The sequence below is a fragment of the Diceros bicornis genome, chromosome 17 (assembly GCF_020826845.1).
Source record: "Diceros bicornis minor isolate mBicDic1 chromosome 17, mDicBic1.mat.cur, whole genome shotgun sequence".
Classification (NCBI taxonomy): Eukaryota; Metazoa; Chordata; class Mammalia; order Perissodactyla; family Rhinocerotidae; genus Diceros; species Diceros bicornis.
Genome location: NC_080756.1, coordinates 56,968,468 through 57,112,646, shown reverse-complemented (window position 1 = coordinate 57,112,646; position 144,179 = coordinate 56,968,468). Strand labels below are relative to the sequence as shown.

The 144,179-nt window shown below is 39.3% G+C and overlaps 3 protein-coding genes across 7 annotated transcripts; 1 reads left to right on the top strand and 2 right to left on the bottom strand.

Moving 5' to 3' along the window:
• Positions 1–20,833: 20,833 nt before the first annotated feature.
• On the bottom strand, positions 20,834–32,031 carry FGF6 (fibroblast growth factor 6). Its single transcript, XM_058557611.1, has 3 exons — positions 31,686–32,031; positions 30,582–30,685; positions 20,834–21,010 (listed from the first exon to the last, which is right to left on the bottom strand). Exons 1-3 carry the CDS (start codon positions 32,029–32,031, stop codon positions 20,834–20,836), a joined length of 627 nt encoding a protein of 208 aa, XP_058413594.1.
• Positions 32,032–71,394: 39,363 nt separating this feature from the next.
• On the bottom strand, positions 71,395–116,802 carry C17H12orf4 (chromosome 17 C12orf4 homolog). Of its 3 annotated transcripts, none has more exons than XM_058559021.1 (14): positions 116,598–116,802; positions 114,669–114,871; positions 112,623–112,768; positions 106,773–106,954; positions 102,084–102,183; positions 101,861–101,982; positions 96,332–96,438; positions 95,771–95,968; positions 94,290–94,418; positions 90,104–90,178; positions 86,196–86,398; positions 73,215–73,272; positions 72,552–72,619; positions 71,395–71,946 (listed from the first exon to the last, which is right to left on the bottom strand). In XM_058559021.1, exons 2-14 carry the CDS (start codon positions 114,865–114,867, stop codon positions 71,854–71,856), a joined length of 1,680 nt encoding a protein of 559 aa, XP_058415004.1. In that variant the 5' UTR covers positions 114,868–114,871; positions 116,598–116,802; the 3' UTR covers positions 71,395–71,853. The 3 variants fall into 3 exon arrangements, with proteins under 3 accessions (XP_058415004.1, XP_058415003.1, XP_058415005.1); XM_058559020.1 differs by lacking the exon at positions 116,598–116,802 and adding an exon at positions 116,515–116,587; XM_058559022.1 differs by lacking the exons at positions 72,552–72,619; positions 116,598–116,802 and adding an exon at positions 116,515–116,587 and having other exon boundaries at positions 71,855–71,946.
• Positions 116,803–116,969: 167 nt separating this feature from the next.
• On the top strand, positions 116,970–139,518 carry RAD51AP1 (RAD51 associated protein 1). 3 transcript variants are annotated; one of them, XM_058559019.1, is made up of 9 exons: positions 116,970–117,064; positions 119,771–119,820; positions 120,999–121,140; positions 123,767–123,876; positions 125,287–125,373; positions 125,896–126,045; positions 131,495–131,601; positions 135,408–135,479; positions 138,116–139,518. In XM_058559019.1, exons 1-9 carry the CDS (start codon positions 117,048–117,050, stop codon positions 138,209–138,211), a joined length of 831 nt encoding a protein of 276 aa, XP_058415002.1. In that variant the 5' UTR covers positions 116,970–117,047; the 3' UTR covers positions 138,212–139,518. The 3 variants fall into 3 exon arrangements, with proteins under 3 accessions (XP_058415002.1, XP_058415001.1, XP_058415000.1); XM_058559018.1 differs by having other exon boundaries at positions 131,495–131,659; XM_058559017.1 differs by having other exon boundaries at positions 116,971–117,064; positions 131,495–131,659; positions 135,330–135,479.
• Positions 139,519–144,179: the final 4,661 nt, after the last annotated feature.

Below are 144,179 nucleotides of genomic sequence, written 5' to 3'. Positions count from 1 at the left end.
CACCAGTTGTTTTTAAGTGGCCCCCAAATGTACGTTCCCACCCAATAAAATCAAAGAAGCAGGTAAATGCAGTCCCTGTTTTCTGAAAGTTGTGGTTTCTTATCACGAATGAGATTTCAGTAAATCTGAAAAGACAAATGTAGAAACGGAGGCCCACAGAAGTAAAGCAAACAGCCCAAAGTCACACAGCCAATAAGTAGCAGGGCCAGAACTGGTGTTAGGGCCTCCTCACAGAGTGCAGCCTTTTGCTCTGCATCGTGCAGTCAGCAGAGGAATGTCTCTGCTCTGAGTGAGTGGTGAGTAGTAGAATGGAGCTTTTGATTTGTGGACTGGGCTGGGTTCTCGGCCTGACGTATCTTGTCTCCCCGGCCCTGGGCCACGGAGAGCACCTCATCCCGTGTCCCTGACCTCACCAAGGAAATAACAAGCAGACAATTCCTCCCAATGGGATTTCTCGTCTCGTCAACTCTGCTGTGGTTGTGTGTATATGCTAATGATGAAGGGGAACAGACATTCTGTGGGGAAGTTAGGGACCAAGGATCTAGTCCCACCTTTTGCTGTTGGTGAGACGGGAGTTACTTAAATCTCATTTTTCTTCTCTGCAAAATGATAGATCTGTATTAGATTGATTCTAAGGTTACTCTCAGCTCCATACATTTAATTCTAGTAGCAAATAATTGTCTTTATCGCTCCTCTTGCTTTTACTTTATTGAATGAGATAAAGTGTAAAAGCATGCTATCATGTAGAATCTATATGGGAAGACTTAGCATGATGCTGCTTGTGTTAGTAATGGCTTGTGTGTGCATGTCTGAGTCCCCAAAAGGGCTGTAACAGTAGCTGACATGAATTGACTCTTCACTGTGTGCCAGGCACTGAGCTGAGTGCTTTAGGTGTAGTCACTACTTTAATTCATAGAACAGCCCTATGAGGAAGGGCCTGTGACAAATGATCACATCATTTTACAGACAGGGAAACTGAGTCTGAGAGAGGTCAAGTGACTTGCCCAAGACCACATAGTTAGGAAGTGGTGAAGCCAGAATGTGCGGTGGGTGGTCTGTCTCTGGAGGCTGTGCCCTCAGACGCTACACAGTCCTACCTCTCCTTGGGGCAGGGACCATGCATTACACTTCTTAGGGTCCTCCCTCGGCACCCAGCAGTGCTGAGCACAGAGCAGCACAGAGTCAGAAAGTGACCTGGTGGTGATTGAGCTGAATGGAAAAGATGCTGGTTGTGGGTAAACTGCCTCGCTCTAGAAACTCCAGAACAGGCGCCCCCAGGCAGCTGCAGGTCATGTCCTGAAGATGTCTAAGAGCTGAGCAAGTGCTCTGGATATGCTCAGTCTCCGGGGGAGACAAAGGCTTGTTGGCCCCTGTAGGTTCCTCCCAGCCTGAGGCTCCAGTGTTCCGCCTGATTCCTAGAACTGTTGGCTGGAAGAGAAATGCTTACGATAAACCACAGCATGGGACTAAAGGTGACAGGAACCGCACGTTCGGCCTTATGTTTATCTTGTGGGTCCGCCAGCCGCAGGCAACCAGTTACTAGCATTTCGTCAGCTCTGGAGGGCTTCCCTGTCGGCTTCCTCTCCAATTACTCAAAACCACTGTAAGAGGAGGGGAGGAAACGAGGGCGCGTGGGGGAAGGGATCTCTCTCCTCAGTGGCACCATGGCAGGAGGCCCAAGGGGTCTTAGAACTACTGGCCTCTTTGCTGGCTGGACCGGAAAACCTGGAGGCCCACTTACCCATGGTCCAGAGCCCAGAGTTAGTAACACATGCCATTCATTCACCTCATTCATTGATTGTTTTACTCTCTCAACAAATAAGAAAGGGCTCATTCTATGTACTCATCAATACTACTTATTTTCTAATTACTTTTCTCACCCATCCCATATACATCAAGCATATTCATCTATTCATTTATTCTGTCAATGAGAATTTTTTAGTGAGCACCTATCATGTGCCAGCAGATGGGTTTGGGATTGGGATAAAAAGATGACTAGCATCAATGTCTGTCCTCTAAGAGCAACCAGAAAGGGGGCAAACTGGTAAGGACACAAGTAATGATGGTGCAGCCTGAGAAATGTGTGCAGAGAATGAAGGGAGCTGGACTAGAGGCCTCAAGAAAAAAAGGCTTCCATTGAGGGTGACATCTGAGCTGGGTCGCGAAGATTGCATTGGGTGGGAAAGGGCATTCCGGGAGGAGGAGCAGCCCACGCAAAAGTAGAAACTCAGAAGGAACAGGATGTTGGGAGACAGTGAGTTTTGCGTGACACAGTGAGTGGTGCATGAGGGTATGTATTGAAAGTCTCCAAAGGTTAGACTGAGAAGGACTTGCAAAGGGAGTTTAACTTTGCAAGGGAGTGTAGATCTTATTCTATAGGAGATGTGGGCCAAAGAAATCTTATCCTAGTGGCAACATGGAGTTGAATTGCAGAGGGACAGCAGAAAAGGCTGAGAGACAAGCTAGACAATGGTTTCCACCCTCCCGAACCCCCGTGATGAGGCTGGTGAGGCTCAGCAGCAGCGCTGTGAATTTATAAGTTGGATAAAGCTGTAGTGTACGGCAGGTAAGAGCCCGAGCCTACAGTCAGACATTCCTGGATTTCCATCCTGGTTCTGCCCCTTCTTGGTGTGTGCACAGGCAAGTTCCTCAAAATCGCTGTCCCTCAAGACCTCATCTGCCAATGCGGGAATTGTCAGAGTGCCCACCTTAGAGAGATGCTATGAGAATTAAGTGAGACGATGTATGCACAATGCCGGACACACAGTGGGTGCTTTATTCCTGGTGGCTCCTATTACCATGGGAGGAATGGGAGAAGTCACAGTGACTGCCTTCAGCAGCCAAGTGGATGGTGCTCTCATTAGCAAGAAGAGAATAATAGAAGAGGAGGAGCAGGTTTAGGGGAAGGATGTAGAGAAGCGTAGAGGATAGAACTTGGGTTGGGTAAAGAACTTGAAGGGACAGACGCTGTATGTAAAAAGGCCTTGATGAGGCCCATCGCCTCCTCCCTGGGGCCTTCGCACTTATTGTTCCCACTTGTTCCAGTAACTACTGCTGCAAAACAAATTACCCCACAACTTAATGTCTTAAAAGCACAATCATTTTATCATTACATCTCACAGTTCTGGGGTCCACTGGGCTCAGCTAGGTGGTCCTTGCTCGGGATCTCGCACGTGGACGCAGTCAGGCAATGGCTGGGGCTGGAGCATCTCAAAGGCTTCCTCACTCACACTCCTGGTGGTGATGCTGGCTATCAGGTGAGACCTCAGCTGAAGTTGTCAGCTGGAGCACTTACACTGGCCACTCCATGTGGCCTGGACTTCCCCACGGCATGGTGGCTGGGTTCCAAGAGTAGGCTTCCCAGGAGAGCAGCTGGAAGCTGTATATTGCTGCTTATGACACAGCCTTGGAAGCCACGTCACACCACTTCAAGGAGAGGGAAAGAAGACCCCATTTCTGCATGGGAGGAGTCTGGAAGTCACAGTGTAGAGAGATCATGTGGGACGGGAGCTATTGTTGTGTCCATCTTTGGAAATACAATCCGCTACGTCCCCCTCTGGAATGCTCTCTTCCTCACTCTTCACAAGCAGCCAACATCCCCTCTTCATGGAGGCCTTCTGCGACCTTTCTGGTTAGGTCAGATGACCCTATCATGTGCTCCCACACAATAGGTTTGTAATTGCATCCTCATGTATGTGATTTGGGGGTTAATGTTTCTTGTCTTCTTCACTAGCCAGGTGCTCCTTGTGGAGGGATTCTGACTGTTATTATTCAATACTGTATTCCCGGTATTAGCACAATGCTTGCTATGCATTAGGAGCTCAGTGACTGTTGAAAGACACACACCCAGAGGGAGAGAGAGAGAGAGAGAGAGAAGAAGGAGAGAGAGAGAGAGGAGGAATGAATTCTAATTCTAGGCTGGTTAGGGTTTGGATTCTAGGCCTCACTCCCCATTAGGGCAGGAGAGACCCTGAGCTGTTGTGTGGCCTGGCCATGGTGACAAAGCAGGTCACAGGAGGAGCTGGAACTGGAGGGGGTTTTGTAAACCTCCACTCAGAGCTTGTTGTCCGTCTAGCTCCTCTGTCAACACTACACAAATGACTCTATGGACAGGTGCAGAGAATGGTCCTAGGAGACCTGAAGAGTACGTAGGGCACAGCAGCAAGAGGGCTTCTTGAGGGAAATGAGCCCATCCACAGAGTTCAATGGAGTTTCTCCTCCATGACTGTCAGGAAGTTCTCCCAGTGTGGGGTGTGCCTAAAATCCGGGCTGTAGCTGCACGAGGTGGTGCTCGCTGTCAAGAGCAGGAAGAGCCCAGGAGGGGCTGTTTACTGACCTGACAGGCCCTGTAGCTGTGGGCGGATTGGTGGGCTGATCATCAGAGAGCGTTCTGGGGAAAGGGGAGGTTGGAGAGCATCTGGCAAGGCTGGGACCAGGTGAGGCCAGTAGAACCAGTAACAGTGCTGTGCAGAGCCATATTGGTGCCTGAAACACCAGGAAAAATCAGTAATACTGATTGTCTTTATATCAAATGTTGATATTTTGTTCATCATGGATTATTTTGCATTAATTTAGATTTTAAAGAATATTGCATTTCTATTGATTATTGAGTTTTTGCGCATCCCCTTAAATTTTGCCCCAAGGCATCTACGTCACATGCCTGACACTAGCCCCAGTCCTGGTAGCTGGACTCTCACAGAGTCTCTTTCTTCTGGCCTGGACTCTATAGCATCAGGGCCAGAAAACTCCACCCCGCAGCCTGGGCAAAGCTCCAAGATGCCAGGTCACCAGGCAGTGGCCAGATTTAGGCCACTCCTCACAAGGCCTCCCTATGGACAGCCTCCAAGACACAGGTGGCCCCCAGGGGGTCTCTTCGCTTGGGACGTGCCTCCAGCGCAGCCTCCACTGGGGAATCCACTCCCTGAGCCGAGATGTCCCCACCCTCTGGAGCTGAGCACCCCTCCCAGAGCCCTTGCCCTTCCTATGGGTCTTCTGCTTAAAACAAATTACTTCCCATGAGTCAGAGCTCAGCAGAGACGCCAAGAGCCCCACCCTAAAGATGCTTCCAGGAAGAGACTTGCTGTCAGGGTAACAAGGCAACACTCCTACTACTCCGATGGGCTGGCAGACTCGGGGTTCTGACTGCTGAGGGCGTGGTCAGTGTGGCAGAGGAAACGGTTTGGGGGACTTCTGAGTCCTGCCTGACTGCCACACAGGATTCCTTGGGCCCCAGCATTCGGGGCACGAGGCGGGGGCGGGAGTGTTTCAATTGCATGCGAGGCTAGCCTCTGAGCCCCTTGAACCTCTCCTTGCTAATACTCCCAAGACAGCTATGGACGACGCACAGAAGAAGCAGAGGGCTACCTAGAGGGACTGTGATTTCAGGGACTCTAGAAAAGCCCCTGCTTGCCCCTGGCCCATGTGTTCTGTCGCCAGTCACTTAGGCAGATAATTCCTATAAATAGGGATGAAGTGTGGGTGAGCAGAACCTGTCACTCCACAGTTATAGCCAAGGAATTAATATGTGTAAAGAATATTCACATATATTATGTCATTTGATCCTTAAATCCATACTGCAGTTGGTATTATTGTCTTTATTTCTGATGAAATCATTTTCAAATGATTTTCTACCAGCTGGGTGTGGAGCTGAGATTCAAACCAGGTCTTCTAAGTATAAAGTTCATATTCTTTTCACTTATATTCATGCTGCTTACATTTGTAGGTATAAATGATATGGGGAAGGAAGAGTAGGAAGGGAAGGGGATTCCCAAGGGTGTGGAGGGGCATCAGGACAGGGTTGCCAGGTAAAATACAAGATGCCCAGTTAAGCTTGAATTGCAGATAAAGAATGAATAATTTTTTAGTAAAAGTATTACCCAGATATTGCATGGGGCCACACTTGTACTATAACATTATTTATTGTTTATCTGAAATTCAATTTTAGCTAGGCATCCTGTATTTCTACTTGCTAAATCTGGCAACCCTACATTAGCAGTAAGAAAAGCTGCACAGTAAAGGAGACCAGGGATCTGAAAATAAACTCTGTGAAATTCAAAGTACGGTGTCAAGCTAAGTCTGCATCCTGTCCTTCAACGTGCGTGTGTGAGAGGATGTTGCATGGCCCAGATGGCAGAGGTACGTTGTGGGAAGAGGAAGCTTGGAGGGAAGGAGAGACAAGCTTAAGGATTCAGTCTAATGCTACAACATGGATGAACCTCGACAACATTATGCTAAGTGAAATAAGCCAGACACAAAGGGCAAAGATTGTATGATTCCACCTATATGAGGTACTAGAATAGTTAAATTCACAGAGGCAGAAAGCAGAATAGTGGTTACCAGGGGCTGGGGGGAGGGAGAATGGGGAGTTAGTGTGTAACGTGTACAGAGTTTCAGGTTAGGGAAGATGAAAAAGTTCTGGAGATGGATGGGGTTGATGGTTGCACAATGCCACTAAAATGTACAGTTAAAAATCATTAAAATAGTAAATTTTGTGTTATGTATATTTTACCACAATAAAAAATGAAGGGAAATGGGTGAACGGGGTCAAGAGGTACGAACTTCCAGTTATAAAATAAATACGTCCAGGGGATGTAATGTGCGGTATGGTGAGTATAGTTAACAATACTGTATTATATATTTGAAAGCTACTAAGAGAGTAGATCTTAAAAGTTCTCATCACAAGAAAGAAAACTTGTAACTATGTGTGGTGATGGATGTTAACTAAACTTACTGTGGCGATCATTTCCCAATATATACATATACCAAATCATTATGTTGCACACCTTAAACTTATGCAATGTGATATGTCATTTATATCTCAAGAAAACTGAGACAAATAAATAAATAAGTAAATAAATAAATTCTTCTGGACAGAGGAGGAAAAGGAAAAGAAAGAATTCAGTCCAAGATCCTGCTGTGTCCTTGAAAGAGCTCTGGAGGAAGTTGCAGCCGGCTTGCCTCTGGGTTGCGCTGGACATGAAAAATGCAGATGAAGCTCGGGCTTCTCCTTGCTGCTCAACAACCAGGCTGGGGAGGCCAGGAGTTCAGTGCCAGCCGGCAGGGGGAGCGCTACGTGAGTCAGGTAAGGTCACAGTGGACAGGGGCTCAGGGAGCCCAAGTCCCCCAGTCTCCAAGTGAGGCCATTCTTCTGCCTTAAAGGCAGAGGAAAACACCGTGGTCCTGCTCCCTCTCTCCTCCCTCCACTCCTGCCATAGTGAGCTAATGTCCAAAAAGAGCCTAGAGCTCTTCTCAGAAGGATGCTCTATAAATGCAGCATCTTCTTGTTAATTGGGGCTCCAGGGGTGACAGACAAATCACCACAGGGATTCAAAGGGGGGAGGGTCTCTGGGGGACTTAAATTTAGCCCAGGCAACTCAGCTTAGGTCACTGGTTGTGACAGGCTTATGTGCTGTCCCCAGGAGGAACCATCAGGAGAATACTTTTCACTCTTTGTAATTTGGGGGTTCCCCTGCCCCAATCACAGCCTAGGAGCATATAGGATTATTATGGGGTTTTGGACACAGAGTATGAATTTTTATGAGCAACTGTAAGGACACCTTCCCTGGTCCTTGCTGTAAGGTTCCCGGGCACTGCTAAATTCAGACCAGATGGAGTTGCTGCTCAGACAGAACTTATAAGGAAGCTGCAAGGCCAGGGAGACATAAGGGAAATAATTTGAGTGACAGTTCTCAATCTGCCATAGTATTGGGTCATCAGGGGGTTCCAGGAGTTTTAGCTTCACATTCTCTGGTTAAATAAACTAACACAGAAGTTTCTACCCTATCACACAGAACAGCACTTTTAATAACAAATATGTTATAGCACTGTCTTTACTATCTTAAAGTGAAATTCATAGTTAATATAACTTCCTTACACCCACTATTTTAAAAAAATCAATATAATGCCTTAGCTGTAGGAGACATGAAGGGAAAATAATTTAAAATGCTCTCTATTTCAATATCTAAATGCTCAGGCACAGCTATGTTAACAGACATACTGGAGTATTCAGATGCTCGTAGCTAGTTGTGATGGACAAATTTGGATTTAAGATCAGCAAGAAAACGTTCAACTAAAAATGATGTGACTTTTGCTATTTGACATAAGGGTTGAGTAGGTACACCTGTGTAAATATGCATGTAGAGAGAGCAGCACTGTGACTGTGGGAGCTACAGATGCAGCGGTACTGATGACTCAGCACCACCGGCGGCCGGATCATGAGCTGATTTTCCAAAATGGTGAACTGCTCTTGAAAAGTTCCAAACAGAACAAAGTACAGTCTTCCTTGGACTTACACCCTATTGGAAAATTCAGTGTGTATTAAACTAAAGGGAAAAACACTTTTTAGTTTACGTAAAATAGAGTTTGATTCTAGGCTCAGATTTATAAATACGTGTTTCACTTACATGACATTGTAAAGTTGAGCAGAGTGCTGGACAATTCTTCATGATAGGAGCTGTCCTGCGTGCTGCAGATGTCTCCAATCTGTGGCCTCTGCCCACTAATGCCAGTAGCGTCCTCCAACGTTATGACAATGAAACACCCTCCCAAATTGCCAAAATGCTCCCATTGATAACCACGGACAAAGTCTGAAGGTGCCTAGCCTTACAGAAATATTCCCCCCCGCCTCGTTTCTTTTCCTTTTCTTCCTTCTTGTTTCTTTTGTCTTTCCATGTGATTCTAAGAAGTAGGAGCAGGGATGGGGGAAAGAAGATCTATACATATCTTGCTGCATGGCTAAGGAAGAATTAGATGAGTCACCTGTGAGGGGGCCCTGGGAGAAAGCCCTTGAAGATTTCACTAGAGCCCATTATCCGAGGGGAAAGAAGACCTAGCACATCCTTCCTACTTCCATAGTGATTGACGCTTCATAAAACTCTTTCCAGCACATCATCTCTGTTGAATCTACACACTGATTCTGCATGGTAGGCAGGGCAGGGGTACAAGTGGCATTTAAGAGATGAGGAACCTGAGGGACAGAGAGCTGAAGTGACTTACTTCCCCTGGGTTATTCTCCGTTTGAGCCCTGTGTTTGTTTCCTTGCCAGCCCTCCCCATGATGTGAAGTAATATTGTGCTGTGTGATGACTTAATGGACTGTCTAGTCTCCATTGAAATGAAAGCTCCCAGGGGGCGGGAGCCCGCTATCTCTCCTGTTTTCTTCACAAGCACTAGCACAGTTATTTAAAGTTAGGAGGTTTTAAATAAATATTTGTTTGATAAATAAATTAGTAGCTTCCTTGCTTCCAATCTTTCATCTTCTTCACAGATCTCAGCACACCACTTCCCTTGTGAAAACCTGCACTGGTTCACCACTGTCTATAAGATAATTTTGAGCTCCTTAGCTTGGCAGTCAAGATCCAGCTCCAACTTATCTTCTCCTCCACACCCGTGCATGCCATCCACGCTAAAACCCCCTGAACTACTTGCCTTCAGCAGCTAACACTTAGTGAACACTTATGTAGATCGAGTACTGTACAAAGCACTTTATGTATATTACCCCAGTTAGTCTTCACAAGGACTCTATGAGACAGGCACTATTACTATCCCCATTTTTATGGAAGAGGAAATGAGGCTCAAATAACTCACCTAAGATCATGCAGCTCTTGAATGGCACATCCCAGACCTGACCTCCCACCTGTCTGCCACCCAAGTCTATACTCTACCCCCCACACTAAGCTGAACTTAACTTGTGCCTTTTTTAAGTCTCTACTGGGGTCTTTGCTCAGGCTCTTCTCTCAGCCTAGAATATCCCTTCCTCTTTTCATGTGCCTTTCATCCTTGCAGTCTCAGCTCCAGGGTCCCTTCCTCTATGAATCTCTCCATCCCATCCACTCCTCTGCAACTTCAAATGTATTCTGATTTAAAGCAGCATTAGCTGGGCAGGTGACTGTCCTCCACTCAGGACTGTGAGCTCTTTCTGGGCAAAGACTATGCTCTATTCATTTCTCTCTCTTTTTTTTTTTTTTTGGTGAGGCGATCAGCCCTGTGCTAACATCTGCCAATCTTCCTCTTTTTTTGCTGAGGAAAACTAGTCCTGGGCTAACATCCGTGCCCATCTTCCTCCACTTTATATAAGATGCCGCCACAGCATGGCTTGCCAAGCGGTGCGTCCGTGCTCGCATGGGATCCGAACCGGCGAACCCCGGGCCGCCTCAGCAGAGCGCGCGCACTTAACCGCTTGCGCCACCAGTCCAGCCCCTATTCATTTCTAAAATCAGCATCCAAGTCCCAACTCACGATTGATATTCAGTGGATCTTTCTTGAACATCTAGGGATGAAATCTAGTGATTAAATCATCATTATTAAAGGAGGACCCACAAGGGGGCAGTACCAAAGGGTCTGATAATGGATTGCCCTGACTATCTGGGAGATGGGTGTTCTGTGTAAGGGACATTGCGGGCAGAGGAACCAAGGTATAAAATAGTTGAAATGTGCTTAGCCAAGAAAGTAAACAACAATGTGAAGCATGTGAGGAAAATTGGAAGAAAGTTAGAAAAAGAACAACTTTTTGGAAGCTTTTAAAAACTTTTGGAGTTTTACAAATATTTGGAAAACCTAGGGGAATAGCTTTTTCTGCTGAGTATTCTTTGTTCTTCTTTATGTAATATTTACATCTTTAGTTTCCCAAACATAATTTTATTAGCATATCAAGAAACATATGACACATTTTCTTGAGGAAAACATTCATTTAGATCTGTAAAGAGCACTAAAAATATAATTAATGTTGTTTTCTATTATCCCCCTCCATGTTTTGCTACCTCTTTCTCTCCACCCTCCTAATTGTTGTCTATGGATTTAAAATGTTTTTAATCAAGAATTATAGGTTATTTATTTTTCACTTATTTGTTAGTGTTGTTTTGCTGGGTTTTTCAATTAAAAATGAATAGAAGACCATAAACATTTTGAAGTGTGTTATTTTCCTAGCACTGTTGGAGATAAGAGGGAATCCACAGCTAACCCTGGAGAAGGATGGGGCAGGGTTAGATGAGAAGAATGGCCAAAGAATATGGTGGACCATAGACTCAAGAATTCATGGGATTTATCCATATTGAGGGTTGGAAAATAAGAGGATTTTGAGAAGTGTTTTTTTAGGGGGGAACTTTTTGGGAGGACTTTTTAGGAAGCCCTGGAGTGCCTTGACAAGTTAAGAGAGAGATTTTGGTGAGATCCCACATAAGGCTGGACATGTGTCTCTGAGTTGAGGGACGCGATGGACGTCTGTGATTCCTCCCTGGAAGATCTCCAGGGCGGGAGGGGGAGGGTTCTAAGCTGCCTCAGTGGTGAGAGTGAAGGGCAGGCTGATGCTGCTCTGGGATCAGTCTTCACTCCTGGAGTCTGTAGGGGCCAGGATTGTCTGCATGTTTCCCAGGGACCGGGTGTGTGGGCCACATATGAGAGAGGGGATGACTTAGACCCTGTCCAATACAGCCATCTGGAGAGGTAATGGGATGTGGCAGAAAGAAGCTGCAGGTGGAATGCTGCCTTTCTGAGGGGCTGGGAAAGGAGTAGGCGGAAGGACCTCCCCAAAAAGATGAACTCACTGGGTCCTGGATGTTATAAGCAAGAGTTCTCCAGAGACGAAGGGTCTCTGAAAAATTTCAAGCAGCCCCCAATGAGAGAGAGAGAACGAGAGAGAGAGAGAGAGACTGAGAGAATCAGTTTTAGGCATTTACCAGGTCCAGAGAGCACAAAACCAACTTGTAACAGTGTCACTCAGGCGAGAACTGCGCTGACACCTTACCATGCCTCCTGGTCTCCCTTCTGCACCCAAAAGGGTCAGAAAGGACAGCCAGCAAATCAGGGACCAGGTGACTGAGGAAGAGAGAAGAAACTGACCACGACCATCCCTTCCCACCTGCAGCAGATCCGGCAGGAGTTGGGGGAAGAGGTCTTACCTTTGAATGAAGATTGAAGTGCAGCTTTGTCTAGGTTACCTGACATTTTAATTTCTGAATTGTGGCTATGTTTTGCAACTTGAAATGAAAAAAAAAAAAAACAAAGAAACAAAAAAGAAGTTGTTTTTGCAACTTGAAATGACCATATGGCTTTGTATTAGCTAAGAGTGGCCAGAAAAGTCTTGGGAGTGCCTTAATTTTTCTCCAGGGATACTAGTTCCGTGGAGCAAATTTAAAGGGGCAGGGAGAGACAGGGAAGGGAGGGGCAGAGAGGAATGAAGAAATTAAGATTAAATAGGTAAAAATGATTTATGGCTTAAGTTCTGAAGAAAAGTCCTGCTTGGCTGTGATGGGGGTGCAGGGTGGGGAGCTGGAGGTAGAGCCCTGATTCATATGTGAGAAGATGAAAGATAATTGTGAGGAAGAAAAGAAAGTGCCTATTGAGTTTCTTCCCCTCATTTCCCTTGGATTGTAGTCACCTGCCCCTCATTCTCCTCTGTCAACCCAGAAACGCCTACTTGACACCCAGGTCTAAGGTTCCTCAGTGCCCATCTGCCAACCCTACGCTCTGGACAATTCCTGATGACCCACTGCCCTATCACATCCCCACAGGGACTTCCTGGGGATCGGGATCTAGGTGTAAGTGTTGATAGTGGCATCTCGATCTTCTCTTCCAGCTTTACTTCTTAACCTAGCTCTTCAATGAGAGTTAATTTAAGAATTTCAGGACAGATGAGAGGGATGCTATACCTTGAAGCAGGGTTTCTCAACCTCAGCAATATTGATGTTTGGGACTGGATCATTCTTTGTGGTAGGAGTCTGTGCTGTGCATTGTAGGATGTTTAGCAGCATCCCTGTCCGCTGCCTACTAGATGCCAATAGCGCTGCACACTCCCCACCCCCAGTGTGACAATCAAACATTTCTACAGATATTACCAAATATTCCCTACATGTCAAAATCATCCCCAGTTGAGAACCATTACCTTAGATGTAACTGCCTATTTCAGATACTCAAAAGAATAGGGCACCCAAATTAGGCTACTTGTGATTATAGAAGACCCCTTGGGGGTCTGGTAAATAGGCTGACTGATGATTTCCCTCCTGGAATATTGTTAGAATGACATCATGTCTGAGGTCAGACTTCCCCAGATGGCAGTGGGGCACTGTTATGGACTGAACGTTGGTGTCCTCCCCAAATTCATATGTTGGAGCCCTAACTCCCTGTGTGACTATATTTGGAGATAGAGCCTTTAGGAAGGTAATTAAGGTTAAATAAAGTCATAAGGGCAGGACCTGAATTTTATAGGACTGATGTCCTTATAAGAAGAGAGAGAGACACCAGAGTGCTCTCTCTCTTCATGTCCACACACAGAGGAAAGGCCATGTAAGGACACAATGAGAAGGCAGCTGCCTACAAGCCAGGAAGAGAGGCCTCACCAAAAACTGACCCTGCTGGACCTTGAGCTTGGACTTCCAGCCCCTTGAATGGTGATAAAGTAAACGTCTGTTGTCTAAGCCCCTCAGTCTGTGGTTATCTTGTGAAGGCAGCCTGAGCAGACTGAAACAGGCACTCTGTGCACTTCTCCAAGAGGGAGGGAGAGGCAGTCTCCTGTGGTCCCTTGGAACCATGAATAGCCTTGTCTCATGAGGACATATGATGGCCTATTGGATGGAGAGTGTCCCACCAAAACCAGATGGGAGGGCTCTAGCGTTCCTTGTAAAAATAAGTAATGATTAATCATTGATATTTATAATAAACACTGCAACTGGCTGTCCTAGCGACTCTTCAGCCTCCCAAATGGCCATAGTCAACAACCTCCCTTCTTTTTCTCAGGGCAATCTCAGGAGGAATGCTCAACAAATAGAATATTTTGGTTGGTTGATTTTTTTTTCAATTGAGCATTAAACTCTTTTTTGGGTGTGTCCAAAACTTTGTGCTGAAAATCTTTTTAAAAATATGCATTTATTGGGGCCGGCCCGGTGGCGCAAGCGGTTAAGTGCGCGTGCTCCGCTGCGGCGGCCCGGGGTTCGCTGGTTCGGATCCCGGGCGCGCACCGACGCACTGCTTGGCAAGCCATGCTGTGGCGGCGTCCCATATAAAGTGGAGGAAGATGGGCACAGATGTTAGCCCAGGGCCGTCTTCCTCAGCAAAAAGAGAGGAGGATTGGCGGATGTTAGCACAGGGCTGATCTCCTCACAAAAAAAAAAAAAATATGCATTTATTCCTTAATAAACACCTTTGTCAACTGAGGATTTTGCAGGTCTTGGAGTTTTCACTCTGAGCATCATGGGACTGCAGGAGAATATGGTATGAAGTTTTGATTGAGTGTGCACAGATTCCAGAATATCCCTGGGATGTTGTTTTCACAACAAAAGAAGTTCAACACCTGTTATTAGCTTGTTTTCTTGGCATTTCTGCTCTTTCTCTTAAAACCTGGGGAAAGGAGGGAAAGCAGCCATCCTAGTCAAGCATGTGTTTGTAAAATGAGGTTGTAGTGTCCCTTTGCCTGTTTCAGAACCATCGTGCTGGGCTCCAAGGTCTTGTTGATAGACACAGACACCAGCAGAGGATCTTCTTGTTTGGTCCGTCTAAGGGTGTGAGTGGTCAGATAGAGAATATGAAATCTCTAAAGATTCACCTCAGAAAATGGTGGAGGCTGGTTCCTGTGTTTTAAAAAACATCAGGTTCAGCCAACGAAGAGCTCCCTGGGGTCAGGATTGTTGTGTGAAATGACCAGCCTTCTTTCCATCTTTCACAGCTCCATCCAGCCGCCATCTCCTCTAGCATGGAACACTCCAATAGCCTTCAAACTGTTCTCCCTGCGCAGGGCTTGCCTCCTCCAAGTTGTTTGACACAAGACATTTCCAGCAATCTCTCTAAAACCCCTGTCCAGTCCTGTTACTTCTTAAACTCAGCAAGGACCCCTCACTGATTTTAGATTAAAATACATGCTCCTTTAGTGAAAGAAGCCAAATACAAGAAACCACATATTGTATGTTTCCCTTACAAGAAATACCAAGAAAACGCAAAACTATGGAGACAGAAAGTAGATTAGTGGTTGCCTGGGGAAGTGGGCAGGTGGGGATTAAGAGTAAATGTGCATGAAGGATGTTACTGGAGTAGCAAAAATGTTCTAAAACTGATTTGTGGGGATGGTTGCACAACTTAAAAATCATTGAATTCTACATTTGAAAAGTGTGAATTATATGATATGAAAATTAAAAAAATATTCAAGCACCTTACCATAGCTCACCAGGTGCTCCATGATACAGCTCCTAATGGCCTGCCTGGAGCCCCATCATGCCCACCTCTCCCTCACCTTGTACACCTGCAATACTGGTCCTGGTTTTGATCCTCGAAGATGCCATGTTCTCCCCCTGGACCCCCACCTCCACCTTCGAACACCTGCCATGCCTCCCTCCCCCAGAACACTCCTCCTCCCCTGCCTGCCAGCCCCCAGCCACCTGCCCTAAATCTGGCTGACACCCTTCAGGGCTCGGCTTTCTCTGGGATGGCTTCCCTTATCCACCCAGGTGAGGTCAGGACCCTGTTCTGTACCCCCATAGTACACGCGGACTTTCTCTTTCATGCCAGTCATAACATTTTGCTGAGTTATTTGTTTAATGTCTGTCTTCCTTGCCAGCATATAAGCCCACATATAATTGTCACAGTGATAGTCCAAGGGCGGAGCATGGTTTCTGGCACATAGTAGGATCTCAGAGATATTAATTGAATGGATAATTACAGAATGAGATGCAAAGGCCACAGGACGAGGCGGCTCTTCCAAGAGTGCCTAGGTCTACTCAGAACGCATCATTGCTCAGCTGAAGGCACATGTTAATCTCTCCAGACATTGCATGAGGCAGCAGAAGAGGGATGTGGGGGTGGCGTGAACGGGAGCATGGTGGGGAGATTACAGGTCTGATGATGTGGAGGCACAGGAAAGGGTAGGGGGAGTGAGAGAGTGACCTCAGGGGACTGGCTCCTGTGTGATCTTGGGTAAGAAACTTAAACTCCCTGGTCTTCTTCTTCTTTTAACCTATTAAAATAGTTTTTCTAATTTATAGAGTTTCTCTTAACTCACATATTCTACAATGCCTGTCATCCGACTAGACCAGGGCTTTTCTATGTCAGAATCACCTGGGGTTCATGTTTCAAAGGTCAACTCCTGAGCACCCCCAGGCCTCTGGGTCAGAATTTGTGTGCATGTGGCTTGGGAATCTATATGTCAACATTCTCCTGGATGATTTTTTTTAAAGCATGTTTGTGAGAGGATGGAGACTGTGTCCACCTTGTTCACTCATGTATCCCAAAAACCTAACCCAAGGCATCACAGAGCCGGGGTGCTCAGTAAGTATTTTCTGATGGGTGAATAAGTGAGTGAGAGAATTTTGTAGTCACAGAAGTGTGGGTATCTTGCTTTGACGAAGGTAGAAGGGAAGAGGGCTGCTGCCTCACTATGGTCTATGGTGGCTTCCTTCCCCGTTCTTGCCAAATTCCCTGTTTATGAAATATGGTGGTGGGAATAAGTGACATATGTGACTTCTTCCTGCCTTAATGATCCACAGCACCATGAATCTATGCTTTCTGTTTCCTCTCGCCCCTGCCTCCGTGAAAGGTGGAAAAGAATCAAGATGAAAATCAACAACAACCCAGAGATTTGTTGTCAGTTTTAATAGGAGAGGTGGAGTCGAACAGTTTAGAGGAACGTATAAAAAGACCTTGTACTTTTTGCTGGAACATGATATGGTTTGTGCATAGCACATACATATTAAAAAAATAGAAGCATCACATTTTACAAGCACGTGACTGAACAAATTCTGAGTTTTCCTACCCACTCTACCCAAGCTTGAGGACAGCTCTGCACTGGGACCCAGCCTGAGGTACTTATTGATTTATAGAAAGGGAAAACCACATAAGGACACGGCTATCTGAATGCTGGAATTTCGATAGATCAATGAGGTATACAGACATGGTTCTGTGTTGGCTTTCTGCGTGACGGACTCGATTCTGGATCTGTTTGGGGCGTCATCGCTCCCTCCTCCTGTTCTGGGAGGAGGAAAACCCAACTCAGCTGCAAGTACAGGCTGGAGTATTTCTATCTATTCTTCTGGGCTTGTCCCAAACATTCCTACTTTTGGAGTTTTCCTGGGAGGTAGCAGAATGAGGGGCTGGTTCCTTGCCGGGACGAGCGGGGACCAAAATCAGAGACCTACTTCGCAGGCACTGGGGTGGCAAGTGGCAGAGAATCCCTCCTCAATGACAACGGACCCGAGCCTTTGGGGAAAGCATTGGGATAGGAAGACGCAGGGGTTTTCTAGCTTGTATCCACATGAAAAGGGGCAGAGGGCACAGAGGGCGGAGAGGACCTCCTGGTACTTGGAGGCCAGTGACCGCATGTGGTAGATATGTTTGCACCGGTGGCTGTGGCGCAAAATGGGCAAAGGCAAAGGACTTACAACACTGGGAGGAAGGGGAACTACAGTGCACGGACTTTTGAATTTGCTTCTTCCCTCAGGACTTGCACAGAATGAGAACTTGAAGGATCTGCAGTAGAGGACAAGAAAGGGCTCCAGAGCCAGCATGGGAAGAAAATTCCAAATTGCCCAGGATAGACTGGGGTCAGGAGAGAATTTCAGGCCTGAGTTTTTGGCCTGGGGAGAAACCTATGTGTCTAAAAAGAAAAGAGGTTTGTAGCCTGGATCAGATGACAAGAGAAAATATTCTCTTTCTTAAGCCGGAGAATGGTCTTGACCAAGGGATTGGAGTGTGTGTATTTTGGAGGTGTTGTGGGACGTGGTGGCAGAGGGGGAAGGCTGTGAAGTATAACGATAGGGTATTAATTACAAAATTATATGATGCTTTCCAAGGGAGGTTCAAAAGTGTATGGGAAGTGGGAAGGGAAGTGGTGTTAGAAGGCAGCAAATGATGAAATGAACATAATCAACAGCTTGAACAAGGCAGTTGGAGTTTTCTGGTTTCCTCTGAGGTTCATCCATCACCCTGAAGAGGGTGCAGATTTTGCATGTGCCTGGGGCTCCCCCATTGTTACCGAGCTAACTTCTTCCCAGCTGAGAAGTCTATCTTCAAGGGGGTGCACATATGTTGCTCTCTTCTTTATCATTTGCTCTTGAAAAGGAAATAGGAAGCCCCTGGGCTCCTGGAACCCCAAGTTTGCGTGGAGCTGCCAAAGAAGGTTCAGGATAGAAGAGAGGCCAATTAGCTACAAAAGCCTATAAACTAGAGTCATAGCTCAGGATTTGGGGGAGGAGCCTTTTGGATCTAATGGGGCTGACAGCTGAATTCAGGACTCAGTAGACATGGTGATCAGAGAGATGACTCTGCACACTCGTGCACAGACATAGTGGCAGAAAAGAAGGGACCGAGAAGCCCTTTGCTGATCTTACTCTGTTCCTGCCCCTTAACCGACTTTTGTGGTTGGGGACTGGCTTTCCTTAAGCCTAAGTCACTTATAGGTTAAAGAGAAAGCCCTTGGGAGAATTCCTTTGGATGGGGAGGATTTCGAAGAGTCGATGATGCATCCCTACATCCAGGGTTGCTATTCAAAATAATTAACCACTACTACAGCAGGGGTCCTGGGACTAGTTAGAACAGACACTCAGCTGCTCGTAGCTGATGCTAGTCGTGGACAATCAGTGTGCTGGTGCAGTTACCTAGTGACTGAATAGCAAGCCTGCCTGATCTAGGCATTTTGTAGCTTCTCTTTCTCACTCCCAGCATGAAAAATGGGAGTGGACGTTTGGGGAAACTCCTTGTCAGGATTTGAACACTTGTATGAGCCTCTCGAGAGATGCAGGAAAGGTCTAGCCGTCCGAGGCCTTGCAACTCTCTTTGGAAGAATGCACCTCTCATGCCAAGTTAGCCCAAAGATCTACAAGACCTACCTCAAAGATCTAGGAAGAAAGGAACTAATAATGCTTTAGGACCTAAAACTTTTTCTCCTCTCCAGATCACAGTCCATCTGTCTACCCAGCCTTCCTACACTCCCTCCATGTTCCATCGGGAGCTGACACACACCTCACATTCTGAATGCGTTAGTTTCTGATGTACCCTGTTAAAGAGGCAGATTACTCTGGACAAGACTTCCTGAAAAATAATCAAAGCTTTGTCCCCTGCCTCCAAGCAGACCTGCACTTCAAATATTCCCGACAGTCAAGATGGACTAATTTTCTCCCCCTTCCACTTGATCCAAGACTCTAGCTCCTTCCAGTTTCTATCCAAGGCTTGACCATGTCCACTCTTGCCTTTGAGTTCTTACTGTCCAATCTTCGCTCACCTTTGTGTGGCCTTTTCCTCCTCACCCAACACGTGTCCTCCCTGACGTTTGCCGGGCAGAGGAGGTGGCCAGCGTGGTGTCTCTGCCTTAGATTGCCAACCTCCATCTTCAGCTCACAGTCGCTCAGCTCAGATCTATCTATAGATGGACACATCTGCAAATAGAGAGGTATGCTGAAGATGAAGGTATTTGCAGCAGATGAGGGGTTGTCTTGCAGGCAGGGGCCCCTGAGAGTAGCAGAGGGTGTCAGGTCATTTTGTAATTCGATGGTTCACGTATGCCGAAAATATTTGCACTCTGATATGGCTCTCTCTGGTTTCAGATTTAGGAACGTTCCAATGGTTCAGGAATCTGAAGGCTCCAGGGAGACAACATTTATAGTCGCTTGGGGAGCCTCTGCTTTAAATACTCTCAACGGACAGGAGGCAGGAAGACATTGCACAGCAAGGGGCCGCTTCAGCTTGGCTGCTTGATTTCACAGGATTATCACTCTTATTCTACTGTAGGGGGTCAAAGGGGGCAAACTCCAGAGGTCATGGTGCCTATTCTACTGCATCCAGGCACCAGTGTGTATGCGAGATGAGGATAATCAAGAAGGAAGTGAGAGTATCAGATGAGAACTTGGGTGAGTTTCCTGGATGTAGTTGGAGAGGAATTATCATCTCTAGTCCAAAGCCTCTCTACTTCCTTCATGCCCTATTTTGTACCCCCTACCCCTCGCCAAAGAGGTTGCCATTATTAGGATCCTTGTCATCTGAGGTTAAAATAAGACCCAGTTCAAAGTGAGGAAAAGTTATGGGCAAACAGCCTGACCCCTGCTTGTTCTTGGAGCCACACACAGCCCTGAATCCACCAGGCAGAATGGCTCTCCATAGAACATCCAGTCCCTTCTGCTGCTTCCAGCAGGCCTTCCCAACTGCCTGAGACACTGCTCTGCCTCTTTCCTCCAAGAAGGGGATCCCTTCTCCCCCGGCTTCCCTGACAATGCATCCCAGTGCCCCCAGAGGCCTCACAGGAAGGAAGCCTGCCCCCTTTCCTTCTGGTCTGCAGTTAAATCTTACTCTCTCTCACCCTGCACTCTCTGCACTTACAGACAGCTGCTCCCTGCCACCCGTGCAACCCGTGCAGTTGGTGGCTTCTGAAGGGAAAGATGATTGGAAAGAGGGGCAGAATGGGAGTACACATCAATCCTGTTGGTTTGACAAGTGACATTCTTGCAGGCAGACTCCTGCAGCAATGATGCTGGGAGAAAGAAACCTGATGCTTTGAAATGCCTTTGCTCTGACATTATATATACCAAGATGTATGGATATACAGCAACACACACACATACTTCCACCCTGGCCTTTTCCTGTGCACGTGGTCACATTCCACAACTGTCATCTGCACCTCCTTTCCTTAAGTGAGGTCAGAACATGGGATCCATTGCCATTCTAGGATGCTGGCTGCAACCCCTTTGAGTGGATTAAATGCCATGGGTCCAGTGGCCAAGGGAACCAACTCAGGTCTTCCCAAGCATACGAGAGAAGAGAAGCTTGACTCAGGAGTCATGGCGGGGGTGAGAGGGAAGGAATTGTTCACTTGTGCAAAATCCCAGCAGAAAAGATGCTGCTTTCAACCTGTGAGCTGTCTTTCAGGGTCCTTATATCCTGGGAAGGAAGTGAGTGACGGTCATGATTGGGGACACCTTGCTGCCCCGCTTTACCCGTCCGTATTTGCTTAGTGCGATGTAAGTCCCTCGGTACAGGTCTGACTCATAGGCATTGTAGTTGTTGGGCAGGAGGGTTTCTCTGAACTTGCATTCCTCTTGGAAGCTGGGCTGCAAAAGAAATGCACAAACAGCAGAGGCTCAATTATCAATGAGGCACAGCAGCTCCTCTGCCGGGTGCCCCTTCTCTTCCCTTAGTAAGATGACCACCAAGATCTAAGCCATCCTAGCTGAACAGAGTCATGAGAGCTCAGAACAGGAAGAGACTTCAGAGCTCTCGGGGTCCCCTCTCACCTTCCCTCCTTTATGATGAGGAAACCAAGGCCCAGGGACATAGATGGATGGTCTGTGCCACATGGAGTGGGTCTCCTGACTTCCAGTCCAGGGCACTTTCTACTAAGAACCTGGATGATAATTTATTCCATTCAGAGAAAGGATAAGAAAAGGATAGAATAGACTGTTTTCTCAAGTCCACTGCTAGAGGTAATCTGCCTGGAGCAGGATTGAGGGCCCCGGGTTCTGCTTAGCGGTTTTCCCCTTCCTAGTTGTGTGACCTTGGGCAAGCTCCTAGCTCTCAGCCTTGGTTACCTTCTCTGCAGACTGGGTGGTGAGGGGTGGTTAGGGGAGGGCGGAGGCAGATGATTTCCTTAGTCCTCTCCAGCAAAGACCGTCTACTACACAACGCTCTCTTCCACTTGTGTTTCCTCACTCTGTCTTTCCCAGTTTACATCTCAAGTTTGCTATCCCTTAAAAAGCCCATTCTGGGTTTTGACTTTGAGCCCAGAAGACGCCCAGTGCCTCCTAGACATTCATAGTTCTCCAGGGAAGTGCAAGGACAGAGATGGCGAGGAGCAGGGATTTTTATGGGAAGAAGAACCTGGTTCCCTGTGTGACAGGTGGTGCCATGGAGTCTGGGGCCAGTGATAAATTACCCCCTGCAATGCTAATTTGGTAGGGAAGCGTGTGTGGACCACCTGTTCAGAAAATGAATGCTGGACTTCCTGTCACACATCAACAAGTTCATTCCCAATAAATCACCCAAGTCCTCCTTTATTCCTAGAAAAGAGAGCCCTTTCATCCCCAAGCCTGCCTGGGTTGCCGCCCTGAAGGGAGGCTGGAGGGACTTCTGCGCTTTTGATAGGGAGTAGCTGGATGGGGTCTAGAGGAAGAGAGAGAGAGGGGAAGGCAGGAGACCTGGGATTGAGTCTTTAAAGAAATAGAGAATGAGACAGAGAGAAATAGGTGGAGTATAATTTCTGACTCCTTCCTGCTGACTGAGGCCATCGGCTATAAAAAACCCACTCAATGGCCGACTGGCCGTGCCAGAGGTGTCGTCTGACCTTCTCTAAGAAATCGTACTATGAGTGCCCTGGCCTGGCTGGCAGTGGGGGTGGACGAGAGCCTCTTCCTGTTATGAACGGATGGTGATGAGCTAGCTCATCGGGGCTCCCAGCCTCCCAGCGCCCTTTGAGTACACCTGTCAGACAGCATTTAGAACAGTGTGCGATCCCTATGGACAGGCTCTTCTTTCCCAATAGACTGCAAGTGCCCTGAGACAAGGATTGTGTCTTGTTGGGTACATGATGCTGAATGAATGATGACTTAATAAGGACAACACTGAAACATATGGGTACCCTGGCATGGAGGGCTCCTTTGATGCAGGATGAGAGTGAGCAAGGGGGTGGCATGGTCCACGGGAGCCCAGTGAACAGCATACCTCCTCCCGCCCTTCACGCTCCGCTGAATGCACTTTCCCCTTTCCCCTCTCATGCCCCTAGTTTACTGTTGACAAAGCACTTACACATAATGTTAATTTGCTTGAGATGAATATGAAAGCTTTCACCAGCCATGTCAACAGCCTCTTTAATACCACACCAGGGAGTGTGAGTTTTCACAAGCTGTTGTTTCCCTTGTTATGGGTGCTCAGTAAGTATTTGCAGAACGAATGAAGGAAGAAACATCCCAACGGTAGGGAGAATAAGCTAATCAAAGTAAGTAAAGGGCATATTTGTGCAATAGCTTTGAGATGAGATTGATGATGATTCATCTCTTACTTAGCTATGTGAACTTGGGAAACTTGTTTAACCTACTAAGCCTCAGTTCCCTCATCTGTAAAGTGGGAGCAGTAAGAATAATTATATCATAGAACTGGAGTGAGCATGAATTGAAATAATGTGTGGAAAGTGCTTGGTATATAGCCCGGCACACAGTAAAATAAAAAATAATGGTTATTACTATAATTATTCTTCTCCAAATGAATCATGAACTACTTTACATTAAAAGTCCTAAAAGACTTTGTCTTACTCTGGATTGTGATTCTTACAAAACTTGTTGTGGGTTATTGGACAACTTAGCTTTTAAGCTCTGCAAGTATTGCCTGAAGAACTGGAAGACAGTGAGCTTGCATGAAAAGAGCACACAGAGCTACGATAAGCAGAGGCTGATGCTGGCTCTGGCTCTGCACTCTCTGGGGCCTCTCTGGACTGTGGCTTCTCTACCTGTGCATGGGGTGCAGTCGCAGGAGCTAAGACTGTTGATGGACAAAGCACAGGAGCAACAGTTCTAGGAGAAAATAAACTCAGGATTGATTGTAAAAGTTAAGCAGACATAAAGCTACACTGATTAAAAGTCTGGTGCAGATCAGTGAACAAAATAGACAGTCCAGAAGTAAATCCAAACATATGTGGATACAAAATAAACCTGGATCTGAAATGAATATACAATAAAAATGGCATATAAAATAATCAAATCACTGGAGAAAACATGGTGTTGGAACAACTGGATACTATCTTCTAATAATAATAATAGTCATAAAGTGTAATGTATGACTTTATTCTTCACATTAAAACAAATTCCAAAAGGAGCAAAGAATTAAATGTAAAAAAGAGATTCTTAAAAGTCCAAAAAAATTTTTTTTAAAAATAATGAACCTGGGGCCGGCCCGGTGGCGCAAGCGGTTAAGTGCGCGCGCTCCGCTGCGGCGGCCCGGGGTTCGCTGGTTCGGATCCCGGGCGCGCACCGACCCACTGCTTGGTAAGCCATGCTGTGGCGGCGTCCCATATAAAGTGGAGGAAGATAGGCACCGATGTTAGCCCAGGGCCGTCTTCCTCAGCAAAAAAGGAGGAGGATTGGCGGATGTTAGCTCAGGGCTGATCTCCTCACAAAAAAAAAAAAAAAAAGTAAAAATAATGAACCAGGAAGGTCTTTCTAAGCAGGACACAAAAAACTAGAAGACATTACAAACACCCAACGTGAGTACATTTAACTGCTGTCTGGAAAAATTACCTTAAACAAAATAAAAATATAAATAGAAAACTGGATAAAAAATATTCACATTGCATTATATTTTGTAATATATTTTGCAATATATTGCAGAGAGGACATTTTTTTACTATATTCAGGACCCTTAACTCACTGAAAAATGGGCATTTATGAACAGACAATTCTCAGAAAAGGAAATAGAAATAGCATTTAAATGCAAGAACTTATGCCTACCGAGAGAATGTAAATCATAACGGAGAGCTCACATTTGTAATTGTTGGGTTGCAGAGAGAATAACGTTTGATAACATATTTTCATTGATGAGGGCATGGAAATTAGGAATTCCCATTTGCTGTCCATTGGTGTGTATATTGTTATAACCTCTATAAAGAGCAATTTGGCAACATCTATTAGAATAAAAAAATGAATATAGTTTTGATTACTAATTCTACTTCTAGGAATTTGTCTTACTGGTACACTCCTGCTCGTGTACAAAGTTACTCACTGAGGCATGATTTATAATAGTAAAAGACTGAGAACAACTCAAGTGTCTGTTAGGAGGGGAGTGGCTAGCTCCTGTGGCGAATCTACACAATGGAATATTATAAGCCACAAGAAGTGAGAAACCTCTTTGTGCACTGACTTCAAATGGTCTCAAAGACATACCGCTCAGTGAAGAAGCAAGGTTCGAAGTGGTGCGTATAGTATGCTGCTATTCATGTGATTTTAAAAAATGATACCACTGCATGCACACACTCAGGGACACGGGTTCTTCCTGGGATGATACACAAGGAACTGGTGGTAACAGTGGCTGCTTCTAGGGAGGGGCTCAGTGGCTTCAAGACAACAGTGAGAGTGAGACTTAAAGTCCGTGGCATATTCTTTTGTACCTTTTTTCCCCCTTAAGCCATGTTCACGTATTACCTAGTCACATAAGTAGACTGTTTAAAATGAGAAAGGAATTCGGGATAGAAGATGGACCAGGGAATGGAGTGAGAAAATGTTTGCATCAGAAACTGAGGGTCTCCTCCTAGTCCTGTCACAGCCCCCTCTCCACCCACCTCTGTTCTAACTTCTACGTCCCTGGAGAGTAACCTGCCTGTCAGTTCCCAGGAGAATTCATTTCTGATCTGGATGGTGGTTGAGGGAGAGGTTCCAAGTGTGGTTTGCAGACTCTAGATAGGACAGCAAATCTTGGGGTGGAGGGTGTGGGGAGAGCAGGGGAAAAGGGAGGCACTGAGCCATTTGGACAAGGAACTCTGAGGGCATTTGCCCATATCCTCCCTTCTAGAATGTGTCTGGATTTAAGAATCCAGCCTTTCCTAAGTGTCTGGGTCTCTTAAAACCTGTTTGTTTAAATGTGCATGATAGGGGTTGTATACAGTGTGCTTTGTTGTCTGCTCATCAGATTTTGATTATTCAAATCCCCTCCCCGTTTTTTTTGGTGATGAAGATTGTCCCTGAGCTAACATCTGTGCCCATCCTCCTCTTTTTGCTTGAGGAAGATTGTCCCTGAACTAGCATCTGTGCCAGTCTTCCTCTACTTTGTATGAGGGCCGCTGCCACAGCATGGCCTGATGAGTCGTGTGTATGTCCGCACTTGGGATCTGAACCTGTGAACCCTAGGCGGCCAAAGTGGAGCATGCGAATTTAACCACTACACTGCCTGGCCGGCCCCCTTCCCTTTTTTTTAAGTTTCTGACTTCTGTTTTTTTTCATTCTGTCTCTTTTCTCTAGTCTATCTCACGTTCCCAGCCTTCCCCAGAGTTCTGTACAGATCTCAAATGAAAAGAGAAGAATAGATGAAGTTTGCTTTAGAAGCCCTCTCTACCATTCCCTTATCCTGTCCGTTCAACTCCCCCATCCTTGGGGTTCAGGCGGCTACAAGGCCTGTGGCACGAGGCCAAGACCATGCCATTTCCCAGAATTCTTTGATGCAGCCCGTGCTTCAGGCTGGTGGGATTTTCTTGCTGTCCAGACCGATGGTCAAGATGAATCAAGACCCAGCCCCCAACTTCATCTCCACTGTCTCCCAGAGCTCTGAGGTCTCATGGCTCAGGAATGTTGGCTCCTCAGCTCTGGTGAGAAAAGCACTCACGCCAAGTGAACGCCGTGTTAATATTATACTGTATATTATTACTTGAACAAATGAAAGTAATTCCACTGGATCACATTTCCTGGGCTTGCCAGGCCTTAAGCCCCAGTGTGACAATGTCTTAAATTCCGTGTAGGTCTAATCAGACTTATGTGGAACCAAACTCGAAAGCGTTTATCTCTCACTATGGATAAGGGCATTTTGCAGAAAGGTAGGTATATGGGTGTTTCAGCATGAGTTACCTCTGACAGAAGTGCCCTTTCGAGTCTTGTGTGGACCAGACATCCATCCTCTTGTCTTTAGGCAGAGCTAAGTCACCCTGACTGGTGGAGATGTATTCTCGCCTTTAAAGTTCTTCCTCCTAGGGCTGCCGTTGGCCACTGGCCCCTGTTACTCCTGGTTGTGTGTGTGTGCACATGGTGGGGGTGGTGTTTAAGGTGAGCAGCAAGGAAAAGAAAGAAAACTCCTTGTCCTAAGACCTTTTCCTTCTGCAGCCCCTGACTGCTCCTTGTTCTCTCCTTAGCTGAAATGGAGAAGCAGCGTGTCCCAGCTCTGAAGAGATCTGTATTTCCTAACCCAGGTTCCTAACACTCAATTGCAATGGCAATTTCAAAGTGTTTAAAAATGTTTTCACCAGGCCTCTCAGTCTTCTCATTCCTGGAGAGCTCTTTGCAGCCAGCAGGCAGCAGACAAAGCCCTCTGTGAGAGCGGTCTGCAGGGCTGTCCAGAACCCTCATCGCAGCACAGGCCTCCCCCTATACTCTGGAGCATCTCCCAGCAAACCTCCACACAGTGCTGACACGGAGGGATCCTTTGTCCCAGTCCCTCAGGAATCCATCTTCTGCTGGATGAGAGGAACAGCTCACTGAGAAAGGCAAAGACTTGGTCCTTCCCTCCCCCAAAGGAATGCCCCGGATAGTAATCAGAGGCCTCTATGGATGCAACAAATCCTGTGTTCTGCACGTTGTCATACTGCTATTGATTAAAAGGATGTAGACACAGTTATAATTCGTGAAACTAAAGTCACCTAAAAGCATAACCGAATTCCTAGGAGCTTTTTGTCACTAAGTATTTTTCTCAGCCAAAAGATTCTAACAGAACCACTGTCAGGTGGAGATTCTTGATTTTTTAAAAAAATTTTAAAAAGAATCAAGGAGATGGGAATTTACTGATTTCTGCCTCAGTCTACACCGGAGAGAGCAGAGGTTCAGGCCCAGAGGTTAGTGGCTGCCAGAAGTAAGACAAATAGCTGGAGGGCAGGTGGGGCAGGTCCTGGAACGCGAGTCTCAGTCTGTGGATCAAATGCACCTCTGCCGGCCTTACCCGCGTTACCTGCAGAGCCCTGCGGCCCCAGTGTCCCACCTGTGACTTGAGGATAAAGATGGAAAGCGCCTCCCAGGGGTCCTGGGGGATAGTGCTCTGTAAAGCGCTCCGCAGGGTGCAGACAAACGGGAGGTGTTCGTTCTGGAGTAGTTATTTATATTGTCTAAGTAGGGTGAGGTGCACTGCCGGGAGGCTCTGCACCCCTCTTTCCTGAAGGTGAGACATGGGAGGCCACTTTTCCTAGGTAGGTTTTCCTGGCTCTTAGTCTCTGACCATGCCTTGTTCCCTGTCCCGCCTCAGCATGGGTCCCCTCCTCCCATGAGAAATCCCATTTATGAGCAGTAGCAGCTGAGCCGCAGGGAGAAGGGACAGCTCTGGGGGCTTAAAGGGAGATAGTATGAAAGAAATCACCACCCAGCGGGAGACTTCCTGGCTCTGGGGGTCAGTTGGCAATTGTTTTTTTAGACTGTGATAACGGGCCCCTGAGGGGCAGCGAAGGGAGCCAGTAGAGGTGGTTCAGGGGCAACTGGTGCCCAGCCACACAAAGCACCAGGTGCCAGGCTTGGGGCACAGCTCGGCTGGACTCTGCACTTCGGCCTGCCTGGGCCTGGGCTCCGGGGTGGAGACTCTCCCACCATGGAGAAGGTGCTGTGGGCCAGATGCTCCTGGGGGGCGTGGGGCGGGGGAAGAGGAAGGTGAAGGGTGGGCAGGTCTTCTCGCAGGAAAGTCTCCCTTTTTCTGGCTCTGTTCATTTAGAAAGCCCTTCAGCTCCTCAGCCTTTGAAGTCATTGCCTGGGAGTGAGGGGCTCGTGGTGTCTCCCACATTCCGAGTCCACCCACACTTCAGAGAGATACCTCCCTTCTTCTCGCTGGAGGAGCGCTTCACCCTTTGCGGGCTTCCTCTGATGGTTAAATCTCATATTCTCAGCCTCCCCTGCTTCTGCCACCAGGAGCAGAAGGTTTTAAGTGGGAAGTAGGTAAATTTACTTTATGTTTGTGCCCTTTCCCCTCCTCCTGGTTGAATTCCTTTCTGGGTAAGGAGAAAGAAATACTAAATAGCTGGTACTAAAGGCGGCAAAGATAAGAGTTTCTGTAATTTGTGCTTTCTTCCAAGATATTCACCTGCTAAAGAATCCCTTGCATAGAGTCCCACAGCCAACAACCCCCATTCCTGGCTCTCCAATCAGTGGGATTCCAGGTATTGCTCAGGCTGGTGAGAAGGGGCTCTGAGATGACTCACTCTACAGAGAGGGTACCACTCCACCCAAGCCCAGGTTGGCCCTAGCTGCCTCCTGTCCTCTCCATCACCTTTGCAGGGAGTGGTAAAAAGGGTGTCTGAGAACTCCAGTATCACCTCAGTGTCATCTCCCCAGCCCTCCTGCTCTCAGGCTAGTGTAACTCCAGAGGCAGTGTAGCCCGGTGGTCCCCACACCTGCCTGTGCCTCAGAAATACTTGACAAACTTAAAAAACAAAAACAAACCGATTTGCAAGCTCGCATCCCAGCCCTACTGAATGAGCATCTCTTAAGAAGGTACCTGGAAATCTGTACATTTAACAAGTTATCAAGGTGGTGTGGATGCAAATCTCCTCCCACAAGTCTCATCTCTAGGAAAGAGGGGTGTAGCGCCTCATGGCAGTGTACCTAACCCTCCTTAACCAATATAAAAAGCTGACCCATATTGAGCACCTACTGTTTGTCAGGTGCCCTGCAGAGTGCTTTTCCCCACCAATGTAAGCATTATGCCCCCAGCACCCCTGGAAGGTGCATTTGATCTTTATCCTCACTTTATATATGGGATACTGCATCTGCAAGATCTCGTGTCAATCACAACTGTGTGCAGACTGGCCTCAAGGCTCTGCAGGTAATGCACATAAGGTCCACAACAGAAGCATGTTTGGTGTACAGACTGGGCCCTGATTCCAGCAGCTGGCTCCACTTACCCTCCAGCTACTTGTCTTAGTTTGTAGACCCACCGATTTTAATCCATGCCCTATCTCCATGTACACCAACCCAGACTGAGAAGTGTTAGCGCTAAAGATCACAGAGGCCACCTGGGCACCCCCTTTAGGTATTTATCAGATCTCCTCTGTTTGGATAGCCTCCCCGGAACCTGGCACCAATCCCAGATCTCTCTGTTCACTTCCTGATCCTCAGTCTGTCTCCAAGGAGAGGTAGAACAGCCCTACACACCCTCCCCATAAATAACTCTGGTATTCCTTGCCGGTTGCTCAGAGGTCTTCCTTTTTAGATTACTTACTTCCATCAAAAGAACTCTCAGTTTCTTCAACTTCATAGGGACATTTTCTCAGCCCATATTTTGGAATAAGCCAAATCATGAACGAAGAGACCCAGAAACAAGAGGTCAGAGAGAGCAGAGGTTTTGGTAAATGTGCTTAGAAGCTGGCTAGGTTAACCAAAGTGCTAGCGTTTGCACTCCCAGGGCTGATCTGTGATGGGGAGGAAGGCGGGTGGGGTCTGCTGCCAGCCAAGGGGTTACAATGGGGGGATGCTTCTCCAGCCCATGCTATCAAAGATCAGAGGACTTACAACCTTAAGGTAAACTTTCAACACCCTGATGAACATGAGGAAGATAGCCTCCATTTCTCCTCCTACTGCACGCTGGGCCAGGGACGCCTCTGGGAGGGTGGGTCATGGAGAATAGCACACCCAGGTTTGCTTCTCTGGGCCTCTCTGTAAGCCTGGAGGACAGCTTTAGGCCAGAATGCAGGTTTCCCTTGGACCCAATAGCCCTCTGGGCTACGGTTCCTGTTTAATTACAAGGCTCTGGCAGGTAGGACCAGGAAAGACACTGTCCAGTGCAGAGGCCAGTTAACTGTGATGCTAACCAACCCCACATGTGCACTGGCTCCTTCCCAGCCCCCTCTTTTCTCATTCTAGATAAATAGTCACTTCTCTACTCAAGATTTTGTATCATTTTCTTCAACTGTGTAAGCTTCAGGCCTCGTACCACCGGGAGCTTCCCCTGGCCTGATGAACTCACCGTTGTGTATAATCTTCCTTTACTGTTCATGGCAACGAAGAGGGCACTTTTCACTCCAAAGAGACTCACCACGCCTCGCTCCACTGTGGAAATCTCCAGCAGGCCTGGCAAAGAAATGGGGGCCGTGTTACCTAAGGCTTGTGCAAATCACAGTGAGATATCACCCTGATGGTGACCCTAGAGAGGCGTCTAAGCCCATCCCTCTTCTCCTAGAAAGTCAGAACCTCCATCACCTCTATCTCTGGTCCCTCTAATTTTAGGAAATCTCATCTGCTAGACTCATCAGGCCCGGACACTCTACTGTTAAAAATCCGGTTCTGCGAGGGAAAGCTCTGACATCAGAATTAGGATCACAGTGGCTACTTAGGTATCTACTTAAGATTAGCTTTGAATCTAACCCAGGGCTTTTGCTGACTTAATCACATGAGGTCCCTGACATGGGTAAAAAAATGAATTCTGATTAGTTTTCTTAAATGTATACTCAACATGTTTCAACAAATTTCAGCTTGTCTAATCTTGCAAACACTGCAGCCACATAGAGGCTGTTGGCTTGTCTGAATCCTGCAGCCCCCGTCCTCTCTTGGATGGGAGAACCTATCTATGCAGCAACCCATCAACTTGTAGATCAAGGACTTGGGGACCGAGGGGGCAGGTTGAAATAAAAAGAAGGATGTGCTTCAGCTGGAAATTTTGCAAACCACTTGCCTTTCCTTCTCAAAGAGGGAAGCTAAATAGAAATAAACTTATGTCTGATGTGGGCCAAGTATCCTCACTCATTCTCCCCATCCTTGCCTTCTGGCTTCCCGGGCTGATGGTCTTATATGGCCATGGATAGGCCCATAACGCTGAGGTAATTAGTGCCACAGGAGTTCTGTGGGACAATAGCAAAGGACACCAGGATGCTTGGGCCTCAACATGCTGAGCCTGCACCTAGGCAGCGTCAGAGAATCTGGGGGTGGCTATGCTTACGGGCATCCAAGTGGAGAATAACATTTCTCCCCCCTTTATAATAGGACTCCATGCACCAGAGCAAGGCCCCTTCATCTTCCAGCCCTGCTTGAGCCCAAGCCCCCAGCTTCCCAACTGGCTGCATCTGGCACTCACTGTAGGGGTTCTCCTCGTGGGTCCCGCTGATCCGGCCGTCGGGGGGCACCTGGAGGTGAAAGCCGATGCCCACGTTGCAGTAGAGCCTCCGCTGCCGCTTGATCCCCACCAAATAGCCACTTTCCCAATTCACCCCGGCAATCTCTCCAGCCAGCCCAGCGCGAGACCTGGACAGCAGGGTGCCCCAGCCCCTCGAGTCCAGCAGCGTGCTGTTGGCGCGGGTGCCCGCAGGCGAGGGCACCACCATGCCCACTAGGACTCCTAGGAAGACGAGAGCCTGCAGCGTACCCTGAAGACGTCCTGCTCCCCAGGACATAGTGATGAACAGCCTCTGTCCCAGGGCCATCCACCTTGCCTCTCAGGCACGTGGTCAGAATTAATGGCCCTAAAAATACCGCCCTTCTTGTTTTTCTCCCCTCGGCATGGCGGCAGGGGCTTATTTTTGGAAGGCAGATGAAGGCTGCTGACATGAAACCAAAGCCTGCTTCGGGCACTCGGGTCGGGAGCAGAGGGACCCAGGCTGAGCCGCGGATGGTAGGGACCATGGCTCTAGCTCGTCCGCTTGCTCCGTCCCGAGATGGTTATATTTGATTTGACCTATCTTTATAGTTCAGCAGCCCAGCCCTCCCCTCCACCCATCATCACCCTGACGTCAACTGGCCCAGCTCACTTGTCCAGGGCTGTAACATTAACCTGCTCCTGGGCCTGGCTGCCTCCCCAGACCCCCATCACCCTCCCCACACCCCAGGGACTCTGGGAGCCACTGTCATTCCAACTATGAGGCAGGAATGAAGTGAGCAGGGAGCATCTCTGAGGGAGGGAGGAGTTGGCTGGGGGCCCAGGGGAAGAGGGAGGCGAGAGGCCACCCAGGACCCAAATTGGGCAGAAGTTCTTGGCCTGGCAGCACTGCCTTCCTTATTTAGAGGGCAAAGGGTAAAGTCAGGCATTGGGAAGGCTTGCTGGCAGGTGGCGACTGGGGCCTATGAGTTACCTAGAGACTGTTCATGGAAAGAGCTCACGGTTGAGGGCAAGAGAGGTCCGGGAGACAGTGAAAGGCCAAACCCTTTTAGCAGGAGAGGACAGAGATGGGGGAGGGCTTGTCTAAAGAGCTTCAGGATTGTGGGGGAGGGAGGGCTAGGGTCAGGCTTCTGCTCACCCACCTGGCCATGGCATTCTTCTCAGCCAATGGGGTAGAAGTTGTGTCTGGCCCTCCACAGAGCTCACTGGTAATTCTCCTACCTGCGCTCATCCTTGGCATCTCACTGACATCATTCCCACTTTACAGAGGAGGAAGCTGAGGTGTAGAGAGCTTAAGTGACTTGCCTAAGTTACCATAGCTAATAAGTGGCCAAGCCAGAACTTATAAATTCAGCCAGAGGCCAAAGCCTGTGCTTTTAACCTCTGCATGATTGCCTGTAGTAGGAGTTAGATTTCTAGGCTGACCCACAGTCTGTTGGTCTCATTACATGACAAGAGTACATCATAGAATTATTTCAACAGCACAAAATGATTCACGCACGTACCCATGCTAGAGGCTACAGGCAGCCCGGGAAAAGCTCTTAGGACAAGTCCCACTGCTCAGGGACTCTTCCAAGACACCACTCCCTCCTCTCTGATTCCCAGCCTCCCACTCATGCCTGGGTCCCAGCTTCCAGTCTATGGCTTCTGCCTGCCTTCTGCATCCCTGCCTAGTTCATTTGGATCGATGCTTTGGTTAGGATTTCTGTCAAACCTCACATTTCAGTTCTGCCCTAGGTCTGCCCTGAGAGATCAGATCCCGTGAAGCCCAGACATCTTCTGTTATGACCTGCAGCTGGTAAAATGAGTGGGAGGGATACATGTACCTCCGCTGTATCCCCGTCACCATTGGGTCCCCCAGTCTCTCGACCATCTTTCCTCTCCCCGTCGCCTCCATTGCCTCAGGCCCAGCATTATCATCGCCAGCACCACCATTTCCCACAACAAGGAAAGACTGGCACCTTGTGGGCACAAATTGAGTCTACTATGTGGGCTTTTGTTGGAAAATTGGTAATAATAATAATAACAATAATAAAAGCATCTCTCTGTAGAGTAGGAGGGTCATGAATAATCCAAAGACAAAATTGTCAAAAAACGACTTTCACTTTGGATTTCCAGCTTGATTTCTTATGTTTCCGCTTTCATATATGCAAGAGCAGTAGGGACACTCTTTTTTTAGATTACTTTATTGGTTTATAACATTATGTAAATTTCAGGTGTGCATCATTATATTTCTGCATTGTGTTCACCACTAAAAGTCTAGTTTCCATCCAACACATACATATGTGTCCCTTTACCCCTTTGCCCTCCCCCCACCCCCTTCTCCTCTGGTAACCACCAATCTGTTCTCCCTATTTAAGTGTTTGTTTGTTTATCTTCCACCTATGAGTGAAATCATACTGTATTTGTCTTAGATGTGGAAGCAACCCAAGTGCCCATCAACAGACGAATGCATAAAGAAGATGTGGTTATATATACAATGGAATACTGCTCAGCCATAAAAGAGAGATGAAATCGTGCCGTTTGTGACAACATGGATGGACCTTGAGGGTATTATGCTAAGTGAAATAAGTCAGACAGAGAGACGCTCTCTTAATGATGTTCACTTTGGTATCCGTGTTAATTATGCTTGCTGTACTGACTTAGGGAAGGGCAGCCCAGAAGCATGTTGGGTAGTAAGAAGTTAGTCTGAAATTAACACTTGCCTTGGCTCATTAGAGAGGCACTCATCAGCAGAGGTCAGAATCTCTGTGGAATTCTTCTTGGAACCCATCCACTTTGGGACTGCCTTAGAGGAGAGATGAAACTATTACAAGGTCTATGCTATATATCGATACAAATGGTGAATCTCTTTAGATTCACCTCATCCCAGATTCTTTGTGCAGAGATTTTGGCTGGTGTCTTATAAAACAATAGGCTTTGGAATGGAGGACACCTGGATTTGAATCCCACCTCCACTACTTATTAGCTCTGTGACCTTGGGAAAATTTTGAATCTCTCTGAGCGTCATTTTTTTCATCTGCAAAATGAGACCATTACTACAAAGGGTTGTTATAGGGATTAGCAATAATATAGGCAAAGGGCCCAGTGCAGAGCATAATATAGCTCTTCCTCAGTCCTTTCCCTGAAACATGTTGAAAATCTCTCACTCGGTTAAAGGAGGACAGTCCCAAAGTGAGAAGGACCATCTCTCATCTCAAGGGCTGGGAGAGACCTATGGGCTTCCAGTTCTTAACTGCTGGCTACAAGAGCATGTGTTGTGATGGTTGTTAACATATGCAGAAGCAGGCAGCCCAGATTCCTAAAATATTCTGAAAACCAGTAATAGCCTTGGTATCGTCCCCTGTTAAATATAAAACTTAAGTAATTCATTCTATTAAAAAGCCTGTGTCTTATTTTTGTCGAGTGATGTGATGAGGCCCTGTTCTAAATGCGCCTCCTGGGCCTGTCTCTATAGCAACTCCACTGTGCTCATATATCCATATATTTTGCCTGAAGGCTAATTAAGTTGACAACTGCTAGGGCTTCTTGGTTTACCAGATTTGCACTTGACCCTTCCCTTGGGGCTTAGGGACCCCTATGGATGTGAAGTGATGAAGAAAAGAGTAACAGGTGGAAGAGGCCTCTCTGTGGACCCCTCATTCAAATAGTTTCCCAGCAGCCTTTGGGGGATGTCAATCACTCTCTCTGGATGAGCCAAGAGTTAGCGGAGGTGAATGGGAAAAAATGTTAGTGTCCATCTCCTTCCACAACAGGGTCCTTGTCCCTGAGTGGGGTACCATGGAGTATAGGTTGGTCAAATTTGGCATATCACCTGCATGGGGGAACTACCTGTCACAATGAGGCAGATGGCCTTCTATGACTCCTGTTTACTACATAATAAAGTTCAAACACCTCAGGAGTGACCATAAAGGAGAACACATAAAGCTCATGTAGATCGTGCAGAGCTGTGTTTACTTGTACTTTTTATATTTGGTTTTGAAAAACATTTGTCTTTTTCTATAGATCATTTGGGTAGAAAATAAAATAGCTGTTTGTGTTTAGTATCTTTCTGTCTTTTGTCTCAGTCTTTCTTTGAACTACCTTGGCACAAGGGCATGGCCGCCTCCCTCTGTCTTGCCCTCCGTCTTGCTCACACAGGCACCCGTACACCTACACCTGGTGTTTAGAGGTAGTTTGCTCAGGGGACTTGATGGGTATGAGATGGGCGTGTGCGGAGGGGAGGGACTGGGAGGGAACCCTGCGCTAGATCTGAGCAATGAGGGGCTTTTAGGGCTCATGAAATTTGCTACAAGTGGGAGGATTTAAGAGAAAACGTTTCTACCAGAACAAAAGTCTCCAGGTTGGACTTCTGTGGGAAGAGTCAGATATTATCTTACTAGCTGATCTGTGGAGGAATCCATACTTTGCAGTTTCCTAGTGAACTCAGCTTTCCCCAGGTCTCACCCACAGACGTGGGAGCCCATCAGCAGTCACAATCTTGATTTCCCTAGTTCTTGCCTCTGGCAGCTCATGAGGAACTTCGCCAACCGTAAATTGCCCCCTAGTTATTCTGGAGTTCCTGAGCACGTCTCCCCTGTGTCTGTGAACACGTGACTGCTCCCGCCTGGGCCCATGGCAGGGAGTCTGCGGGGACCTCCCTGCCCACTAGCCTTCCACCTCCTGCTGGGGAGCCAGCGACGGGTATTACTTTTCCCGCAATAGCTCAGGACCTGAAGCCCTCAAGGAGCCAAAGCTGCTTTATGCTGTGTTTCAAAGCAAGGACGAATATCTAGCCCCCTTCCTCACAGTTGTGCTTGTTAAAGGAACGTCTGGCCAGAACTACTTGTCTCCTGGTGATTTACTCATTGGGATTTTGTTTTCAGACTCCTTGCCTGCAAAGGACTCAATCTTTGTTATGGGTCAAGCTCAACAGGTCGAATTCCCTTTTCCTTCAGGATGGATTCTTTCTCAGGAGGCTCCTCAACTCTCAGGCAAATAGCCTTCTCTGAGGCCAGCCCACCAGCTGTGTAGACATGTCTGACTCCTGGCGTAAGTCGGACTGGAGACCCTGCTCCACCCCCAGCAGTACCTCCACTGGGACTCAGCTTTGTGGCCTGATTGTCCAAGAATTTGCAGAGTCTGCTGGGAGGAAGCCATATCATCCTCAAGAAATCATCTTCTTGGTTAAAGGGCTTTGTGATCTGTCCCTTTAATCTGAGCCCCCATCTTGCTGTGTCTCTCTGTGTGACTTCCCATCTCCCAGCTCTCTGTCTCACTCACTCTCCCTTTGCCCCACTCTCTCCCCTCTCCCACTTACTATTCTGCAGTGTGTATATATAAGCCTAGAGGGTTAGCCAACTGCCAAGGAGGCAGCACCTCAGGGTTGGCTGACCACCATGGCCACACATCTCAGCTGAATTTGCAAAGGGGCAGAGGAGTCAGATAACTTTCTGGAGCCTCAGAACATGAGGGATTTTGGCTCTGCTCAGAGTTTTGCGGTTTCTCAGATTTGCCTTTCATGATCATCATCTAATAATACCTACTGCGTGCTGAGGCGGGCATGCACCCTGCCAGCCACCGTGCAAAGTTATGTAAAAGCCTCAGCCCTTAGTGGCAGGCTCCCCAGTGTGGCACGACAGGCCCTCCATGTCCTGACCTCTGCTGGCCTCTCCAGCTCCATCCCCTGCCTCTCCATCTCTGGGAATTTTTGTTTTAGCAACCTCAAATGGCCTGTTGTTCTCAGGCATACTGTGTGCTGCTTCTGCCTCCCTGTCTTTGATCAAACTGTCCTCTCTTTGCCTGGTGAATTGGCTCACATCTTTAAAGACTCAGTTTAAATATCACCTCCGGAAGCAATCCCTGACAACCTTCCACCTGTTTCTAAGCTGGATGTGGTGCCCTTGTTTCCCCTCCCCCCACCCCTGCCTCATTAACGTTTTGCACGTATCTCTATCACTGCCCTTATCAGGTTATATTATAATAATCTGATGCGGTAATCACTTCGATAGTGAAATCCTTGAGGCAGCAATGGTGTCTTATTCATCTGTGCATGTTCAGAACCTAGCACAGTGCCTGCCTCATAATAGGGTTTATGAAATGTTTGACTAAATGTTGAATTTGTGGATTTCACTAGAGGAGTGATTCTCAAACAAGGGCCAAGCCCTCTGTGGGGGTGATCAGAATTTTGGTGGATATGGGGCATATTAATTTGAAAAAAACACATTTAATATTATGATTTGCATTTTGTCGTTAAAAAAATAGTTACATTGGAGATTTCTGCTTCCACCATGATGGAGAAACTTGTACTGGACTTGAAATCCCATAATAGACAGCAAGAAAACTGGATAAATATATAAACAACTGTTTTTAGACATTAAGTAAGAGGCAGCACAGGACTGTGATCCCTGAAAGGAAGGAAACAAATGAGATGGACCCTAGGATCACATTTTGTTTCTGCCTGGAGGCACTTTCCAGACCACAGGGCAGGAAAAGAAAACTTAGTGGAGCCCAGGGGTCACAGAGAGTTGAGGACACAGAGATCAGAGTTTGGGGAGGCTGAGGCAGCCAGAACTTGCATGGTAGAATACCAAAAAAGAGGGAGTATGTAGAGAAAGATTATCAGAAATCTGTTTATGTTTGCTTCTGTTGCTGAATACTGAGTCATAAAATATAGGGTGAAACTCCATGAGAACAGGAAAAGCACTGCCAAGGAGCTATGAGTTGAACAATTTCCAGAGCTCACACAGGGCTGTTTGCGTTCAGAACAGCCAGAGTGGAGAGAACTAGATTTTCTCAGTCAAGAGCATTCAGTAGAGACCTCAGAGGAGTTACACCTTAGTCAGAGGGATAAATAGACCCCAAAGTAAGACTCCAGACCCTCTTCCCAACATTTTCAAGATTTCTACTTCTGGCCAAGATGCAATAATAGGAAACAGATTTACCTTCCTGCTGAAAGCAACTTTAAAAACTGGAAAAGATATATCAAGCAACAGTTTTGCAGACATTAGGCATCGGACAACAATGGACAGTGGTCCCTGAGAAATGAGAAATTAACAAGGTGAATCCTGTGATTGCCCCAGCTTACTGTCTTAAGAGAGTTTTCAGACATGGCACAGGGAGGAGAAACCTAGGTAGAGCCTGGTAAACACCTTGAATTGAGGAGATGAAGCTGCCTGAGGGAGACTAAGGCTAAGAGAGTTTGCACGGAAGAGTACCAGAGAAGAGAGAGCTGCACAGCAAGAGAACTTGGAGATGTGCAGAAGGTCAACTCTCTTGAGTGGTCAGCAGCGTACCAATTAGCACATGTGTAAGCTACCTGGGGCTGAGGAAAGAGTCACCCAAAAGGATTAGAGAAAACAGTACCCGGAGCCCAGATAGGACTGGAGACAATGCCTATTTCTACCAGACAGATGGAAAAATATAATAATTCATGGGACATTGGTTTGAGTACTCACAAGGGACTCACCTTAATAGTGGGGAATACTTATCCTCAAACTAAATGCTGCTCTGGTCCCACCTAAGAAATATTAAAAGAAAAACCCAAAAGGATCAATCTGTTTTCAAGTAACTTAAGTTCTCTCCAAGGGAAAGCTCAAGAATATTCATAAAAACGCAAAAATATCCAGACTCCCACAGGGACAAATTCAAATGTCTGGCATACAATAAAAATTGACCAATCATACAAAGAAGCAGGATAATATGTGTCATAATAAGGAGAAAACTTAAAAAGTAGAAACCAACCCAGAACTGACACAGATGTTAGCATTATCAGACAAGGGATTAAAACAGTTATTATAATTTTATTTTATGTGTTCAAAAAGCTAGAGGAAAGATCAAACATGTTAAGTAGAGACATAGATGATATAAAAAAGACCCAAATTGAACTTCTGGAGATAAAAACCACAATGCCCGAGATGAAAAATACACTGGACGGGGTTAACGACAGATTAGACATTAGAGAAGAAAAGATTAGTAAAATTGAAGACATAATAATAGAAACTATCCAAAAGAAATCACAGAGAGAAAAAATAATTTAAAAAATGAACAGAGCATCATTCAAGCAACCTAATACATGTGTATTTAGAGTCTCTGATGGAGGGGAAGGGGCAGAAAAAACATTTGAGGAAATAACGGCTAAAAATTTTCCAAATTTGAAGAAAACAATTAAGTCAGAGATCCAGGAAGCTCAATAAAGCCCAAGCACAAGAAATGTAAAGAAAATGACAAAGCAATCATAATCAAATTACTGAAAAACAGTGACAAACAGAAAATCTTAAAAGTAGCCAAAGAGAAGACACATATCATGTAAAGAGAAACAAAGGTAAGGATGATAGAAGATTTTTTTGGTAGAAAATATTGCAAATGAGCAGACAGTGGACCACATCTTTAAAATACTGAAAGAAAACATTGTCAATCTAGAATGCTATAGTCAGCAAAATATCTTTTTTAAAAAAGGTAAAATAATTTTCAGCCAATAAAAACTGGAAGAATTTATCACTAGCAGACCCACACTACAAGAAATGTTAAAGGAAGTCCTTTTGGGTGAAGAAAAATGATACTAGATGGAAGTGTAGATCTACATAAAGGAATGAAGAACACCAGAAATAGTAAATATTTGGTAAATATAGAAGTTTTTTAGCTTATTATGTAAATCTCTTTAAAAGATAATTGATGGCTTAAACACAAATAATAACAGTGTAGTGTAGCATTTATAATATATGTAGAAATAAAATGTAAGACAACAATAGCAGAAAATCCATGAGGAGAGAAATGTAAGATCCTTATGCTATACATGAAGTAATATAATATTACTTGAAGGTGGAGTGTAAGTCAAAAATGTACCCTATAAATCCTAAAGCAACCACTAAAAAAATAACAAAGAGTTATAACTAATAGGCTAACAAATGAGTTAAAAAGGAATCTTAAAAAATACTCAGTTAACCCAAAGGAAGGCAAAAAAAGAATAAGAGAGCAAGGAAAAAAAAAATAGCAAGAAGGTCGGCCCCGTGGCTTGGCAGTTGAGCGCGCACGCTCCGCTGCTGGTCGCCCGGGTTCGGATCCCTGGCGCACACCGACGCACTGCTTGTCCAGCCATGCAGAGGCCGCGTCCCACATACAGCAACTGGAGGGATGTGCAGCTATGATATACAACTATCTACTGGGGCTTTGGGGGAAAAATAAATAAATAAAATTATAAAAAAAAAAAATAGCAAGGTGCTAGATTTAAACCCAACTGTATCAATAATCACATTAAAATAGTCTAAATATGTCGATTAGTAGGTAGAGATTGATGTATTGGATAAAAAATCATGACTCAATGTATGCTGCCTAGAAGAAAACCACTGTAAATATAAAGATACAAACACATTAAAAATAAATCAAAGTAAAGCTGGAATGTCTATATTAATGTCAGTCAAAATAGATTTCATATAAGAAATTGTATAAAAAACAAAGGAGGTCATCTCATAATGGAGAAGGGGGAATTAATTAAGATGGCATAACCATCATAAATAATTATGCACCTGATATTAGAATTTCTGAAAACAGGAAGTAAAAACTGACATAACTGCAAAGAGAAATAGACAAATCTGTAGTTACAGTCAGAGATTTCAATACCCTCTCTCAACAATTCATAGAATGAGGAGACTGAAAATAAGTGAGGATAGACAAGACTTGAACAACACCATCAACCAGCCTGACCTAGTTGACATTTATAAAACTCTCCATCCAAAAATAACAGAAAACCCCTTCTTTTCAAAGGCACATGGTACATTTGCCGAGATAAGTTACATTGTGGGCCAGAAAGCAAATATTGATAGGATTCAAATTATATAAATTATCTTCTCTAACAACAATAGAATTAGAAATCAATAACAGAAAATATCTGGAAAATTCCCCAAATGTTTGAAAATTAAATAACCCACTACTAAATAATCCACAGGTAAAAGAGGAAATCTAAAGAAAAGTTAAAAAGTGTTTTGGACTGAGTGAAAATGATAATACAACTTGCCAAAATTTGTGGAATGCCACTAAAGTAGTGTTCAGAGGAAAATCTACAGCACTAAATGCCTGTATTAGAAAAGAAGAATGATCTCAAATCAATGACCTCAGCTTTGATTTTAAGAAACTAGAAAAAAGGAAAGTAAATTAAACCCAAAGTAAGCAGAAGAAAGGAAATAATACAGATCAGAGAGATCAATAAAATAGAAAATGGAGAAAGAAAAGAGAAAATTAATAAAACTAAAAGCTGATATTTTTTAGAAGATAAATAAAATTAATAACCTCTAGCCAGACTGATCAGGAAAAGACAGAAAAAAGGCAAATTACCAATATCAGGAATGGGAGAAGTGACATCACTGCAGATTCTACAGATATTAAAATGATAATAAGGGAGTGATATGAGCAACTTTATGGCAATAAATTTGGTGACTTCGCTGAAATGGATATATTTCTTGAAAATCTAGACTACCAAAGCTCACTCAAATAGAAATAGATAACCTGAATAGCCCTATATCTGTTAAAGAAATTTATAGTTAAAAACTTTCCTAAGAAGAAAACTTCAGGCCCAGATGGTTTCATTGGTAAATTCTATCAAATATTTAAGGAAAATATAATATCCATTCTACACAAACTCTTGCAGAAAATTGATAAAGAGAAAATACTTCCCAACTCATTCTATGAGGCCAGCATTACCACTTAACCAAAAACAGATAAAGACATTACAATAGAAAAAAAAAAACCACTTTACACAAATATCCCTCATGAACATAGATGCAAACATTCTTAAGGAAATTTTAGCAAATAATTACAATAATATTTAAAAACAATAACTCATCATGATGGTGTGGGGTTTATCCCAAGAATGCAATCTTGTTTTAACATTCAAAAATCAATAAATGTAATTCACCATTTTAACAAACTAAAAAAGATTATGATTATATCAATATAAGCAGAAAAATGTTTGTCAAACTCAATGTCCATTCCTGAAAAAAACTTTCAGAAAATCAAGGGTAAACTGGAACTTCCACAACTTGATAAAGAGCATCTATGAAAACCTAGGCTAACCTTATACTTAATGGTCAAATACTGAATGCTTTCACCCAGATATGAGGAACAAGGTAAACATGTTTCCCCTCTCACTTCTATTCAATATGGTAGGGGAGGTTCTAACCAGGGCAATTAGGCAAGAAAAAAATAAAGGCAACCAGATTGGAAAGGAAGAAGTAAAACTGTCTTTATTTTCAGATAACATTGTAGGTAGAAAGTCCTAAGAAGTCAACAGAAAAACTATTAAAACTAATGAACAAATTCAGTAAGTTCATAGGATACAATATCAATATACTAAGATCAATTATATTTCTATATGCTAGCAATGAACAGCCTGAAAATGAAATTAAGAAAATAATTCCATTCACAACAACACCAAAAAGAATACAGTACTTAGGAATAAATTTAAAGGTGTTCAAGACGTGTACGCTGAAAACTACAAAAAATTGCTGAAAGAAGCTAAAGAAGATCTGCGTAAATGGATATACATCTGATGTTCATGGATTGCGAAACTCAATATTATTAAAATGGCAGTTCTTCCCAAATTGATAGATTCAATGTAATCTCTATAAAAATTTCAGCTGTTTTTTATTTTTTTGCAGAAGTGGGCAATCCAAATCTAAAATTTATATGAAAATGCAAAGTACCCAAATAGCCAAAAAATTTTTGAGAAAGAACAAAATTGGAAGACTTTTGGATTTTAAGATTTACCATCTTGATTACAAGATTAACATTCTACTGTTTTTTATGAATCTTTTGCATAAGGATAGAAATACAATCAATAGAACAGAATTGAGAGTCCAGAAATAAACTCATACATTTATAGCCAGTTGATTTTAAACAAAGATGCCAAGGAAACTCAATGGGGGAAAAGGATTGTCTTTTCAACAATGGTTCTGAGACAATTTGATGTTCATATACAAGAACATGGATTTAGACCTTTGCCTCACATCATACACAAAAATTAACTTTAAAAAATTGACAAATTGAACTTGATCAAAATTAAAAGTGTTTGTGCTTCAAAAGACACAATTAAGAAAGTAAAATGAGCCACTGAGTGAGAGAAAATATTTGCAAATCATATATCTGATAAAGGACTTATACCCAGAATACATACAGACCTCTTACAACTCAATGATAAGAAGAAAAATAACCCAATTAAAAAATGGGCAAAAGATTTTGGTAGATATGTTACCGAAGAAGATATATGAATAGCCAATAAGCACATGAAAAGAGGCTCAAGATCATTAGTCATTAGGGAAATGCAAATTAAATCTACAATGAGATACCCATTTGCACCCACAAGGATGACTTGTAGTTGAATTGTAAGACACTCAGCTGGTGTCTGAGAATTGTTTGGTGGCATGCAGAAATGCCCTCCCTTCAAGCGTTGGAATTGAGTGACCAGAATTTAGACTCATACACTGCTGGTGGGAATGTAAAATGGTGCAGCCTTGAAAAAACAGTTTGGCAGATCCTCAAAAGGTTAAACATAAACACAAATAAAATCATATATCCATACAAAGACTTGTATATGGATGTTCACAGCAGTATCATTCATAGTAACCCCAAAGTGGAAACAACCAAAAGTTCAACTGGTGAATGCATAAACAGAGCATAGTATATTCTTACAATGGAATACTATTTGGCAGTGGTATTACAAAGTGTTACAAAGTACTGCTACGAGATACAAGAACCTCAAAAGCATGACAAATGAAAGAAGCTAGACAAATAGATCACATATAATTCTATTTAGCTGAAATGTCTCTAAAGGCAAATCTACATATAGAGACAGATAGTAGATTAGTGGCTGCCTAGGGCTGAGGGTAGAAAAGGGAGTTACTGCAAATGGACATGAGGGATGTTTTTGGGATGATAGAAATGTTCTAAAACTGAATTGTGGTGATGGTTGCACAACTCTGTAAATTACTAAAACTCTTTGAATTTTACACTTACAATGAGTAAATTTTATGGTATGAAAATTGTACCTCAATAAAGCTGTTATAAAAACCAGGAGGGATTTTCATAGAAATTGATGAGTTGCCTCTAAAATTTATAGGAAATGTAAAGGCCCTAGAACAGTCAAAAATGTTTTTGAAAGAAAAGAAAAAAGTTGGAAAACTTGCACTATCTGGCTTCAAGACTTCTGTAAAGCTTTAGAAATAGAGAGGGTGTGGTATTGGCCTAAGACAGATATATAGATCAATGGAATTGAATGGAGTCCAGAAAGAGATTTACACACATATAAACACACATATAAACAACTGACTTCAGCAAAGATGACAAGGTAATTCAACAAATGGTGGGAACAATCCATAGGCGTGGTATGCAGAATCATCCTCCACCCTCCATGTTCTAATACCCTGAACCTCGGAATATGTTACCTTACATGGAAAAAGGGACTTTGCACATATGATTAAATTAACGACCTTAATATTATTAATATTATTGTTTGTCTCAATAATAAAAAGTTGATCGAGTGAAAAATTTGGTGAGATGGAGTGATTATCCTGGATTATTCAGGTGGGCCCAATGTAATTACAAGTGTCCTTAAACACGGAAGAGAAAGGCAGAAAAGAGTCAGAGGACGATGTGACTGCAGAAGGAAGGCATAGACCAATGCAGTGTGGCTGGCTTTTAAGATAGAGAGTGGAGGCTATGAGCCAAGGAATGTGGGTGGCTTCTAGCAGTCAGAAAGGCAAGGAAATAGATTCTCTTGTAGCTCCTCCAGAAAAGAATGCAATTCTGCTGACATTTTAGCCCAGTGATACCCATGTTGGACTTACTACAGAACTGTAAGATAGTAAGTTTGCGTTGTTTTAAGCTACTAAATATATAGTAATTTGTTATAGCAGCTACTTCAATCCACACCTCATATCAAATATAAAAATTACCTCAAAATAGACCTAAATGTAAAATCTAACACTACAAAACTTCCAAAAGAAAATATACGAAAAAGTATTTGTTACCTTGGGTGGGAAATTATTTCTTAGATATAACATGAAAAACAGGATCTACAAAAGAAAAGAATTTTGAATTGGACTTCACGTAGGTTAAAAACTTCTGTTCTTCAAAAACAATGTTAAGAAAATAAAAAGTCAAGTCACAGTGCAGGAGAAAATATTTGCAATACATATATCTGAGAAAGGACTAATATTCAGAATATATAAAGAACTCTCATATCAAGCATCTTTTCTGACCACAATGCTATGAAGCTAGAAACCAACTATAAGAAGAAAGCTGTGAATGTCACAAATATGTGAAGACAACAACATGGTACTGAAAAACCACTGGATCAATAAAGAAGTCAAGGGAGAAATAAAAAGATACCTGGAGACAAATGAAAATGAAAACACAACATGCCAACTCTTAGGGGATGCAGCAAAAGTGGTACTAAGAGGTAAATTCGTAGCAATACAGGCCTACCTCAACAAACAAGAAAAATCTCAAATAAGCAATCTTAAACTACACCTAACAGAACTAGAAAATGAAGAACAAACAAAGCCCAAAGTCAGCAGAAGGAGGGAAATAATAAAAACTGGAGCAGAAATAAAGGAAATAGTGACTAAGAAAACAACAGAAAGGATCAATGAAACTAAGAGCTGGTTCTTTGAGAAGATAAAAAAAATTGACAAACTCTTAGCCAGACTCACCAAGAAAAAAAGAGAGAAGCCTCAAATAAATAAAATTAAAACTGAAAGAGGAGAAATTACAACAGATACTGCAGAAATACAAAGGATTATAAGAGAATACTATGAAAAACTATATGCCAACAAATTGGATAACCTAGAAGAAATGGATGAATTCTTAGAATCATACAACCTACCAAAACTGAATCAAGAAGAAATAAAGAATCTGAATAGACCAACCATAAGTAAAGAGATTGAAATAGTAATCAACAACCTCCTCAAAAACAAAAGTCCAGGACCAGATGGTTTCTCTGGAGAATTCTACCAAACATTCAAAGAAGATATAATACCTATCCTTCTCAAACTATTCCAAAAAATTGAAGAAGATGGGATGCTTCCTAACTTATTCTACTAGGCCAACATTACCTTGCTGCCAAAACTGGACAAGGACAACACAAAGAAGGAAAATTACAGGCCAATATCACTGATGAATATAGACACAAAAATCCTCAACAAAATGTTAGCAAATCAAATAGAGCAACACATTAAAAAGATCATACACCACCATCAAGTGGGATTCCTTCCAGGGATGCAGGGATGGTTCAACATCTTCAAATCAATCGACGTGATATACCACATTAACAAAATGAAGAATAAAAATCACAGGATCATCTCAATAGATGCAGAGAAAACATTTGACAAGATCCAACATCCATTTATGCTAAAAACTCTGAATAAACTGGGTATAGAAGGAAAGTACTTCAACATAGTAAAGGCCATATATGACAAAACTACAGTGAAAAACTGAAAGCCATGCCTCTGAGAACAGGAACAAGACAAGGGTGCCCACTCTCACCACTCTTATTCAATATAGTCCTGGAGGTTTTGGCTAGAGCAATTAGGCAAGAAAAAGAAATAAAAGATATCCAAATTGGAAAGGAGAAGCAAAACTCTCACTGTTTCTGGATAACATGATCCTATATATAGAAACCCTCAAAGAATCCACCAGAAAACTATTAGAAATAATCAACAACTACAGCAAAGTTGCAGGGTAGAAAATCAACATACAAAAGTGAGTTGCATTTCTATAGACTAATAACGAACTAGCAGAAAGAGAAGTCAAGAATAGAATCCCATTTACAATTGCAACAAAAAGAATAAAATATCTAGGAATAAATTTAACTAAGGAAGTGAAAGACCTATACACTGAAAAGTATAAGACTTTATTGAAAGAAATCGAAGAAGACATAAAGAAATGGAAAGATAGTCTATGTACGTGGATTGGAAGAATGAACAGTTAAAATGTCCATGCTACCTAAAACAATCTACAGATTCAATGCAATCCCCATCAGAATCCCAATGACGTTCTTCATGGAAATAGAACAAAGAATCCTAAAATTTATGTGGATCAACAAAAGACTCCAAATAGCTAAAGCAATCCTGAGAAAAAAGAACAAAGCTGGAGGCATCACAATCCCTGACTTCAAAATATACTACAAAGCTATAGTAATCAAAACAGCATAGTACTGGCAGAAAAAAAGACACACAGATCAATGTAACAGAATTGAAAGCCTGGAAATAAAACCACACATCTATGGATAGCTAATCTTTGACAAAGGAGCCAAGAACATACAGTGGAGAAAGGAAAGTCTCTTGAATAAATGGTGTTGGGAAAACTGGACAGCCATATGCAAAAGAATGAAAGTAGACCATTATCTTACACCATACACAAAAATTAACTCAAAATGGATTAAAGACTTGAATGTAAGACCTGAAACCATAAAACTCCTAGAAGAAAATACAGTACACTCTTTGACATCAGTCTTAGCAGTATCTTTTCAAATACAATGTCTACTTGGGTAACGGAAACCAAAGAAAAAATAAACGAATAGGACTACCTCAGACGAAAAAGCTTCTACAAGGCAAAGGAAACCATGAACAAAATGAAAAAACAACCCACCAACTGGGAGTAAATATTTGCAAATCATATATCCGACAGGAGTTAATTTCCTAAATATATAAAGAACTCATACAACTCAACAACAAAAAGACAAACAACCCAATCAAAAAATGAGCAGAGGATATGAACAGACATTTTTCTAAAGAAGATCTATAGATGGCCAAGAGGCACATGAAAAGATGTTCAATATCACCAATTATCAGGGAAATGCAAATCAAAACTACGAGATATCACCTTACATGTGTCAGAATGGCTATAATTAACAAGACCAATAATAACAAATGTTGGAGAGGATGTAGAGAAAAGGGAACTCGCATACACTGCTGGTGGGAATGCAAACTGGTGCAGCCACAGTGGAAAACAGTATGGAGATTTCTCAAAAAAATTAAAAATAGAAATACCATATGATTCAGCTATCTCACTACTGGGTATTTATCCAAAAAAACACGAAATCAACAATACAAAGAGATTTATGCATCCCTATGTTCATCACAGCATTATTCACAATAGCCAAAATGTGGAAGCAACTCACGTGCCCATCACCTGATTAATGGATAAAGAAGATGTGGTCGTGGTATATATATACAATGGAATACTACTCTGCCATAAAAAAGACAAAATCGTCCCATTTGCAACAACATGGATGGAACTTGAAGGGATTATGTTAAGTGAAATGAGCCAGACAGAGCAAGACAAACACCATATGATTTCACTCATATGTGGAAGATAAACACATGGAAAAAGAGAACAGATTAGTGGTTACCAGAGGGGAAGAGGGTTGAGGGGAGGGTGAAAGGGGTACAAAGGGGCACATATGTATGGTAATGGATAAAAACTAGATTACCGGGGGTGAGCATGATGCAATCTACACAGAAACTGATATATAATAATATACACCCGAAATTGTGCAATGTTATAAAACAATATGACTTCTTTAAAATAATTTTTAAAAAAAGACCTCTCACAGCTAATAATAAGAGAAACAACTTGTTTGAAGGAAAGATTTGAACAGACTCTTTATAAAAGAAATATATGAATGGTCAATTAGCACATGAAAAGGTGCTTTACAGCATTGTTTGCCAGGGAAGGGCAAATTAAAACCACAATGAGATACCACTTCAGACCCACTAGAATGGCTAAAAGTGAAAAGTGTGATAACAAATGGTGGTGAGGATGTGGAGCAACTTGGAACTGTCACACGCTGCTGGTAGGAATGTAAGATGGTGCAACCACTTGGTAGTTCTTATAAAGTTACACATACACTTACTCTTTGACTCAGTGATTTCACTCCTAGGTCTTTACTCATGATAAATGCAAACATATTCCATACAAAAACTGTAAACTTGTACATGAAAACTGTCAACTTGTATATGGAAATTCATAGCAGATTTATACATAATTTCCCAAACTGGAAACAACTCAAATGTACCTCAATAAGAGAATGATTAACAAACTGCGGTATATTTCTTACAATGGAAAACTGCCGAACAGTAAAAAAGAAGGAACTACGTTATGTACAATAACTTGGATGAATGTCAAAAACAATTTGCTGAGCCCAAGCCAATTTACACAAAAGAGTTCATATTTATGATTTCATATTTTAAATGAAAATCTAGAATAGACAAAAAAACAATTGATAAAGACAGAAGGCAGATTAGTGGTGCCCTGAGCCGGGAGTGATGGAGACTGACTGCACAGGAGCATGAGGGAACATTCTAGGGTGATGGAAATGTTCTACATGGTGACCATAGTGGTGGAGGATGCACATTTTTCAAAACTTATTGAATAGTATACTTAAAAAGACTGTATTTTAGTCTATGTAAATTATATTTTATGAAAGTTTATTAAAATATGACTTTGAAATTTTGAATAATAAAAGGAAGGTCATAAAATATTGATTCCAAATGAAGAGGAGCCCTGACTCAAGATATTTGAGAAGCAGAGGGATACACAGTTTCTAAGGTCACATGGGCTCTGATCTATGACTTCAGGAAATAAGACGAAAGCTCAACAAGAGGTTTAGTCTTGACATCAGGAAGAAATTCCTAGCAGTAAATATAGAATAACAATTGATTTTGAGTTAGCAAGGAAATCGGTGGTCATCTTATGCAACTTTTCATTCTATATGGGAATCCATATTATAGAATCTTCTATAGTTTATCACAGAGCCTCTGCTTGCAGACCCCACCCTACAAAACAAATCCATTGTTGGGCTATTCTAATTGTTTAAAAAAATTCTTGCTAGTATTGAACTAGAAATCTTTCTCCTCGTGATTTTTATCCTTGGGTCTGAGTTATCCAATTTTGGGTTTTACTATTTTACTATTATGAGCAAAAGTCATTTAAGGGAATGTGCATCTCCTGAAACTCGTTTTACAGGCAGGAGAGATACCCATCTCTATGTCAGTCCACGAGTGCTGAGGCCCTGCTTCTTTCCTTCTTTCCTTCTCTCCAGTAAGGATGGGTGAAATGCCAAAAATATTTTTAATTCGTTACTTATGAATTTAAAAAGATGCAAGGAGATGGGAAAATTTTGTTCTGGAAGCAGACACACACACATACACACACGCGCGCGCGCGTGTGTGCGCTTACACACCAAACCAGGGTGAGCAAGTTTGGCATGGAGCTGTCATACTCTGACACATAATCACAGAGCACTTCTCAGCTCTGGCCTTTCAAAGAGGAAGAGGAACAAGAACAAGGGTAATTCCAGCTATTACAGGCTCCTGGGCACCAAATGAAACACTCTGCTGTAAATTGTATATAATCAGTGAGGAAGACTTATTTCTCCGTGGTTACAAATGGGACTTTTCCTTCCTCTTGTCTAGGAGGAAAGGAACAGGTTTAGATCAGTCTGGGGGAGTTTCATTTGGCCGAGATGACCAGAATTCTCTCTAGATCCTAACAGGGCCCCTGTCCTATATTCAGGTCCTGTGTAAAGAGAGAATCTTATGTCTCTTTTCTTATACCAAAATTTCCCTTCTCCTTACCATACAATTTCTGTTCTTAGGACCAAGCACATTAACTATAAGGTGGTGGAAATTTTCAGATGATTGGAAGTGGTGGATACAGAATATAAGCTCCTGCTCATCCTATAACATTTTTGCAAATTTATCCACATAGTTTCTGTCCTCTGGGAGCTCACAATTTTGTAGGGGAGACCAATTATTTATAGGAAAATACTGAGTTACAGAGGGCTGGACTCTTGAGAAGCACAAGGGGGAGGGACCATCAAATACTGCATCCATGTTTTCTGTGCCAGGGCAGGCTAGACAAGTTCCCCTGGGGTTAAGCTTTTAGAGATGAACCTTCCAGGGGTGACTGGTGATGTCTTACAGGATGGTGATGGTGGCAGTTAGAGATTGAAGTGCCCCTATTATTCCCACTTCTACACAAGACTTTCCTTCAACACATTTTCTCTCAGCCCCACATTGGGTGGGATACCAAGAAAGCGAAGTGAGTGGTACACCCACTCTCATTGGGGACACAGTCTTCTGTAATGGAGATAAGAATTGCATACACAAAGCAATTAGAAAACCAGACAGAAGAAAATACATTTCTGAACTGTACAGAACAGAGAACAGGGAGTTCCCAAGTGGAAGAACATGGTCTGAAAGTCAGCAGAGACAGAGCCGAGCTGTGTGGGAGTGTGGTGGGTAGAGAGGAGGGGGCAGGGCTAGGCAGGGGTATAGCTGTCCCCTCCCTTGCACAGACTGGAGATCATTCAATCTCTCCTGACCTAGTCCTCACCACCACTACGCTTTTCATCTTCCCTTTATGCTTTTCTTTCCTATTTACAATCTGATGCTATTTTCTATGTTTCATTCTGAGTTTATCATCTATCTACATTAGTTGATATCTCTCTTGCTTATATGATTTTATCAGTTACTTTTTGCCACCATTTTCCTACCCTTATAACGTTTTCATTATGTGATCTATTTATTTCTCAATATCTTTTTATTTCTTATCTGTCATCATCTATTGTCTATCAAATCATCTATTTCTCTATCCCTTTTATCTTCATCCATTTTTTGTTTTCCTGTCCTTTCTCCTTCATGTCTAAATGATTATCTACCTTAAGTCTTTTGTCCTTAATATTCCCCCTAGTTTTCTTCTTCATTGCCCTTACTCCTTTTCTCTCCCTTGTTTCTACCCAATAGTTCTCTTCCTTTATAGGGCAACAATCCTCCCTCCATCCAACTACTTGTTTCCCTCTCATTAATTAATAACAACAGCAAACACTTATACAGCATTTTTTATGTACCAGGCAGTGTTATAACTATTTTACATATATTCATTCATTTAACCCTCACAACAACCATATGAGATAGTTGACTCTCTTTATCCCTATTTTGAGGAAACCTAGGTGCAGAGAGGTTAAGTGACATGCCCAAGGTCCTACAGCTAATAAATAGCAGAACCAAGGCTCAATCTCAGACAGTCAGTATCTGGAGTCTATGCTATTAACCACTATGTTATAATACCTCCCAAGAAGGTCAACGGTACATCAACTTTTTAAAATGTGACACTGAGCACCATCCTGCCAAGCTGGTGGTTAATGCAGTCTCCATCAATACTGGGGCTCCTCATTCCTCAGGACAGGACAAAATCACAGGAGTTTTATGCAGAATAGAATGCTTAGGAGAGAGGCTCTTCTGGTCTTCGGTCCACTTAGTCAGAGTTGATGTGCTCACTGTGCCACACTTGGGCACAGGAGTCTTTTTGAGGCTTGGAGCCCTGGAGCTCTGGGGTCTGGGGTCAAGCCTCTAAGAGATAGCATGCTGTCACCCCCTCTGAGTTCTCTTCTACTCTCAGAACCAGAAATCACTGGTTCTTCAAAGTTGTGGCGAATTTCCCTCCCTGCTATGTTCTCTCTGCTCTCTCAGCTTCAGTGCCCACTGCTCCCAAAGTGTCTCTTCCTCCCACCCCCAAACTACTTAGGCGAGGGAACACCAGTGTCTGCCACATTCTTGGAATGAGGGAGGAAAAACACAAGGAGAAAAAGACACAGATCATTGTCTCAAAATTATCCTGCCATCAATCCCACTACTATGGATGAAGTAAGAAGACCATAGATAGGAGGTGGCACTATGCCCTATTCTGGTCCAGGTCTCCAGGCCTCTGAACCTCCAAGCCTCTGCGTCCAGTTTCTTCCCATGACATCATTCCTGCTTTTGAAGCTGGAGTAATCTGCTTGAAAAAAATTTTATCCCATGAATTCTCTGTTTAGAAATATTCAGAAAGATATTGTCTGTTCTGGAAGTAGATCGTAGTGATGGTTGCATAACTTTGTGAAGATACTAAAAACCACTGAATTTTACACTTTAAAAGGTTGAATTTTATGGCTTGTGAATTATAGCTCAATTTTTTAAAAGAAGGGTGTTATCATCCCTAACCCCCCACCCCGCTTGGAGTTAAATGCCCAGTCTTAAAGGTCTTCCACAATATGATCCTTCATTATCTCTCCAGGCTTACTTCCATCTACTCACCTTTCCTCTCCACTCTCCACACTCAATTCTCCTCCACACCTCTGGTCATGTCATTTCCTCTAACTGAAATCCTTTTCTCCTTCCACTCATAAATCTCTATCCCATACTTTCCTTAAGACCGGTTCAAGTTCCACCTCCTTGATGGAACTTTCTCTGACAACTTTAGCCTTTATTAATATCTTCAACTCTAAACCCCCTTTGCTGGCATAAATTTTAGTAGACTGACAGTTCCTTGAGTGAAGGGCTCATTCTTTTTTGTCTTTGTGACTCAGCATCCCACATAGCACCAGCATTGAGTAAGCACTTTAAAAAGTGAATAAGTGAATGAATAAATGCATTTTACTAATCTCTAAGTTGTTCATATGTGCTTGTTTTGTTTTTTCAACTAGACTGTCAGTTCTGGGAGGAAGGGTCCACGTCTTTACCTGAGATTTAGCGCTAGTTCAGAACAGGACATTGATTGACCCTTTGGTTACTTAATTAACTGCTGGTTTGGCAGAGAAAGTTGCCCTTTTCCAACTTGATTGGTGATGGGCTGGAAAGGGAGGGCACTGAACAGACAGGGAGAGTCCCCAGGGTGCCTGGTGAATGGTGGTTGCTCCACCCTTAACCACAAATGGTCCGTTGTCCACTGTCTTTGGCATCTACAACAGCCTTTGGAAAGATATGTAGCAATTTCCCCCTCGGGACTTATTTTTAAAATCAGTGGCTGAGAACGCTCACTGGAAGTGGGGTCAGACAGCTCTGAGCTGCCTGGTAGATGGGTTGGGTGATGCCTGAGAGGAGATACAGTGGTTGGTCCTTAATTTTGGACCTCTACTTCCCTGGAAGAAGAAGCCAGGCCAAAGGGAAGTGATGGCTTGTCCAAAACACATCACAGTTTCCATGGAAATACAACCATCTAGTCAGGCAGTGTTTTCCCAGTCCTAAAGTTTTAAGACCAGGGCTGGGCCAGCCAGAGGGCTACTGGCCTTCCACACACTCTGTGGAAAAAATAAAAGTTTTATTGAGTGCTTATGTGTACCAAGTACTCTGCTAGGCACTAGGGATTAAAGTGTGTACATGACATTGTTTCTGCCTCCCACACACTTATAGACAAGTAGGGGAAGACAGACAAACATGTAAATACATTAGTAGGTAAATACATTCGTGTGGTAGGTGCAACAATGGAGGTAGAGGGGTGGGGGTCCAAAGAAAGAGTCTTTGAAGAAGTGGCATCCAGGTTGAGACCTAGTGATGAACTGAATGTAGCCAGACAAAGGAGAGAGGCATTCAAAACACATAGTAGGTTGTGCAGTACTCAAGAGATGAAAGAAAATGCCAGGTCTACAGATCTGTAGGTAGTTCAGTTGTCTAAAGCAGGGGTCACCACATAATGGCCCATGGGCCAAATCCAGCCAGCCACTTGTCTTTGTAATTAAAGTTTTATTTGTACATAGTTCCACCCATTTATTGATGCATTGTGTATGGCTGCTTTTGTGCTACAACTACCAAGTTGAGTAGTTGCAACAGAGAATACATGGCTCTCAAAGCCTAAAATAGTTACTGTGTTCTAGAGTTCTAGAGAATATAGTTCAGGAAGAGGGATTGGAGAGTGGCAATAAATGAGGCTAGAGAGGTGATCAGGAGGCAGACTATGAAAGGCCTGGTAACCAGGCTAAAGGGTTCACTCTTTACTTTAAAAGCAATGAGGGAGCAACTGATGTATTTTAAGCAGGAACACAATATGATGATATTTGAGTTTCAGATCACTGGAGTTGGATGAAGAAAGGAGAAGAGCCAAAACTGGAGTTAGGGGGACCAGTTGGGAGGATAGTGTATAGGTAGGAAATGATGCCCTGGACTATGAAGGAACCAATGGAATGGAAAGAAATGAAATAAGGAGGATTTTGTGATTGTTTAGATATGGGAGTGTGTGAGAGGGATAGGCCCTGAGGCAAAGTTTCCATTTGGAATTTTTCTAAGATGAAGAAGAAGCAGTCATGACCCAATAGATCTTTTGTACAATTTGACTTCGTTCATTTACTTGAATGCATCAGACAAAATTTCTTGTCTGGGGATTTGTTTGCTTGTTTGTCTTCACAGTCTCCTTAGACTCCATATTAGCACTTCAGTGGAATGTAGAAACCTTATCACCATATAGACACCTTTACCTTCCTCCCTTCATGTTATAGTAGTTTTGTGCATTCCATCTACATACATTGAAAACTCATTAGACAATGTTACAATTTTGGCTTTCAACTGTCAGATGTATTTTAAAGAACTCAAGATGAGAATAGTCTATTATATTTACTCAGATGTCTACCATTTCTGTTGCTCTTTCTTCATTTCTGATATTCCAAGTTTCCTCCTGAATATCTGATATCTGAAGAAATTTCTTAGCAATACTTTTAAAGCAGGCCTTCTGGCAACAAATTCTATAGCCTTCATTCATTAGAGAATGTCTTTATTTCACCTTTATTCCTAAATATATTTTCACTGGATATAAAATTCACTGGATATAAGTCTTTTCCTTTAGCACTTTAAAAATATTGTTCCACTTCCTCCTGGCTTCCATGCTTTCTAATGAGAAATCTGCTGTCTTTCAAACCAGCGTGCTGCTATAGGTGATGCATTAGTTGTTTCTGGCTGCTTTCAGGATTTTTTCTTTGTCTTTAGTTCTCAGAAGTTTGATTAGGATGTGTCTGGGTGTAGATTCCATTGAATTTATTTTGTTTGGAGTTTGCTGAACTCGACTCTATAAATTTATATCATCCACTAAATTTGGGAAGTTTTCAGCTAATATTTCTTCAAATATTGTTTCAGCACCACATTCTTTCTCCTCTTGAGACTCTAATGATATGAATGTCAGATCTTTTGCTATTTTCCAGTAGCCTCCTGAAGCTCAGCTCATATTTTTCCCTACCTTTTTTCTCTCTGTTATTTAGCATGGAGAATTTCTATTGATCTATCTTCAAGTTCACTGACTCTTCTTCTTGTCATCTTCATTCTGCTTCTGATTCTATCCAGTTATTATTATTATTTTTTTGGAGATTACATTTTTTATCTCTAAAATTTCAATGTGGTTCCTTTTTATATCTATTTCTTCGCTAAGTATTTCTATCTTTTTATTCATTTCAAGAGAGTTTGTACATATTTCATGAAGCATTTTTATAATAACTGTTTTAAAGTCTTTATTATATAATCCCAACATCTGTGTCATCTCAGAACTGGCATCTGTTGTCTTCTGAGAGTTGAGATTTTTCTTGTTCTTTGTATGACAAATATTTTTTTTATATTGTATCCAGGACATTTTTAATATTATGTTATGAGAGTCTGGATTTTTTTAAATCCTATGGAGAATGTTAATATTTTTCTTTTAGCAGGAAATAAACTCAGTTTGTTTCAGGCCACGAGTTCAGACAAACCTTTTTGGGTTATGGTTTGAATGTCAGTTCCATTTTCAAAGTCTTTGCAGTGCTATTCGAATTTTTCTCAAATGTGCACTGCTAAGTGGAATCTGAGGGGTGGTCTATCTCATAGCTCAATTCTCAGAGTTTTTAGATGATATTTAGGATCAGATCCATGCCGACACACCTCTGGAACAAGCCCAGGGGTTTATAAACAACTTTGTGAGGTAGCTTTCGAGTTTTCCCTGATACTTTCCCTGTGTCTGCCATTTTTGGTCCTCTAGCCAGAAATCTGGGAAATTAGTTTCTGGACTTAGTTGTGTACTTCCTACAATTGCTGTTTTAAAAAAAAAAAAAAAAAGATTGGTTTGTTTTGTTTTATTTCTTCAGCCTGGGAAAGCACCTTCCCTTACTCTTTGTCTGGCTAATTAATATTAATTTTTCAGGTCTTCGCTTAAATGTCATTTCCTCCTGAAAGCCTTCCCTTAATTTCATATAAATTATATTCCCCTTATTATTTTCCCATAGGACATTTCATGATTTATATTTACATATGTATTTGTTTACTGATTTAATATACCTCTCCTACTAGATAGGATCACGTCTTATTCACCATTATGTAATATTTCTAGTATCTAAAACAGTGCATGACACACAACAGATACTCAGTAAATATTTATTTATTTAATTTGCTTCCATCTACTCACTCACCCATCCATGTCCTGCCTCATCCCCAAAATGATATGAAGATCCTCATATTCAAATATAGCTTTGGCTTTTAAGAATCAAATTAAATCTTATGTTTTCATAACTTTATAATTTGTAAAGCATTCTCACATCTCATTTTTTTTCTTGCCTGATTTTACGAAGTTAAGAGGGAAAAAGGTATTAATCGTACTTTATAGATAAGTAAACTAAGAGTCACAGAGGTAAAATATTTGTTCAATGTCACAGCTAGTTAGTAATGGAAGTGATGGGTAAGGATAGTAGTAGGGTGAGGCAAGTGAGTTGCCTAGGGAGAAAAATTTAAGGAGGCATTTATTCTCAGGGTTATGAATGCTTGCATGACCCTGACAGTGAGTGCCTTCCTAAATGTTGCATTCTTGGCATCTCATTTGCCTCATCTTAGGCTTGGCCCTGCTGGTGGGACAATGCATATATGTCTGACTCCAAAGTCTCCTTCAATATTTTGACAGAGAGCTCTAAACAACTGTAACCAGTCATGTAATCAGTTATCACCTTCAACAGTGTTTTGATGAATTTTGGAGTCACAGAGATCTGGCTTTGAGGCCAAACTCTTCTCTACTAACTGTATTACCTTGGGCAAATTACTTTTCCTTAGATACAAAATGGATACAATATTTATTTCGTAGGCTTGCTATAAAGGATAATACAACAGAATGTAAGCATGGCAATCTGCTGGTTGCCATTAATATTTGTTTTCCACTTCTTCTATATACATAGGAACACCAGTTTTTAGCTGGGACATGGCACTCTAAAAAGAGACTCCATTTTGCAGCCTATCTGCAGCCAGGTGTGAACATGTAATTACGTTGTAGCCAATGGAATATGAGTGGTAGTGACGTGTACAACTTTTGGATTATGTCCCATTCCCACTTTCTCCTTCTTGTTGACTGGAATGCAGACATAGTGGTAGGACATCTTGGACCATGAAATGATAATAATACCCTAGTGATGGTTGAAAAAAAGATAGAATCCTGGAACCCTAATATCTTTCCAGAGCAGAGTTGGCATTCTAGCTTGGACTTGAATATAAGAGTAAAGTAAAATTTTATCTTGCTTTCACCAATTTTGGTCATGGAAGTTGAACTTATATCCTAAACTTATGCAGTAGGTAAAGTAGTGAGGACTTAGAAGAAAGTAAAAGTGTTTAATAATTGGTAAGATATTGGTAAATATTCATCTGCCTGTTTCTGTTAAACCTCATTCATTAACATGAATATATCTTGAATTCAATGTTGGGGGGGAATCTATATCATGAGTAGGTTTGGAGTTCAAATTTACACTATCCATGTATTTTGGTAGCAACCAATTTTAATAAATTAATATAAAATTTGGTCCTAGGCCAAGAATACCCTTGCGCAGCCTAAAGGAAACCTTCTTGGGGGGACATACCCTCAATCCAGGTTATATAGACTTATTACAAAGATTCAATGAAGGTAACCTCATAATAAAAAAGTAAAAAACAAACAAGAACACAATCCACTGTGTATGAGAATATGCAGACTCCAGAAATAGATGAGATTCAAAAGAACTTAAGATAATTGAATGGGCTTAAATGCCTACATTAATATAAAAGAAAAAGCTCAAATAAACAACCATACTTCAAGGAACTAGAAAAAGAAGAAGAAACTAAGCCTAAAGTTAGTAGAAGGAAGGAAATAACAAAGATCAGAGTGGAAATAAATGAAATAGAGATTTAAAAGACAATAGAAAAGATCGATGAAACTAAGAGCTGGTTTTTAGAAAAGATAAACAAAAGAGAAACTTTTAGCTAGACTTACCAAGAAAAAAAGAGAGAAATAAAATTCAAATAAAATTAGAAATGAAAGTGGAGACATTACAACTGATACAACACAAAGGATCATAAGAGAGTACTATTATAACAATTATATGCCCTCAAATTGGACTACCTAGAAGAAACATTAATTCCTAGAAACATACACCCTACCAAGACTGAATCATGAAGAAATATAAAACCTGAACAGATAAATTACTAGTAAGGAGATTGAATCAGTAATGAAAAATCTCCCAACAAAGAAAAATTCAAGACCAGATGGCTTTACTGGTGAACTCTACAAAACATTTAAAGAAGAATGAATACCAATTATTCTCCAATTCTTCCAAAAAAAAAAAAGAAAGGAAAAGGAAGGAACACTTTCAAATTCATTTTATGAGGCCAGCATTACCCTGATACCAAATCAGAAAAGGGCACTACAAGAAAAGAAAATTACAGGTCAATATCCTTGATGAACATAGATACAAAAGTCCTCAAAAAAATATTAGCAAACCAAATTTAACAATACATTAAAAGGATCATACACCATGATCAAGTGGGATTTATCCCAGGGCTGAAAGAATGGTTCAACATCCACAAATCAATCACTGTGATACACTACATTAATAAAATGAAGGATAAAAATTATATGATCATCTCAATATATGCAGAAAAAGCATTTGACAAAATTCAACAATTCATGATAAAAACTCTCAACAAACTGGGTATAGAGGGAACATCCTTCAACATAATAAAGGCCATAAATGACAAGATTATAACTAACAGCATACTCAATGGTGAAAAGCTGAAAGATTTACTTCTAACATCAGGAGCAAGACACAGATGCTCACTCTTGCCACTTTTATTCAACATATTATTGGAAGTCCTAGACAGAGCAATTAGGCAAGAAAACAAAATAAGAGGTATCCAAATCAGAAAGAAAGAAGTAAAATTGTCCCTATTTGCAGATGACATAGTATTACATATAGAAAACCATACAGACTCCACCAAAAGACTGTTAGAACTAATAAATAAATTCAGTAAAATTGCAGGATACAAAATCAATATGTAAAAATCAGTTGCATTTCTATACACTGACAACAAACCATCAGAAAGAGAAATTAAGGAAATAATCTCATTTACCATTGCATCAAAAAGAATAAAATACCTAGGAATAAATTTAACCAAGGACTGAAAACTACAAGACGTTGTTGTAAGAAATTGAAGAAGACACAAATAAATGCAGAGGTATTCTGTTTTTATGGATTGGAAGAATTAATATTGTGTAAAACGTTCATTCTATCCAAAGCAATCTACAGATTCAATGCAATCCTTATCAAAATTCTTGGAAATAGAAAAAATCCTAAAACTTGTGTGGAACCACAAAAGTCTCTGAATAGCAAACGCAATCTTGAGAAAGAAGAACAAAGCTGGAGGTTTCACACTTCCTGATTTTAAAGTATATTACAAAGCTATAGTAATGAAAACACTACGATATTGGCATAAGACAGACACATAGATCAATGGAACAGAATACAAAGCCCAGAAATTGACCCATGCATAAATGGTCAATTAATTTATAACAAAGGAGCCAAGAATATATAACACAGAGAGGATAGTCTCTTCAATAAGTCGTGCTGGGAAAACTGGACAGCCATATGCAAAAGAATAAAACTGGACCCCAATCTTACACCACTCACAAAAATCAACTCAAAATGGATTAAATATTTGAATGTAAGACCTGAAACCATAAACTCCTAGAAAAAAACGTGGTAGGTAAGCTCCTTGGCATTGGTCTTGGCAATGACTTTTTTGGATCTGACACCAAAAGAAAGGCAACAAAAGCAAAAATAAACAAGTGGGACTACATCAAACTAAAGAGCTTCTGCACAGCAAAGGAAACAACAAGTGAAAAGGCAAACTACCAAATGGGAGAAAATATTTGTAAGTCATATATCTGATAAGGGCTTAATATCCAAAATATACAAAGAACTCATACAACTCAATAACCAAAACACCCAAACAATCTGATTAAAAATGGGTAGAGAAACTGAATAGACATCTTTCCAAAGAAGACATACAAATAGCCAACAGGTACATGAAGAGGTGCTCAATATCACTAATCAACAGGGAGATGCAAATCAAAACCACAATGAGATATCACATCACACCTGTTAAAATGTCTGTCATCTAAAAAACAAGAGATAATAAGCATTGGCAGGGATGTGGAAAAAAGGGAAACTGTGCACTATTAGTGGGAATGTAAATTGGGGCAGCCACTATGGAAAACAGCATGGATATTTCTCAAATAATTAGAAATAGAACTACGCTATAATCTAGCAATCCCATTTCTGGGTATATATCCAGAGGAAATGAAAATGGGATATTAAAGAGATATCTGCACTCCTGTGTTCATTGCAGCATTATTCACAATAATCAAGATATGGAAACAACCTAAGTAAGTGTCCATCAATGGATGAATGGATAAAGAAGATGTGTATAATATATACAATGGAATATTATTCAGCCACGAGAAAGAAGGAAATCTTGTTATTTGCAACAACATGGATGAACATTGAGGGCATTATGCTAAATGAAATAAGCCAGATAAAGACAGATAGTACATGGTATTGCTTATATGTGGAATCTAAAAAAAATAAACTCATAGAAACAGAGAGTGGAAAAGTGTTGTCAGGGGCTAGGGGGTGGGGGAAATAGGGAGAGGTTGGTTAAAGGATACAAACTTTCAGCTATAAAATGAATGAGGTCTGAAGATCTAATGTAAAACATGGTGACTACAGTAGATAACTGTGTATTATATAATTGAAATTTGCTAAGAAAGTAGAACTTAAATGTTCTCACCAAAAAAAAAGGTAATTTAATGGTCTGATAGAGATATATAATAAATAAATGATTAAAGTCATAGAAGGAATATAAAACATAAGAAAAGAACAAGACTCTATGGAACAAGACCAGGTAGATTTAAAAAGAATTTCTAGAAATGCAAATAATGTAGAATTTCTATAACAGAATTTCTGTATGAAAAATATTATGGTCCTTGACATTGAAATTAAATGGAATTGAAAAAATTAAACGGCAAATTAGACAGAAGTTAAGAGAAACAGTGAACTGAAGACAGATGAAAGGTATTGACTTAGAATGTCACATAAATGGAAAATACAAAATAAAGGTTTAAAGATTGAGAAATTCTGATGAGGAAAATGATACAATCTTGATTTAACTAATATGGATGTGCCAACAGAAGAACACTACCAGACACTACATGGTGACAGTCTGCCATGTGTACTCCATGACTAAACTCTCCAGGTATTTCAGAAAATCCATAAATAACTAAGTATTTTTGTTGATGACCTAGTTAACTTTCTCGTGGCCTTTTTCTGTTTTACATGAATAAAGCACATGTTCTCACATTTGAGAGATTCTCCTTTTCTTTGAGGTTAAGTTTCCTTCTTCCTGAAGTATAGTAAATCCTATGGAAGATCTTTTAGTGAGCTCTGTTAGTTGAAAACTCCTTCTTTAACTTAAATATGTGCATGTGTGTATATATATGTATGTATGGATGGATAGATGGCTTGAATGGTAGTTTAGTTGGGCATAAAATTTTAAGTTGGCAGTTATTTCCTCCTAGCACTCTGATCATTTTCTGGCATCTGTTGTTGCTGTGAAGAATTGTGCTGTTTTTGAAATTGTCATTCAAATCTCTCTTTGCTTGATTTAAAAAATTTTTTTAAAGATTTTTATTTTTGTTTTGGGTGTTCTGCAGTTGTACCATAAAGGGTCTTGTTGTAGATTTATTTTTGCTTTTCTGCTCATATCTCAGAGAGATAAATTATATTACATTAAAATATAATACCTCTGTGAAAAACAAAACATAATGAAAAGTGAAAATAATACTATAAACTGGGAAAAAAAGATGTGCAAGAATAACTTACAAAGGTTTAATGTGCAGATAAAGCCAGATAAAGACAGAGAGTACATGGTATTGCTTATATGTGGAATCTAAAAAAAAAAAATCTCAAACTCATAGAAACAGAGAGTGGAAAAGTGTTCCACATTCCAAGGGGAATGTCTACAAATCAATATGAGAAAGACAAACAACCCAATAGAAAAAATGGACAAAGGATTCATAAAGACAATTCACGAAAAGAGAAATCAAAATGGCCAACAAACATATGCTGGGCTACTCAACATCACCAGTAACAACAGAGATGCAAAACAAAACAGCAATGAGATACTATTTCATAATCATCAGAACTGAAAAAATTAAAATTTCTGAAAATTCTTGCCTAGTTTATATGCAGGTATCGAGAAAAAAGGAGTGTTCATCTACTTCAAGTAGAAGGGGAATTTAGTACAACCACTTTGGAGTTAAATTTGGTACTATAAAATTTGAAGATATCAGTACTCTATAATCTAGCAATTCCACCCATAGATATACACCCTAGAGAAACTCTAACACACGTGTACAATGGTACATATATAAGAATGTAGTTATTGCAGCACAGTACAAAATGGCACAAAAGTGAAAGTAACCTCATTGTCCATCAATAGGCAAATAAATAAATAAATAAATTGGGCTATAAGCATGGAATTCAGAGTATTCAAAAATAATCTACCATAGGGGCCGGCCCGGTGGCGCAAGCGGTTAAGTGCGCGCGCTCCGCTGCGGCGGCCCGGGGTTCGCTGGTTCGGATCCCGGGCGCGCACCGACGCACTGCTTGGTAAGCCATGCTGTGGCGGCGTCCCATATAAAGTGGAGGAAGATAGGCACCGATGTTAGCCCAGGGCCGTCTTCCTCAGCAAAAAAAGAGGAGGATTGGCGGATGTTAGCTCAGGGCTGATCTCCTCACAAAAAAAAAAAAAAAAAAAAAAAATCTACCATAGTTAAAATTAATGAACTAGCTCTGTGTCAACATGGTTAAATCTCAAAAGTATGACATTGGATTTAAAAAAAATGCAAGTTGTTGAATGATATGTAGAAGATAACTCTTTCAATACGACTCTTTTGGCACATTTCCATATGATAGATATTTCATGGCTACACTATATAGATACAGATATACACTGCATGGATATGCATTGAAACTATAAATAAATCCACAAGAATGAAGAACAACAAAATTAAGATATTGGTTACTGCTGAGGAGAGAGAGAGTGATACATTGATAGCAAAAATATTCTCCCCATCCTGTGTCCATGCTTTTAGCAATCTGACTTTTGTAGCACTTCTCATTAAAATGTGGATTCTATTACCTCAATCCTTGAATATGGGATGGCTTTGTGACTTGCTTCAACCAACAGAATGTGGTGAAAGTGGTAGTGTGTCAATTCTGAGTCTAGGCCTCAAGAGGCATCGCATGATTCCAGTCTCTTTTCCAATCCTGCTATCCCTATGTGAACAAGTCTGAATTAGCCTCCTGGAGGATGAGACCCAGTGAAGGAACGTCTAGTGGTCCCTGTTGAGGTCATTCTATTCCAACCAATAGCAGTCAACCTCAAAACATGTGAGAGACACTAGCCAAGATCATCAGAGCCACCTACTAGGCCTAGTGAAGTAGGTCTGAAGACTCACAAATGAGCCCAGGTAAGTCCAGAAGAACTGCTTAGGTGACACGTAGAGTCATGAAGAATAATAAATGCTTATTGCTTCAGCCACTAAGTTTTGGAGTGGTTTGTTACTCAGAAATAGCTGATACATGGAGGGAGAATAGAATTGGGGAGGGGCAAAAGGGACAAAGGTTCAACGGTATCTTTGATGCTTTATGTCTTAAAAAACAGAGGCCAGAATACAGCAAAAAGTTAAGATTTAACAAATACAGGTAGTAGACACATGAGTATTTGTTATATAATTCTCCTAACTTTTCTGTATGTATGAAGTATTTCACAACAAACAAAAATTTAGACAGAAGGGTAAATGTGCCAATGTGTTGCACTAGACAGGATAGCCAAGTTGATTTTATTTATTTTTATTTTCTATTTTTTTTTTTTGCGGAGGAAGATTCACCCTGAGCTAACATCCATTGCCAATCTTCCTCTTCTACTTGTATGTGAGCCGCCGTCACAGCATGGCTACTAACAGACGAGTGGTGTAGGTCTGTGCCCGGGAACTGGCCCTGGCTGCCAAAGCGGAGTGTGCCGAATTTAACCACTAGGCCACCAGGGCTGGCCCCAAGATGATTTTTAAAAGGAACAAAGAGATGTACTTATCCTATTCTCCCCTCCTCCCTTTACCACCACCATACACACAAAGTAGACTAAGTAGATTAGTGATTTATGAGTTCTAATCCTCTTCTCTCATCCCAGGACATCCTCCCTATACCTTCCCATCATTGAATCCTCTTGCCAGCATTTGATCCTCTGGCCGCAGTTAGTCATCTGTAAGACAGCAAACATCAGATCAGCTCATTGACAAGAGAGTCATAAGAGATGAGCTGGGGAAGCATTCTAGGGGCACATTCTATACAGCTGCTCTGCGGATAGGAGACTTTAAATTCTATAACTACTTCATACGATTGTTATGTCTAAAATCCAGATCCACCTGATAAAAATGTGATAGTCCTTCCTGATCCTCTCAAATACACGGTTAGTCACCCACCCTGTGACTTCCTCCTGACATTCTAACCTGCCCTGTCGTTTGTATCTGAAGTGGTTGCCACTGCTGGCACAGGTGGCGTTCCGTCTGCCAGGAGGATTTGTGCTTGACCTATTGAGAGTGACCAGGGCTCCTGGAGGGCACCCACTCAAGGCCAAAGAAAGGCAGGGCTCAGCAGTCTGCTCTCAAGGGGCACAACATCCCTCTTGTCCAATGCATTTCTCATGTTTCTATTTTGAAGAAATAGCACTCTATGTCCACTTTTCTGCACTGACTGTATACCCTTACTCCATCCTGGCTGGTACTGGGGGTTACATGTGTTCTCTTCCCAACTCAGTTAGGCTGTAAGCTCATTGAGGACACGGTGTTTTAAGTGACTTATTATCCCTACTATCTAGTGAAAGGAAGGAAGGAAAGAAGGAGAAAGGTTAGACAGGAAGGAAGAAAGGAAGGAGAGACAGGAAGGAATGAGGGAAGGATAATAGCAAATATTTATAGAATGACTATATGCCAGGTAGTGTGCACTTTCTTATTTAATCCTTCCAACTACTCAATGAGGTAGATACTATTATTAATTTTTCCTAGCTTATGGATGAAACGTGCTTCGGAGGGTTAGGTAATACGCCAATGTAACACGCCACAGTGAGTACACCAGGGAGGCAGCACTCGAACCAGGTTTGTTTAATTCCAGGGACTGTGCTCCGCATCTCTGATGCTATACTGTCGCTTTGAGAGTTTTGAGCACACATTTGTTGACAACAGGAAACCAGGAATTCATTATAAAGAAGAAAAAAGGAGAGAAGGATAGAGAGTGAGAGAATGAAAGGAGGGAGAGACCCACCAATACGTCAGATGTCACACCTAACCTGTTACAGCACGATTTCTGCTTAATTCTTAAACATCTCCAGAAAGGATCTGTGTGCTTCTCTGGTAATGTGTTCCAGGCTTCATTCTCCATGTGCCAAAGATATCCACAGACAGCTCTTGATGCTCTCTTGCCTGTGAGAGAAGACTCAAATATAGTCGATTCTCGTGCAGTGAATCCTGAATGAATGACTACTGAACCACTGCTCCCAGGGGAAACACAGGGCTAGGTTCCTGTGAGCCTCTCATCACGTTTTCGTCAGCCAATCAATATATAACCTTTTTAAATGTGTGTTTCTGTTTAAAGACGCCTTATTTAATATAGATTGTTGAGTCATTAACACTGACCTCATGACCAACAGCACTATAATTTACGCCTCGACAAAGTTGGTCTAACACATGTGTTTTCTATATTCAGCACATCACAGACTTCTTGCACTTAGGAACACTAAACAATACTACACTTGGGGGTCAGTTTAAACAGCAAAATCACCAACAAAAAACACAAAAATGCCAAAAACGTGGCACTAAATAGACTGTGAAAAGTACACATTTACATTATGAGAGCTGAAACCAGAGGCAGAGGGTTGCCTTGCTCATTTCAACTGGGAATGTGTGTGTTCGGCGACAGATTTTTCACTGCTCTGCTCATGTCCACAATTGATGCCAAAAGCGCTGCCAAAAGTCCTCCATTTCCTTCTGTGGGCCAGTTACAATATTCATACAAGTTGGATTTGATGAAACTATTGCTTTTGTAAATGCCTGAGGTACAAATCTTAGCAAGTAGGTGAGTCTACAAATATAAAGTCTACGATTAATGAGGATTGACTGTATATGGCATGAAGTTCAGCCAAGTCTTAGATTTGGATATACCAGAAAGCCTGATACATACATCAGGAACCCTGTTTTCCTCTGGGAAAAGAGAGATCTGGAGTGAATCCTAATAATTTTAGCTGTGTGTATTTGAATAGGACATCACAAGCACATACTAGTTCTGCCGGGAACCTCAGGAGGCTATTCATCCATCCCCCTGCTTCAGGTGGGAGTTTCTCCCCGTCCGTAGAGATTGTCAGCATCATGGATCACAGAAAAACTTGCCAAGTCTTCTTACATTAATCAAACAGTTCCTCAAGTCCCATCACCTTTGTATAGACTTCTAGAGGCTGAATCTTGCTTAGTTAGCACCATGCCTTTGTATACGGAAGAAACTTAGCAAACAGTTGCTGTTTTTTGAACGGGATTCCCAGGGTCCATCTGCTACTTATGTTGTCCTTATTTCTGCCCTCCCTTTGTAATACACTCTCATGTAAACATTTCTGTCTAAAGTTGTAGTCCCCAGCTTGGCGTTTCAAATTAGTGGTCCTTTAAGATGTCATTGAGCTATTTTAAAAAATCTTTCCAAAAATACGTTTCAGTGGGACAAGACTTCACAAGTTAAATAAAATGGCAAGGTTTTGTTTTTGTTTTTGTAAATTTGCTTGGAATTATACAGCGATGATTCTATATATTCTATGTGATAAAACTATGTATGGAATTATGTAATAATAATTCTATGTGTTCTATGTTAGGATACTGTGTATCACTTGCTAACACTATCATTCAGTTCCACAGACAGGCCTCTGATTAACAAAAACCAGACTGCTGCTCAAATGATTTCAATTGTTTGCTAAGCAAAATTTTTCAAAATATTTCAGGGAAATATGGAGAAGATAAGGAAAAGGTTCTTTGATGGTTAAAGGATAGAAAACCATTGATATAAGTGGTTCTGAATACATGGTACTTTTTGTAAATAGGTTTTGTAAAATATTTTTCATTATTTCATAATTACGATAATGAATTTTACACTGCTGTATCTTTTGAGCAAAGCAGTCAATTTCATCTAAATGGGAAAACTAAGTAACAGAAAAGCAATCATTTTCACCTAGAAACTGAAAAATAGCCCTGAGGCTCCCTCTCTAAGCTTCGTCAGTTCTTTCCACTCACTCTGCTGATTCTCCCTAGGGCCTCCAGAACAGGAATGTTTCCATGAATTCATCTTTCCTTTGTGGAACATTTTTTCTTCTTGTGAGAATTAGCCAGGATCCAACTGAAGTGACACAAATGATAGCGTGTACTGTGCCAATAAGAGATCTGCCAAATCCCAGGCAAGCTAAGTTGTTTCCGTTGAAATTCTTTTTCATGCATTTCTTCCATTGTCATGCTGAGGAACAGCTGGTGCCACACTTCTTGACCAATGGCAAGGTTAGAGCCATGCTTGAGAATAGAGGTGGCGGAAGGGGAGCAAAGAGCAGTAGAGAATGGAGAACTCAGTCTCAAGGCCCCTGCCTGATTTCCAAAGCGTATTTTTAAGGCCTTGAGGACCATATTGTCATCCGTCTTAGAAATACTTCACTGTTTATTCAAATAGAAAACTTCACGCTCACTGAGACACTCCTCACCTATGTTTGTGCAAAGGCCCAGGGCCTCAACCCACAAAAGACTCTTGGGGTCAGCTTCTGTCAGCTTACTGGCCATTTATCCCAGCCTCTCTTCATTCTATTTTGACTCCAATCTGCACCTTATACCTAGAATGCCCTGCTTTTCTCAGCCTGCTAAGAAGGAACTGAAACCACTCCCACCCAAAAAGCCCTCTAGAACGCTCAGAAAAAGGTCATAATCTCATCCTTCCTGGTCCAAATACAAAACTCCAGATTTCCTCACCTACTCCTTTACCAAAATCCCCACCAGTTAATATTTTAAATTATATATTTGTTAGTGTTTGGTGTGTCTTCATATCAGTGGTATGTACAGCAAAAGCATGATTTTTCCAATCTTACCACTTCTGTGTATCTCATAATGTACTACCATGTGAAAAATGGATGCTTAATAAATTGATCCTGATGCCATAGGCCAAATAGTACCTTTAAGTTGCCCTGGGGAGAAAGCCACCACTCTATACATAACTTAATAAAATAGCCTTGAGGTGACAAGGGAAGCGTTGGGCAGCAGCATTCACCGGGCTTCCGTGAACGACCCCTGACTCCTACATCCTGACACCTGGCTGCACCCTTCAAGCTGCTGACTGTACACTTAGTTATAGGAATTCTGTAGAAAGATTCTCCATTCTTTTTGAATCCCTTTCATTGAGCCCACTACATCCACCTTCAACTCGGCCTGTCACATTGTGAACTAATACAGTCTCAACACCACTCTAGCACAACCCTATTTTCTACCTCTGTCTACCTTGCTTTGCATTAGAATAAGTCTCAATGATAACAGGTGCCTGGAAGACAATTTCTCGCTCTAAGGGCAGAATATCTAACTTCTTGGTGGGATCACCAGGAGGCTGGTGATCTTGGCAAAGGCTTTGGAAAGTGTTAGTGTGTAATGGACACAGTCTGGAGTGGGTGGTCTCCTTAGTGTTGCTCCTTGCACAATTGTTTCCTTGAGTTGAAAATCAAGACATATTCTATATTATGGGAGAGCATTTTGCATGCCAAAAGAGTTTCTCTAAGTTATTTAGAGAAGTTATTATTTAGTTATTTCGGTTTTTTGGAATCAAGATATACCATCTTATTGTGACATCAAAGGTCCTCCATTTCATTCCGTTGGCTGGTTACAACATCCATACAATGTGGATTTCATGAAACTATTGCTTTTGTAAATGCTTCTGTTCAATGGAGTGACTACTCATATCAAGTATGTTACAGATGGGATAAATAAGTGATATGCAGCATCTGAGAAAGTAGTTCTACAAGGAAAGACAATGGAAAAGGAGCAGAAACAGAGCAGAGACAGAAATGGGGATATAGCTATTAGCAAAGAAATGCAAGAAGTAGAAGAATGGTTAAGGAAGCTGAGAATGCAGGAAGCAGGATGGAGAAATAAAAATGATCCTCAGTGTCTGATTGTCATAATGCTGGTGAGCACTAAAATACTGCCAGGTGCTGGTTTAGATGAATTCTCCACCCGGCTTGCAAAGAAGCACACTATTTTCCCAGCCCATGAAAAGTTATTAGTAGACAAGGGCAAGGTCGCATAGGGAAGATGAGACAGAAGTAAAGAATCCAAAGTCCTTTTCTGACTTTTAACTTATAAAACTTTAGAAAGAGTATATTAAAAGCAAGTTTTGAAACAAGAGAATTTAAAAGAATAAGCACATTTGTCTCATATATTTGTGTTTCTACAAAAAGATTTTCTCAAGAAATCCATATCTACAATGTATATTTCAGTGCTTTTTAATTTTCACTTGGCAAATAAGGCAGAGGGAAGATTTATTTGTATGCTTAATTAAGCTTTGCACCTGACATGATTCAAACCTTTTGGAAAAGTTAAATGTCTCCACGAAAATGTAGTAAACGATCTCCTACATCAAGTGTCTATGTGTGATAAACAGGAAGTTTTAACTTACTGATATTCACAGATAGGACGTAACAGTAGAAAAAAAGAGATCTTTTTTCCATAAAGAAACTTTAAGAACAAATGTGTAAGTAAGGGGCTGATCACTAGTCTGCACAGTATACGAATTTTTGGAATGTTTAACAGACATATCATGACTTGATTTGTGGCTTGGGCTGTAGGTTCTCTTTCTGGGCATCTTTTCTTGACAGAATCCCAGCATAGTTCAAGCTCCTGAAGAGCTCAACAATCCTCTTCCAGCAGGGTGTCAGTCTACACGGGTTTAGTGCTTGGATGTTAGGGTAAGTGTTGATGATACTCGGAAGATCTGGGGGAGCATGTTACTAAGTTGATAAAACATTTCTTCAGAAATACTCTGTAAGAGGTAAAAAAAGAGAAAAGTTTGCACTTGTTAAATCATCATTGATTTTTAAATTTTTAAAGTATTTTAAAATACGGAACTAGTTTTAGACATGGAATGCAATATGTCAAAATTATCTTTCATGACTGAGTTAACTGCATGGCTATGGGCAGGGGCTGCTTTTCTGGCTCCATCCTCTGAGAACCTATGATATTTCTGTCAAATACCAGAAAAACCCCTACACAACACTAGTGTAATCAGTAGTAAAAGTACCACTAATCTTGCTAAGTTCTAGACAGAAGACAGAATCATTCTCTGCTAATGCCCTTCTTTATGAACTCTTCAAAATCCCTATCACATAAATATGGAAAAAAACAAAGGAATGATGAGTCAAGTTTGGTTTTGAGGTTGAATAAAAGATCCTTTGAGTGGCATATGCTAACATCTTTGACAATAAACTAAATGCCTTTATGGCATCCAAATACTTCTTCCCTTAAAAGAATAGGAAGCTGCTGGCATTTTGTTATGTTATGTGAGTTTAGGGCAGTGTGCCTAGCTATATGTGTGAGGAATACTGTACCAGAGATTAAACTGGGGTGAGATCTATTCAGATAACACACCTGTGGTACCAGAAATTGCACTGTCCTAGAAATTCCTCCATCCCATGAAGCCATTTCCATCATGAAACCTAAAACAGAACAACAGACTTTGCTGAATTATGAGTTCTGGTCCTCGAACTTACCAGTCCCTACTGAGATAAACGGAATCTTCACTGTGGGGCTTTATGTCTTGACTTTTTAGGTAGCCACTTGCCTGCAGCAGAGGCTAAGCCTAAAGGCCAGATAAACCTCTGCAGTCCTTAGTGCCCCATGCCAGAGGCGGTTAACATAGCTCTGTCAACATACTCTTATTTGTGATTTCTCAAGTCCCATTTAGTCTCCATAAAATGAAGCTAAAACAGGTTATTAAAGGTTAACCAAACATGTAGCTCTATTTTTTTGTCTTTTTTAGAAAATAAAAGGCAATACACAACAAGCTATAATCAGAGCAAAATATAAATAACATCCAAATATCCCTGTATTTCAACTACGCCAGAGATTTGTTTATTTTGTGACTGGAAAAAGATAACTAAAAAAGCCATTATGAAATATTTGCTTGTTAAACTGTTTGAGGCACCAGATGACAGTGGTCACTTTCATGTTCTTCCTCCTGGGTTGCTCTACTTTCACTATTTGAGAGGAAGAAATATAGGTGGTGGTTGTTAAATATAAGGTTACACTCACCTTTGACACACTTAAACACAAGTTCTGCTCTCCTTAAGCACCACGGTATAGTCATTTCCTAAAAACAGAAGCAAAACAAATCATATGTTTTTAACAGAACTTTGTAAAAAAAAATATAATCAGATCTTAATAGATCTATAATGTTGACTACCCACTTTGTGAATAGATTCAGGCAACTATCTGCTAATTTCAGTTGGATTTCCTCTGGTTTTTAGGAATATAACTTCTTCCAGCTGTTAGACTATACTTGTGGAATGCAAACTAATTTAATTAGCCTAGTAAATATAATTTTAAAAATTAACATATCCTTAAAACTTTCTAGATAATTCTAAAGACAAATATAAGTGACACAGGAACTCCACCTACTACTGTCAATATGTTAGCATGAATAATTCTATTAAATTGTATAATATTTGAATAAGCAATGCATTAAAATGTTTTTATTGCATAACATGTTATTACAAAAGTAACAGAAATAAACACCCCATCCCAGCCACCTAACAAACCAAATGCATTCATTTTTCTATGTTCCTTTCTTATCTTTGACCAATTGTGCACACAATTGCCAGTGTCAGACTATAACCGATATATTTATAGTTTTTCAGTTATGATTATGCCATTTTAAACTGTTTATTTTCACTATCATCAGAATTATTTTCCCATGTTACAAGTCTTCATAATTATGTGATTCAACATAATGAAATATGTTTAAATTATTTCATTATGGTGATTCTCAATCTTTTTGGGTCTTAGGATCTTTTACACTCTTAAAAATTACTAAGGACTCCAATGACTTTTTCTTTATGTGGATTATATCTTTTGATATTTATTACATTAGAAATTAAACTAGATAAATATAAAAATATTAACTTCATTTAAAAACAACAATAAATCCATTCCCTGTTAACATAACATTTTTATGGAAAGTAACTACATTTTCCAAAACAAAAAAATTTTAGTGAGTAGAGTGGCAATGTTTTACATATCTGCAAATCTCACTGATGCCTAGCTTAATAGAAGACATCTCGATTCTCACATCTGCCTTTGCATTCAATCTGTTGTGTTATCATAAAGAATGTAGCCTCTGGAAAAACTCACTGATGCTCATGCAAGAATGAGAATAGAAAAGGCAAATCATGTCTTGGTATTATTATGAAAATATTTTTAATCTTGCTGACTTCCAGAAAGGGGCTAGGATCCTGAGGGGATCTTCAGAACACAATTTAAAACAGCTCTTTTATCGAGTTAAGGTATCATAACTTATTTAAACAGCCCCTTATAGTTATATTTCCATTTTTTTTGTTAATAATATTGCAGTGACCATATTTATGAATATATATGCATATATCTTGTTTTATGAATAATTTCTTGGGATACTTGTTTCTATAGACTAGTGAAATAAAATTTAGGTTCTTCCCTAAAAGGTTATATCAATTTACACTAGCCATTAGCAAGGTATGCACCATCCAATTTCACCATATGTTCACCAGCATTTGGACATTTAAATATTATTTAACATTTTTACTAATTTAATAGATCAAAAATGGTATCACCCTGATGGCTTTTAAAAAAGACTTTATTTTTACAGAGAAAGTGTGAAAATGATGTAGAAAGTTCCACATACCCCCTCACTCAGTTTCCCCATTAACATCTTATATTAGTATAGTACATTTGTTACAACTAATGAACCACTATTGACATATTATTATTAACTAAAACCCAGAGTTTATTCAGATTTCCTTAGTTTTTGCCTAATGACTTCTGTTCCAGGATCACATCCAGGATACTACACTACACTGAGTCATTATGTCACCTTAGGCTTCTCTCGCCTGTGAGTTTCTCAGACTTCCCTTGTCGTTGATGACCTTGACAGTTTTGAGGCGTGCTGGTCAAGTATTTTGTAGGATGCCTTCTACTGGAATTTGTCTGACATTTTTCTCATGAGTAGACTGGAGTTATGGATTTAAGTGGAAGGCTACAGAGCTGAAGTGCCATTTTCATCGCATCATACCAAGGGCATATACACTCAACATGATTTATGACTGTTGATGCTGACCTAGATCACTCGGCTAAGGGAGTAGTTTTTAGGTTTCTCACTGCAAAATTATCCTCACCCCCCACCTTTCCACAAAGTACTCTGGAAAAAAGTCACAATGAGCAGCACACACTTAAGAGGTGGAGATTTTTGCTGCCCTCCTTAAGGATGGAGTATCTACATAAATTATTTGGAATTCTTCTATATGAGAGAATTGTTTCTTTTCTCCATTTATTCAGTCATCTGTTTATATCAGCATGGACTCATGGATATTTACTTTATATGTCGGGTTATAATTCAATATTACTTTTTATATTTTGTTTGCTCAAATGGTTCCAGCTTTGGCCACTGAGAGTCTATTCAGTTGGCTTGTGTGTCCCTGTGACATAACCCCAAGATTGTGGCTTTTTGTTTGAGTATTTCCTTACTTTCAGGCACTACAAGATGCTCCAGGCTCATCTTACATATTTCCTGCTCCAGTCCTTGAACCAGCCATTTCTTCAAAGAGTCCCTGAAGAAGGAACCCTTCAAGGTTCCTTGTCTGAGAATGGTATTAGACACCAAGATCTAGGTGCTAGATGTGTTCATTGCTACTGGGGTGTCATTGTTTCCAGGTCCTTTCAGGTCACAGAGCAAGGAAATATATATGCATATACCACCACCTTGATGTTTTATTTTGTATTTTAATGCTAATATTTTAAGGTTTATATATTTTTTCTTTTTGGAGATAAAAATATGTTCATTGTCACTTATGCTGCAAGAAACTGTGTCTAATATCTCCTCTAATAAGTACTTTCTAAAGAGAGTTCACAGTAAATGACCTTTAAAAACTCCCAGTATGTAAATAAATCCTTCAATATGCAATATATCACCTATAAATTATTTTTTTCTATAAAACTTAGGAAATCACGATAAGGTTTTCTAAAGTACTTCTCATGCTGAAACATTATAGAAGCTTTAAGTACTGTACCAAAGAACTGTATTCTTTATAAAGGCAATCAAGGGCTTTTACGTAAGTTCTTCTGTCATCAGGATAGCATACATTTGTTACAGTCTGCCTGTATATGTATGGAAATATACAAAAGAACTAATAATTTTTAGCATTGATACTGCCTTTGCAAATTTCAGGCAATGCATAATCTCACTCTTGGTCACTTATGAACTTTGGAGGTCTTCAAACTGGGATCATGTTAATGGGATCAATTTTTTAGATCCTCACATCCACAGGAATCCTTTCTTAAAACTGATCTGACTGAAGATATGCCTTTGATAGAGGTATAGGTTTCTCCTTTGCCATTTCCCCTTTCACACTCATCTTTCTCCAACTACAAAAGAAAAGCTTACTTCTCTCCTATCCTGACACCTCCACCTCCCAATATAAAAACCTCTAGGGCATAAATCAGAACATAGGTTTTAGTATTGTGAAAATTAAGAAATCTAACGACGGGGTAACTAATGTTTTTGTAAATCATGTGGCTTACAATTCTTTGAGGTTCAACAAAATTGAAAAAAAGGACCTAATTGAGGTGTTAGCTATTAAATTTTTGATGCTAACAATCCTATAATCCAGGAGTTAAAAGAAATCCGGGGGCTGGCCCAGTGGCGCAAGTGGTTAGGTGCGCGCGCTCCGCTGCGGCGGCCCGGGATTCGCCGGTTCGGATCCCGGGCGCTCACTGATGCGCCGCTTGTCAGGCCATGCTGTGGCAGGCGTCCCATATAAAGAGGAGGAAGATGGGCATGGATGTTAGCCCAGGGCCAGTCTTCCTCAGCAAAAAAAGGAGGATTGGCAGATGTTAGCTCAGGGCTGATCTTCCTCACAAAAAATAAATAAATAAATAAATAAATAAATAAATAAATAAATAAATAAATAAATCCATTGGCTATAATAATAACAAAAAAAATGAAAGTAACAAATGTGGTGAGGATGTGAAAATATTGGAACCCTCATACATTGTTGGTGGGAATGTAAAATGGTGCAGTTGCTGTAGAAAACATTTTGGTGGTTCCTCAAAAAGTTACATATAGAATTACCAGATGATTCAGCAATTCCGATCCTGAGGATATGCCCAAAAGAACTGAAAATACATGTTCAAACAAAAACCTGTACATGAATGTTCATAGCAACATTATTTATAATAGCCAAAAAATGGAAACAACTTAAATGTCCATCAACTGATGAATGGATAAACAAAATGTGATATATCCATAGAATGGAATATTATTCAGGCATAGAAAGGAATGAAGTACTGATATATGCTAAAACATGGATGAACCTTGAAGACATTATGCTAAGTGAAAGCAGCTAGGCACAAAGAAACCACATATTGTATGATTCCATTTGTATGAAATGTTCAGAGTAGGCATGCCCATAGAGACAGAAAGATTCATGGGGCTAAGGGATGGGGGTGCAGAATAGGGAGCGACTGCTAATGGGTAGGGGGTTTCTTTTTGGGGTGATGAAAGTACATAGTGGTGACAGTTGCAAAACATTGTGAATTTACTAAAAAGCACTAAATTACATTTTTACATGGTTAAAATGGTGAATTTTATGTTTATGAATTTATCTCAATTAAAAAAACAAAATCAGTGACACTGATACAACAAAACTCTTCCATGTACATCCATTTATGTGAACAAACTTCTTGGTGCTGCTATCTATAAAAACACCAAATAAGAATTACATTGATCATAATTCTAGCAGCAATTAACATTAATTTATAGACACATGAATGGGGAAAAATAAAACCCTATCCATCTCTGTAAGAGATGCATTTTAATGAAATTTTAATTTATATGTTGAGTTATCAAAATATGTTATTTTGATCAATTGTATACTAATAATTGCTATAATAACACAGAAAAAAATTATAACAGAGCATTATGGTCACAGGGAATAAATTTTTAGAAATTTCAGTTAATATACATATTTTCATTCCAGAGAAGTCTGAGGTGATTAATACAAAATAATTAAGCATAAAATACATTACATTAGGAAAAATTCTATGGGGATATATTGGAATGGAATTACAAATTCAAAGAGAAAAAGGAAAGGTGTAAAATTTCTGACTATTAAAAGTTTGTGTATTTTAAAAATGGATGATGCTGTGCGTGGTTACAGTATTAAATTCCGCTGGACATACTTTAAAGATGGATGTAATAGTTTTTATCCCAAAAGGCAACCTTTTCAATTTCACTGTAAATTATATTTTTTGCAACTATTTAAACCTACATGAAAACTTTTATACATCAACTTTAAAACACGTGAGGGATACAGTTTTGGAAATTATTTTGGGGCATACATGAGCAAAAACTTCTTATGACCACTGATGTAATCCACCACAAGATGAGAGGCAAAGGGAAAATGAGGCAGGTTGTTCTGTTTTCTACAATCTCAGTTTTCTACTTCTGCTATTAATGAGATTCATTAAGTTGACAGACACAAATGCTGCCAAAGCTGCATGATTTATAATGCAACGTTAATACATTTTTTTGAATGATGCTAAACGCTAACAGAGTTGTCACAGAACTTCGTATTTTGCCATCTTCTCTTAGTTTCTCCTAGCTCTTCCTTTCCAAGACTACGCATGTTGATCCTGTCCCTCACTGGTGTCCTCTAGGTCCTTTTCCTGTGAGTTATTTCTTCCTTCTCTTCTTCCTCTCACTCCAGCGTGCTTTTGCCCTCTTCCTATCCAACATGCGCATGTCTACCACTCTCGTCTCCGCCTATTCTAAAAGGAACCTTCCCTTGATCCTTTCATTTATGTCCATTATTCCTTCACCACAAAACTTAAAATAGTGCTAGCCACTTATTGCCTCTGCTTCCTTACCAACTACTTATTCTTTCACCCTTGGCCATTAGGCTTCCACCCCTACCAGTTGACTGAAAATGCTTTATCTGAGATCACCAATGATTATTACTTACCAAATCTTTTCTCAGTCATAGTTCACATTAGTGGCCACTTCCCTTTTTTCATGAAACTTCCCTGGCCCCTGCCTACCCGCCTTGGGGGCTGATGTGTCATCCAATTATCCTAGTTCTTCAACACATCTCTGATGGTCTTTGTGAACTCAAGCCTAGTTATTGCTGTGGCTTCCAATCTAGGTTCCTGGACTACAATATTTCCCATCCAAACCACTGATTTGGCTAATTTATCTTAAGTACATTTCTGATCATATCATACTCCTGTTTAATAATTAATAATTGCTTCTTATTGTCTCATGAAAAATATCTAAGCCTTTCTTTTAGTATTTAAGGCTATTTACATTAGGTTGAAAACTACCTCAGCTTTTATGACTTTTAAATAAAAAAACAAAGGTTTCATTCAAGTATGAATGTCCACCTTTGCCCGAGCATGATCTGCAATGCCACTTGCCTGTCACCCACCTCCTCCCACTTTTCCTCAAACCATTGCTTCTACCTAGAATGCCCTCCCCATTATTTCCATCTAGAAATCTGATCTTCATTCTTCAGTGTCCAGCTTAACTGCCATCTCCTTCATAAAGTATTTCCTATTTCACCAACTATGAATGGTGTCTCTATCCTCCGAACTTCCAAAGTACTTTATTTTTCTTTTATCTCAATGATTACATTTTACCTTGTCTTTTTTGGGGGGAGGGGGAGGTTTGAGGAATAAGTAGGGAGACGGGATATGTTTTCTTTGTTAAGTTATGTGCTCTCTAAGGGTACGAACTACTATTTATTCACCCTTATTACTTTTACAATGCCTTCTGGAATACTGAGCATACAGATTCTCAAAATTATAGGCTGAATGAATCATCTTTTACCTATAGAAATTTAAAAAGAAAGTGACTTTCTCTGCAGCCAGAAATAGGCTTTAAGAGGAAACTACTTTTTGCGTCCAAGACATGTTAAGGTTGATAAATAAAAGGGGTCTAGTTGCTGAGAGGGCTAAAAAGTAGAGTCCTCTTTTCCAAGGTTCTGGAAGCTTAAAAAAATGATTAGTAGAATTTTCTGATGTTTAACTTTATGTTTATAACACTTCTCAGCTTCAGAGTTCACAAGAGGAAGAGTACTTCCTTGTAACTTCAGAGGCTGCTGTAAGAGAACCACCGTGCTTTATGGGAGTACACACATGCGTGGGGTGACAAGTTTATGTCTTCTGGCTTGTTTTTCCCTAGTTAAAAAAAATAATGTACAGAGAAAGCACCGTGACTAAGAAATATCTACCTACAGCTAAGAGAAAATGCTGATAGCTCTGAAAACTACAATAATAATGTCCTATGTTTACAAGGAACTTTAAAGCAACCTTTATAAATTAAAAAAAGACACTGAAAAAAGGTACAGTGAATTGTTCAAGCTCATGTGAGAGTCTGAGACCTGCATTTTCTTTTTTTTTTTTTTAATTTTTTGTTTATTGCAGTAACATTGGTTTATAACATTGTAAAAATTTCAGGTGTACATCATTGTACTTCTATTTCTGCATAGATTACATCATGTTCACCACCAAAATACTAATTACAACCCATCACCACACACATGTACCGAATTCTCCCTTTCACCCTCCTAGAGACTTGCATTTTCATTTTCTTAATAGTGTCATTCGAAGAGCAAGGTTTTAAATTTTAATGAAGTACAATTTATTAAGTTTTTCTTTTATGGTTTATATTTTTTGTGTCCTAACAAAGCTGCTTAACCACTATCGAGATTTTCTTTTACGTTTTCCTCTAGAAGTTCTATAGTATTAGCTCTTCCGGTTTAAGTTAATTTTTATGTATGATGGGAGGTAAAGGTCAAGGTTATTTTTTTCTATATGAATATCCAATTCTTCCAACACCTCTGGTTGAAAACACTACCCTTTCTCCCATTGATTTTCCTTGGCATCTTTGCTGGAAACCAAATGACCATGTATGTATGGATTCCCTTCTGGATTCTCTACTCTGTTCCTTTGATCCATAGTCTATTCTTTTGCCAATATCACTTTGTAGCTTTATAGTGAGTCTTGAAATCAGTTGGTGTGAGTTCTCCAACTTCGTTCTTTTTCAAATTTATTCTTTTTTTCAAAATTGTTTTGGCTGTTTTAGATCCCGTGCATTTCATATAAATTTTAGAATTAGCTTGTCAATATCTTCAAAATTGCTTTATATGGATTTTGATTGGGATTTATATCTATAGATCAATTTGAGGAGAAATATCTTAACAGTATTGAGTCTTCTAACCTATGAACATAGTATATCCCTCCATTTAAGTTGTCAAAAATTTCTTTCAGCAGTTAAAAACTCATTTTGTAGTTGTTAAGTCATTTTTCATAGCATCTTTTTACTTGAAGACATTTTAAGCTTGTCTTCAAGTTCTTTACACACAGTAACCAACTATTTTATGGTCTGTATCTCATAATTCCAGTGTCTCAAGTCTTTCTCTATCTGGTTTCATGTTTGGTTGTTTCTGCTGGTTCTCATTCTTGGTATTTCGATTCCTTAAGGGCCTATTTACCTTTCACTTCTGTTAAACATTTTTTCTGAAGCATCATATGTAGGAATAAATACTAAAGTATAACTGAGTATTTGCATCACCTTAGAATATTACTCCAAAACATAACATTTTTCAAAATACCATGGAAATAATCAGAATCAAGAAATTATTACTATTTATACTATTATAATAAAGCACTCATTTTTATATATAAAAATCATTATCTAACAGTAACTTGTCTTATAGTCTGTATTTATTGACTGCTATGACTAGCCTTTGGATATGTCAGGCAAAGGTCGAGCCTAAGCACCACTACTCACATGTGGACAACTTATGTGAATTGCAAGCATAGAGCTTCTGAAGGGGTAGCCTTGAACACCAACGTGTAGAATATATATTATTCCAAGGTATTAAAATCAGGATAATACGGTAATGATGAAAGATTGAAGCACAAGTTAGAGTAGGGATGGTTCTAACGGTTTGAGCAAAAGTAGATAGGAAAAAAATAATCAAGTTCTTTCATTGCCCCACTTCTCCAACCATCATCACCTTTTATTCATGCTTTCTTGCTTTGTGTATATGTGTGGTTAATAGTGTGGTCTAGAGCAAATATCTATGAGACAAGTTAGGCACTTCACACTCTTCAGAATGATGTAAATTAATGACAAAGTTTCATCAGTGCTATATAGAGAACACACGAAAATACCAATTTACGGCAGGATCCCAGGATATGTTTGAAGTGATAGACAATTTAATTTTCAGCAGATATAAACCCTCATATTCTATATACTTTAGCTCGATGCTACTTAGCAGCATATGAATCTGAAAGGAAATGCTAGACATTTGCATGGACATGCATGCACATATGCGCGCACACACATCCAAGTTGTTTTTAAATCTCCTATTTGCCTACTCAGAGACTCCATCCCAAGCATCCCTGTCATTTTTCCTCTGATTAAAACCAGCAACTAAAAAGAATGGCTTTGAGTTCTTGGAAAAGGTAAACTGTAAGCTTAGCAGTCAATAAGGTCATGAGAAGACATAACTTATTGGATGTCATCATGGGATGTGGCCTGCAATCTCACAAGGAGCTCTCTTCTGGAAATAAATCTTGGTATATATTATACAGTAAATGGGGTATACAACATAGTAGGTCAGGTAACAGTATAGAAAGTTTTTGACTGTGAGTTCTGAGTAATGGTCAAGTGACTAAATCTTAGTGTCACACCTGTGAGAACACATTATGAAAGAAATCCATTAAAGAAGCTGAACAGATCATGTGAAACACTTCAGACTTTGGAAATGAGGCAGAAAAATTGGGTCCTGAGGCTACACTTTAGAAGATATGTGAGAGAATAAATTCTAAACCTATGAAATTGAAATTAAAATGTTAATTCTGATCATAATCGCAGACCATACTTTCTATCTCAAGTAAAGGCCATACTTTGAGAATTCAACTTGAATCTTCTGATTAGGCTAAGGGTGAACTGCAGAGGTGATTAAGATTTAGTTATTACATACTTTTAGGTCTTTACTGTATGTCTTGGAAGTTAGATACCAGAATTATTTTGAGTTTACATATCCCTGGGAGAAATTGCAAGAATATTCCTCAGTCTCAAGTATGTGCCTCTGAGGTACGTGAAAAACTTGTATTAATCGGTTTCACAGCCATTATTGGAAGGTGAGAAATAGTCTTTCTTATTTTTCACATTCAAAAACAATGGGTTAGGTACAACCACTTTGGGAAACTATTTGGCTATATCTATCAAAACTAAATATATACACACTACATCATCTAACAATTCCATACCTAAGTATATGCCCAATAGAAATGCCAAAGTATAGATACTAGAATGTTCATAGCAACATTAGTCATAACAACCAAAACCTGGAAACTACCAAAATGTCCATAAATAGTAGAATAGCTAAATGACTGTGGTCTAGTCACACAATGGAATAATATATAACAATAAGAATGAACAATCTACAACCACAAACAATAACATGGATAAATTTCACAAACATAATATTGAGTGAAAGAAGCCAGATACAGGAGTATGTACTATATGATTCCGCTTATATAAACCACAAAAACAAGTGTAACTAATCTATGCTTTTCAAAGTGAAAATAGTGGTTACCCTTGCAGAGGGAGTGTGGTTTAAGTGACTGGAAGGGAGCACGAGGGTGGCTTCTGGGGTGCTGGTGACGTTCTGTTTCATGACCTGGGTATTGGTTACATGGGTGTTCAGGTTGTAAAAATTTGAGCTATATAGTTATGATATGTGTACTTGTCTATATGTGTATTATACTGTAATAAAAACTTTAAAACAAATAACATCTTCGTCAACCACAACAATTATAATAAGTAAAACCTGAGTCCCAAATTATTCAACAAGTTAACAGTAAAAATAACAAGGAACTCAGGATTCTTGACTTGCAGGTTCCTTCTACATCTATTAGGTTAGACTGACGCTAGCATGACAGTAACTTCAGATCACAAAGATCTACAGAGATAAAACTGATAATATCAGCATGTCTTTCTTCTCGCTGATAGATTATTTTTTCCTTTCCTTTTTTTCGTTTAAACTGCTATGAATTTCTACAGCTGTCTTTACTTACCATAGGACATGGACTGTTTCAGACATTATCATCATTACCTTGCACACACTGAAATGTGGTAACCAAGTATCTAGCAATTCTGTTTCTTAGAGGAAGAAAACAACAGCTGAAAATGCTTTGGGATCCTTGCATGAAACTGAAAACAAATATTACCTCTATATCCTGTATAGTGTTGTCTGAGTTCGTAGAACAAACTTCTTGACCTGAATGGATGTTTAAATACAACAAATGGGAGGATCATGGCTCATTATGCTTTTGTGAATTAAAATGGACACTTTGGAAACAAACTTAATGTCCTGCAGCTGGCCATCCCAATTTAAAACACGTAACTCGGTACCAGTGTGGGAGAAGGAGTGCTGGTCGTATCAGATGTCTGGAAGTAAATCCGAACTTGGCGACTTTTGGAAAACACTGCTTTTGAGGTTGGTTCCCACCTACATATAACCATTTTTATAAACTGGTTAACCAGGAGTCCAGCTGCAGGAATGTCTGCATGTTTCCTTGTGGCTGGAATTCATCACAAACTTTCTTTGTTACTCCCCAAAGACTCTTTTATAGATGGACTAGCTAGTGATGATAACTTAACAATGGCTAAAAATTCCTGATGGAACTAAAATTTTATAAAGCTACAGTGGAAAAAAAAACATGTTTGTCAATCTCTCCTGATACTATATTAGATACGACTGAGGCTACAGAAGTGAATGGGATGAGAAATTAGGAAGTCTGATGCAGGTTTCATAGAATGGTACCAGAATTCTCCTAATTAAAACCATGTGTCTGGTGAAAATACAAATGGATTGTAAGTGGGAAATCATTTAAAATCATCTTGTCTTACATGGAATTGATTTTTTTGTGTGTATTTACATAGGGTATTGCATTTAAAATGAGGTCTCTTATAATGAGTCTAAAGTGGAGGCTTAGTCATTCTAAAAAGTAAAACATAACATCTTTTACACTGCACTTTACAATATAGCATTTACACAGATCTTTTATTTGGGTAAATACCTTTTAATAGTCAGTGATCAAACTTCCTTCCCGACATTCACAATCTACACTTACCAGTTAGCCATTTTGCTTTTTTAAAAAATGCCACCTCAAAACAAGCGGGCCCCACATTGCTGGTATGCATCCTTCATCACCAGGTTGACCACTGGCTCTCCTAGAAGGACTTGCCTGCACCCATTTGTTTTGAGGACCCTTTGATCCTCCAGACTATTTGAGGTTGAATTTTTAGTCTTTATATTATTTCTCCAACTTATCCCCTCTAACCAGTTTTTACGTGGGTCACAGAAGAAAGTAGGAGAGAAAGTAAACAGTCACGAAAGAATTTTATTAAAAATGTCAAATAAAGAACAGCACATGATAAAATGAATGGGTGATTATGCCACATTTTAACTGTAAAAGCCAATACTTGTATTATCCAAAGAGCAATCCTGAGAAAATGTTAGACTGACGCTGGCTTCTTCCTGTCATCTAGCATTTCTTTCCATTACTTCTTAATGCATATTCAGAGAATCAAACTAATTTTAATGTTAACCTAAGCCAAATATAAATGTGGAGGTCAATCTAATGCTACTTAAGACAAAAATGGAAGAGGAGGAGGAGGGAGGGAGAGTAGGGGCACATGCCTTATCCACAGCTAAAGATAATTTTGGTTTCTAGTTTACCTTCCATAGAATAATGCTATAATTCTCTGAACATAAATGGTTAAGGATTAGTCACTGTTTTGTATTATATGTCACTCAATTCTATTAACCAGATAGGAGATGAAAAGATCCATTAGTAAAAAAAAGAAAAGAAAAAAAGTGCTTTTAAAATGTAAAGTGGATTATTATTATTATACAATATTGAGGGTTAACATATCCATAAAATCATGGTTTTTTTCTATCTGCTTACCTCTGACATATCATGCACCAGCAAGAGAGGAATGCTTATTGTTGTGATGTCATGGGTACAGCAAACCTTGAGTATATTTCGGAGTCCCATAATGGCAGGATCACGAGCAGTGATGTTTCCTGATTTCACATTGTCATCCACACAAAGATGGAAAGCAACATGGATTTCTGAGAGATTGGAATGCCGTGTAATGTAAAATTCTCCTGTGAACAACAAATACAATCATGATTTTCAAACCCATAAATCAAATTCATCAATGGCTTTTATAAATGACTGTAACGGGCAGTCAGTGTTGAACTTGTAGAGGTGTATCAGGAACCTATGTTGGGCTCAGGAAGCAAATATGATCACTACTCCTCAATTCTTGCAAAAGTGATGAAAAACAGAGACAACAGCCAATTTTGCATTAGGTTCATAAATTGATGTGAAGCAACCACCAAGCAGTAAGTAAACCAAATGAGTACTCATCATCTCTATTTTGATGTAAATGCTCAAAATGTCCTGCTTAACTCAAACTTAACATATAAAAACAGGTTACTTGATTACCTGTCTTCCCCACACCCTCAATCTGCTCTTCTCCATCTCAATTTATGGGTCCAATCTCCATCCAGTTAGTTGTTCAGGATAGAAACATGGAAGTTGCCCTTAATTTCTTTCTTTCTCTCAATACCTCTTCCCCAATCTACAATCCAATTCACCATCAACTATTTTCAGAAATATCTCCAACAGATATCTCAAATCTGAGCACTCCATTTTTATTGCTATCACCCTAGTTCATTCCATCATCTCACCCAGCTCTTTATAATAGCCTCTCAATTAATTGCCCTGCTCCCCATTCTTGCCCACCTATAAACCATTTCCACATTGTAGCCAAATAGATATAAATACAAATAAGATTATATCACTCCTCTACCTAAAATCATCCAACAGGCTCACACTACATTCAAAAAAAATTCCAAACTCTTTACTGAGGTCTGCCAGGCCTATATGATCTGGACACTGCCTGTCTGACATCTTCTTGTCTCACCCTCTGTGCTTCTGCTCCAGCCGCACAGGCTTTTGTTCAGTTCTTCAACATGCAGAGCTTGTTCCCAAATCAGGGATGCTGTGTGAAAGGCTGTTCCCCAAGGTTCTTGCATGGCTGACTTCTTTTCATCAATCACATCTCAGATCAAAGGTCACCTCCTCAGAGAGGTCTTCCTGGACTGTCCCATCTGATATAGGACTCCCTCACCTCTCATTCTCTTTCACATTGTTCTATTTTCTTCTCAGCACTGAAATTCTTTTGTTTATTTGCTTATGTGATTATTTTAAAGAGAGCATTGTTTACACTCCATGACTACAGGTATTTTGTCTATCTTGTTTAATACCCTGTCTCTAGCACATAGAACAGTATCCGATACATAGACGGTACTCAATAAATATTTGTTGAATGAATGCATGAACAAATGATTTAGACTGAACACAAGAGTAGTTTAGGATTATCAAATCCTAAAATCCATGCTTCCTACAATCACTTCATTTTCTACGTAGCCACACTAGCCAAGAAAAATCTCATCAGCTTTTATATTCTACAGTTTCTGTCAATATAAATAAATAAAATATAAAGCATATAAAGAATATGTTTTTCAAATACACATGTCTCACTGGAAACTCTGATATGTCCTTCTAGGAAAGCTTTGCTCTTCTAAAAACCACTCTTCTATCACCCACCCCCGCCCTCACAAATTCTGCTCACCCTTGCTTCGAAGTCATTACCTTAGGATTTTATTTATATTTATTTATAAGCATATAGTATATTTAAAAGTACTTACCACGGTTTACCACAATGTTTAACCACCTCTAGTTACCAGGTACAAAAGTTGAACCCATGGATGCCACTGACAAGCCCTAGGCAAAGGTCTTTTTTTTTTTTCCAACTTAAACAAGATAAAAGAATTAGATAAACAGAAAGAGAAATTAAAGAAAGGACAGTGACAGAGATATCAAAATAAACTAGACAAGAAAAAAGCACAGAGAAAATTGTCTGGTAAGGAATAGTATAGTTGTAATTTCCCTGGAAGGCAATAAAAGATGGACTGCTTATCAGAAACCTGGTAGACTGTATGAGACAATATCCTTCTGGGCCCAATGACGTCAATCACCTCCTAAACTCCTACTGATACTTCAGATGATGGAAGTTGTAGCATTAAACACGGGCTACGGTCCAGTAGTGAGACAGGATGACTTAGTGCACAAGTCAGGTGCTCCTAATCCCCAAACTGGCACTGCTCTGTTTGACCTTAGATGACTTATCTCTTGGCCTCATTTTACCCATTAGTAAAATGGGGATCATGGAGAGGGCAGTAGTAATCAAAATAATATGATATAGCAGAAAAAGGACTAAATTGGGTATTAATAAGATCTGGTCTCTAGCACTTACTGGCTGAGTGATCTTGTGCAAATCAATTCGATTTATAGATCCTCTATTACTTTGTGTATGAAAGGGGAAAAATAACGCCTGACTGCTTTCCTTAAAAAGTTGTTGTGAGAATTAGATGACATCAACTGTAAATACTTAGACAATGATAAAGCAAACCTACTGGTTAAAAAACATATAAATAAAACTGTTAACTTAAAAATTTAAAAGAGTTTGTGATTTTGGATCTTTTTCATCTTCTGTAAACATCCTTTAACTAAATAGAAATTCAGATGCTAACTGAATAGTTTAATATTCCTTTTCTAATGCAGACTTATGACATATTCTCCTGATTTGGTGGTAATAATGAGATACCACTATATAGGCTTTTCCAAAAAAGAGCAAGGAAGGAAATAAATATAGCAATAAAAAGTTAGGTTTAAAAAAATCAGACATCGGTACCTCTGGTATAGATAATAAGACTGGCATATTTTAAGAAAGCCACAAAATATGGATGATTTAAATTATGGATCTATGAAGAGAAATACAATAAATCCTGTCTCAATGAAGGTATTTTTAGATGGAGAGGAGGACAGTTTCCTGTTCCACGAAGTGTGGAAACAGCATGCGGTGATGCAATCCTGCCTCTGACATTATCCACTAAGGTAGGATATCTGAGAGTGGGAGGAAATTCGGAAGTTAACGACCACGAGCTAACTGACAGGGACTGACAAGATGAATACCAGAAATGGGTATGCTATTTGCTTAGACTACATGGAATGTGACCTACATGTAGTAAATTTGGGGAAGGAAATGTGAGGAATCAACCTTAAAGGAGAATAGAAAAATATCAAGAGTATGATTATTTGTGAAACTGTAAAATTTACCATTCAGTTTAAAAGACTTGATACTTATAAAGTAAACAAATAGGCCTTCCTTGTTATGCTCTGCCACACAAATACCACTAAGGATCATCAGAATGAATTCAATATGGAAGAGGATCAAGAGAATGGATTTCCAGTTGATAAACAAAATATGCAAGAATAATAAAGGAAATAAAAGAAATGCAAAGAAGGAAAATTTATGGGGAAATAGAAATAAGAAAGATTCTAAGTCAGATGATCCATGCTCTTTCTACAAGTTCATTTGTTTACACCTTTATATACTATTGTTTATATTTCAGAGTAAAAATTATTTCTTGGTGCATATCTTAAGAAACTAAGGAACAATGTATAAAAGAGGAAATTTGAAATAGCAAATAACGATAAAACTTATGCAACTGTTTGAGCAATTTTTCTTGTATGGATCTAGGAAAAAGTCAGTCTAGTGTAAGAAGAAAGATTTAAATTGCAGAAGATCTGTGACAGTGTATTATACAGATACAATGTTGTTTCAGAGTGATACTCTGACAAACGGTTTATAATGTACACCATAAGAACTTATGTTTCAAATTTATGATTTCAATGTGTGATTATAAGAAAATAGTGATTTAGAATAAAATAGTACTTACCAGGTAAAATATTTAAATAGTTTCTATCAGCATTTTTAGTCTTATCATCACTTCCTCCATTTCGGTTTCCAGAATCTATTCATAAGATAATATAACATGAAAGAATATAACAACATATGAAAACACATTACTACTACTACTTCCAAACAATCACAACAGCAGCAAAAATTTACTAAGGGTCTCTAGGTGCCAGACATTCTGATATATGCTTTACACGGATGGTCCCATTTAATTCTTACAAAACCCCTATAACCACAACCTTATGAGCTAAGTCCTATCACTATCTTCATTTTATAGATGAAGAAACAGAGGCTTACATAAGTTAATTAACTTAACCAAGGATGCACAGGTAAGTGGTGCACCAGGTCTTGAACTCACATACTCTGATTTCAATTCCTATGGTTTTAACCACATTAGACTTGCCAGTACCCTATTTTTCACCTGGGAGGTTCAGGGCACTAAGTTAACTACACATAAAATAATTTCATTAGATAGCTGTAGTGTGGTCATCTTTATTTTTAGAATGTGAGTCACTGTTGTTGATATAACTTGTTCAGGACTACAAACAAATGGTTAGTAGCACCAGGAATCACTTGATATTCAGCCCATTCCTGAAATTTGTTACTTATCTGACACTATATACAATTTATTTCAAACAGATACGTGAGACTCAGTTTCAAGTGGAACTTTTTATCAGATATTCAATAATTTTTCTTTCTTTTTTCTTTTCAGAAGGCACGATATTACTTACAAGGATAAATGTTGGTAAAATGTTGGTACAATTGACTATACATTATTATGGTTGAACACAAATTATTCTACATACATATGTATATTTGCAATAGAAGATACATCTGAATTTTATAAGAATTCTATCAGAACTCAAAAATGCAGAATGAATATTAGCATTCAAAGTAGCTATCATTTTTTTTGTGTGTGAGGAAGATTAGCCCTGAGCTAATATCTGTTGCCAATCCTCCTCTCTTTGCTGAGGAAGATTGGCCCTGAGCTAACATCTGTGCCCATCCTCCTCTATTTTATGTGGGACGCCTGCCACAGCATGGCTTGATAAGCAGTGCGTAGGATCCTGTGCCCAGGATCCAAACCTGCAAATCCCGGGCCACTGAAGTGGAGCACGCAAACTTAACCACTATGCCACTGGCCCGGCCCCAAAGGTAGCTATCTTTAGGAGGCTATATATTCATTCCAATTAAATACACAACTATTTTGGAATGGCCTTCAGCATCAGAAAATCACCTGAAAACAGTAAGAACTTCAAATGAGTAAACTGCAAATACCAAGGGAATATTATGGTTTCAAGTGTTCTGAATAAAAATAACTTAATATTTTTACCTAGTGACTACTTTGATGAATTGATTTATAACATTGTAAACACATATATTTTATAAATAAACAGACAGAGGAAGAGAAAGGCCTGGAGAGAAGGCTCTGTGTTGCCAGAATCCATATTTAAAGAAATAGTCTGTTTCTCATACAGAGCCATGCAATTAGCAGGCTCTGAATAAACGTCTGATCATAGCACAGAAAACAAAAAACAATAAATAAGGACTCTAATTTTGTTCACACAGTGTATGAACAAACAGAATCCCTATTAATTAAACAAGAGATAACAGTTCATAGTCTTTCCCTTTCTCATGCTTCAATGGTAACACCTTGTAATACTAAGAAGATAGCTGTTTTTCATTTTTTTTAAAAATGTATATAAAATGTGCACAAAAAACAAACTGTTTTTGTAGATAACAAATTGTCTTCATATTTAAAGATGCTAATATAATAAACATAGTAAGGAAAACAATGGAATGTCTTAGAATAAACAGGTTCTTGCGTATCCGGAGGTAAACATGTAGAACAAACACGTGGGCATGAACAGAAAAGGAAAAGATGGAGAAAGCATTTTCACAAACTCTTCTATAATGACACGCGGGTTCCTCTAGGAAAGCTGTCTTTTATAAACCTACTTGTTTCACTGACTCACTTAAACCACAAAATAGTTGCTTGAACAAGAACAAAATAATACCATGATGTACACACACTGCCGTAACCAACTGTATGTGGTTTAAGAACTTCCTGTCATTTACTGCACACTTTCTCTCTCTCATAAATATACTTAGAATCCTCCTCCTTCTCCCATACCTGTCACGATCTCAATCTTCATGCTTTTAGTCACTACTGAGAATAATATTAAAATGCTTCTGATCACATCATTGCTAGTTTGAATGAGATGGAGAAAGAAGATGGCAGAAGAATAAGAGGACATACTAGAATTTTCCCAAGGGTCTTTGTTAGGATATACTTCCATACTGATTTCCTAATACTCAGCCTCACTCTGAGTCATATTGCCACAGCAAAGCCAGTTACCTTCAGTGGGAATACAAACTGGTGGAGCTGCAGTGGAGAGCAAATGCTAACACTAACAAAATTATAAATGTATGTGCCCTTTAATTCAGGAATTTCTCTTTAGAAATCTATTCTATAGATATGCTCACCCATCCACAATGATACACGTGCAAGGTTACTCATGCATTATTATTTATAATAGCAAAAACTGTGGAACAGATTAGATGTCAATCAATAGGAAACTGATTAATAATGGGATATCCTGCAACGGACTACTATGCAGAAGTAAAAAGGTATGAGGATGCTCTTTAAGTACTAATATGAAATGATCGTTAAGATAAATTATTCAGGGAAAAAAAGTAGGGTACAGAAAAGTGTGCAGAGAAAGCTGCCGTTTGTATAAAAAGGGAAAACACACACATACACGTGCTCATGTATACATAAACATATGTCTGGTAACTACATGGGAGATAGGCTGCCTCTGGAGTGGGAAATTGGATGGCTGGGGGACAGAGTTATGAAGACTTTCACTGAACGTGCCTTTGTACAGCTTGAATTGTGAATTTTGCGAATGTTTTAACTAAGAAACAATTAAAAATAAAGAAAACATTTTTAAAAAGTCTACGGGATAAATAAGGAAACTATAGTGAATGTCAATCAAGTTAAGTCTAGATAGCTACATTCTAGCATCAGGAGAAAGGGAAGAATTCTACAATTTACATAGGAGAGAGGGACAGACACCAAGCAAAGATATAACAATATCCCTTTGCTTACTATAAAACACAAGAACCAAAACTACTGTAATGGATTCTTTTAAACACTGCAGTTGTAATACAAACAAAAGATATCCACAGTACCAGAAGCAGATTTAAAGGTTTGACCAACCACAATTTTAAAACTTGCCACATTTTATTTCCTGGGCAAGCCATCAAGTTTTTATAAGAAATAATAAAATACTGAGTACGTATTCAAGCCAGATAAGAGCATGTATTGTGATTTTACATCTGTGATATAATATGAAATGTTGGAAAAATAAGAAAAACACACCTTACATATATTTTTGAATGAAATTACCCTTATGTTTAGTTCATAACTAAACAACTTTTGGTATCAATTTAATTTGTAAAGAAACTACTTTTTAAACTTTCATTTTTCAATTAAAAATAGCAGAATTACTCTGTAATTTGAGTCAGAATTTTTTTTTTACCTATGTCTTCCCTAAAATCTATGTATAGATAGAAATCTTCTGAAGAAAGATGCCATGAACTTTTTCCATAGCTTTAAAAACATTTTCCAGTAAATTTCCTCAATAGTTAGAAAGGATGTTTATATTGTGGATAAATATAGAAAAAGCAGTCATTTGAGGACATACTAATTTTTTAAAAGAACAACCAAAAACAATTCTTGTAATTGACCTCATGCTACTTAAGTGGATCAAGGATCAAACATATAAAAAGCGTATATTTTGTGCTACTATTGACATTCTACGATTTCAACACCCTCTGTAGCAATAATTATGTCCATTTTAGAGATAGAGAACTTAGATCAAAAGATCACCAACATTCCACTGAGTGCCTATTTCAAGTATAACTACAGAATTGAAATTTAAAAACAGCTTTGCTAACGATCTTGAACAAAATCACACAAAAAAGGAAATTAAGAACAGAATTTAGCTTCTAAAGATCTTGAATTTTGTTCTTAATTTCTTTCTTCCACCATTGCCCCAATGTAACTTTCTCCATTTTAATCCTGACCCATATGCTATTAGAGTGCTTATGGGCAGAACACACTGAGAGTGAAATTTTAAAAACATTTGAGTTTTACTGACCGTGTGATTCTTGCAACTTACTCCTGCGCTGGGTTCTGGCATAAAGTACCACCTGCTGGACAACTTCTAGTTGCTCTTCAATTCGGGGAAAATGGAAGTCAGTGCATTCCTGGCAAACTGTGGCGAAATCTAAGGGACCCAAAACGTTTACAAACTTCTGAAGGTTAACTATCAAGTATTTAGTATTTACCTATAGACAAGAGATCTAATAGATAGAGAACATAAAATTCACAAGTAGGATTTCTTATACTTGTCCTTTTGATAATTATGTCTAATTAAGTTAGGCTATAGCAATTTTGTTTTGATCAGAAACTTAACCTCTCAATCACTCAAGAAAGTAAACAATTAATAGACAAAGACATTTTAATACAATTCCAAGTCGTCTTTAAATAATACATACTTTGATCATAAGCCAGCCTCCAAAAGTGCTACAACATACAAGAAGGTTCTTGTAGTTATGATAGGAAATAAACACTATTCAAGTTTCTTTTTTTGGTAGTATTTTTTTTTAAATTCAAGTATAATTGACATAACATCATATTAGTTTCAGGTATACAACATAATGATTCAATATTTGTATACACTGCAAAATGAACACCACGATAAGTCTAGTTAACATCTGCCACCATACATAGTTACCAAAAATATTGTTTTTTTTGATGAGAACTTTGAAGATGTACTTTTAGGAACTTTCAAATATGTAATACAGTATTATTAAAACTATAGCCACCATGCTGTACATTAGACTCCAGGACACATTTATTTTATAACTGGAAGTTTGTACCTTTTGACCCCCTTCGCCCATTTTGCCCACGTCCCACCCCCTGCCGCCGGCAACCACCAATCTGTTCTATCTATGTATCTATGAGCTTGCTTTTTTTTTAAGATTCCACATGTAAGTGAGCTCATACGGTATTTATTTTTTTGTCTGATTTATTTCACTTAGCGTAATCTCTTCAAGGTCCATCCATATTTACTTAAGCTTTTTAAAAAAATAATTATACATTTCAATATATTTTATATATTCAAAAATTTAAAAAATAATCATAAAAAATGAGTTGTACTAAGAGGGCAGGTAGAATTTTACCTAGCATATTTAAGAGATAGATGCTTTTAAAAAATAAAAAGATAAAAGGACAGATGGACGAACAAACATTCATTGAGCCAAGATCTGCTTCTAAACTGAAAAATACATTTATATCTTGATTATTCTTTTTGTTTTACCTTGAAATAAAGACCCTTTGGAGTATTATTTACAATATAATAGGATTTTAACAAAAATTAAATATCCTGAAGCACTCTACCCATGATAAAGTATGAAATAAATCTATAATTGCTATGGCTGGGTATGTGTGTTGTTTGGTCTACTTGAATACTGGGGTGCATAAAGCTTTTTTCAGATTTTCCATAATTCCTTTCTTTGTAAGAATGGTATTATAAGGAGAAATTTAATGAAATAAGTATGTATGACGTTAACTTACCTCTTTTAATACCACTATATGAATTAATTCGATTATCTACTAGTAAAACCAGGCCACAGAGAGACGTGGAATAAAGTGACAGTGCTGTCTGGAGTCGATGGAGTTTCACACCACTTCGATGATTTCTTTTGTGCTTACAGAAGTCCAGCATATCCGCTCTCAGCAATCTCAAATTATGCATGGTCTTCAACTGGGCTCCTGGGGATAGGCAACAGTCCCAGAAAGACACTTAGACAGCTGCAAAAAATTCAGTATAACAGGATGCAAATCTCTATGGCAAGAATCCAGATAAATCTGTGCTACAAAAAATTAAAAATAGACATGGGAATTACTCCTTTTAATAATTATTAATATTTAATATTTCTACTAACAAAAAATAATATATAAGCTAAAACAGAAAACTTATGGCCAACAAACTATAGGCTGTCTTGGAGCAAGACATAATTTGGAATTAAAAATAGCATGTATATTATCCTCATATGACAGAAATTTTTCTCTTGTAGCATAAAAAAGTTTCACAAGTTACAATAAATTATGACTACAAAAAATCAATACACTTACCTAAGTGAATGGTAAAACTTTCTTCTAACTTTCTTTGTTCCTCATAAATCCTTCCATTTGCTTCTACGGATTCTCTGAACTGATTTGGCTGAACTTTAATTTCCTCACTGAAATTAATAAATTATTGACATGCTTTTTTTGTAGTTCATGAAGAACTTTTCTTAAGGGAAAGAAAGCTTTATGATGAAAGAAGACAAAAGTAAACAGCTGAAAGTAGCACTTTATTCCCAAACTCACCCTAATCCATGGAGACAAGTAAGATCATCGGCACCAACAGGTTCTAAAATTCCCTCTTGTTCTTTCCTTTCCTCACAGGAAGTAAGGCATATTATTCTTTTCAGTCATTACAATATCAATTCATATATTATCATTTAATATTTCTTAGTGGCCTAAGCGTGATTAAATGAAGTGATTGACTTATTACTTTAAAATGACGTATTTTAAAAAATGTAATATATCCCATATCAGGGCTAGCTCTAGGCATAACTAGAATATAGAGGTAAAGTGACAGAAATGAAAATGTAAAATTTAAAAGGAATAAAAAAAGATGAGGTTCACTTTGATATAGTATTCACATCCTGTACTTTTTTTTTTTTTTTTTTTTTTACCATCTCCTGTTTTTTTCCCACTAACATTCTCCTCCCATTATAGGACTTCTCTCTTTGTGCTACTCTGCTCTTATATTTCCTGAAAAGGCTTCCATGGAGGTACTATAACTGTAGAACTGTTCAATTCAAATTTCATGATATGCTGAAGATGATGTCAGTCTATAATAGTCATCCATTCCCTGGACTAAATTTTTGGGATTAATCTAAACAGCCTCATTAGTCTCACTGACTAACTTCATTAGTAAATATGGCAAATTTAAACCTAAAAATAAATTTATATTAATAAAATATCCTCATCTTAGGATGTAGAAAGCCACAAGAGAATGTTGTTCCCACTGTAATAACAAGAAAAAGCCAGGTAATCTACAAAATCATAACTTTTCTGGAGCCCATCAGAGATTTGAGGTAACAAGGCAACCAAGTAAACTAAATGTGAAAGTGTGACATGTCTCTCCAAGGAGAGACAGGGCATACAATTTTCATTTTGGCAAAGCATGGTGGAATGGGTTGCTGTAATGTAAAGGGGCAAGAAGAAATCAGCTAAAATTTTAATGAATTTTTTAAGGTCAAGAATCAGTTAGCATGTAAATTTAGAATAGCTAGGAGCCCCAGGCACAAGAGGAATTTGCATGCACTTGCAAACTCTTTTCCATTCGTCTCCACCAGGTGCTTCTAAGAAAAGACTGGGGACAGGGCAGGAGACAAGAGAGACCCCTTGATGGCACAGGTGGAAATTCTGAGAATGCTCCAAGCTCAACGCCCAGATACACACGGCTTGCTCATGACTGAAGCTGGACAAAGACAACAGAGACCTGTCTCCCACTCCCAACTACTAGTCTAGCACCAAGTAATAAACCCCAGCCTACTGCTGGGGGTGTACAGCAAGAGCACAGAGAGAGAGCTCATACTGTGGCACAGGCTTGCAAAGACTGGAAAGCTGGGGATGGAGCAGAATGATAGTGGAAACCCTCCAGAACCCAAAGCCCTACTCTAAACACAAAGTGGCAGCAGCCTACTACTGCAGAAAATTAAGCCTGTGGTGTAACGAAAGAACAAAAACCAAACTCAGCTCAACTGCTGACTACATTTGTATGACCTTCACATTAATGGTCTGTTCATTTCAGGACATAAATATTATTTACCTCAGTCTCTTCTTTTCTAATACACACAATATCCAGCATTCAGTTTGAAGAAAAAAAAAGGAGAGAGGAAGACACCCAAAAAGGCAAGAAGAAAACAAAACAAAAACCTATTGTGAAGAGATAAAGCAATCAACAGAAACAGACTTAGAGATGACCCAGATACAGTCATGCACCACATGATGAGGTTTCGGTCATAGATGGACTGCATATACAAAGGTGTATAAGGTGCCCGTAAGACTAGCATTGTATAGCCTAGGTGCATAGTAGGCTATACCATCTAGGTTTGTGTAAGTACACTCTATGATGTTTTCACAATGATGAAATCACCTAACAATGCATTTCTCAGAATGTACCCTGTCCTAAGTGATGCATGATTGGATTGAGACTAAAAACAGGGACTTTCAAAATGCTATGATTAATATGCTAAAAGATCTAGTGTAAAACAACACACAAGGACAGATAAGGAATTTCAGCAAGAGGAGAAAATAAAGAGAAGTACTAGAAATAAAAACATGGTATAGATTGGTAATCACAGACACCAATTCCTTCAACAGGCTCAATAGCAGACCACAAACTCATTTTATGATGCCACCATTACCCTGATAACAATACCAAACAAAGATATTATAAGAAAAACAAAACTATAGACCAGGGGCCGGCCCTGTGGCCTAGTGGTTAAGTTCCGCATGCTCCGCTTTGGCGGCCCAGGTTTGGTTCCTGGATGCGGACCTGCACCACTTGTCAGCAGCCATGCTGTGGCAGCGACCCACACACAAAATAGAGGATGACTGACACAGATGTTAGCTCAGGGCGAATCTTCCTCAAGCAAAAACAGGAAGATTGGCAACAGATGTTAGCTCAGAGCGAATCTTCCTCAGCAAAAAGAACCCCAAAATTATAGACCAACAAATATACAGTAGATATATTTGTTTATTATTTTACAGCGGATATATTTTATTTATATTTTTGTATATAATATACATGAAATAATACATGACTTATATGTTTAAGTTTTAACTATAGAACTTCTAAAAGAAAACATAGGAGAAAATCTTTGTGATCTTGGATTAGTCAAAGATATCTTAGATAAGACACAAACCATTTAAAAATTGATAAATTGCACTTAATGAAAATTAAAAACTTTCCTCTTTGAAAGACATTATTAAGAAAATGAAAAGACAAGCTACAGGTGAAAGAAAATATTTGCAAAGCACATATCCGATGATGGACTTGTATCCAGCATATATAAAGAATTCTCATGACACAATAATAGGAAAACAACAGAGGAGAGATACGGATGGAAGGGCAGCACGTGAAAAATGTTCCACATTTGTAGCCATCAGGGAAATGCAAAGCAAAACCACAGTGAGATCCCACCACAAAGCCTACTAGAATGGCTAAACATCCACACCAAGTGTCAACAAGGATGTGGAGCATTTGGAACCCTCAGACAGCCTCCTCTACAGCCACTTGTGGTGAGAACGCAAAATGGTACAGCCACCTCAGAAAATAGTCTGGCAATTTCTTATAAAGTTAAACACATACTTAACACGTGATCTAGCAACCCCACTCCTAGGTGTTTACGTAAGAGAAATAAAAACATACGTCTCTACAAAGACCTGTATGTGAATGTTTATAGCAGCTTTACTTATAATTGCCAAAATCAAGAAATACCTCAAACGTCCATCATGGAGTGAATGGACAAACAAAGAATAACAGAATACTACTGAGCAATAAAAAGGTAGGAACCACTCATAAATGAAATGACATGAATGAGTCTCAAAAGCATTATGCTAAGTGAAAGAAGTAAGAACAAATTGCTATATACAGTTTGATTACATTCCTATGACATTCTGGAAAAATCAAAACTACAGGGACAGAAATCAAATCAGGGTGCCAGGAGCCAGGCAAGGGGAACGAGGATTAACTGTAAAGGTGTAAAGGGAAATGCTATATTTTGATTGCAGTGATGGTTTCATGACTAATTAAGTTTGTCAAAACTCATCAAAACGTAAACCTAAAACAGGTGAATTTTACTTTAGGTAATTTATCCTTCAATAGACCTGACTTTAAAAAAAACAAAGCAAAAATAAATAACTAAAAATAAAATACCACTTTTATCAATCTCATATAGGAGTTCTATATGTAGTTGTGTTGAAAACTCAACTCTGCTGCTCAAGGAAACCTCTATCAAAAAGGAAAGCAAACTAAGAAAGTCACAGTAAAAACACTCTTTCCTAAGAATATTCGGTCTTTAAAAGAAGCAGCAGCTAGAGGTCAATATTTACACAATGGAATTGATCTGATAGGCTGAATTACTGAAACTAGAGCAGCAAAGTGAGAGAGAATTTTTGTAGCAAAGGGCTTTCTAGCTTCCTTAAATCAGTGACTTTCCCTTTTTCTGACCACAATATACAGTATATATTTTACATTTTGGCTCAACACACACGTTCATTTATAGAAAGTTTCACGCATGATGCACTCTGATATTTTTTCCCTACTCTACTCTCTTCTGTTCTGTTCCCTTCCACTTCATTTTACTGTTATTTTAAAAAGTCTGATTGGAAAGTAAAGGCTCTAGAACGGTTCCTAGCAGACTGCAACCAGCAGTTTAAGCAACACCATTGTACATGACAGCATACAGATCTTCCCAACCCATCTTTCCCCCACCACTCCCTTTTTATTGTGTTCATCACTATTTTCATTTGAAATGAAGAGTACAGTCAAATATGATAGTGTCAAGGACGTTATCCCATTTCTAATCATAAAAAATTGTTTCAATGTTTCCAAGATGTTGTTTTATGAAAAACAATAAGGCAAATGAAATATTATAATATTTAGATAAGAGGTGATACAGATATCAGGTAAACAGTTTAATGATAATCCATCCATCTGCCTGTTTGTCCACCCATCCCATAAATATTTACTCAGTATGTCTTATGTGTGTCAAGACCTAGACACTTGGCAAGGATCTGGCTACACAACAGTAGAAAAAACAGACACAGTTTTTGTATTCAAGGTGAGACTAGTGGGAGAGACTGACATTATACCAATAAAATGCTGTTTCTAAATGTTTATAGCATATACCAGCAAATGCCGGAAATAGGATTATTATACTATAGTAAGCATATTTCCAATTGAATATACTTTTGGATTTGAAAGAATAACAAAATTCTCAAATATCCGAGTATACAGCCAGGAAATGACATAGGCATTGTCAAGGGCAATATACGAATCACAATGTATTTAGGCCATAAGGTACCATACAAGTTATGAATTATGGGAAGTCCTCTATACTATTTTTGTACCTTGTACATACTTCGATTATTGTACATATGACTCTATACAGTATTGTTTTATTTACAGGTCAGTCTCTCTTTCTAGAATACAAGCTCTACATGGGTAGATATCTTCTTTGTTTTTCTCCTTGGAGTGCTTGGCATTTAAGATGCATTCAACCAACATTTATTGCACTGAGTGGAAACCAATTTAAAGAAATGAGAGATAGTAGTCAGGATATTTAGGTATATACACCTAAGATATTTATAAGGCTAAGTTCTAGGGGAGAAATCACTATTTTAAACCAACCAATTAACTCCCTTCCCAAATAATCTGCGCAATGTCTATTACACAAAAGGTGTTAAAAGAAGGATAAAATTATCTTGAATTTTCATTGATAACTTAAAAATATAGACAACTAAAAAGGTTCAATTTTACAATACATACCAACTATTACTAACAGTGAACTTTCATCTAGCAAGAACAATAAGGATCCATACCTGAGGGAGCTGTTGTTGGGGTTTTTTAGGTCTTGATGAAGTTTTATCACCCATTCCTGATACTCTTGCTTCTGGATGGCAGTTGATTGTTTTAATTCATTTGACCATTTATTTTCTAAGTCCTAAAAAGAGACAGTACACAATTAGTTAATTTTTTTTTACAAAAATAAATAAGTAAAAGAAAATGCAACTGCACATCTAAAAGTCATTGTACTTCACTTACTTGCTGGGATTCAAAATGCTGAGCAGCCAGTGAATTTACATCTTGATCAGTCAGTGATTTTCCCAATTCCTGCATCACTTTTTCCATTTCAATACCTTGCCTAAAACATAAACAAGCAGATCTGACATACTCATCAAATGTTTAAGCTATAGGACCACTCCAGACTCATTGAACAGTCTCTACAAAGTGAAAATAAAATTTTTATTTTATAGGAATATGTCCAGGAATGGCAACTATAATACCCGGAAAGCACCGTGAAGCCCCAGAAAGGGAGATGTGGAAATGATGATGATAATGTCATATAATATCAACAACGTCATTCGTGCAGCTACATTTTAATCTAAATTTAATGCATAAATGAAAACAGTCAAAGTCTAGGTGCTCTTTCAATTTCCATGCTTAACGTTTATAAGTCCATACCCTCTTTCGCCTGCAGATTTCCTCAAAGAAGACAGTCTGCAATTCCAGCTTAAATACATTTTCTATTTATTTGTACATGAGTTAAAGGGACTTCAACCTTTGAAAGTTAGTTTATATTATAAGCAGAAGCTGCCAATTAGGTTCTAAGAATCAAACTGGTATTAAGTCACAACGTTCCCTTTACAGAGGAATATAAAATATAAAAATTATGTTTAGTCTTACCTTCTTCATTTATCCAAATAATGTGCAGAAATTAAAAATGGTTTTCCCTACAGGAAAAACTAGTCAATGGTGTTAGAAGTTCAGATAATGGTTATTTGTGGGGGAAATGGGTAGTGACTAGATGGGCATGAGAGAACCTTCTGCAGTGCTGGAAATATTCTATTTCTTGATCCGGGTGATGATTACACGGGTGTGCTTACTTTGTGAAAATTTATGGAGCTGTACACCTACAGTTTGTTGCTTTTTATGTATGTATATTATATTTTAATAAATAAGTTCACTTAATTTAATTTAAAATTTAAAATTAAAAAACTATCTTCTAATACAAATGTTTTAAAAAGTTTGTTCTAAAACATATTTCAAACAAACTTGGAAAGAATGAAACACAGACATGAACTAAAAGGATTTTACTATCATTCTAGTTAATTTAAGTAAATTGCTCTCAAAAGAGAATTTCTACTTATTTATAACAACTGATTAAGATACTTAAATGTATATGATAAATTAAACATTCATATGTTATACACTTATATATTTCTATATATACCTTCTAGTATTAAATATTCAATACCATTTAGTCCCCACTTATTTCTAATGCAGGTGACCCCATTAACATTTTAATAACTACCTGAGGTCAGGTCAGGTGAAGATTATGCTTGCAAGTCAAAATTTTTATTTAAAACAGAAGTTAACTGCTAAACAACTATACAGATATATTAATATTTTGCATTACACATGTTCCCTCTAGTGGATAAAAAGTATCATTGACATTTTTAAGTTTAAAGAAATATCTTGAATCTGGTTTGCTAAAAGAAGCAAATTTCTAGCAAGGAAAAAAAACTAATAAATAAGAATTCAACAAATAAAATTTCATAAACATTTATCTCACCCTAAATGTGTAAGAGATGCAAGTAGCTAATGATATAGTTAATGATACAATATTTTTTTCTATGATTAAGATCAAAGGAAATTTTGTTATATTTCAGATGAAATACTAACTTATATATCGGCTCAGCATGTCAGGTGTGACAATTCTGACAACCTGTATATTATACTGAAGACATAGGAAAAAAGATCATTATAACTGTATTAACGCTGTGTGCTGAGAAACTGTCTTTTAAAGATGTAAAATGGAATTAAAATGAAAAGAGAAATAAGAAAATGTGTCACTTCTGCTCATGAATTGGATAAATGAATTAAGCACCAAAATTTTGGGTGAACTTCCACAGATACCAGTGAATTTCAACTTACCTTAAGTTATACTGCTCACCTTTGCAATAAATATTACTACCTTAAAAGGAACATAGCTTATTTTTCAAGCTAATAGTTTGGACATGTGAAAAATAAACTACAAAACTGTTTTAAAAATAAATGTATTCAGATATTGTTTATATATTTAGAAAGAAAAGAAAGCAAAGCCCCACCAAGAAGTTTGGACAAAAGATATTTCAAAAATAACATAAACCAAAACAAACCCCTACTAAAAAATTATTCTATAAAAAAAAACATATAAAGTACTGGTAAATGCAGATAATTAGTAAGTTAACTCAGCTTCCCAAAATGTGAAAAGTCATGCAGAACGAGAATCTTCTTCCAATTTAGAAAAAAGAACAATAATAGAATATTGGTGTCCAGATATGGAATTTTCTGGGAGGTGTAGTGAGTAGGCAGAAAAATGGGCCACAATTTAGAGTATGAAGTGAAAGTACTAGTAGTGGCTATTGATATAACTATAGATAGCCAAGCTGAGAATTTAAATATACTGTCATGCACTGCATAATGACGTCTCAGTCAAGTCGGACTGCATATACAACAGTGGTCTCATAAGATTAGTACCATATAGCCTAGGAGTGTAGTAGGCTATACCATCTAGGTTTGTGTAAGTATAGTCTACCATGTTCACACATTTCTCAGGGTATCCCCGTCGTTAAGTGATGCATGACTGTACCTATGTAGGCAGAATGAGTGTAGTCCCAGAAAACCTGAGATCCAAGAACAGAGAAAAAGTTGAAGGTTATATTATTTGAAGCCCTGGTAGGAAAAATCAAACAAGTTTAACAGAAGGTAATTAATTAGTATTAGGTAATTATACTTTTACATATTTGTAAAAATCTAACCTGTATTTCATTATTTTAAAAATATATTCACAATTTTATTGGTAACATAATAAAGAACTAGAAAAAAGCAAATTTTCGTCTCCCCCCAGGGACACAGCTTCAATTATTTACCTGGTGGCAACTACCCATACCATAAGTATTCCACCTAGAAAGGAATAACCTGCCTCAACACAGTCAGTCAGCAAACTCAAACCTATCAAGGTGACAAATGTCTCAAAACATCATGCTCTTTTTGATACACAGGCAGTTCTAATGTTTTATTGGATATGAAAATAAATTAGGTCCAGAAGAGTAGAATTGTTACGAAAATTTACAAATCTATGCAATTTGACAAAAATGCTGATCTGGTACACAGATGAAAGTATCCCTCAGGAAAAATGATTACATCCATTTGCTTACGATTTTTGTGTTTTAAGTTTTCTTAACTATGACAACCCTCAAAATAACAGATTATTCTCATCTTGCTAGTCCCAGTGTTTTCCAATGCAAAGCTAATGACAGCCAAGAGCAAACTACATCATTTAAAATTTACTTCTTTGGGACTGATTATTAAATCAGTCACAAAAAATAAATGTGATTTCGTCCTACTATACTTTCCAATCAAAGAAATTTTATGTCAGCAACACTACAAAGAATTATCTTAATGCTATGTATACCTAAATTATTAAGTAAATGTTTTTAAGGTAATAAATGTTATTAGATTCTGCTAGATTAAAATGGATTATCTAAGAGACGTGCATCCTGAATTAATACTACAATTTATAGTTACTAGGAAGCAGTCTGGAAAGTCTGCCTTAAAATATTTAAAATGCTTTAAAATAAATAATGCTAGCAATTTTTTACTTATCTGAAGGAAAAAAAGAGTCATAAAATCATTGTTTGCATATTGCATTAAGTAATCCACACAGAATGAATCAAATCTAATTAAAATTTCTTGGAACAATGTTAGTGTTATTTTTTTCCTATTGTAAATAAGCTTACCAAATGAACTGAAAGAGACCATGGACTTAGTAACAGCAGGGTTTTAAATAGGTTCTGAATAGCGAGACAGCATGGTATAGCGGTTAAGAGCTTTGGCGTCAGACTTCCTGGTTTCAAACTCCAGCTTGTCCTTAGACAAGTTACTTAACGTATTTAAGCCTCTGTTTCCTCATCTGTGAAATGAGGATAATAATAGTGGGTTGTGGTAAAGATCAAAGGAGACAGGGTATCTGTTATGGACTGCATGTTTGTATCCCCCAAAATTCCTATGTTGAAACTCTAACCCCCAATGTGATGGTATTTGGAGCTGGGGCCTTTGGGAGACAATTAGGTTTAGATGAGCTCATGAGGTTCAAGCCCTCATGATGGAATTAGTGTCTAGAGGAAGAGATGCTTGAGGTCTTCTAGGAGACACGCACTAGGAGCAGGCATTGAGGAAAGGCCATATGAGCACACATCCAGAAGGCACTGTCTACCAGCCAGGTAGCAGGTCCTCACCAGACACCAAATCTGGGGGCACCTTGATCTTGGACTACCCAGCCTCCAGAACCGTGAGAATAAATTTCTGTTGTTTAAGCCAGCCAGGCTATAGTATTTTGTTATAGCTGCCCAACTGACTAAGACAGCATCCAAAGCACTTTGCACAGCGCCTGGAACAAAGCAAACCTTCAACAGAAGTGAGCTACTCCTCTTATTAGAAATAAGGATAGATAACGTCACTATAATTTGTTTTGGTAAATCACTTGAGAAGTTCTATAAACCTATGAGGACCTCACCTTCCCAATTGAAATAATAGATTTAAACACACAAGAAAATTAATTTCTAATGGTAAAGAATTTTTTCTATTTTATTCTTCAAATTTATAAAAAAATGAAAACAAGTTGTTCTGCAGGCCATCATATTTGACAATGTAATATTTAATCATGATAATGCAAGAAATTTGAAATACCTCTCTCGTAATTTTTTCAGCTCCACATCTCTTTCACCAATCAGTTCTGAGATACTAACAAAGTAATTATGTTCCAAATTTAGGAGAGTTTCAGAGGCAGGAGAATGGATTAGATCATGGTACACATCCGCAAAATCTTCATCCCAGCTGGGCTCTTCAGGCCTTGCATGCTCTAATGTGGTCTACAAGATGATACACAGACATTCTTAAAGCATGATATAGTAGTTTTATTTAACACACTACTAGAAAATTCCATTTTTGTACATCAGACAAGGACAGAAAGACCCTCTATTTATATACGGGTATGTATAGGTTATATAGAATTATCTGAGTATACAAAAAAGTATGGAAAGATATAAACTGAGTTTCAATATGGGTTACCTGGAGGCAGGGATAAGGGGAAGGTGCTAATGTGGAGGAAGGGACAGGAAGTGTCCACAATAAAAAAATGTAAGCATGCTATGATCCCATTTCTGTAATATAATTCCCATACACGAAGGGACGATAACAAAATGCTAATAGTGGCGATTTCAGGACAGTGGGAGTTCTGATGACCTTTACTCTCTTTATATTCTAATGTATTGTATAATACAATAATTTGTATGTAATCAGAAAAAAGCTTTTCATTATTAAAATGTATATTGCCAGAAAGGTTTTATAGGCTACGTATTTACAAACTGGTTACCTATGTGATAACACTGACCTTGAAAACCCAAATTCACACATAGGATTTTACATCAAGACATATATATGCAATTTTCTTATTTTGAACTTCTGTAGTACTCCATTTTCTTTATATAATGTAAGCATGCTTTGAAGAATATGAAAACAGTAGCTATCAAAATGATAAAGGGACTGAGTAAACATTGATAAAGGAGAGAAACAGAAACACGCAGAGAGGTGATATAGGGATAGCCTCAATGCACACACCAGTCAGTCCAGGGAAGCACAGATGCCTGTCCCAGGACACGTGATGTGTCGATATATCAGACAGACACAGTGCTTTACAGGAGAAGAAACTGATATGCTGACAAGTCCCTTGTCAAAGAGCATACAATTTAATGGCAAAAGCGGAAATAAAGATTTCAATGCTTTTTCCATTATTGATCTTTGCAGACAGACACCTGTAAAAAAGAACAATCTAAATTCTTGCCTTTTTTGTTACCAATGAAAATATCAAAAACTGGAATATATGACATGACTCAGAGCAATAATTTACCTTCAAACAAATGGACGAATCACTGAGACAAGTATCTTGAACTTGATTAATCAACAGGTAAACTTTTCCCCTTGTTTTCTTTCACTTATACTTCAATCAACTGCCAGATCAGGAGGGAAGAATTTAAGAGGACGAGCTGTATCTAGAACATGGATTTCATCTACTCTGTGCCTCTGAAATCCTGACACCGCATTCTGATAAAAGCTCTACATCTTTAGACCTGGCTCTGCTCTAGGATTATAACCAGCCCATGTGACTGAAGCTCTGTTCAAAATTCACTTCAGTGTCAGGCTGAAATTTTGTAGGAAGGAGCCAGTGCGGATCACAGAAATCTGCTTGGCCGAACATAACACCCAACATTCAGTAACTCCACTAACCAGATCACCTAACTATAATAATTTGCAGCATCAATTTAAAACTCAGCCTAGAGCAAGGCTTACGAATAGACAGAAGCTACCTATATGAGAAGCATTAAACAGGCTTCTTCCTTGACCTAACTCACGCCATTCCCTCAGGAGAGACGATACTAAAAAGGGGACTGTGACAGATGAGAGGAATGGGGCACTGAGTAAGGGCCTGCAAAAAGAAAACTATTCAATGTCCAGGCCATTATTTCTCCATGTCCACCTTCAGGCATAAAGCTCAGCTTTGTTGAGGCTTAAACCATTTGGCACTCTTTATTTTCCATAGACACCATGTCTTGACATGAGTACAGCCATGTTTGGCCGCTCCATTGACCTACAGCCACCAGCACAAAAAGAAATACAAAGCTGCTTTCTGTGTGGTGGGAACTGGCCTTTTCCCGGGAACTGGCCTTTCTCCCATGGAGAGAGTTGCAAGTTCTAACATTTCAAGGCTCTTGGAACGTTGTAGCACGGGATGGACTGGCCATCTGTGCTGGGCTAGGACGATAACCAAAGAGAACAATGCACGTACACAACTACTGGGCTGGGACGTTAGCCAGGGGGCTCAGTGCACGTACACCACTGATAACCATTTGTGCATGGAAACACTAAATGCTTGCTCTGCAAACTCTGTAATTGCTTACTCTGAAAATTACTGATGGTATAAAAACTGCTGGAAACTGAGCCCTAGTGAGAGTTCCACCTGTGGAAGGGACACCTTGCCCAGGACGTGTGATCCTTGCCCAGCCGCGTCGATTGACAGGGCTCTCCCGGCAGTGGGGCGTGGATGTTGTGAGTAAGTGATCTGATGTGAAGCAATTGATTTGATATGAAGTAATTGATTTGATGTGTTCTCTTTTCAGTCAACCTGGTATTTCTCTTTCTGGTTGATTTGTGTCATTTCTCTTCAGCCGATGTGGGTGTTTTCCCTTTCCAGTCGGGCTGATGTTTTTTCCCTCTTAATATTTGACCTATTTGGATCTGTTTGCAGACTGTCACCTTTACTATCCTCTATATAATAAAATATACCTCCAGTCCATTTGTTTGGAGTGGCAAGTGTCTTTTACGTCTCCGATCGAATCCCCGAACCTCTCATAACACACCATCACCTAACAACCTACCTGTCATGCACCCTCTTTATCTTCCATAGACACCATCACCTAACAACCTACCTGTCATGCACCCTCTTTTATTTAAAGCTTTGGCACTGCGTTCACAGACTTCCTTTCTGTCCCACATCCTATCATCAACCTGGGTCACTTGGATGTCCATGTGGATACCTCATCCAATGCCCTGCCTTCTTACTTCCCTGAACTCCGTATCTTTAATAAGTCCTCCACTTCACCTCAGTCACCCTTCCATATCATCACCAGGAACAGCTCAACCTCTAAAATTCAAACATTCAGTCTCTGACTACAGATTTCAACCAAAATTTCTCATTCAATTACTCCCAGGCAAATGGTTCTTTAACCTTCTCAGGACCTCCACACCACAGACCCTCCTACTCTGTCATTTTCTTTTGGCCATTAGCTCCCACGTGTCTTACATTTAGAGTGCAGAGACCAGAAGCAGAAAAAGATGACTATCAATAGATCCTCTGACAGATGACAAGGAAACACAGAAGAAAATATAATTACTCTACAAAGTATGAATTAACAGTCATACACCTTTGAGTAAACCATCAGAACCTCCTTATACCATGCAAGTACATCCATCAAAGCACAGCTCTGGCAGTATTTCAGGGGCAATGGTCCTCTACAATGTAAAGACATCTTCCTTCCCACAGTGTAAGTTCCTTGTATAACAGCAGCATATTCAGTACATCTCTGCAGCGAGGGGACAGACACTCCTCCATCTGTAGCAATGCCTTACAGTATCACATAAAGGTATAATAACTTATATTTATAATGATGACCCAGGGGCTACAAGAAGTTAGCATTGAATTTTATACACTACGCTTAAAAAAGCAAAGAAATGAGTACTACATTTTTAAAAGATCTTCATCAAGGTAAAAGTTTCATTATTTAAATCTGTTAGTATCTGAAATATCTAGCAAATCCATTTGTAGAAAATGGAGCTCATTTCTTCACAGCCTAGGTAAGTGGTATTACCGTAAACACGCTGTTATTTCACCTCTTCAGTGATGCTCCAACTACTCCTCTCAAGGGCACTGACACACTGTTGACCCGTACCCTGCAGAGCTGCTCTGGCCCCTCAGCAGTCACATCTACCACTCCCTTCTGCTTCACTGTCAGAGTCTGCTGCCAGTCAGACTCTGCTTCTTCCAGTCTCCACAAACTCGCATCTTCTCATCTCTGCCAGCCCTTTTGCTGTCTACAGTACAGTACCCTTTTCTTTCTGAATTCCTTCTTTTTGGTCTCTGATTCCCATGTTTCTTGTGCTTGTACTGAGTGGTTTGGCTTTTGTAATTTTTACAGCCACTGACAGCCCAATCATATCCAGTGGGTGTAACAATATTTGGGTCTTCTCAGCTATTTTCCTGATTCTTAATATCTCCTATTTTACAGTTAGAAATAGCTTCTTTGCTTTTTCTTTCCTTAATTCTTTTCTTTTCGGTGAGGAAGATTAGCCCTGAGCTAACATCGTTGCCAATCCTCCCCTTTTTGCTGAGGAAGATTGGCCCTGGGCTAACATCTGTGCCCACCTTCCTCTATTTTGTATATAGGATGCTGCCACAGCACGGCTTGATGAGCAGTGTGTAGGTCTGTGCCCATGAGCCAAACCTGCGAACCCCCGGCTGCCAAAGCACAGTGTGTGAACTTAACCACTACACTATCAGGCTGGCCCCACCCTTAACTCTTTAGAAACAAACAAGCTGCTATAGTTCTAGAATCTGGGATTGTTCTCTTCAAGAACTCTTCCTTGACCACTCCTTCTTCCCCCACTTCTCCACAAGCTCCCACAGGGTCGACCCTGATCCTAACACTGACTACATAGTGTCATAACAGTCTGTGGATTTCTCTGTCTCTTCCTACTAGATTGTAAGCTCCCTGAGGGCAAAGACTTATCCTCAGCTGTACATCCAACCCGTTTCAGAGGTACAAAAAATATTGGTTGAATTAAGTGGAAATATTCTTTTAATACATCTTACAGCTTTATTCCTTTTTATCAGAAGACAGATTAAGTTTTTTTAAATTATATGTATCACAGATATATCTTTTTTAATCCCACAATTATGTTTTTAACATTCAAAATAATATGTGTAAATAGTGCCATCTTTTAAATAAACTAGGAAACCTTACTAGGTACAGAGTAAACTGCTTTGAATAACAAATATGACCCATAAAATTGATTTCTTTCAAATTCTCATAGACTGAGTTGCTTAGATTGGGATGTAATTCACCCATTATAGCTTGCAATTATTGAATTTGACTGTTTACAGAGTTCTGTATCTGGCTCTCTAACTAAAATGTAAATTGCATTTTGTGTCTGTCTTGCTATTTGATGCCCAACACCTAGTACAGTACCTGCTATATAGTAGCTTCTCAACACGCTGTATCTCATCAATTCTAAGATGCATGTTTTTTCACATTACAACTCTCAGAGATCAGGATGCATCTTGTATTTGATGGCATCTTGGCATTCTATCACAGTTTAATTGGTGTGGGGTTCTATCTTAGTAGTAAATAAAATAATGGTGTGTTACGATCAATGGCATCTTAGACTTTATGAAATAAGGTATATTATTTAAATGGAAAAATGATAACATTATGCAACTATATAACAACGGTGAAGATAAGTAAGAGGACAAAAGTAAACCAAAGCTTAAAATGAACTACTACTGTTAGTTTAGGGTTGCCAGACAAAATACAGATAAACAAAGAATAATTTTTTACCATAAGTATATTCCATGTAATAACTGAGATGTACTTATACTAAAAAATTATTCGTTATTTATCTGAAATTTTAATTTAACTGTGTATCCTGTATTTTTAATTACTACATCTTGCAACCCTATGCTGTTAGAAATACAAAAGTAGCCTCTTGTTCTACAAAGGCATGACACAAAATATTGTGTCTTATGTGCTTGCTCTGCTACAGGAAGGAAGCACACAAACATCAATATATATTGTATGTTATGGGACAAATTTTTGTACGTATAGAAAAAAGGATTCTACAACAGTTTCAGTAGTACCTTAGCAATTTAAAAATCCTCACCAAAGTCCAGTATATCCCTGAAATTTATAATCTGATCTATTTTCTTACCTCAGCATAAGCTTTGGCCCAGGTACTTGCCAGCTGATGTAAATCTACTTCACCTGATTTCACAGCTTCCAGGGATGCTTCAGCAGCTCTATCATAATCTCTGAGGGATTCTTCTTCTACAAATTGGCTCAGAGCTTCTTTTAAGCCTGTAACAGGGACAAGAAATGTCATCATCAGCAAAATTCAGACATAAATAGGGAAGATTTTACCTGGCTAAGCACTCCAATGTGAAATTTTATTTTATCAAGCTTATACCCTTAATCGAGTAAAATTACCTAAATAAAATCAGCTTAGGAGATCATTTAACTAATTTCACAATTATTTTTCTTTACTATCACAGGTTATTGCATGGGGAATGGTCAGAATTCTTAATCTTATGTATAACCTTGATACTAATTTAAAAATGTTAATTTTTTAAGCCTGATTCTTCAGTTTGAAACTGAGTAGGTAAAAGCACATAAAGAAAAATCTTCTAGGGGCTGGCCCGGTGGCACAAGCAGTTAAGTGTGTGCGCTCCACTGCGGCGGCCTGGGGTTAGCAGGCCCAGATCCTGGGCACGCACCGATGCACCACTTGTTAAGCCATGCTGTGGTAGCGTCTCATATAAAGTAGAGGAAGATGGGCACAGATGTTAGCCGAGGGCCAGTCTTCCTCAGGAAAAAGAGGAGGATTGGTATCGGATGTTAGCTCAGGGCTGGTCTTCCTCACAAAAACAAAAAAAAGAAAAATCTTCTACAGATTTAGAGGGTCTGAAAGTTACTGTGTTTAAATGAAAAGGAGTTTCCTATACATATTGCTACATTTTTTGAATTTGAAAGAGAAATTAAATGATTAGCATATTAAAACTGATTTAATTCAGATATCTATAATTCCAATTTTAGAGACACTACTTACAGACTGATACAATGGAAAGAGCACTGGGATAGAAGTCAGGATGCCTGTGTTCTGGTCTTGGTTCTGTCACTAAGTTTGTAACTTTAGACAGTGGTTCTCAACCTTTAGCATGCGTCAGAATTCTCTGGTGGGCTTATTGAAATATATTGCTGCAAGCCACCTCCAGAGTTTCTGATTCAGCAGGAATGGGGTGAGGCCCAAGAATGTGCGTTTCTAACAAGTTTCCAGGTGATGCTATAGCTTCCGATCAGGGAGCAATTTTTGAGAACCACTGCTTTAGGCAAATAATTTAACTGTTTTATGTACTGGTTTTCTTATTTGTACAATGAGTTTGTGTTAGAAAGTTTCTAGGTTCCCTTGTAACTCTAACTTTCAATGATCCAACATATTCTAAATTTAAAATTTTTTCCTCATCTATGAGATAGAACATAGAACTTTTAAAAATGGTTTAATACAGATGACCTTATGGAATTAATTTAGGTAAGCAAAAATTATTCAAAGATTAGTATTCCTTCTCTTCCATGCCGTCTCAGGAGTTGAGGCCCAGATCATTAAAAGGGCAATATAATTCTTTAATATCATAATTAGTGATAGCTGAAATGTCCTAGGAATCCACGCAACTAAATTATAAGGTTAAGAGTTCTAATCTAGACTTTGTAACTAATTTTTCATTATATAATTTAATTTTTATACTAAACTACTTATAAACAACTACAAGGGTTATAGGAAAAACACTCAATAAAACAAAAGTTTGGAGAACCTTTTTATTCTTGGAAGCAATAAAAATACTTCATATTTTACGGCTGTTTCCAATGCTTCTTAAGGTTAAGCTTTTTCTTTTTTTGGTGAGGAAGATTGGCCCTGAGCTAACATCTGTTGCCAACCTTCCTCTTTTTGCTTGAGGAAGATTGTCACTGAGCTAACATCAGTGCCAATATTCCTCTATTTCGTATACAGGATGCTGCCACAGCATGGCTTGATGAGTGGTGTCCAGGTCCACGCCCGGGATCCGAACTCACAAACCACCAAAGCAGAGCACGTAAACTTAACCACTACGCTACCGGGCCAGCCCCTAAGCTTTTTAATATGAAACTTCTAATGATAGAGTCTACAGGAAAATAATAAAGTGGTATTTAAAAAATCAGTCCTCACCTTTTTCTATAAAGCATGGTAAATTGTGCAGAAGCATCAGACGTCCAAGTAAATGACTGGCATTCTCTTGAACAGGAAATCTGAGGGGCACCCTCAGTTCTAAGCACTGACTTCCTACTTTGAATTTATACAGAAATTCCCTCTCTCTGTTGCAGAATCTTTCTCTATTTTTCTTCATCTTCTTTGGCAGGATTTCCATAGAACTAACAAAAAAAAAAAGCAGCAGGTTATAAGTCCATAAAAAAATGTTTCCTTATTGCTGTACCACTTCTCAGAAAATGTTCCACCACTCAGAGATTTTATTTGTGTGACTCTGAGTCAATTATTCTGGTTTTTCTCACATTTATCTCTTCACTTTCATCATCATGAAGATGAAAATGAAGAACTTCATTTTTAATAAAAACAATTTCTTTTAAACTTCATTTAAGAAAAAAACATTATGCCCATAAAGTACTTGGCATTCCTAGGCAGGCTCCTCAAGAACAGGGAAAAAACATGGAGAGAAGAGCAGAGAGGATTCTTAGAAAGAGATGTGTGGGTGGGCAGATATAGAGCTTTTGAAACAGCTGGTGACTACAAAGTCAAAAGAACAGAGCAGGGAGAAAGAGGTGATCTTGGAGATCTTAGATGTTGTGAGTATGAGATCTGATTGGGGGTGGAGGGTAGGGAGATGGTGCTGGCAACATTTCCATGTGGGAAGAAGATATATAGAAAATAGAAAGTACAGGATACTCCACAAAGCAAACTGGACACTATTCAGAAAGAAGAAAATCTAGTCAAAGAGAGTAAGGATCAATATCAATTAAAGATTTGCTTATCAGCTTCAATTAAATATTTACTTATCAGCTTCCTTACTAGACTCCCTGTCACTAGGCTTTTCCCCATCACATCAGTTCTCACACTATTCTCTACACTGAAGTCATAGTTATCTTTCCAAAGTGTATATCTGATCATGTTGCTCACCTGTTTAAAACCCTTCTGTAACATATCCATTGCTCCCAGGATAAAATTAAAACTCTTTAACTCAGTTTACAATGCCTCTGCTTCTATCTCCAGATTTTTTTTTCAGCACCTGCACCCCTCCTCCCCAACACACAAATTCACAATCTTTACTTTCCAGCCATACTGAACTCCTTTCAATACCAAACCTCTCTTTCCACTCCCAATCTTTCTGAATGCTTTTCCTTTGCCTAGAGCAAGCACTCTTACTGCTCTTCTTTCCTTGGCTGGCAACTACTCATTCTTCAGGTCTCAGCTCAGATAGACCCCAGGAAGCCTTTTAACTCATAGAGCTGTCATAAGGATTAATCATATAAATATGAAGCATCTTACAAACATAAGATGATTAAAAAATGAAAGCTGGTAATAATAAAACAATAAATAAATAAATAAATAAATAAATAAGCTCTCTGAGAACACACCAGTAAAAAAATTACAGGCTGCTAATTGGGTACACAGTAAAGGAACACTGTAGCAGGGAACTGAAAGTTACGGAAATATGGGCTTATGGTCTAATGTTGTTTAGATTCAATATTTTCTGTAAACAAAAACCATTAGCTCTGGTTTCAATCGGTTCAACATTTAGAGTTATTATGTTTCAACAAACTGATACTTTAGTTCCCTCTCTCTCCTCTTGTTCTTTCAGCAGGGGTGAAATCAAGGAAGGTTTCCCGTGCAAACGGGATGGGAGGAGGAGGGCTGGACCGAACTCATACAGCTACGGTTCAAATTAGGGAAAAGGAGGGCAGACGGCGGGACCGAGAAGCTCCAGCCCAGTGAAGGGAACAGCCCCTCCATTCGGGGGCTTCAGATTGAAGGGTTTCCTCGCTCTTGGTTCTGAGCTCACCTCCCCCAGTGGCGAAGTCCTGAGGGGTCCGCATCCCCCGAGCTGTCAACGAGCCGCCACACAGGGAACATCAGCTGACTTACCGACTTGTTTTTACAGCCAGCAGATCCGCTTCGGCAGATTCTCCCAAACCTTTTCCGCTTTCCTGGCACCCTTTAGAAAATTCCTCGGTCTAAGTGCGCCCTTGTTCTATCCTGCCTCAGTTTATTTATTTAAAAAGTGTAAGAAGGTATATTTCTCCTGTTATTGTATATTTCAGAGACAGGGCAAAAGCCACTGTTGTGACGAAAGGGCAGAGGCAAAGCACAAACTCGGCTCTGGGAGACCGGATGCGGAAGGGCAGGGCCTTGGGAAGGGCGTGAACAAATTAGTTCTTCCCAGAACGCATGCGCCGCCGCAGGGACGGCAGGTGGTCATTGGAGGACTGGTGGCAGGGGGCGGAGAGCTCCGTGTCTGGTTTTGGGCGGGAATTGAAACCGCCGCTGCTGCCACCACGAACTTGAGAGCTGCGAATTTCCAGCCTTGAAGGGGCCATGGTGCGGCCTGTGAGGCGAGTAGTTCGTGACGTCCGGCGGGGCTGGGGAGAAAGAGCAGGAGGACGCTGTAGGCAGCTTTGCCTACACACGATTGAGGGGAAAGGGCCGAGTAGGACGGCGGGTAGCGATGGTGGGGTGGGGTGGACGGTTACTGGGAAACTCGCCAGTCTCCACTGAGAGCCGCCCATTCCTCAGAAGTATCCTGGCATCTAGCTTTTTCTTGCTCTTTGCCTCCCTTCGCAGCTGTTGCCATTTCTTTTCCTTACCCCGTTCAAGTAAGACCTTGTGTGTTAGCATTCGAACAGCGCTTTACAGTTCACCGGACTCCTACTTAAGTGTTGCTTCATTTGTTCATGACTGTAGTTCTTTGATATAGCAGTCTAAGTATCCCTGTTTTATCGATTTAAACTCCTAGGCATAAAGGCCAATTTACCTGAGTTACACAGCTAGAGAGTGGCAGGATAGTACTAAAACCTAAGTCACCTGGCTCCAGATCCTCTGTGCTTTCCATTGTACTATTTGAAACTATTCCTCGATTACCCACAGTTGAATGCCATGGAGGCCTAGGGTCAGCCATTCATTTAGTAAAGTTATTGAATATATTTACTTCCATACTGTACTAGCTGTGGGAAGTTACATTCTAGTCAAGGGGTGAGGTTAGGGAGCCAAAAATAAACATGGCGAAGTGATCGGGAGTGAGAAGGAGGAAAGCCCTACTTTAAAGAAGATAGTTAGAATGTGGCCTCTCTGAGGAGGTAATACATGAGCTGAGACATGAATGACAAGAAGGAGCTAGCCAGTGAAAATCTGGGGCAATCCAGGTGGAGGGAACAGGAGCCAGGGCCCTGAACTTGACGGTGTTTGAGGCACAGAAAGAAGGCCAGTAATTAGCCTGTAGTATTAGCAAGCAGTGGGCAGGGTTTTAGGGGATTAGGTTAGAGAAATACGCAGGGGCCGGAGAGCAAGTAGGGCCTTCTAGGCTTTGGAAAGGAGTTTGGATTTTGTTCTAAGTGCAATGGGAAGTCAATGGAGAGTTTTAAATAGGGGAGAGAAATCTAATTTTGGTTTTATAAAAAGTTCACTAGTTGCTGGTGGAGAATGAATGGAAGAAAGGGTGACCAGAAGGAGAGCAGGGCAACCAGTTCGGAGGCTGTTATATCGTTGGGTAGTGGTTTGGAGTAGGGTGTTATCAGTGGACAGGAATGGGACAGATGAATTTGGGATATATTTTGGAGGTATTGCTGCTAGAACGTGCTGAAGAAGTGGATGAAGAGCTAAGGGAAAAAAAGAATCAAGGATGACTTCACAGTATTTTTGGCCTGAGCTACTGAATGGATGATCTTAGTACTAACTGAGGTGGGGAAGACTAGGAAAAGGAATGGATTCAGGAGGTATGGGGGATCAAGAGTTCCGTTTTGAACGTGTTAATTTTGAAGTGGGTTTTAAACATCCAAGTAGCAAAGACATAATCCCTTTGTCTGGAACAGCAGTTGTCCAAGTATGGTCTGCATGCTTTGGTCCCTGAGACCCTCTCTGGAAGTCCATGAGGTCAAAACTATTTTCATAATAATACTAAGACATTACTTGCTTTTTTTCATTGTTCTGCCATTTGCACTGCAGTAGTGGTAAAACTGCCAGCACCTTAGCACGAATCAAGGCGGTGGCACAAACTGAATGAGTAGTCATCATATTCTTTACTGCTACATGCTCAGTAAAAAAAAAAAAAGAAAATACCATTCACTTAAGAATGCGCTTGATGAAGTAGTAAGAATTATTGTATTCGTTATAGCTCAATCATTGACCATACTTCTTTTTTTTTTAAGGGTTTTGATTTTATTTTACTATTATTCAATCCCAGAATTTCTAAAAGGGTTTCCATATTTTATTCAGCTCTCAAGTTTTTTAACCCCCAAGAGTAGGAGAGTAACAAGAGTACGCTTTATTTTAATATCCTGTTTGAGGAACTCTTAAGCACGCACAGAGCACTTCTACAGTGGTTGTCTTAAGAAGAAGCATGTGTGAGGTTGTTTGAGTTGTGAGCTGAGCTAGCCTCTTTTTCAGAGAACACCATTTTTACTTGAAGGAACAACTGACAACCTAGGTTATTCACAGTTGGGTATTTGGCAAAAGATAGAAATGAAAACTAGAATACCATTTCATTTAGTACCTAGAGAAAGAGGAAGGAAATGACTTTATTTTTTTCACTTTAATATCACTTTCTTCTAGTGCCCTCTAAAGTAGTATAAAGATTTGTTTCAGGTGGCAAAGTACAAAGTCACTCACCATTTTTTAACTGTCCATTGCATAAAGAACATTATTTAGTATTGTGGGGAGATAAAAAAAGTAAAATGTCTTTTAGTGTCAGGAAGTTTATAACCTAATGAGGAAGACAGAATGCACGTATAAAACAAAAGGATACATACAACAGGAACTTGTAAATGCCCAACAGCAATTAAACAGTATATAAATTGTGAGTGTTAATTATATTGATTATGCTTACTTTGTGAATTATCAATTAAATTTTTTCCTTATCAAGTATAGTTATAACTGTTTCAGCTAATGCTAAATCCTTACTGTAAAATCCAGACTGTGTTTTAAGTTTAAGTATTCTTAAGAGAATCCAAACAGATTTTCATTTACTTAAGACTATTATTGGTCTTAAGGATTGGAGGTGAGAAATTGACATGTGTGCAAATGAAAAATTTCTTTCTTGGTTATAGGAATAAGAAACCGGTCAATTACTCACAGTTTGAGGACTCTGACAGTGATGGTAAGTAGAGATTCTTATTTTTGCTTTAAAGATTTGGAAATTTATTTCCTCAGAATTTATATTATATATATATATAGCTCAAATATTGAACATATTACTATATTACTCAATTGCATATGAGGCGTGTCTGGAAAAATAATTTTCTAAGCATTTGGAATAATTATGCTGATAATTACACTGACAAGAATTATGTAGGTAAGTGATAAATAAACAGGGCCGGTGAAATGGCTCTTCAGGTCTAAACTACTCTAGTTTCATATTTTTCAAAGTGGAGTTTTTCTCCTATCCCTTCCCCTAAGAAGTAACACACTGTCTTTCTGAGATGCAAATGTGTTACAGGATATAATATGAAATCTCCATTAATCGTACAATAAAACAAGACCTTTAAGAAAGGTTAGGCTTAAGCTATACCCTATTGGGTTATACCTTTACTTGTCTCTGCTATTAAGGGAACTTTGATCAAAAAGTTTGAGAAACATTGGGTTAGATTACATTATATTTTGAAGTAGGTTTTGTATTTTTCAGACCACCAGAGCTTTCTGTGAGTCAAATATTTAGTAATTCCGAGGTTTGAAGGAATCTGTGTTTTGCCTTGGGCTCAGCCTTAAGTGTGTCTAAGACTTGGGAGAAAATAATATAGAATTAACTTCTAGATTTTTATTACTGTTATCAGTCTGTCACCAAATATTTATAAATTGCCAGTTGTGTCCTAGGTGCTATGGGGTGGAGGTAGGAGGCAAGTCATAAGTGATCGTATTCCTACATAGAGAAGCATAAATGAGACAACATGTATTAATAAATGCTAAAGTATGTGATTAAAACTACATGTACCCTGAAGCTATGCATACATGTGTCATGTGTGTTTAAAAGCTACAGCAGCAGTTTTATGTTGAGTGTCAACAGAACTATATCAGTTTTTTAGTGAATTGGTTTTTGATAGATTGATATTTTAATAAACAAAAGCCACTAAAAGAAAGTTGAAAAGTATGAATGAGAATAAAGATGAACAATATACCAACAATATTTTTTAAATTGTGGAAATTAAACAATTGCTTAACCTTTAAAACTTGAACACACACTATAATGAATTTCAACTGCTAAGAACATAATTTTATTATTTTTTACTTTTCCTAAAGCAATTTTATGTATTCTTTTATTTTTAATTCACACATAAATAGATGATTTTGTTTCTGCAACTACACCTTTAAATAAGAAATCCAGAACAACACCAAAGGAGTCAAAAATAGAAAAAACAAAACCTAAATTGAAAAATCTCCAGAAAGAAGACATGCCACTACAAGAGAAAACCCCTAAAAAAAGGTGAGAGGTAAGACATACAGTAAATATACAACATTAGATGTGTTAATTTAAAAGAGAGACAGATTTGAACTCTTGATTTAAATTAGAACTCAAGCAGAATCATAGGTATTATTTTATTTAGTGCATGTAGGAGAACAGGGATGTACTGTTAATCCCCTTCTGACTTTCTGACTTAAAAAAGAAATTCACAAACATGTAAGGAATGTCATTTAAGTAGTAAGACAATCATAATTACAAATGTAGAAGTTATAGCTTACTTTTGCAGAATCCCATACCTGTCTGAAGTCCTCAAGTCTTGCAAGACTACTTTGTTAAAAATTACATTTGTGAGGACAGTTTTATAAAATTTAAAGCCGTGTATTTTTCTGCAGATAAAAGATATTTTCTCTTTATATTCTTAAGATTTGTCTATCAGTGAGAAGGTCTCATAGTTTCTAGACTAACCCTGGAGTTCCATTAGTTAATAGCAAGAGAGAAGAGAGAGTGAGAGAAGGGAGTCCTGAGAGGCCCAAAACTTGTAGTATGGAGAGGAGACCGGCAGAGAAGGAATATTAACAAATGGAGCATGGAGCCTGTGATGGTTTATGCTGCAAGTATGAGAAGAGTTAATTAACATAGAGAAACTTACCCCATGTCATTCTCTTTATTTTCTTCTTTTTTTTCCTTTTTGCTTTTGAACTTGTACTACATTCTAAGTATAGAGAAAAAAAACCCCAAAATGGGAGAAAATACTTGCAAATCAAATAATCGATGAGGGACTTGTATCCAGACTATATAAAGAACTCTTAAAACTCAACAATAAAAATACTGATAACCCAATTTGAAAAATGGGCAAGGGGGGACAGCCCAGTGGCGTAGTGGTTAAGTTCACGTACTCAGCTTCGGGGGCCTGGGGTTTGCAGGTTCGGATCCTGGGCGCGGACCTATGCACTGCTTATCACACCATACTATGGCGGCATCCCATTTAAAGTAGAGGAAGGTTGGCACAGATGTTAGCTCAGGGCCACTCTTCCTTAAGCAAAAAAGAAGAAGATTGGCTACAGATGTTAGCTCATGGCCAATCTTCCTCGCCAGAAAAAAAAAAGGCAAGGGATTTGAGTAGACATTCCTCCAAAGAATATATACAAATGGCCAATAAGCACATGAAAAGATGCTTGACCTCCTTAGCCATCAGGGAAATACACATCCAAACCACAGTGAGGTAATACTTCATACCCGCTAGGATGGCCATAATCAAACAGATAGACAATAACAAGTGTTAAGGAAGATGTGGAGAAATTGGAACCCTTGTACATTGCTACTGGGAATGTAAAATGCTGCAACCACGTTGGAAAACAGAGTAGCAGTTCCTCAAAATGTTAAACACAGAGTGACCTAGACCTATAACCAAGAGAAATGAAAACATGCCCACGCAAAAACATGTACATGAATATTCATAGCAGCATTATTTGTAATAGCTGAAAAATGGAAGCAGTCTAAATGTCTATCAATGGATGAATAGAATATATCCATACAGTGGAATATTATACAGCAATAAAAAGGAATAAAGTACTGATATATGCTACAACATGGATGAACCTTGAAAACATTATGCTGAGTGAAAGAAGCCACACACAAAAGGCCCACAATAGTATGATTCCATTAATATGAAATGTCCAGAATAGACAAGTCCATAGAAACCAGGAAGTAGATTAGTAGTTGCCAGATGCTGGGGAGGGGTACACAGGGAATGACTGCTAATGATACAGGCTTTCTTTTTGGAGTGATGAAAAGGTTCTGAAATTAGATAGCGGTGATGGTTTCACAACTCTGTGAATATACTAAAAACTGTTAAATTGTTCACTTTAAAAGGGTGAATTTTATGCTACATGAATTATGTCTCAATAAAACTGTCACTTTAGAAAAATAATAAATCCTTCAAGGTGCATCTCAGTGTTTCTTCCTTTCTGTAACCTCTCCTTTTCTAACTTGCCTTTGATTTCTCTTCCTCTTTCACACCATAATGCTTCTGACCACCTTGACTAGGAGACATAATCATCTCTTATATGGGATAATTATTAGTGTGTCTTATTTCCCTAACCTGCTCTTTAATTGCAGACTCCTTGAAGGTACCTTTAGTATCCTATCTAGTGCAGTGCCTCATACACAGTAAGTACTTGGTGAAATATTTGTTAAAGTCTAGATTAGGAGGAACATATGTAAAAAAAAGAAATTTTAATTTAATATAAGAGCTATAATAATAATTGCTGTCTAAGGAGGTGTGAGTGAGTTCAAGGAAGATTTCTAAGTGGAAGTGATATTTGAGCCAAGTCTTTTTTCTGGGTTGAGCAGGTGCTTCCCACCTGGATGGAGCTGGCAGTAAGGACAGACATCACAGTGAAAGGAGACAGCAGGTGTGACGGCACGTGTTGCTCCTGCTTCAAATCTCTGATGCCAGATATAACGTGACATTGCCATATTTTAGGAGTCTTATCATTAAAGGTCAATTATGGTCATGATTGTTGTTTAAACACATTTTTGTGAAGTTAACAACTCTCAAATAGTAATTCAGGAAAATCTCCAATTTTACTGTTTATTTGAAATTGATTTTTTAAAAAACTCATTATTATTTGTGTTTCTACTGTAGGGTGGCTTTAGATGACAAGCTCTACCAGAGAGACTTAGAAGTCGCACTAGCTTTATCAGTGAAGGAACTTCCAGCAGTCACCATAGATGTGGAGGAGTCTCAAGATAAAAGTAACTTTATTTTTTACATATTTATCTTCATAACCTTCTTATTGCTTTTGTAATCATTTCTTTGGATGAGCCTTTACAGAGGAGAGAATAAAATTTTAATATTTGGACGATAAATGAAGCAGTTTGCAGAGGGTACAGTTAGATTCAATTGTTTGTTCTGTTCCATAAATCTTATATACGTACATACATACATCTCTGCCTAACACCCAAAGTAAGCTTGAGGGCATGAACTATGAGCTTGGATGTTCAAATTACATCTTTGTGTACAGTGAAAAGTTAATTTCTTGATCAAATGAATTGATCTATACAATCCTAACAATCCTCTTCCTTTCTCTTAAAATTCAAATTAGTTAAACATGACCTAATGATGGTAATTGTTATTATTTACGAAGGTTAAGGTACTAATTTTGTTCGCAAGCTCAGTAAATTTAAGAGATTTATGACTTCTGTATTTCTCTGTGGATTTTTCTCCTTTGACTTTTCTGGTAACTATGCAGCAGGTGGCAGTATTGATATTCTTGAGATGCACAAATCATTGCTGGAAAAGACATTCAAACTGCTAAAATGCTTGTTGGATTAAATTGTTTTGGCTTAACTTCTTCTATGTTGGAGGATATTTTTAGCCCATTAGCTTATTTAGGGATATAGATGTTTAAATCAGTTTTGCTTCCTGTTTGAAAATAAATAAGACAGTGTTGATTAGGGGGCCTTTTGGTAATCAGGAATCAAAGAAACCTAGAATTGTCATGTATTATATCTAAAATTGAGAAAATAAAATTCATCTCTCTCCTATAAGAGCTTGTAGAATATATAGCAGGATTTCCTTGGAAGTATTACTTCTCATAGAATAATGCACTTTATAGCACTGGGATTTAATAATACCAATTATCATGACTTAAAGTCCTCTTAAAATATTTTAGATCATTTTAAGGTTATTGTAATGATTGAAGAGTCTTTATGTTAGTAAAAGCATGGATCCACCTACACAGAAATGATAGTTAATATTTATTGACTCGTTCCTATGTGCTAGGCACCACAATAAGCAATTTCCACATGTGATCAACATTTAATCCCCCACAATAACCCCATATAATCGCCACACTATTTTTATCTCCACATTACAGATGAGGAAATTAAGTCTTAGAGAGGATAAGCAACTTTCCCATGGTTAGATAGCCAGTTTAAGTGGTAGATGCTAAATTTGAACTTAAGTCTGATTAAGTCTGTTTGATTTCAGAGCCCAAATTCCTAACGATATGCTAGCCTCTCCAAGTAAAATCTTTGTGCTTGTTTAGTTTGGATCATTTATCTGTAGCCAGATGCTATTACATTTTAGCTCTAATCTTCCTATTTCTAGACATTGGTTGATTAAGGTGCATAGGTATCTTCTTACTTCTTCCTTATATTTAGGCATTGAAAAATGTGGCAATAGTGAAATAGAAAGAATGAATAAGTCTCCCCATATCTCCAACTGCAGTGTAGCCAGTGATTATTTAGGTAAGTTTTCAATATTAATAATAATATTTGTTTTTTGTATCAAGAATGTTATTTTTCTGACTTTATTTAAATTCCTGAAACTGTAGCCAGAACCAAGGTCTTTAAATTTATCAAGGTTCTCTTTACCTCTTCTCCTTTGTTTCTTTGTGTTTTAGTTTTCTTCTCTTTTACTGCAGACTCAATTTCTTCCCTGATGGAGGGTCATGACTACCCATAGCTTCTAGTCAATAGCAATTGACCACTGAAGAAAGGAGCTGCATCTTCCCAGCTCCAGTCTGAAAATTCTTGGGGAAAGACTCTCTCAGGTTGGGGCTTGGACTTATCCTTAAGCCAGACTCTGTTGTCAGGGGACTGATGTATTACGATTGGTCCAGATTGGGCTTTGTGGTCTATTACTAGAAGCAGGGGAGGGATGAAGCTGGGCAAATAAAAACAACAGATGTAATAGGAGTCTACTCTGCAGCTCTTTAAATATTACCTGTCACAAAAGGCTTTCCATTGATTTTCATGCTCATCCTGAAGATTTGGATAAGATTACTGAGGAAGATGATTTTCATGGTGTTCAAGGGAAAAGAAAAGCAGCATCTAAAGCTGTGGTGCAACAAAGGAAGATTCTTTTGGAAGACGGTGACGGTGATGGTGCTAATGACTCCGAACCAGACTTTGCAACTGGTAAGTTATATCCTACCTCAAAATGAATCTTATGGAAATTCAGTAGAAAGTTCTTAGAGACCATTAATGTATGCAGAGCACTGGCTGAATGTTTGGTGTATGCTAACTTGAGGGACACACAGGCCAGTTAAATTCAGCTGTGGCATCTGGGGAGAAAGCTTTGGAGGTGACCTTTAAGCCGTGTCTTGAAATGAATAGCGTTTAGACAAACGAAAGGGATAAAACAGCAGTTCTGACTGATAAGAAGGCATAAACAGTGGCATAGACAAGTGCACGCACAAAAGTTCACTAAGGCCTGCAGGGAAGAGTGTTGCCTAAAGAGGCAGGCCAGCACTAAATCATGGAGGGTCTCAGGTCCACTCTAAGTGTAGACTTTTTTCTGGATGTAGTAGAAATTTGTGAAATATTTTGGGGTAGAAGAGATATGAAACCTGTATTTGATTGTGACAGTTGTTTCCAGGCTCATTCAGAAATTAAGGCAAATGGGAAGCACAGTGATCTTGACAGAGCATCATGATATATTGATTAAAAATTAAAATGAATAAATTAATAAATTTATGCCAAATCAGAAGCTATATTTTGATAGATTTTAACATACTATCAACAAACAGTAACAGGTTTGTTCATCAACATTCATTCCACAAATATTTGAGTACCTGTTATATGCACTATATTCTGCACACTAGAGATACAGCAGTGAACTCAACAAACAGAGCTCCCCTAAGGAGCTTACATTCGAGTGAGAGGACGCAGATGGTAACAATATGTAATGTGTCAAGTGCATCAGGGAAGGGCTATGAAGAAGAGGAAGGCAGGGCAGAGCCCAGAAATCTGCCTTTTTAACCAATACCTGCCCCTCTGTATGACCCAGGTGATCCCAAGGCCGGAGCTCTATGGAGAAATCAGTACACAATTCTAAAGTTATATCCTAAAGTTATAAATTGCAAGTCTACTTAGCATGCTCACAAAATTAATTTTCTTTAATAAAGGATTAAAACGTTTGCTTTGTATGTGGATGTGAAATCACTTGCTTTGTTTGTTGGGTTTATATAATTCACAGGTTATGTTTCTTGAGATATGATATATATTTAAAAAGAAAAATATTGTCTTATTTGCATCCCAACTTCAGATAATCTCTTGAACCATTTTATAAAGTTAGTTTTTATGGAAATCATGATTTTGATAGTGACTTTAAAACCACCCCTCTGCTCTTAAAAGTAAATAGTTAAGGACTTGAATAAACATTTCTTCAAAGATGATACACAAATGGCCAAAAAGCATATGAAAAGATGCTCAATATCATTAATCCTTAGGGAAATACAAATCAAAACCACAATGAGATATCACCTCACACCCATTAGGATGTCAAAAAACAGAAAATAACAAGTGTTGGTGAAGATGCAGAGAAGTTAGAACCCTTGTACATGGTTGTTGGGATTGTAAAATGATGCAGCCACTGTGGAAAACAGTATGGCAGTTCCTCAAAAAATTAAAAATAGAACTACTGTATGATCCAGCAATCCCACTTCTGGGTATATATCCAAAAGAATTGAAAGCAGCGTCTCAAATATTTGCACATCCTTAACACTGCTGTACTGTATGCTTAAATATTGTTAATGTAGTAAATTTTATGTGTTTTTTTACCACAATTAAAATTTTTTTTAAAGGAAATAATCATTAAAGTAAATAGCTCAGTTGCAAGTTGTTTTTCTTACTCAACTCTGCATAACCAAATATTTTTGAGATGAAATATGAGCCATAATTCTGAGATAAGAATACATTTTAATTTCAAATTTTATACAGTTGAAGGGTGATTTAAGATAAAGAAAACACGAAAAATAGCAAGGAAAACATTTATTGAAATATGAGTGCTTCTGAGGTTATGCTGGATATGAGGACTGCAAAAAATATTTTTTTTTTTTTTTTTTGTGAGGAGATCAGCCCTGAGCTAACATCCGCCAATCCTCCTCTTTTTTCGCTGAGGAAGACGGCCCTGGGCTAACATCGGTGCCTATCTTCCTCCACTTTATATGGGACGCCGCCACAGCATGGCTTACCAAGCAGTGCGTCGGTGCGCGCCCGGGATCCGAACCAGCGAACCCCGGGCCGCCGCAGCGGAGCGCGCGCACTTAACCGCTTGCGCCACCGGGCCGGCCCTGCAAAAAATATTTTTAATTGAAAATTATCATCACTTCCTTTAGACAGATTCAAGACCTATAGTTGTTTGGGGAAGATGTGGTTGTTAAATGGTGATTTTATTGTGAATTCTGATAATGAGGGTTGTTATCACTGTATTGTGGACAGTAATCACACTGGGAAGCTGTGGTGGTAAAAATGATTTGTCAGTAAATGGAATGTCTGAATCCTTCTTGGATGTTTAACTGGTTAGGACATTGGGAGAAAATAATGCTAATGGTTTATATCATAGTAGATAGTTAAAAATTCTTAAATTCTTAAGTTAAATTCTGAGAAGAATCCCTTATCTTCTTGTATCACTTGTGGACGAAAATGACTCTTCTCTAGCTCTTTGAGAGCTGGTTTGGTTTTTTCCCCCTGTTGCATTATTATGGTTTCCACCAAACTACAAGTATGGCTATTCTATCTATAAATGGTCATGTGGTCCAGCCCTGAGAAGCAGTCCTCAGCCCTTACAGGGAGCCAGCTCATTAGCTGAGGGGGTGATAACTGCCCTCTAGCCTGTGCTGTTATATACAAACTAAGCTTCAGGCAAACGTTTTTCCTTGCCTCTCTAGCTTTCTGGCTCCTCTTCTGTCCCCCACCCCAAGAATGCAAAAGCCTTACACTGTTTTCTGGCCTTTTAAACTTCCTTAAGCTACTCCAGCCAAGCCTGCTTTACCTTAAATTGAAAGACAAACATTTCCTCCTTATGCTAGTGTATTTTAAGGAGCAATACAATCAGTCTATTTCCATTCACCCTAAGCCAAGGATGACTAACAGCACTCCAGTCCCCTCAGAGGTGATTTTTTATTATACTTGAATGTATAACTGGTATCATCTCAGACAACCTGATACTGTTTTGGAGCAGGGTCCTTTTCTTTAGGTGACATGTCAGAGTTTTCCCCCTGCACTGGCTCACCCTGGATGAGAAGAGAAGGGATCATTTGTGACCTTCAGTAGGGAAAGAAAAGTTAAAATGGGAGAGAACATCAGGCTTTTCTTAAGGATGTCTAAAGATTCCCAGAATCCATAACCCAAGTCTTTGGGCCTTCCAGATTTTCCAATATGGTACGCTAATGACTTGGGATTCTGGGATCTCCATCTTCCCACATCTAAATTATTTCAGCTGCTTTCTCAGTTGACTAATGAAGATCATTTGGACCCCATCTTTAGATAAACTTGTTAGAGTTTTAGCCAGCTCCGACCATTTATCCTCTCAAGCCAAGAAAAGAAAGCATGCAATACCAGAACTATTGAATACATAGAAAGTTTTGCCCTCCGAGATACTATATTCTGAAATGTTAGAGAAACTTCACTACTTGCCCTCCCTGAACATCTGGAGTCTTGGGACTCCAGAAATAATTACTTGATTTTGCAAGGTACTGTTTATAACAGCCTTCATGTGATCTGCTGGCCTTATGTGGCTAGTTCCATATAACACAGTAACCATTATGTGACTACGTGGGTTGATTACTTTTATCTGTTTTTAAAACTTTGTGTGGAAAGAATGATAGAATAAGCAAATTGTGATTTTAAGATCATAATTACATCATTGATTTAGGCAAAGATCATCAATGGAAGGCTGAGGATCTTTACAATGGAGAATTCAGGTTGGCATCAACTGAACCAACTAAGAGTGGGCCAACCATACATTATGGGCTTTCTATATGGTGTAACATGAAGTACAGAGCATCACCTATGAAGTATATTCTTGCCAAAAAAATAATAATAAGGTGAGCCTGATTCTAATTGAGCCTTGAGAAAATCCCAGCTCACAGAAAATGCAAGAATAAGTTAAATGACACCATAAGGAAGAAAACAGATAAATCCAGAATGTGGGACATTCTATAGGACAACTGACCTGGTTACTTCAACAAGTCAAAGGCATGGGAGAAAAAGGGAGGAGATTTTATTCTATATTAAAAGTGATTAATATAGACCAGATAGAAGGTAATACCAAGAAACTATTGTTAGATATGATAATGACATTGCTGTGTTAAAAAAAAGGCCTTGTGTTTTAGAGATGCATTCTGAAGCATGTAGGAGTATAATAATGCAATGCCTAGGATTTACTTAATATACTCCAAGAAGGAAAGGGAAGAGAAGAGAAGAGAGAGAGAGAGAGGAAACAAATGTAGCAAAATATTGATGATTGTTGAATCTGAGCAATAGTTTATTATTATCTACTATTGTGTATGTTTGAAAATTTTCATAGATATTTTTATTTTTATACAAAATATATTATTTCATATAGGTAGGTAGATATTGTATATGGTGGGTATAACAGTTATTATCTCTGAGTGGTGAGATCAGGGAGCAGATGTTCTTTTTCCTTAATACTTTTTTTGTGTGGTCTACATTTTCTGCAATAAACAGGTACTGCTTTTATAATATAAAAAAATGTAAAAAAGTTTTTTATGAATATAGGAGTAATCCTTATTTATACCTAGTTTTCAGAGTTTATTATTTACAAGACGTGGTTTTCTGATCACCTTTCCTCCCTCCAAAATAGAAGGATAATTGCTTAACTATCAGGTATTCTCCAAGCTTTTTTTTTCCAGTGCAGCTGCAGCTACTTAACATATTACAGCACTGGCTCGTCTCATCCCATGCAGCACAGAAAAGAGTTTGTGGGAAGGTGGAGGTGTGTGTGTTCCAAATGAAATCACATATGGGATTATCAGTTAAGATTGCTGTGGTGTGATTAGTCTCTTCTCAATTCCCAGTGGGTTTCTATTCTAGAATATTGAAGTTTATGTGATTAAGGGAAGGTTTACCATTATTATTACCAGCAAGATCATCATTTTGAAAGAGTAGCTAATGTTATACCCTACCACTCTTTTCAAAAGTTACTGACTTAAACTGGTAAAATCAAAGTAAAGATTACTGATGGGAAGTTATCATGATAAGAGTAATAGCAAACAATTCTATTTTGCTTGCTATGTGCTGGATGTTGTTCTAAATGCTTTACCTATATTAACTCATTTAATCTGCACAACAACCCTATGATGTAAGTTATGGTTATCCCCACTTTATACATAGGAAACTGAGGCACAGTGACGTTAGTGACCTGTCTGAAGTCACACAGCATGTAAGTGGAGGGGCCAGGATTCAAACCCAGGCAACCATGCTCTTGATCACTGCAGTGTTTTGCTACCAGAAAAGGCATGGCACAAAAGTGCCCAAGAATCTGGTGCAAAAGCTGTAAAGTCGAGGCAACAGAAGCCTCACTTTGTAGAACAAAGGTGAAGTATATAATCTTCTGTTTTAGGTGAAGATTCTGAAGATGATTCTGATTATAATGAGAGTGAAGACCATGATGAAGACTTCCCTGTGAGAAAAAGTAAAGTTAAGGAAATTAAAAAAAAAGAAGTGAAGGTAAAATCCCCAGTTGAAAAGAAAGAGAAGAAACCTAAATCCAAATGTAATGCTTTGGGTAAGCGTAGTTAAAAATGCTTAAGTTTTTAAAGGAAACGTATTTTGTCTATTTAATGTGTTTTTCTTATCTTTGGCTCTGTTCCTCTTAACATTTTGCCAGTGTTCATTTCCAGTTAAAATGCATAGAAGAAAGCAGAGCGGGGCACGGAAGGGAGAAGGCAGACAAGAGTACTGAGTCCCTTCCCTATCCAGCACTCACTCTTTCTTACCTCCGTTAGGCTGACAGCACCCTCTGAGATGGCTGTTATCACCTGCCTGCTACTGTGAGAAAGCTGAGGCTCAGAGGTGAAATAATTTGTTGGAATTCTTACAGCTAATAAGTGAGGGGCTAGAATTTGCACCCAGGTTCGTCCATTCGAGCCTAAGCTGTATCCACTGAAGCACATTTTCTCCAGGCAATTAAACAGGGAAGTTGGCATGATTCTAATTTCTTGCTTTTATACTTGACTTAGTCTTTGATTTGAGAAGCCTTTTACCACATGTTTAGGGCCTTTTTATTTTTTCAAAACAAATTCAGTTAGAAACCATTTTTACAATAAAACCTTTGGAATTTGTGACAACTTGAACATGGAATACCTGTTTCTTGTGTAAAAGAAGTTAGGGTATTTTGAGTTCATAATATGTGATAGATTATTGTAAAAATATAATTTCCACTAACCTGATTCATTTTACTTATTGATATATATTTTTATGTCTTAGTTGTTTAATATATTTGCTATTTGAAACTAAAATTTCCATTATTCAGACTCCATTTATTAATGGTGGGAGTTGCTCTCACCTTAAATAGCGTGGTGCTGAGTACTTACTAAGAAATAAGAATTAAATACTGATTGAGTCATATTCTTCCCTCCACTGTATTCTGAATTAGTAAAGTTTTAATTAGTGTTGTTTTTAGTTGACAAATTCATCTGGTTTCCAGAAATTAGATTTTAAATGCAGGGGTTTTTAGAGATAAAGCTGTGTATTAGTTTCCAATTGCTGCTGTAACAAATTGTCACAAACTTAGTGGCTTAAAACAACACAAATTTATTATTTTACAATTCTGCAGGTCACAAGTTCAAAATGGTTCTCACTGGGCTAAAATCAAGCTGTCAGCAGGGCTCTGTTCCTTTGTGGAGGCTCTAAGGGAGAATCCATTTTCCTGCCTTTTCTAGCTTCTAGAGGCCATCTACATTTCTTGGCTGGGGGCCCACTTCTGTCTTCAAAAGCAGCAGTGGCAGGGACTTGCTACGTCATGTCACTCTGACTCACCCTCCTACTTCTCACTATTACTTATAAGGATCCTTTTGAGGACATGGGCTCATCCGGATAATTCAGGATAATCCTCCCATCTCAAGATCCTTAATTTAATCACATCTGCTAAGTCACTTTGCTATGAAAGGTAACATATGCACATGTTCTGGGAATTAGGATATAGACTTCTTTGAGGGGCCATTATTCTGCCTACCACAAACTGTGATATGAAAAAGTCATTAACAATAGAAAAAAAATATGAATATATTTTATATTTTCTCTAGATGTTTGTTTATTCTTCCTCACCAAGACACACTAAAAACTAAAAATAAAATTTCAGTTTCCAAGTTGGAATTTACCACTTAAAATCTTCTATATACCTTGGAGCAGGTTGCTTCACAAGGAAGTTCAATATATAATATTCGAAGTAAAATTTAATTGCTAAATAATGGGATTCAGAATTAGGAAAGATGGATTATATTTCTAGTACCACTAATAATGTATTGAGTAACCTTTTGAGAGTCTTTCATCTGGCATATGTTACAATTTTTCTCTTGACAGAGAAAATTTCAAGAGCTATGCTGTCCAATATGGTAGTCATTACCCACATGTAGCTATATTACATTTAAGTTAATTAAAATTAAATGAAATTTAAAAGTGAGTTGCTTGCTTTTGCTAGCCATATTTGAAGTGCTCAATAACTATATGTGGCTAGTGGCTGCTGTATTGGACAGTGCAAAATATAGAGCATTTCCATCATTGCAGAAAAGCTTCTGTTAGACAATGCTGATCTAGGGAATATAGATGCTAACATTAAGAAGAGTATATAGTAAAATATCATTTTTGCCTCCAGCAATATTTCAAGCTTAATTTGCTCTAAGACCCACTAGTTCGTCTCTCTGCCAGTCCAGGGTATTCATAGAGCTCTCCTCCGACACCATATTTCAGATGAATCATTTTACTTATTTCCCGTCAGCCTGCTTCACTGTCCAGCTGTCACCCCTGTACACAGTAACTGGGAATACGAGGGTGTGGATAGTCTTGGCCTTGGTCTCTAACGGCACTTCCTTGCACTGGATAATCTTCCCTAATTCTTTCATTGCTGCCTTTTTGAGTCTCATTTGAGCCCTTCTCATTTCTTGGCTACAGTCTCCATTTAAATTGATGACTGAACCGAGGTACACAAAATCTTTAAAAATTTCAGTATCTTCATTGTCTATGTTAAAGTCGTGTAGTTCTTCTGTAGTCGTGATCTTTGTCTTCTTGATGTTCAGTTGCAGTCCTGCTTTGGCACTTGCTTCTTTCACTTTCATCACAAGTCGTTTCAGGTCACTACTGCTTTCTGCCAGTAAGACAGTGTCATCTGCTTATCTCAGATTGTTGATATTTCTTCCACCAGTTTTCACTCCTCCTTCATCTGAGTCTAGCTCAGCTTTTGGTATGATATGCTCTGCGTAGAGATTAAACAGATAGGGAGATAAAACGCACCCTGTCTGACACCTTTGCCTATAGGAAATCATCTGTCTGTCCATATTCTGTCCTGACGTGGCTTCTTGTCCACAATACAAGGTTACTTATCAGGACAGTCAGGTTCTGAGGCTGCCGGTTTCTTTCAGAGCAGCCCACAGCTTTTCATGATCCATGCTGTCAAAGGCTTTCCTGTCGTCTATTAAACACCCACTAACCTTCTTCTGAAATTCTTTGGAGTACTCCAGTAGCCAATGAATAATCACAATTAGATCTCCCATTCCTCTCCCTTTTGGAAATCCAGCTTGGACATCAGGCATTTCTTGCTCCTCATAAGGTCAAAGCCTTTGTTGCAGCACCTTGAGCATCACTTGCATGGGAAGTTAGAGCAATGGTCCTGTAGTAACTGGACTCCTTGGCTTCTCCATTCTTGGGGATTGGGTTATAATTAAGCATTTCCAGTCTGTAGGCCGCTGTTTTATTTTCCATATTTGTTAGCATATTCTTGTTAGGATTTTGACAGATTCTGTCTCTGTGACTTGAAATAATTCTATCAATATCCCATCTACCCCTGGTGACTTATTTCTTCCCAGTACTTTGAGGGCAGCTTTCACTTCACTTTCTAGAATTACGAGTTCTTCCTCATAGGAATCTTCTTCAAAGCCATCAAGCTACAGACTGCTTAACCTCTGTTTCCTGGTCTAACAGTGTGGATAGTAATATCTGTATCAGAGTTGCTCTAAGGGTTAAAGGTAATGTATATAATACTTGTACCACACTGCCTTGCATGTGAATGCTCATGAAGGATGGCTATTCTTAGGCTCGCAATAAATATTTGTTGATTAATGAGTTTTTCAAATTTATGATACTCTTTAATTTTTATAAGATTATGTAACTATAATTTTTACACATACCTGCTAGATTTTATCCTCCTCTATGACAAACTTTTTTATGTATATTTTTCAAAGTGACTTCAGTAGACTCTGCTCCAGCTGCTGTCAGATCAGAATCTCAGCCCTCACGAAAAAAGGTTTCTCTTTCTTCAGAGGCTGCTGGGAAACCATTACACATACGCAGTCCTTCAGCTGAAAGCAAGAGACCTAAGTGGGTCCCACCAGGTATGGTATATTTATTGATCAAGGGCAGGGGCTTGGAAAATTACCACTGGCAGATTTTCTTCCTACTTGTAAATGTTACATGTGAGCATTTCCCCATATTATCACATGTTCTTCAAAACCAAGGTTTCTAATTGCTGCATTCATTCATGCTTTATCATTCTTTTATATTGAGCATCCAGGTTATTATTTTTTCAATGTTATAAATAAGGTTGCAATAAGCACAAACATCCTTATTTTAGAAATCTGTGGGCATATCCCTGATTATTTTCTTAAGATAAATTCCTAGTACTAGGATTACAGTGTCAGAGTACTAACATTTAAGATTCCTGATACATATTGTTGGCAATAAATCTGTTTGCTCAAGACCTGCTGATGTCCACAGTCTGACTGAAGCCTCAGAGCCTGTGCACAGGAATGCCAGTATTTAACAAATGCCCTGGCAGACTCAACCTCCTGCTCTTACAAACTTGACTTCTCCTTGTCTTCTTTTGCTCCACAGCCTCACTGATCCTTCAAGAATTCTTTGACCTTCACGCATCTTGGCATTACTGAAACCCTAATGCAGGCCCTGTTCATTTCATACCCAAACTATTGGTGGCTTCCTAATTAGTCCTGTCTCCACTTTCCCTGATCCAACCACATGAACCCTCTTCTCCACTGAAATTGATACATTTTTGTTCCTTAAACACGGTGTATGAATTCTTCTGTCAGAGCCTCTTTATCCAGTTTCCTCAGTCTGGTATGTCTTTCTTCGTTTGTCCCCTCTCCTTTTCTAAGTCTTTCCAAGTCTCCTCAGGTTTACTTTACTTCTTTTCAGTGACATTTCTTCATCACCCCCCTAATGATAGCTAGGTATTAATAGACAGATTTAGGCCTAAGACTGCATGATTACTTAATTTCTCTGAGTCTTCATTTCATCTTCTGAAATATTAGCCACTATATAATCTTTAAAGTCTTTTCTGGTTTAAAAATTCTAAGATTTTAATGAGGACTTAAAAGTTTTTTGGAGAAGAAAAGCAGGAAGATTAGTTCCTGAAATAATGATGCCATATCCTTTAAAAGATAATCTTTAGTGTATTTCTTCTGGGAATAATTAGTGGTTCCCTGACAAAAGAAATGATATAATGACTGTAGAAATTTAAAGGTAGCATAATCAAAAAGAAAAGGAAATAATGGAATGACAGATAAAGAGTTAATATCATAAAGCACAAAGTCCTTATAGATTCATTGTGTGAAAGGGTAGGGCAAGTGATGTAAATGAGTGAATTGGGCCTGAGAAATAACCTTGAGTGAGCAGGAATTGTGGGACTTGAGAGCTCAGGCCTCTTTGGAAGGAGGCAGCTGTTGCTCAGCTCCATCTAATTGTTTACATTCAGCATTATGGGCCTAGTATTTCCAGATCTGATTTCTTCAAGAGAAGCCAGAAATCTAGATTTTAATGTGAAATCTAATTTTTAAAAGTTTACTTTTTTTTTAATACCATATGGTCCAAACACTATATCTGAGAGCTAGATTTGACCCTCAGGTTGCCAGTTAGTACCTGTCTTATACAAATAGGAGAAGACCACCAAGATCCCAATGGGAACATGAGCCAAGGACATAAACACACTAAGGCCCTCAAGAAAGACAACAGAAAGGAATATGAAAAGAATTGCAGTCTCACTGGTAATTAAGGAAATGTAAATTAAAATAATAAAATACTATTTTGTACCTCTCGAACTAGAAAATAATAAAGCAATATCATCTAGTATACTCTAGGTTGTGGGGTAGCAGGTATAACTATTTATTATGAATTTATAATCCCTTTATAGGACAGCTTGACAGGGCCCATAAAAATAAACCTATTCTTTGACCTAGGAACTACTCTTGGTAATTTATTCTTAAAAAAAGAATTCAAAAGAAGAAAAAGTAATAAGTGGTCATATTTTTTATAACCACTTACAGAAAAATGGTGAGAAACTAGAAACAACCCAAAAGTTTGTTGTAGGAATTGGATCAATATATAGCACATACATGCAATTAAGAATGATAAATCAGATGGCTAGAAACGTGGAAATGTTTACAAATCTTTACATGTAGAAGTACACACAGTTGTACTTGTTACAACTACAATCATGATCAACTATGAACATTTATGTGCATACATTTTGAAATTTAATACTTGATGAAATAATTGCTGTGTTAGAGTGGTAGCATGATGAAAATAATATAAATAAATAAAGACAGTATTTGTCATGTTTAACATTTGAAAAAATAGATTCTTTCAAGGAGTATTTATAAAAGTTGCAAGATTTTAAAAAATGCATTAGATTTTTCTACTACTTTAGAAATTATGATTGCATGCATTTCTTTATACCTTTACGACCAATGTTATTTGCTCTCAACTTTCCTATTTCAGCTTTCACGTTTAAAGTTTTGGTGTCATTATCTTGGCTTATGGGAATATTGAAGATAGGCAAGACTGTGTTCTTTCTGCACTTTACTACTTTCCATTCTTTTGATCTAATATATATCTTGATAGAACCTGCATAGCAGAATAATGCTTGACTACTTTTGTTGCCTCTTCTGTTGTATAAATTGCTCTCTGTGAAAAGATTGGTAACATTATCAGCATCGAGTAATGTGTTTTATTTCAGCGGTATCCGGAAGTAGCAGCAACAGCAGCAGCCCACTGGCAGGAGTGTTTGTTAAATCCCCAAACCAGAGTCTCCGCCTTGGCTTGTCCAGATTAGCGCGAGTTAAACCTCTGCATCCAAATGCCGCTAGTAGCTGAGTGTGGGAGCGGAGAAATCTTTGATTGAGAGAATCGCAGTTTTATAAGCGTGTTTATATTTGATTTGTGTTTATATTTGAGAAGGGTATTATAATAAGAAGGAATCTTTTAATGTCATATAAATTATAGTCATCCCTCAGTATCTGCGGGGGATTGGTTCCAGGAACCTCCAGGGATACCAAAATCCGCAGACGGTGAGTCCCTTCCATGTTATAAAATGGCATACTACAGTGAATACAGGGTTTCGAATCCATGGATACGGAGGGCTGACTGTATCTCTACCCAGTTTGTGATTATATTCTCTGAAAAGCTATTCAAGACTTCAATAAGAGGTTTGTTTATAATAATTATCTTGTAATGTCATTTGCTTCTGAAGAGCATATTTTATTTTCCTTATGTATAATAAGTCATTGTCATTAAGTGGTTGTCAGTTTGACAACGAGGAAGTCCACATTACATGCTGTTCTTTTCTAGTAACGTAATGTTCCTTTCTAGCTTTGTCTAGTTTATGGCACCTTAACTTTAACTGTTCAGAGTTTATCTGGCAAAAGGAAACATTCCTGTTTCTTCCAGGAAACATTTCTAAAATCTTATAAATTACTTAAGCTACATTGTCCCTTTAATTCGTAGATGTTTCATATTTTAGCCAAATGTTTTTATGTTAAGAATTCAGAATTATTGTCCACATTAAAATTGCTATGCTATGGCATATGTCCCCTACTTAGAAGTAGATGGTTATTGTATAGCAAATAGAATTTCATGACGTTTTATGAAGCGCTCATTGTCAAAACATTTAATAAAAGTGAAAACGTTTTGATATGCTCTTTTCCTTGATAGCATTGTATCCATGTGTCTCTGACTGTCTTCATTTCATGATAAAATGAGTGCTTTGCAAAAAGTGTTAAGCCTTTTTGTTGTAAATATAAAGGGGGAGAGCTGTTTCTTAGAGTCATCACTTTATGTGGAGCCAGTGTGTTAGAGGGTGGCTGTCACGGACAGAGTCACCCCTGTTATGATGTTAGATAATGCAGCTTTTCAGGAACCTTAGATCTGAATTCATTGTGAATGAAATAGTAATAGATATTTTATATTTATGATTAGAATTTCAACCAGCTCCTGATCACTTTTTAATGAAAATTCTCAAATCATGTTAACCATTAAAAAATGTATAATACTTAGCTCAGTTCTTCTTGGTTTATGGAAATGTCTGTGTTAATGTGGAAATAAGTAATTTAGAATAATGATTAAAGTGAGCATTTGCCTATTGCTGTTGTACATTTTTTCTTATCTAGTGTGTAATTTTATACTGTCATATGCCTCCTCACCTACCCCACCTCGCCCTCTTTTTAAAACATATTTTCCAGATGTTTACATAATATTATATAATATGGGGGTACTCTGTACGGTGCAGTTCAACAATAAACTATTAAGAGCCTGCCCTGTATTAGGTACTGATATCATTGATTCATCATCTGGACCAGCTTGGTGAACCTGTTTGATTTGTGTTATTCATAGTTTTATTGAAAAATACCATAAAGTAGGTTAAAACATTTTATTTCCTGGGCTCAAGTGACATCATTCTTTTGTAATTTTCTCCCCACCTCCCTGCCTGTTCATTATTTTGCAGCTTTCTAATCTTTTATGTCACCTACGCTCACTCCTTCCACCACAGTGTCATATTCTGTGTGATTCCATTCTTTTCCTCTGCCCTCTTTTTCTTAAAGCTTAGGTGACTTCAAGCTCCAGTGGTCACCTATGTGACAGTGACTGCCAAAGTAGGATCTTTAGCCCAGACCTTGCTCTTGACACATTCTGTTGCCTGGTCCATTTGGTAATGATGCAGTAAGTCATCACTAAATCAGCATCTCCCCCACCCCCAACGTTTTCCCTCCAATATTTTCCGTTAGTAAAAGGCACCATCACACTCACTGCAGTCACTAAGTTCCATTTCCTAAATTTCTCAAAACTGCTCTCTCCTTCCACTTGCTGTCCCTCACTCTGAAGCATCATCACTTACTACTTCTAACAGGTATCCTTTCCTTGATTCTTAACCTCCTCTGGCCCACCCTCCAGACCATTATTGCCAGAGGGAGTTTCTAAAATAAAATCTGAGCATGAACACCCCTCTGCTTAAAATCACACATACACCTTAGCCTGTTTCGTTCAGAAGATATTTCAAATCTGGCTGGCTCCTGCTTGCTGCTTCAACCTCGTCTCATGCTGCCCAAGTGTGCTTTTGACCTCTGCCACACCAAACAGTACTGGCACCAGTGGTACCATTTGGTCCTGTGGCCCTGGGCCTTCAGACTGGTTCTTATTTGCCTTCTTTACATTGCTAATTCCTATTTGTCCTTTAAGACCCAGATTCAACATGGTTCTTTCAAAAAGGTTTATTTGAATGTCTGTTTCTTCCGTGGCCATGCAACTATCATTCAACTACACTGTAACTTTCCTTACTTTTCATGCTTCTAAAACATGGTGCAGAGTAAGTGCTCAAAAAGTGTTCATCTGATGAATAAATTATATCCAGAACTTTTGCTACGTGCTTCAGATAACCATGTACTTTTTTGAAGAGAGGGAGGGTAAGGATAATTTCTCGAGTCTGGTTTGTTCAGTCGACTCTGATCTCTCTGTCCTTGGCATGTCCTTCACTTCTTGTCCCATACTGGAAAGAACTGGGGCAAGAGAACCGGAGGAGGAGGAAAAGAGGTGTGTTCTTTACGCTGATGTGAAAGGTGGTTTGGGACTGGACCAGAGCCTACCTACTTTCAGCTCCGGAGTCACAAAAAGGGCGGAAATAGTTGCTATAGAGACGGGAGGAGGGCGTGGTTCTCCACGTGCACTCCGCAGTTATGTGTCCGAGCCCCAGCAGCGCCGGGCAGTCTGCGCCGGCCTGATGCAGCTCCTCCCCGCTCCCACTCCCGCCGGCACGAAGTAAGGGCCAGGAAGCAGAAGGGTCTCGCGACCCCGCGGGAGTCTGAGCCAGCTAGGTCTGACCTGCCCCGCCCGTGGAGGGGAAGAAGCATCTGGGGCGTGGGGGAAGAAGGCGGGGGAAGCGGGGAGAATGAAAGTGTATAGAACGCAAAAAGTAGAAGGGGGAGTGTGGGTGGGAGGAGAGAAAGGGGTGGTGTGAGTGCGGAGAGAAGGAAAATACAATTTTAGATTTTGCTCTGAACAGCTGCATCTTCACAGCCCGACGTCACTATACTCACTAGAATGTTGCCTCACTGACCGGCTGAGTGCGGGATGGAGAGAGACGGATTTTAGGGAATTCCTAAGACCTACCCTGAAACTGCTTCCAGCCCTGACACTAACCACTTGGGGCACAAAACTTTCTTCCCCCCTTTTTTATCTTCTCTGCATGGCCTGTCCCCTGGGTAGTCAGAACTGGGTCCACGGCACCACGCCTCACGTTGATGAGGATCTGGCTGATACTAACCTATTCTGACCCAGCCCATATGCCTGCGCGCCTCTGCGCTCAACCAGAGCCCCATCCTTGACGCAAAAGCACGTTAAGGTGTGGGTGGATCATACACCTAGAGCAACTCTTTCCTCTCAAGTGGTACTTGCCGCTCTGGGGTAATTCCCAATATTAGCAAATTTTTTCCTTAAAGAGAGGATGAACAGTGCAAAATTTGGGATTTTTTAAAAGTCTGTAGTTAATTTGTGATAACCAATTCAGGGCTTAAGTAACTTGTGATCCCTCTGACATGTTTTAGATGACCGACCGTCACCAATCTTAATTCAGGCTTTACTGTTCGGAGTTAAATGGAAACTTGGCAAGTGTGAGGCCATTTAAATGGGAAGTTCAAACTATGAAAAGATAAGTGTAAGTGTCCTTTGTCGCCAGTCTTGCTTGAGGCATTTAATCATCTATATGTGATAGGTATGTGAAATCTAGGAGTTCTAAGGAATTCTAACATGGACTGTCCCTGATTGGTTCTGTGACTTGCGTCTGTTATTTCCTGGCTCTGTTTAGTCCTTATCAAGAGGGTAATGATGAACCTGAAGGCAGTTTCACAGCCTCCAGCAGTGCGCCAGCCACTCTGCCCGGACTTGGCCCTCTCCAGCTGCACATTGTTGTCAGCAACTTGGCTAGAAAGCATGCTTCTCAAACTTGTGGAGGACCCAGTGCTGGGAGTTAGTGGTTGTAGCTGACCCCAAACCCAGCATGAGTGTGTTGTGACAGCTAAAAAGAGCAAATACTGGTCGAGGCTGCATTGATAGAAATACAATGACCAGATGAGGGATGTAAAGGTCTTGCTGCCTGACTTAGCGTTGATTAGAACATACTCTAGAATTTAGAAAACTGTAACCACTTAAGAGAGGTCATAAAAAACTAGAAAATAGGGACCACCACAACACAGGGTCTCTCCATTATGCCTGGATGCTCTATAATGTGAGGAGGGGTGTGAAATAAAACCACAGAATGCGTGGAGATGAGTAGATGCTGAGGAGGCAGAAAGCCGCTGTTTTGAATATTCAAGAACTCTTGAATAGAAGAGAGGGTAGATGTGTTCTTTGTTGCTCTGCAGAGGATAACAGGTATCAGTGGAGGATATGTTGCTCAATGTCATTTCTCCCAACCAACATTTACTGAGCACCAACTGTATAGAAATTAACAGCTGGGTGTGAAATGCCTGGAAAAACAGTGAGCTCTGTCACAGAAATATTCAAGCAGAGACAGAGTGATTGCCAGGACTACTCAAGAGGATTCCTGCGTGGGGTGGGAAAATGGACGAGATGACTTCTAAAATCTCTTCCAGCTCTTAAGAGTCTGTGAGTCCAGGGACTGTGAAGAGTTTCAAGGATAACTGCAGAGGGTCCGAGGAGTTCTCTTTGGCAGAGTGAGAGTAACAATTACATTAAGGACATTATCTCCTGTTCACAGAAATGCAAAGGGAGTCCCTGCAAGTCCTACACTGCCACAATTTCTGCCCCAAAGAGCCCCCCGGGGCATTAAGGTCAAGCTACTGACAACTGCAGTAGAAATACTGAAATCATAACAGGTAAATCTCAAAAGATATATTTCCTTCCTTGGCTCTGAAGTTCAGTATACATAGATAATGCATTAAGTATAAAAGACGAGGCATGCAGTAATGCTGGCACCACTGTTTATGGGTCTGTCTTGCCCACCAGACTTTGAACTCCTTGAAAGCAAGAATTCTGTGTTATTTATCTTCGAATCCTCCATGCTTAGCACAGTATCTGGTACACAGTTGGTGGTCTGAAAATTTTTGATAAATGGACCTAAACTAATGTAGATTTCTCTTCCTTCAGCAAATTTGTACCAAGAGCTTTCAATAGGCAAGTTATGTCCTCATCCCTACAAGGAATATAAAAAATAAGGTAAAATAAAGCGCAAACTCTCCCCTCCTAGATGAGGAGCTCTCCTTGAGGGCAGAGGCATTGTCTGGTTTGTTAGTGGAATCATCTTGGCATGTTTTTGTAGAAAGGAAGGCAGGAAGAGAAGGAAGAAGGGAAACTATGATGATTTGCAGAGAAATGACTGTTACTTTTTATCTACTTTTGCATAACATTTTTTCATTTTGTGTGTGTGTGTTAAAATTAACGTTCCCACTCACCTCTCCCAGCCCCACTCTTCAGAGGTAATTATTTTTTAATGGTTTATTTTTTCTAGATCCTTCAATATGCCTATATAAAGACATGCAAACATCTTGTTTTATCTTCAATAAATATGGAATCATATTTGTTCTGTGTTTACTTGATATATTATGGGCAGACATAAAGATCTATCTCATTTTTTAAAATGACTGCATCATATTTCGTAATATATGTGTGCCATATTTTTTAACTTCCCATTGTATGTAGACAAGTTCTGATTTTTCAACATTATGCTGCAATAAATGTTGATGTGACTTATCTTCAGTCCTTAGAATAATTTCAAAATTGTGGTGCTGTCACCA

Excerpts from the sequence above, each read along its gene's own strand:
- FGF6 (XM_058557611.1), bottom strand. The coding sequence starts at position 32,031 with ATGGCCCTGGGACAGAGGCTGTTCATCACTATGTCCTGGGGAGCAGGA. Across the intron at positions 30,686-31,685 it reads CCACGAGGAGAACCCCTACA|GCCTGCTGGAGATTTCCACA; the intron begins GTGAGTGCCAGA and ends TTTCTTTGCCAG. Across the intron at positions 21,011-30,581 it reads AAGGAAGATTATACACAACG|CCCAGCTTCCAAGAGGAATG; the intron begins GTGAGTTCATCA and ends TTTCTTTTGCAG.
- C17H12orf4 (XM_058559020.1), bottom strand. The coding sequence starts at position 116,585 with ATGTTCCCTGTGTGGCGGCTCGTTGACAGCTCGGGGGATGCGGACCCC. Across the intron at positions 96,439-101,860 it reads CCCAACAACAGCTCCCTCAG|TGAGGAAATTAAAGTTCAGC; the intron begins GTATGGATCCTT and ends TATTAATTTCAG. Across the intron at positions 71,947-72,551 it reads TGCAATTTCTGGTACCACAG|AGTATTTCTGAAGAAATGTT; the intron begins GTGTGTTATCTG and ends TACCTCTTACAG.
- RAD51AP1 (XM_058559017.1), top strand. Across the intron at positions 123,877-125,286 it reads GGAGGAGTCTCAAGATAAAA|GCATTGAAAAATGTGGCAAT; the intron begins GTAACTTTATTT and ends CCTTATATTTAG. Across the intron at positions 125,374-125,895 it reads TGTAGCCAGTGATTATTTAG|ATTTGGATAAGATTACTGAG; the intron begins GTAAGTTTTCAA and ends CTCATCCTGAAG.